This window comes from Orcinus orca, chromosome 9, assembly GCF_937001465.1.
Source record: "Orcinus orca chromosome 9, mOrcOrc1.1, whole genome shotgun sequence".
Classification (NCBI taxonomy): Eukaryota; Metazoa; Chordata; class Mammalia; order Artiodactyla; family Delphinidae; genus Orcinus; species Orcinus orca.
Window position 1 is genome coordinate 7,180,002 of NC_064567.1, and position 144,179 is coordinate 7,324,180.

Here is a 144,179-nt window from a genome sequence, read left to right on the forward strand (position 1 = left end):
AAAAACCATCCACACTCACCTATTACGACCAAGTCACTGTGCTGCCACTGGAGATGAAATTCGTGTATATAAAAATCAAATCACCCAGACAAGTTATTGCCATTCCTAAAAAAAAAAAAAAAAAAAAAAAAAGAAATTGTCTTCATTAGAAGGGGGATTCAGTTCAAATGGGTCAGCATGTTGGATTTTTTCATCTGCGTGTGGTAAAATCTTAAATTTCTTTCAAAGGAAAATTAGATACCTCGACAAATAGGGAGGCCATCTTAAAATGCTCAGTCAGTAAAAATATGTTAAATTCAGGTGCCTCTTGGTCCTGCATCTCGTTCTCCCTGCACCTGCTACTTAGGCCTGTACTCTGGCGTCCCTGGCTGCTTCTCACAAAGGCACTGCCGGGTGACCGCCTGGCAGTTTGCATTAACGCAGACGTGAGGTCCAAGAGCCCAGCCCAGGAGAGAGAGGCTCCTGGCAGTGGGGCCCCACCTTGCCTGCTCCCCTCCCAGGCGAGAGGAAATGGTTCCCTCAGACCACGGTACCACAGTGATAGCCTGGAACATGGTTTTCCTTCAAACGACCAACTCCTGTGGGTTCTGCCAGGACTGCCGTCCACCATCCCTCCCCCAGGGCATGGACTTCCTGTAGCAACTGTGCATCAAACAGCTTTCAGAAGGCCTGGGCATCTGTCCCTAAGTAGATTCGGAAGATACTTACTATTGACGTTATCCTGAAAACTGCAGGAAACTCAATTCTCATGGCTTGTGTTTGGAGGCCCGGCCGTCCTTGTTAGGCTAGGCTATGGTTTAGGGAACAGAGGCACAAAGTCTTGAGCTGCTTTTTATTCCACACCCATTAAACAGGACAGTTGCCAAGTGTGAGGGGGGTGGGCAGGTACAGGTACTGAATCTGAGGATGGGAGGGAACCACCCGATCACCTACCGTCAGTCCGCCTTTGCTCACAGATGTCCTAGGTCCTACCAAAGGCACTCTTCATCCTGGAGGAACTCAAGAGACAGCAGCAAAATCTCATTAAAATTTACCTTCCCACTCTCGATGAGACTCAGACACAAGCTGGGCAACTGGCTCCGTGGTGGTTACTTACAGCGCGTTAGTCGCGGAGGCGGATGGACTGTTGAGAGGAGCAGCAGAGCTGTGGTCCCAGCCAGGACTCGCGGGCAGTTAGGCCGTCCTTGGAGCCCCAGGGCACTGCAGGATCTGGGGGGAGGGACGGTCCCCTGGGGTGGTGGCAATGCTCTTTGCCTGGTTCACACACTGGGAATCTTTTATGATTGTTTGAAAAGGAAGAATGTACTAGAAAAACAAAGAGTGGACACCATTACACAAGTGCTTAGTCTATTACTACTCCTTTTAATAACCTGTTTAACTTTTAATTTTTTAAAACTAACCTGTTAGGTGCCAGATTGGTCCAAGAAACTGTAAGGACTTAGCTTTGGCGTCTTCCTCTGGCCCTGCTCTTGGAACCTGGCCTCCGGGCAGGTAGGGACCACACAGATGTTGACAAGCATGTTCACGTCTCACATCACGGGAGTTGCCTGTGGTTTATGGGGACCACGAAGCCCCTGAGACTGAGCCTTCCCCGGGGCCTCTGCTCCCACCTCCCGTTCCTTCTGTCCTCGGGCCGGGAAGTGACCGCCTGGGGGGCTGAGTGACAGTGGTATATCGCCAACACCAGGACCGCGGATGAGGAGTGACTGTCCTTCGAACAACTGGTCGGAAGCAGGAGGGAGGCGCTGGTGGTAGACACGGTCCCCAAGCCGCACTCGTGACCAGCGCCCGGCAACAGGGGCCACTCTTCCCACGGGAGGTGTCGGGATGACCCCGTCCAGCCTTGCAAGTGTCCACAGAGAAGCCATGGGAGGCGCTGAGGCCTGGGAGCTGCTGTTCAGTCGCTGGAGGAAATCGCGGGGCTGAGCACAAGCGTCGAGGAGAAAAAGACGACAAAGGGCTTAAGATGGGAAGAGCTTACAAAGGCCAATCTCAGGAGGGCAGCCCTTGGGGCCTCAGGAAGACACTGGGAATACCCGTTTGCACAATCATTATGTCTTTTATTTACATATAGAAATTAGTAAAACTTAAAACAAAACCAAATGCGACTTGTACAGAAATCCTTTAATTTTCTTTATTTTCACACATTAAAAAATGAAACACACTATACAAATGGTTTTTCATAGCGGATTACACGTGGGTCCATTCAGACCTGCTCTCCAGGCGCTGCCGGCCTCCGAAGGGCCGCCCGGCCGGCCGCTGTCATTCACGTGGCCAATGGGTTGATTCGGATGCAGAAGCATGCAGCCCTCAGCGAGGAAGGTTCCATCCCCTCTGGTCTTAAATTAGCTTAAATGGCGTCGGTGTCCGTATTTACAGACGTGAAGTGTGGCGATCCTGAGCAGTTCTCATCGCCCCGAGCCCGCGATGGGAGCCTGGGCCTCGGGCCGAGCAGGAGGTCCGCGTGGCGCCGCCGCCGCCGCCTCGTCTCCATCCTTCCCACGGGACGAGGGGCTGCGCCGCGGTCAGACCCCTCCAGGAGGGTTAGGCCAGGTAACTGTAGGTGTCCTTTTCACCATCCACTCGCTCCAAATATTCCTTCTCGATCAGAATGTCAATGCATTTCTGGGCGCCATTTTTAGAAGAGGAAGAGGTAGTGAAAGGGAAAAACATGTTCAGGGTCGGAACGGAGACGGACCCCCCTCCATCCCTGGGGCAACGCCACCTCCCCGCCCGGAGCCCCGCCCCCGCGGCTCCCGTCCCTCCAGCCACACCCGCCCCGCGGTACCTGCCGCCCAGTTTCTGTTTGAAATGACGGCAACCAGAAACGAGCCTCGAGTGTGCCCAGGGGCCGCGGGCCACCCAGGGGACCCGGAGCAACGAGCCACATCCATGGAGACCGCCTCCCCGGCGGGCTCGGCAGACGCGGGAGGGCGGGACTCTCAAGACCCTCTGGGCAGAGTTCAAGGCGGCAAAGTGCCACGCGGCGGTGGTGACACCAGGGCGTGGCTACCGGGCCGGGAGGGAGCACGAGGCTCCCTCTCGTCTCGGGCAGCTGATCGCTTTGCCAAGGTCAGCAAGCTGAATGCTGAGGATTTTGCCCTTCTCTGTGTACGTGCTTCAATAAAACGTTGAAAAATTCATCCTATTTTCTTTTGCAGAAACCTACTATACGTGACTAAGCCAAGTTCCTTCTTCGCGACACAGCCATCAGCCTAGTGTGGTTACCTCTTTCGGCTTCTGAAATGTAATCTGAATGCTTCTGCTATTAATTCTTGTACCTTAATTACTGGGACCCGAGGCTTGAACCTTGAGGACAGCTGGGTCAGCACTTCTCCAAGTAACTGCTGGTGCTTCAGAACCTTCCTCATTTTCATAATTCTCACAATAGCCGCCTGTGTGACCAAGGAAAGAAAAACAAATGTGTTTAACAGAGTTATAAGAACGTAGCCGTAGTAATTAAGAAGAACTAGCAACAAGGCTGCCAAACACGCAGAGGACTACGATTTCCTAACAGGTAACAAGCACACCGCAGGTCAGAGAGGGCAGGGCGCCAACTCCATCTACTTAAGTTTCAGCACCAACACAACAAACATTAAAATGTTTTGGTCTTATGAGCAGCAATTTTAGCAATTTAACCCAAGTCGAAAACACTTTTAAAATGAGAAAAAGTTCAGTCTTCGAAGCCACGGAAGCCGCCTGACCCTGCACTAAACAACTTTCCCTCCCTCCCATCTTAGTAACTCACCACAGGTATTTGCTCTCATCTATTTCATCGATTATTCCATCTACTCCATCCAGAACCACCCATCATCCTGGCCACCACTCCCAAGTCACAGGACACACAGCCCAGAGGAAGCACCACCCCCGCTGCGGCGGCCACCTCCCACGCGAGGGGACAGGCACCCAGTGTCACCTGGATCAGAAGCTTGCGATCTTCCTCGATGTTTTTGTGTGTGGTTTCTTGTTCCTGCTTCTGTTCCGTTTTCATTGGCACATTGATGTTAACCCTTAATTTCTTACTGTCAAGAAAATCGAGGAAATCAATCACTATTGTTTTAAAAGGCACGCAGTAAAGGCTTCTTTCCGTTTTCAATCTTTAAGAGGTGCTTTGCTCCCCAGACGAAGGGTGGAGAGTGTGACTGACCATCTCCCGCTTCCCTGCCACTCATCTCTCTGAAAAGCCCCTAGTTCTCCGCAGGGCGGGTTCCTGCTCTGCCAGCAGGAGGACGTCTGTATTGCAGGAAATTCAGTTCCTTAACCTGCTCTCCCAAACTCTGTCAAGTGAAATAAAATCAAGACACTGGGACACAGAGGTCCAAACTTTCTAGGCGAGCCATTTAAGGAGACTTATTTATTTGCCAATAGAAGAAAAATCCCAAAGCTGAAAGAGTCAAATGGAGACCCACCCAGGATGGGTCAGAGGGAATCAGAGGACCCTGTCAAAGGCCTGCCAGGCCTGGCACCGTGCTCACAGCCCCCCATCTGAGGTGATACCAGTAAGTGCACTGGGGGTCAGGGGATAAGTCTACGGCCTAGGACCATCTACTTGTTAGATTTTCCTTACTTTTTATAACCAAGATATAATTTTATTAAGGTATCTGGCTTCAATTCCACCTCATCAACATTTGCATTTTCGTCTTCCAAGACCTATAAGAAAACAACTGTTACTACGTAATCTCAGGAAAAGGCTTTCTTCTAGCTTAACATAAAAAGTACACAAACATACCAATAACTTTGACTTCAATAAAATCTGTAGGACTTGTGCCAAAATGTCCTGCAATTAAAGAGAAAAGAGAAAATGCATTTTTCTTTGTAATAAGAACCACAGCCCCAGTCCCACAGTCCATTCTTCTGTGGAAAAATAATAGTCACTGAAGTAGAATATGCCCGGAGGAAAAAGAGGGATGGTGCCTCTTACAGGGTCCCCAAAACCTACTCCTACAAGTGAAATCAACCCCTTTCTGCTCTTGATCACCTAGTATTAAAACTGACAATTCTACTACAAATATTAGAAATCGTGCATAACTGATTCCTTTGACTAAATCTTCTTAGATGCCTGACGGCGCATCTTGAACACTGATCACCGCAAAGAATGAGCAGAGGGAGTGTCATGGGCCCAGACACGGTGGACAACACCGTCTGCTCACAAACAGGATGGGGATGGTGCCCGTCACCCTGCCGCTGACCCACCTTTGGTGAACTCTAAGCCCGTCGTGTGGCCTCTGGGCCGCTTCCTCCCCCCGAGAGTAGGTGGTCAACCGTTTCTCAGCTCTCCTTTAGCTCCACAGCTTCCCGATCCCATGGAATCGGACAGTCACCAGGCCGCTCACATGCGCAGCCCCTCCTCCCTGGACGGAAAGGGCCGCCCCCCACGTAAGGGAAGCCCATCCTGGTCAAGGAGAGCTGGAGAGGCCTCTGGTGTGGTGACTGGCCCAGAGTCCAGAGCAGGATGAGGACGCTGCTGGCCACGCCCGGGGCACAGATGCAGAGGCTGCCTTCCCGAGCCAAGCTGACTCCTACTGTGGAGGGCAGGGGAGGGGTCAGCCCCCCACGGGGAGCCGGCTCTGCACTAAAAACTGGCTCAGGGGCTGGTGGGGAGCTCAGCTCCGAAAAGCAGGTCCCCGACCGAGGGCAGAGCCCCACACCAGGGTCTGGGGGCAACCTAAGCCTCCACCCTAACGGAAGCCTCCTCCTTCCGGTGAGGAATGAGGAGTGAAGAACACTCCTACGTGCAGAGCAGCAGATTAGTTTTGTTATTAGAAACTGAGAATGTATTCTGGACTAACTTGAAGCAGGACTCACAAATAAATGACTTTCCTAATTCACATTCTATGAGGCCAGAACTAGCCCGACACCAAAACCAGACAAAATCGTCAAAAGAAAATGGCAGACCAATTTCCTATGAATAAAGATGGAAAAATCCTCAAGAAAATTCCAGCAAACATATAAATTCCAGCAGCATATAAAGAGCGTTATACACCATGACCAAGTGGTATTTATCCCAAGAATGCAAGGGTGATTCAACATTAAAAAAAAAAAAAAAAATCAACATAATGCACCATTATTGATGGACAAAAAGCACATAGTTATCTCAATGCAGTAGAAAAAGCATTTAAACAGAATCCAACACTCTTTCATAATAAAAACACTAAAACCAAAACGAAACTAAACAAAACAAAAAACTAGGAATAGAAGGGAATTTCTTCAGTCTAGTAAACAGCATCTAAGAGAAACTTAAGTGACTGTAAGGCTTCCCCCAAGATCAGGAACAAGACAAGGATGCCTGTTCTTACCACTTGTATTCAACAATGTACTGCGAATTCTATCCAAAGCAATTAGGCAAGAAAAATAAATAAAAGGCATTCAAATAGGAAAAGTAAGTAGTAAAACTATCTGCATCTGCAGATGACATGGTCACATATTAAAAAAGCCCTGAAGTATCCACACAAAAAATATTAGAATAAATGAGTTCAGCAAGGTTGCAGGATACAAGTTCAATACATAATTATATTTCTACACACCAGCAATGAACAAACAATTCCATTAACAATAGCATCAAACTTAAAATACTTAGGAATAAATTTAACCAAAGAAGTGTAAAGGCTTGCATAATGAAAACTATCAATATGAGACACAGTTTAAAAAGAATACAAGACAGTCTGAATAAATGGAAAGACATCCATGTTCACAGAAGACTCAACAAAAATATTGTTAGGATGGCAATCTCAACTCAACAAAAATATTGTTAGGATGTCAATTCTCCTTCCAAAGCAATCTACAGATTTAATAGAATCCCCATCACAATTCCAACTGCCTTTTTTGCAGAAACGGACAAGCTGATTCTGAAACTTATATGGACCCAGAATAGCCAACACAATCTTGAAAAAGAACGAAGTTGGATGTCACAATTCCAAAACTTACTACAAAACAACAGTAACCAAGACAATGTACTGGCATAAGAACAGACATTTAGATCAGTGGAAAAGAATTGGGAATCCAGAAAGAAACCCATACATCTATGGCCAATTGATTTTGACAGGTTGCTAGTACGAACCAATAGGGAAAAAACATGTACAAAAATATCCAATCACTATGTTGTACACCTGAAGCTAATGTATTAATTTATACTTCAATTATACTTCAATAAAAAGTCAGGGCTTCCCTGGTGGCACAGTGGTTGAGAATCCGTCTGCCAATGCAGGGGACACGGGTTCAATCCCCTGTGGGTCCAGGAAGATCCCACATGCCACGGAGCAACTAAGCCCGTGTGCCACAACTACTGAGCCTGCGCTCTAGAGCCTATGAGCCACAACTACTGAGCCCATGAATAAATAAATGTGTGTGTGTGTGTGTGTGTGTGTGTGTGTGTGTATATATATATATATATATATAAAGTCAACTGTACTTCAATAAAAAGAAAAAGACAGGGAAAGAATAATCTCTGACCTTGGATTAGGTAATGGTTCCTTAGCTATGACACCAAAAGCACAATCAATAGAAGAAAAATAAAGTGGACTTCATCAAAATTAAAACGATGTGTGTGATTAAGAAAATGAAAACCCAGAGAACAAGAGAAAATATTTGTAAATCATGTATCTGAAAAGGGTCTACTATGCAGAATATATGAAGAAGAATTCTTACAACTCAACAAAAAAGACAAATAACCCAATTAAAAACGGGCATAAACATCATTAGTTGTTAGGGAAATGCAAATAATCACAATGCGGCACTACTTCATATCCACTAGGATGTGTATAATTTTTTAAAAAAATGGATAACAACTAATGTTGGCAAGGATGTGGAGAAAGTGGACCCTCATATGCTACTGGTGAGAATACAAGCTGGTGTAGCCACTGCGGAACAGTCTGGCAGTTCCTTCAAGAGATAAATATAAGTTATCATGACTCAGCAATTCCACATCTAGATTTATACCCAAGAGAACTGAGAATATGTTCATACAAAGACTTGAAAGGTGGAAACAACCCAAATGTCCATCAGCTGATGAATGGATAGACATAAGGTGGTCCATCCATATACTGGAACATATTTCGGCCATAAAAAGAGGATGAAATACAGATACGTGCTCCCACATGGATAAGCCCTGAAAACATTGTGCCGTGTGAAAGAAGGCAGACACAAAAAGCCACGTGCCATGTTATGCCACTTATATGACATGTCCAGAGCGGGCAAATCCAGAGAGAGAGAGAGAGAGAGAGAGAGAGAAGAGTAGAGCAGAGCAGAGTAGATTAGGGGTCACGGGGGCTGGGGAGAGGACAGGTGAAGGGTAGCTATTGCTGGTGGGTATTGGGCTTCTTCTGAAGGTGATGGAAATGTTCTGGAATTGGATAGTGGCGGTGGTTATACAACCCTGTGAAAAACCACTGAACTGTATACTTTAAAATGGTGAATTTTATGTTATGTGAAATAGCGCAATAAAAAAATGATTAATAGAAAGAATAACATTAAGTGAAAATTTAAGTTTAGTAAGAAAAAGCTTAGCTGGAAAGAGGGTTAAGAACAAGCTAAATGAATGAGAGAAAAGCATATCATGTGTACGTGGTGTGTGTGTGTGTGTGTGTGTGTGTGTGTACGTGGTGTGTGTGTGTGTGGGTGTGTGTGTGTAGGTATATGTTACATTGAGTTTAAAAATTAGTATTTAAAAAAAATCATGCCTTGATCCCTGGAATGAGAGCATATTCATGTTCGTAAGACAGATACCCATTTCAAATCAAAGAAGACCCCCACCCCCTCCCCCCCCAGCTTCCCACAGCAGAGAGGCTGGCGGTAGGAGTACCATTTTGATCTGGGTGCTGTCTGTCAGCTGCTGCACGGCGTACGCGTCCTCTGTGTTGTACTGGAGCAGGATGGCCATCTGGAACGTCGACGCCTTCGGGTCCCCACATGAAAGAAAGAGAGGCAAAACCTAAACGCGCGGACAACTCCCAGAGTGCAGAGCCTGAGCGTGAAGAACCTACTCATGAAACCAATTCCCAAACAGATGCGGAAACCAAAGCAGATCTGCAAGGGAAGACAACGTGTCTAATTCCACCACGCTGCCACGTTTTCCTGAAAGACGTCATTCTCCACCTTCTCAAACATTCAAGTGATTTTGAACTTTCTTCCAAATGCTTTGTCTGTACAAATACAGCTGGCCTTTGAATGCCTCGCAGCAGGGCTGGGTTAGGGGTGCCGAGCCTGAGCCGCTGAGCGGCCACGTGTAACTTAAGTTCGGCCCCGTGTATGTGTGCTTCCTCCCCACCTGAGGATTCATAGCCAGATTCAACCAACCGTGGATCCGGGCTGTGGAGTATTTACTACGGAAAAAACCTGCCTAATGGTCGACCCGTGAGGTTCAAGCCCGTGTGGTTCAAGGGTTAAGTGTACACACCATCTATGCAGCCACACTCATTTTATATAGATAAACACAGAGATACTCAGCCAGTGTAGACAGAAGCACTGAGCATCCATCTTTAAGTCTGATTTTCCACAAATACTAAAGAAAACTGTGTCTGGCACACCACTGACAGAGGAACCTGCAGCTGAGCTGTATGATACTTGGGTGTTTTTTGTTTTTTTTCCTAAGTACTTCACTATGTAAAGTTTAAACGGTTTAAAGCAAACCACAACCGCTCTGAGGTATTTTTAGCAAACCGTGCGCCAGGCAGCATGCACTGGTTTTAATTTCTCAAGCTGTGCAGGGAACGACGCCCGCTGAGGGAGGGCGCTCCACTCCTGGGGGAGCCCTGGGCGCCGTGCCACACGCCCCATGCGAACCCCTCCTCCCTTCCCCTCTTCCATAACCCGTGGCAACAACTAAAGGGCCATAAGCACCGCCACTTGTCCAGGCAAAACCCTGGTCAACGGGAGGGGGGGCAGCAGCGGCAGTGTGGGCGGGGTGAGTGCCTCTGACAGACTTCAGGATGCGGCCAGGAAAATGGCCCGGGGGGCTCGGGGGGGGGGGGGCGGGGGGGGGGGCAAGACTGACAGCTCTGAGGTCTCTCCTGAGATGAGCAGGGGCCTCTCATCTCTGATGGCAGTGACCAAAAGCAAAATGAGTCTCTGATAAATGTTCCACAGCTTGGTGGTAGCCCCACAGGTGTCCACATTTGTCATAACTCCATCTGTACACTTAGATGGGTGTCTTTTTACGTAAATTATCTCAGTAAAGTTTACAGAATGTCCACTTATCAAAAAAGGGGCACTGAGATTTCAGGTACTGAAGTATGAACTCACAGATTCTTCTATGCATACTTGGGAATAAAGAAAAATTTCCAACCGTACAATTGACCCTTGACACAGGTTTGAACTGCGTGGGTCCACTTATACGTGGATTTTGTTTTTCAATAGTAAACAGGACAGTGCTACAGATCCGAGGCTGGTTGAATCCAAACGCAAGGGAACCGTGGATGCAGGGTACCGTGGATGCAGGGTGCCAACTCTAAGTTATGTGCAGATTTTCAACTGCATGGAGGACGGATGCCCCTAACCCCCGCACTGCTCAAGGGTCAGCGGTAGAGAAATCCACATTCAAGTGGATAAAGACCTCTGGACCTGGTGTAACAGAATATCAAACACTTTTTTCAGGGTAGAACTATTAAAAGTTTCAATTAATGAGCAGGTTGAGTCTGCAGAATGCAGTCAGAAGTTTCTTAACACTTAACAACAGATCTATAATTGTTTTTAGAAGCACACTAGCGAAACCCTCTTCAAGATGGATTCTTTAAGGGAAAAGACCTTAACTGCAATTTCGTCTCTGCTGCATATCAGCCCGGAGCCAGAGGAAGTCACTTAAATTTGCCTGATCCTCTGTTTCCCAGATATAAAATGGAACCTAAGTTACAGTTATCATCACACAGCACTCAGCACCACAGTGAGCGCCAAGGGTTGTTGTTAATGTGAAACTGCCCTGTCAAAGGGAAAGAGCTATTATCGTAATTAAATTCATGAAACTCCAGCTTTTTAAACTACTATCTGACCACTTAGTGTGTGTCAGGCAGGAGCTGTACCCAACACTTATTAAATACATGATTTCGCTTGTTTTTCACACCACACACAGAGTCGAAGCACTGACACCCGCCCGCCCTTTTGTGGAGGAGAAAAGTGAGGCTCAGTGTCATTAAGTAACTTCTCCCTTAGCCACAGAGAGTAAGAACTCAGCTCCACTGACTCTTAAAAATCCAAGCTGTTTAACCACGGTATTATTTTGCCAGAGATTGACTCCAGATTTTGTTGCGTGAAACACTAAATTTCTGTAACTTGTCTTCATTTATACTTAAAAAAAAAAAAAAAATCCAAAATAAAAAGGTGATCTTACCTGCAAAGTGTATCTGTTTTTGAAGCAGTTTGTTACTAATTCTCCTTTTGACAGCTGATATAACCATGTCAATTTTCTGCCACTGTGACGGCTGGCATAAAACGCTGTGAATCGCTGGTAACTCCGTTCCAGCTGGATACAGAGGGGGAAGAGCATTTGTGGAATATATCTCTCACCATATTCTACAGTCAACATCTCTAAATAAAAAACACTGGTCCAAGTTTACCGGACAAAATGCTTACAGAACAGTAAAATACAAATATCAAGTGTTTACTCTCTTGCAAAAAAGCACGTTGATTTAAGCATTTGAAGGTGCAATCAAAAAGTTTTTAGCTCCAGACAAGTAGGTATCATCACGATGTTCATCGCAGAACTGTTAGGTTCTACTTTCGAGAGTAAATGACCATGTAAATGAACACACTGTTGAGCTGGAACAGGGGTGGCGCACCTCTGGATCTCCTGCCCTGCCCGGGGCTCGCGGCTGCCTTAGCACCGCCCGGTTTAATGCCGCATGGCCGACTAGCAGGAAGGCCTTCTGCAGACAGCACGTGTATAATGGTGGCGGCTGCCCCTTTTCACCTTTGCTCAACACGAAGGGAACGAACAGATGACAGAGTCATCCTTACCTCCGACGGCAAGGCAAACGTACAAGACTGCTGAAAGGGCCACGATCCAGAACTCAGAACTTGAATGCTGAAGTCCACTGGGGGGATGGGGAAAAATCCAGGAATACATGTGATCAGCCCCGTGAGCTGAAAAGCGCCACATGCCAGATACACGTGGATTGCTTTTTATTAAAAGAAAGCATACTGAATGAAAAACCCTGCTTTAATATAAAACTAAGGATTGAACACATTTAATTTCAATTAAACTCAGTAAAGGGAAGAAGAGCCAGAAATTCCCTCCTCCAAAGAGCGAGCTTTTCATTCCTCTTCTAACGCAGAATTACAACATCGTGGGCCCGTCTGGCTGCGCCTGCTTTAGTTTTCTGCCATGAATAACCTCAGTCCCCGAGGCGCACCTGAGGCCACCAGGCATGGATGGCACGAGAGCCCCAAACTCTAGACAACGAGAACCCCAAAGTAAACCGACTTCTTTGTTCTGTGTAGCACAGATTACTCTGTGTATAGCACACGGACTATATATATCTAACACACATATAACGTATACATTGTTCGTAACAGTGACGTCATCATCGCAGATGGCTGACAACAAGTCCGCTGGCACGGCTGTCAAGTTTAACAATGAAACAGTGCTTTCAATTTGGGAAAAGTACAAACCTCGTGTTTCATTTAAAAAGATAAAATCACCACATGATGATGTCAGCATCACCTGCCACCTCCTGCAGCAGGCAGACCTCACAGCAGGAGCCCAGCTGGCCTCCACGAACGAGGCCGGGCACCCGCCTGTCCCGACCCCCAATGGCAATCGGAAGCCATGTCTGACTCTGTTATCTACACAGCCAATTCAGTTTCTTATAATTAAAAAAACTGCTAGAATGGAATTAAACTAAGGTTAAAAAACATTCATTGAAACTTAAACTGTGCGTGGAGCCCCGAGATGGCGAACGCCTGGGGTGGGGCGGCCACGTCAGCCAGGAGAAGGGGCCGGGGCTCAGGACCTGGACGCAAGCCACCCGCCCGGCTCGGCCCTCCGGGAAAGGCCAACACGCTTCCAAGGCTGTCACCTCCTGTCACCACACAAGTCAGGAGGTGGGCAGTGCCTGTGGGGAGGACTTCCTGTTTACCTGTCCCTGAATTTCTGATAAGGCATCCACCATCTCTCTCACTAGCTACAAAGAGCGCCACCTCCTCCGAGAACCCTGCCTGTAAAGGAAGCTCGGAAAGCCGGGCATACTCACAGTCCAGAGGCTCCGAGTTCGTCAGGTGCTTTTTGAACTGCTCGTTCAGATCTTTGCTTACACCGATGTCTTGAAACATCCGCTGAAGTTTGGAGGTATACTCGAAACCACAAGCTTGCTGAAATGAACCCAGATAACTGCCTTATTAATTTCTATAGAAATATAAATGTATACAGGGAATCCAATGGGGATCACAGTACATGACAGACGCTTAACCGTACTACTAAAGCTAGTTAACATTTAACTGTGTCTCAGGGTATAAACATGCACTGATTAAAATTCATACACTATCAAAAATTATACAGTTATAAATGGAACGGTTACGACTTTATACACACAGTAACTATCACGCAGGCCCAAAGAGCAAGGATTTGTGACCCCGTGGGGGAACACCAAGATGCCATAGTTCGCTATGTCTCTCATCCACTACCACAGACTGAACGGTGCCCCTACCCCAGTCCTGTGCTGATGGCATTTGGAAGTCAGGTCACAGAGAGATAATTAAGTTTAGAAAAGGTCATGAGGGCGGGCCTCCGCCACATTGGGATTAGTGTGGTTGTGAGAAGAGACGGAGAGGCTGTCCCCGACCCCGCTCCCGGTCATGTGAGGATGTGGCCGGGCGGCCCCAGGCAAGCTGGGAAGAGAGCCCTCACCAGAAACTGAACTGGCTGGGACCTTGATCTTGGACTTCCCGGCAGCCTCCAGAACTCTGAGAATAAATCTCTCTTGTTCAAGCCACTCAGTCTATGGTATTTTGGTACGGCAGCCCGAGCTGAACAAGATACCCGTGGAACTATAATTTCGGGTCAAAGTGAAACATGCTGCAAAACATGTAGCAGCGTTTGACAGGCCAGCGAGCAGGCTAAGTGCAGAGGCGGCGGAATAAAGAAAGAAAGACTCAACAGCAAACTAACCCTGACGCTTTCCGTCCTCCTGCAGACGTGGGGTTACTAACTGTTAAGCAAGCCCAGAAAAAAACAAAACACCCCGCCCGCTCAAGGCCAACAGCACAAGAGTACGGGCCACGCCACGTGGAGCAGTTCTTGGTGGCGGGAGCAGAGCTGAGGCCACAGGTGCAGGAGCAGGCGCTGGGCGTCGAGCAGGGCTCGGCTGGAACAGAAGGGCCCCCGGGTGTGTGTGCTGGGCTGGTAGGGTGGTCGGGAGAGCACGTGAGGCCTGATGAGGGGAGACCTGGGCTCATCACAACCGTGGCGGGTTCTCGGTAGCGGAGTAGCAGAGCGCACACTGCACGGACTCTGTGTTATCACTGATTGATGGCTTTGCCCAACTGATAACCTGGAGAGACTAAGAACTTTGATGCCTTAAAGCTGGAATCGTTCAGGGAAAGGTTACACTTACCTTTAACTTCGAGATCATGCTTGCTTCGGCATCATCACTGGCACTGTTCTGATGGACGAGCCTCTTGGCCAGCATCTTCGCATAGAACTTCTGAAACACGTCTTTGTCCTCTATGTACTTGAAGACCACCATCTAGAAAGCCACCACGAGAGCACTCTTAACGCACTTACAATCTGTCACCAAACACAGGCCAGAAACCAACACGTGTGCTTTGTCTTGTCCGGCCCTGTATGTCAACATTTATGACGACAAAAAATACTGTCCTGCTTCCTTGGTGGCGCAGTGGTTAAGAACCCGCCTGCCAATGCAGGAGACACGGGTTCGGGCTCTGGTCCAGGAAGATCCCACATGCCGCGGAGCAACTAAGCCCGTGCGCCACAACTACTGAGCCTGCGCTCTAGAGCCGGCGAGCCACAACTACTGAGCCCGCACGCCTAGAGCCCGTGCTCCACAACAAGAGAAGCCACCGCAATGAGAAGCCCATGCACCACAAGGAAGAGTAGCCCCCAATCACCGCAACAAGAGGAGGCGCGCATGCAGCAATGAAGACCCAACACAGCCAAAAGTAAATTTTTAATAAATTTAAAAAAAAAGTTAAAAAATTACTGTCCTGTAATCTTTAAAGTAAATATTTTCATCAACCCCTTAAATCACATTAAGTTGGTCTACACTTAGTACTAATGAGGAAAGTACAAATGCTAAAATTAATGACTCAACATAGGGAGTAAAATCATAGATTCAAAATAAAATAAATGATTCTACTGCTTTCCACATTCCAGATAGCTCATATAAATAACTTTAAAGCCACCTGTCAGAGAAAAGGTTACAACATAGCGACATAACTATCCAGCACCTTACCACTTGGTTGAGCGTGTCTTCTAGTTCTGCTTCTTCTGGGTTCTTGGAACTGAAAAAATTTTAAAGGCACAGTGTTTTAAAACAAATGAGCAAACATTTACTAAACAAGCGCCACTTAGCCAAACTACCATATCAGACTGTGGTTCTGAACATTCAAATGCTCAGTTCTTTTCAGATTAACAGGTGGAAGAGGGAAAGTTAGATTTCCTTACCTGTGGCAACTTGGCAATCTTATACTGTGTCTCAATTTCATAATCTATTCTCACATATAATCATTTAAAATATCCACAATGAAACTGAACAGAAGATACCTGTTAAGTTTCCCGAAACATTCTGAACCAAGTTTTCCTTTAAGATAATCCACTTAAATGTAAGTAAATGAGCTTCACTTTTCTAATTGCATTCTACAATATGCTTTAAGTTAACTTTGAAAAAAACCAAACGCCTTTTAATGGCCTAATAATTAAAGACAATGAAAGGGGTTTTTAAACCACTTCTCAAGTGTTGCTTTCCATTTGTCATTATGTCTACAAAACAGATGCTTGTCCTTTAACAACGGATTCATTCACTCTATTCTATGAGCAACTATTAATTGAAAGGTGATTTCAGGGTAAATACAAATTTAAAGCTTTTATCCCAAGAGTCCTTTATAAACAAGACCCCTATAAATTCATAGAAAATGATCCAACCACCAGACAGGCTCCTATTTAAGAACAGTTGGCTCCGAAGGTCCATTCTTCTCTCTCTTTTTCTCACTGAGAGGTCAGGGCTGTATCTCTCCTGAAAGAGGTTAGTTTAGTGCCCACTGGAGTCTAGTCACTGACACGCGCTCATTAAAGCAGCGCTTTTGGAACTCTCCGCCATTCTGTCTGCTTCAGCAGCCTTAACTGAAGAAAAATCTATCAAGAGACTTGATGAGACAATTTCTAAAAAGACAATGGCTAAAAAAGAAGCTATGTATTCTGCCAAACAAACTGGAGCTCTATGAGAGTACCTGCATATTTAAAATACTGAAAACTTTCATTTTATAGAGCCTAAAAAATGAAATCAGGTCAGAAAAGGCATCCCAATTTAAAGTCCATTTTCACTCCTGAAATGAACACATCAGTGGATCTGACTAGAATTGCTAAATTATGCGTTAGACAAGCATTGTGGTGAGCAGGGGGGAAAATCAAATACTCAACTTGCACTGGGCCTTGGGCAAGTCACCTTCCGGCAAAGTTAGGAGAGAGACAGCGGCTGACCTTATCAAATGTCTTCTCATGTCAATCAAGAAGACCACATAGTTGTTCATACAGCTCTCAGTTAATAAAGTCAACTACGTTAGATTTGCTACTGTTGAGCCATCCCTGCATTCATTCCTAGAAAGCTATGCTATGTTCTGGACAGTTATCCTTTAGTTCGCTGATAAATTTAGTTTGCTAACATTTTACTTAAGATTCCCACAACTCTCTTCTAAGTGAGACTTGTTTGTAGTCTTTTGCTTGGTAGTGTAGGTGTTCTCAGTCTTTTTTGTAATGGGATTATACGAGCCTTTGAGAGCTGCTTAAAATACAATTTACTAATATCAAACCAATATGATTGGGGGGCACGGAAAACTACTGCAAAATCTGTTGGTGTGATATTTGGAATAGGAAAATAAGCCTTGAGCATTTCTAAACTGAAAAAAGCTACTCCTCAGTGAAAGAGATGCTGATGAAAACCAAAACAAACACACAAAAAATTAAGTGAGAACTTCCAAAAACACAACACAGAGAAGAAAACCATATTAGATTACATTGCGTCTCGTGCTTAATACACATAGATTAGGAAAAATACCAGTTGAGAAATAAGATGGTTAAAATATAAAGACTATGAAACAGCAATAAAACAAACTCGTTAAATGAAAATAAATGTTAAAAGTACACAGACTGATGCAAACACTACAGCATGTGGAGAGTCTTCTGTTTTAAAAAGCAGCCAGTGGGAGCTACTGCAGATTTTCAACTGGAAAATAATTAATCAAGGCCAGCAGAAAAGAGCAAGTAGGGAGTGAAGGGAAATGGTGACTTTGTGCCGTAACCTCCACCCTCGTCACCACCAGCTGGACCTGCGCAGTGGAGTCTATTTAGCTGAAGGGCCACGCGCACACCGCCTGCCATTACAGACATTAGTGATGTAAGAAAAACATGAACTGGGCACGGTACACGTAACGTGAAATGCCTTTTAGGAAGACAAAGAAGGTGTATTAGGTTTACAGTATTTTCTCAAAAGGTACAAAAATTACAATTTAACATACATACGTAAAATGTAATATAAATTTTAACTCCTCATCTAGAGGCTGAGATTTTAAACAGGTTTACTAAGAAAAAACACAAAGTCACTAGTACCTCTTCTTCAACAAGGAGTCACAGTATCGAGCCAGCAACTCGGGGGATTTACTGGATGACTGAGCCATTTTGGTAACCGCGTTGTTGTTTATGAAGCGACCGCAAGCCTGCAGATCACAGGAAACACAGTCAGAGGCCAGTGTGCCAGCCACTGTCCCCAGGAGAGCCATGGGCCAGCACACCCACCTTGTCCAGTGCGGCCACGAACCCAGCATCGTTGTTGAACGCTGACATCACTAGGGCGTTGTATTTTTTATGAACATCCAACACTGTCTGTACATACATTTTGGGGTCCTTGGGTAGAGGGAAAAGCAGACACACAAGTTGGTTTCTGGGGACTAAACTGCACACTAACAGCTACTAGAAAACATTCCAAAAGGTTTGGATACTTCTTCAAAGATGTTAACAAGATCAAGAATAGTTTTCATTCCATCATCAAAACACACAGGATATGATATTTATAGATATAATAAAAGAAAATATATTCTCTGCACTCGAAATTAAATACTGACTTCAAGCTATATGAAAAATAGTGATTTTTTTCAAATTATCTGAAAACTCAAAGGGATGACAGAAAACAAACTTTCAAAGTGGTAGCTTTACTTCGCCAATTTTTGTTGTTAACAATTCAACTTCTCGACTTTGTTTTGGCTGGGGAAACCAGTCTACCAGTTATTTAGAACTTAGCTGGGCAGGCAATGCAAAGATAACATAGCTTTTAGGTCCTAGGAAGTGTGGTTGAGGGGCCGGAGTAGGTCAGACGTGGCAGCAGGGGTGAGACTAGTACATCTGGGAAAATCAGAAGACCCACGTGGACAAACAGAGAGAACTGAGACGGGAAAGGCCAGGGCCTGGGGGACAGGACAGGCAGAGCACTGTGGGATCGGCAGGGCAGCCCCGTGGGAGTCTCCGGACAAAGGAGCCACAGGATGGACGTGAAATGTGAAAGCCAGCCACAGGAGACGCTTCTGGAGCGACACAGAAGGAACACAGGGAGGGGCGCCAAAGGAGACAGTCCTGGGTCACAAGAAAGCAGAGGCCGGCGCTGGGCGCCTGCTGCGCACCGGACGGCGCTGAGCCCGCTGAGGGCTGTCACTACGCTGCCGCGAGGCCAGTGCTGTCCGCATCCCCTCCTCACAGACGAAGAAACAAAGTCACAGGCAACCAGCCGGCCAAGGGCCTAAGCGGCGGCAGTCAGGCCCGGACACGGGCAGCCTGACTCCTGAGAGCCTCTGAGAAGGAAAGGGCCCGGGTGAGGGGTCGGGAAGACAGGCTGAGCCCGCGTGGTGCGCGCTGAGGGCACGGCGGCCAGCACGTCACAGAGGCAAGGCCTGGTGCAGGGGGCTTAAATGGTTTGCCAGCGTTTCCAAATTCCTCACAGGTGTTTCTCCTCGGGATTCAGGAACGAGAAACCAGAACTCCCCCAATTCTAGCTGTTCTGCATTTTTGTGACACTTGTTTTAAAATAATAATGAGTAACCATTAAATCATTTTTCTGTGACAGATAGGGTTATACTAAGAGTTTCAGAGGTTTTCTGTTAAAGATGTAATAAAAATGCCAGGATTATTATTATTACGAACAAATGATAACAAGATTATCATTTCAATGACATGTAAAGTGGCCTCTACCTGACAGACATTCGACAAAACATTAAAAGGGAATTTAACACAAAATAATTGCCAAACAAAAATCACTTAAAATACTGAAAGCCAACGCCACATGTGTTTAATGTCTAAAAATTATCTATCTTAAAACTCAGCACACACACAGCATTAACTGCTCCACCAGATAACCCAGCTCCCAGTTTCATGACAACTATTCCGGGTGCAGAAGAATCTCTTGCATTCTGTATTAATGGTCTTATTCACAAGACTGCACCCAAAAGCATCTCTCAGTTGGCACACAGCGTACTTCATATAAGCTCATTTCTTTTTTCTAACAATGAAAAAATACTGTCCGCTTGACTTAATTTTGGTTTTGCCATTGAAATTGATATTGCTTTTGCCAATTCAGATTGCTTTCTGATTTCATGTCAAATTATTTCACATCATTCAAATTATTTTTCTCTCTGCATTTGTTCTTTTAAAGTATTTACAAAGAACTTTAATCTCTAGCAAGTATCTACACACCGGAAAATGCCAGCAAACATTATCGTGTAGTATTTGAATAAAGGAACATTAAAGGTTAACAGCGTTACCAAGAACCGCATATCAAAACTGCCAAGTTAAGGGCTTTGCTTCCAAAACTTGCTTTTTCTTGGAACACCACTCACAGGATTGATATAAAGTATATTATGTATACAAACAGGTTAGTTTTTATTTTATCTGCAAGAATGACTCACCCTTAGCAGCAGAGAGGGACACATGCACGTTTATACCTGGGCATCACCTACAAGGAAGACGGACCCACTGGGTGACACTGCTCCTCTACCTCACCCTGGCTCCCAGAGACGACCTGAAGCTTGGACTCCCCACATCAGCACCCCTCCCCTTGCCCTGGACCATCATCAATGGATTCCTTTGAATCAGGAAAGTCTCCACGGTGACCGTTATGTTTACAGGAGAACTACAACGCTCTTCCGTTTTCTTGATTTCTTGACCAATTTTTCTCGGATCTAGGATTTGGAAAAACATAAATGTCCCCAAAAATGCCCAGCAGAATTGCCCATGGAAAGACAGCACTTCCCTAAGGGAACAGAAGTCTTCAGACTCCAATTCCAGATTCTTTCTGCTATACGAGAAGACTCAGCCAGGAGCCTGGCTGGTGAGAAGTGAGGGTGTGAACGGAACCCACTGAGGGAAGAGCGTGCCAAGGTACTGAGCCCTGGAGACTTGAATTTAGCATCTGAGATCCAGAGAGAAGCCACCTTGGAACCTGGCAAGGGCAGATGGAGATGGGAACACACAGGAATAACACAGAGGAGAGAACTTAAGGAAGGAGCTGTCAGCAGTGCCAAACAGAGAAAAGATGTTCAAAAGGTGAGTGATTTAGCAACCAGGAGGTAAATGGCGGTCTCTTCACAGGGCACCAGATCGCAGGGTTAGACAAGCAACAGAGGTAAGGAGAGAGAAAAGATCAGCCGGATGAAATGCACGTTTTTTTCAAGAGCATGAAGATGTGAATTTCTGACGTTAAAAAAAAAAAAAAAAAAAAAAAAAGGAAAGCTCAGCGTGGTGCTCTGTGACGACCTAGATGGGTGGGATGGGGGTGGTGAGGGAGGTCCAAACGGGAGGGGATATAGGTATACATAGAGCTGATTCACTTCATTGTACAGCAGAAACTAACACAACATTGTAAAGCAATTATACTCCAATAGAAAAAAAGGTAGTCAGTAATTGGCGTGATTACTCAATAGTACATGAGAGCTCTCTGCATATAAGAAACAGGACGCCTCTCAGGCTGGTCCCAGAGGGATCTCATCCAACTCCTACGTGATCGGTGTCTTTATTGCCAATGGCCGTCACATTCCTCTCCAGACCAGACCAGACCAGACGTCCCACTCGGTTCACACAACCTGCCGCGGATGCCTGGAGGGATCCCCAAACTCTGTGTGCCAGCGCCGGCCCCATCTCCTCCCTGGCTCTGCTGCTCTCTGGACCTCTCCCTTTCCATTTCTTTTGTTTCAACGTGTTATTGCAGAAAAGAGTCAAACATATTCAAAATTACAAAGAACAGGAAAACCCACCCCATGTATTCATCGTCCAGCTTCAACAATTATCCAACACAGATCCCGTCCATTACAGAGTCTAATTACTTATCTCCTTCTGTGTCCCCCCATCACCAGCCCGTGTCATTTCCATCTGAACCACTCTAACAAACTAACTGGTACACTAGCAACTCCTCTTCCTTTTAATCCATTTTCTACATGGTAGCGATTTTGTAAAAAAAAAAAAAAATCTGATCCCGTCAGTGTCCGGTTTTATTATAACCATCCTCCTGGGTTCGTCTTGCTCTTAGGATTAAGGTGTATCATCAACCTGGCCTTCGAGGTCTCCCACGGTCTGGCTAGCCCAGGCCCACCCTCGCAGGTTTACCTTGTGCCCTGCCCCCCTTCCTGTCGTAGCCGACTTCGCGGTGGCCAGGACGGGTCTCTGCTCTGTCTGGGACCCCTACCTGGCCCAGGCAGCTCCAACTCTTCTACTGGTCCCCAATACTTTCGGGGAACCTCCCTGAGCTTCCAGGACAGGACAGGCTTCCCTGTTACACGAGCTCACCATCCCTTGAGCTGCTCCAAGGGCGGCCTCCCTCGCCGGGCACTAGCTCAAGGGGCTCACCAGACCGCACCTGCCTGGCCTCCTGTCCTTTGCCAGCTCATTCTGAAATGGCCAAATCGGGAACAACCATGATCATAACTGAATCACTACCTTTTATCCCACATGTTTCCACTAACAGGATAATTCTAAAAGCCCGTCTCACAGAGAGAAAACACACTTTAGGAGCCTGACATAACTTCCACCTTACCCTTAGTTAAAGCAGAGAGCGTGTGGGGCACACCCAGAGGAGTGAGGCCAGTACCTCACGGGGAGCTGCTGCACGTCATGCAGGATTTCTCGGGGTCACTTGTGATCCTGAGGAATACTGTAATTCTGCCTCAAGAGGATACGGGGGCCACAGGCCTGGGGCCTCCACCTCACGCACGTGCATCGCGCTCTCAGCCCGTGCGGCCTCCAGGGCCCCGGGCGGCACCCGGCCTCCTGTCCTCGCGGGGGACAGGCGGAGGCAGCACAGGCCACCCAGGGCCTTGTTCCACGAGGCCGACGTCCCAACCTCGGAGCTGCTTCTCTTCAAGAAGGAAAGGGAAAGAAATGTGTCTCAACTGACGAGAACACACCACGCCATCGTTCGGGGTCAGTGGAACTCTTCTTCCCCATAAGCATTAGCACTTCCCCTTCGGACTCGCATTATCTCCAAGCAAAACACAGAGAAGCAAGAGGTTCAGAAAAAGAACAGTCCCAAACCACCGACTACACTCTGCCGATGACGTGCGGGAGCTTCAACCCCAGCCCGGCGCCCCATCACTCAGCACTTTCTGAGGTGCCCCCCTCCACTGCCAGCCTGTGTGCACTCAGGGTTTAAAAGTAATTTTGATATTACCTAATGAGCAAAAACCCCCAAAACCCAAACCAAAAAAACCAAACAGCCCCCTCCCCAAACTGGGAGAGAAATGGGAGGCCTCAAATACCATTCAGTATTCTAAGTCTCACATTTTCTTAATGGGCCTAAAAAAAGTAATTAATTTTTGGCTGCGTTGGGTCTTCGTTGCTGCACGTGGGCTTTCTCTAGTTGCGGCGAGCAGGGGCAACTCTTCGCTGCGGTGCGTGCGGGCTTCTCACCGCGGTGCCTTCTCTTGTTGCGGAGCACGGGCTCTAGGTGCGCAGGCTTCAGTAGTTGTGGCTCACGAGCTTCAGTAGTTGTGGCTCACGGGCTCTAGAGCACAGGCTCAGTAGCTGTGGCACATGGGCTCGGTAGTTGTGGCTCGCGGGCTCTAAAGCGTAGGCTCAGTAGCTGTGGTGCACGGGATCAGTTGCTCTGCGGCATGCGGGATCTTCCCGGACCAGGGCTCGAACCCGTGTCCCCTGCGTTGGCAGGTGGATTCCTGCGCCACCAGGGAAGTCCTTTAATGGGCTTTTCTTACTCCATCGCCTCAACTCTTTTGTTTAGATAAGCAGAAATCACTAGTTTTTCTGACTGAGAATGGTTTAAGTTTAAAATATCAAGACAAACAAACGTAGCAACTGAACCAGTGCTCTCCATTCCCATCACGTTAACCTCTGTCCACCTGCTACTTTCTGCTTCAGTCATTTTTACTTATCTTATGAGCCTCAGAGCGTAATGAACACATCTTTAATCTGATCATAACCTTCGGCCTCTGATAAACTTTTACAAACCCCTGACCTGAGTTACGTGACCGTGTGGGCTCCCATTTTTGACCCTGGCCCCTCATGCCCGCTCACCCCCTACCTTGCCCTGACTCCCAGGTGTGCCTGCAGCCAGCCCTTTGGTGTTGGTTACCCGTGAATGTTGAGGCTCTAACTGACTAGACTTAGGCGCTGGGTGATCAAAGGCGAAAATATTAGTTCTTGAAAGTGGAACTACGTTAGACTTGCCAAGAAAAACTGTGTCTCCTCTAACTGAAAGAAAGATGTTTCAGAAAGTAATAAATGCATCAGCTCAGAAACAGGAGCAGCGTATACAGAAGGGAAGCGGGTGGGTGGTGGGTGGGCGGCCAGAGAAGTTCACGGGTCGCATGTGACTGGTCTTGAACCGGGCAGGGGCCACTTCAGGACGTACAGATACGCAGCAAAGACGAAGCCAAAATTAGTTTAACGTGGGGTATAAAGTCAGATTTGGGCAGGAAGAGGCTTCCACGATGGGTCTGCTTGTGAAAGGACTGGAGTTCTCCCTACAGTTCAAGGAGAGAAGGGTGTTTCCCGGATACACAAAGGATACAGTGAGTCTTTTCAGAGCCTGGTTATCTTAGACTAAAGATGGACATTTGTGTATTTTTTCCTTCAGAGAAAATGGTTACCCTCTTCATCTCACGGCAAAGACAGAAGACGAATTCATAAATTTAGCTGCGTGCTTTCTGAACCAATCTGCACTGTCACCAAGTATCAGCTCTTTATGTAATTAAAGTTGTAACCCGCTCCCTCCTCTTTCTCCTTTCCCACATCGACTGCACCAAAACTAGTACATTTCTTTCGCTTTGCTTTTTTTTTTTAAGTTTTATTATGGAAAAATTTCAACATATTCAAAATAAGAAATAGTACAATCAGCTGGCATAATCCATCCCCAGCTTAAGGGGCGGCCTACAGCTGTGACAGTCTAGGATCTTCTTATCCCACCCTCTCCACGCTCTTTAAAGACACGATGCATATGGTCTCCATCTCCCTTGACCACACAAAGCCGGGTCACACTCCAAATGTAAAAGGTCCCCGAGCCAAAGTTTAGCTCTGCATGGGTAATTTTCTTTTATTACCACCCACAGCAAGGTTGAGTCAGGACTGTTATTTAAGCTTTTTACTCCAGAAGAGAAAGGGAATCTTGGCTGTATAAATGAAACCCAAATCTGCCAGAGGCACCCAGCACTGTGTTACTCTGTTCGGTCTGGGGTAAGCTCACACACCAAGTGAGTCCTCAATCCCAACCACGGAACTTTCTCGTAATTCTTTTTCGTAAGGGGTCCCGGACTCAGCCCCTTTGTCTTATACTGAAAAATTTGCTCGTCCGAGCTCCCTGATTTTACTTCTGCTTTTAGAACTCTCCGCTCTAACTGCTCCCTCTTACAAGCACTATCGCCGCGGCAGCCCTGGGCCGCTCCTGAAACGCCTCTCCGTCTCAGTACACCTTTGCCTCCAAAGCTGCAAGTAAACATTCACAACTTTGTGCCCCAGTCTGGTTCTGCAGCCCAACCTCCCACCGTCACACCAACAGCCCTGCTGGACATCGAAGCGTCCACAAGCCCATCCCTGTTGGGTTATGTCTCAGTTCCAGTCAGACTGAGGCCACTAAATCAAGATTCGGCTTCAAAGGGGACTTTGTGCTTATCGGCTGCCGCTTCTGCCCTGCAGACAGAGCGATGAAACATTCTCTACACCTGATTTATGGAGCTTTCTTTGTAGGGAAGAACAATAGCACCCAGACTGCTGCAGAATCGTGTGTTAATTAAAAATTCAACATGGAACCAACTGTATCGGTCAAGCATTCACTAGCAGGTACTTACAAGTCTGTATTGACTCTTTTCCTGAACTTTATTTTGCTATGAAATTGTGGCATTAGGGGAACTTATAAAGCCATCCAATGACTTGATATAGTATTTACTCTGTATTTACATGGATGACTTTCCACATAGCTGGTGTTCTCTTTAGGATGGGCCATAAGGAAAGGTACCGTCAGTTCTGAATGCCGATAAAGTCATTCCTCTGAGCCACAGGCTCGTTCCCTAAGATCGCTATGAGTCACGGAGTTGACTGTACTTCACAGTACTACCAACTGTCCTTTCCAGCAAGCTCTCTGTACTGATGGAAGACATCAGAGGCAAATTTGTAACCCACCTCTAATGAGAGACCAGACTTCACTGCACGCACTCTGAGTGCTATCCTACACTTAGCTTTCTTTGTGTTTCCAACCCTTATTTTGCTACTGTTTCATTTATCCTATTGTCTTTTATGTATTGTGTAAGCCGCCCTGAATCCTGCTGGCAACAGTGAGGAGTATAATTAAGACATAAGTAGATGGAGACCCTATTCTGTGTGAGGCACAGTGCTGAGCTGAGGCCATGAAGATGGATAAAGCCATCCCTGTAGAAGACATTTACACAGACATCTAAGATATACGGAGTGTGAATGTCATGTAAATTGTCCAACATGCTGCTATTTCAAAGGGGTGATCGAGAAAGCCTTCATGGAAGAAATGGCATTTGAGGGTACTGAAAGATAAAGGTGTTTAACACATAGGAAAAAAAGAAGGAATATGTCTAAGCAGACAGAAGAACCAGGAGGGTACAGCACGGCACACGTATGGAACTGGGAGTGTTTAAAAACGTTTCGACGATGGACATAATGAGGATGAAGAGTAAGGAGGATGAAACCAGAAAGGAGCTGGGGCAGCAGCAGGTGGCCCTTCCTCCTTGCCACCACGGTCATCGTCATTATCAACAATAACTACTTGCTGTATCAGACGCTAGTTCTAAAATTATAAAGAGTATCAAACCATAGTAAGGTGTCAGCTTTACTCTTAAGGGATTTATAATAGATGGAGTGACAAGAAACACAGAAGTTATACACAAATATACAGTGGCATTTGGGAGATTTTTCTAAATGCCCTAATGGTTTAGGATGAGGATACAACTACTTGGGCAGGAAGAGTCAGTGGAGAGCATTTTTTTTTTCCAGAAAGTGGGATTTGAGCTGGCCTTCAAAAGCAGGATAAAACGAGAAGGAAGGAAGGACCGTGTTCCAGGCAGAGAAGGCAGCATGCGTATAATAAACAAGGACGTGTTCTGGGGGGAATGAGAACAGAACAGTTTCACTGGAAGATGAGATTCATGACAATGGGAGCATATTAGAAGAGGATTTTGACTTAATATAATATGGAAGATTTAATATATTATTTTAGGGAAGAGGGGTTTTTTGTGCTTTATTTAAAGCAATGGATGAAGAACATGGAGTAAAACTGTTCACACATTAAGGAGTATTTTTGGAAGACGAAACTGCTAAGCAAGATGAGGGATGAACAGGAATGGGAGAGATGTAAGACCATCCAGAAATGAAGGGACGGGGCCTCGATTCCAAGGGTAGCTTTGGGACTAGGCAGGAAAAGCCTGGAGGGCCAAGGGACGCAGCACGTCCCCACTCCACTGACTCAGCAGAGAGGACTGGGTGGCGGCTACGCGCTGCTGGGGGCCGACAGGCTGGCTGCCCGCTGGTCCGAGAGGACCCCACGGCCATGCCCACATTCAGTAGGAAATGACTCCACCTGAGAAGACTCAGGTTGCCAGGGGCAGAGGGTGAGGCCGCGTGGCACATACTCCACAGCTGCCGCCGCCGTGCTAGGGAACCAAGGAAGGAAGATGGGAGCGTTAAAATGGCCCCGCGGTACAGTCACTACAGCGGGCCGAGGAGGTCACGGAGACCCGAGAAGACCAAGTGAGATGCGATGAGAAGACAGCAGTGTGGCGGCACCGCGCACTGGGATCCTCGGCAGCAGAGGCAGCACAGGAAGGCCGTGACGCTTGCTGGATGAGCGGAAGTGACGTCAACGTCCTCTGCGGCCCCCGCTGGTCCTCTGAGTTTTACCGCCAGCCAGCACCAGCCCTGGCTGCTTTGGTAGACGAAACGGCTGAGAACCCAGCACGGGGCCGCCCCACCACGGCCTTCAATCCTTTTAAATGAACACCTGAAGGTGCGGGCTCTGCTTTCAAGATGCTCCCCTCAACACCTAAGTGGACGGGCCCAACATCCTCCTATATTTTAATACGGATTATTTTTCTCCCGTTACTACACTGCCAACAACTGAGCACACGAGTAGTGCCGCGGCCCGTCTACACAAGCACACGAGGTCTCTCAACGTTCGACTCCTGCCGGCCTGGAGGCAACGTGAAATGTGCTGATTTGCCCTGCTGCTGCCCCACTGTCTCCTTTCAGTCCAGAGGCCACACACGAGGTAACTTGCCTATGAAATAAACTTGCGGATTAAAAGAATTATCTGATCCTTTGTTCAGCTCTAAACCTGTTTAAAACCCATCCTTGAAGATTTCTTTGTGTTTCCAAAGTTCTACTGCTGCCCCGATGCAACATGCTAACAGTGCCTGCAGCACGGCTAGGCCTGAGTGTCCTCACTCGCGAGCGTCTCTCGAAGGCTGGAGGGAACGCCTCCTCGTGCTGGAATCTCACGTCATGGTGGGTGGGATGGACCCACACTGATCTGCTTCAGCCTGAAGCCCCTGTACCCTGAGAGGAGCCCTGATCCCGAGCTGCGTTCCCTGGTGTTCCCCGGCCTGGGTGCGGCGGGGCAGGTACAAGAAGCAGTGTGTCTAAAAACAGCACATGTGTTCAGGGTTTCAGCCACACTTCACAGGGCAAGACTGCCAGTTCCTCTTTGGGAAAAGAGAGGGGGACACCATGAGGGGGATTTCCCAGACACTGGTTACCCAGGAACAGCCATTATTCTCAAATCTGTTTTACCTGAAAAAAAAAATGCCTTCAGAAAATTCTTAAGTAGATTTTGAAGTTTCTAACACAAAAATATTATTTGAATCACATTACAAGTGTGAAATCTGTAATAATTTCAGCCTAGGCCACACTGATTAGCAGTAAAACTTGTTTTCTAGCCAAACTGATGGGATAAATGGAATCATAGGACTAGATAACTTTTCAGCCCTTAAAAAAAAAATCATTTAAGCAGTGCCTTCTATGGCATTTAATAGATGAATTTAAATGATTCTCATATACTATGATTCAATTCAATTAGGTGAAAAACTTTAAAAACTGTCTTCAAAGTAATTAAACCCCACTTAAAATTAGGTACGATAATCGTAATTTTTTACTAATTCAACCAATCTCCTTTTTCTGCCGCTTTTTTTTTTTTTTCCAGCATTAATGGGTTTTGGAAAACCATCATGGTTTGGGTTACATCTTTTACGTTTACTACACATGTGATAAAAATGAATACCTACCTAAAATTATTTATGTTTTAGCAGCTGTATTTATTCTGTCTTACAATAAGCAGCTGCGAGTCAGGCTAAGACTGGCTACAAGTGCTCTCTCTGGAGCTTCTTCAAGTTTCCTGGGCTTTTACATCATTGGTGAGTAAAGGCAGCAGGTCCGACCCAGCCCGGAGAAGGTCGTAAAGAAATCCACGCGCCAGTCAGACGGCACCACGAACTTACAAGTGAACCGAAACTTCAGAGATGAGCCAATAAAATGGAAAACCAGGGAAAACTCCTTTTGCAGAAAATAGGAAAAGTATTTGTTTTCTTAAAGAAACTTTTCCTCACAAGAACAATTTAAAAAACCAGTTTCATGAGTTCAGTATAAAAACAGTTCCTATGGAAATAATAATTATAATGAATAATGTTATTTTTAAAATGTTTGACTTTTGAAAGTTAAGGCAGATGCAATATAAATTTACCAAGTTATATATAATTATTCTTCATGGGGGAAAATCTTATTTTGATGTTTAAATACACGTTATCAGTGGCTTACATCTAAGTAATAAAAATATTGTTTAGGGGACTTCCCTGGTGGTCCAGTGGTAAAGAATCCGCCTTACAATGCAGGGGGATGTGGGTTCAATCCCTGGTCAGGGAGCTAAGATCCCACATGCTGCAGGGCACCTAAGCCCACACACACCACAACTACTGAGCCCGCACGCCTCCACTAGAGAAGAGAAAACCTGCATGCCACAACTAGAGAGAAACCTGTGTGCCGTAAAGAAGACCCGATGCAGACAAAAATAAATTAAATAAATAAATAGATAATAAATAAAAATATTGTTTAAAAGCTTAATTTCCAATAAAATATAACTGCTGGTAAATACAGTTTATTTTTGCTGTCTACTGCTGACAGACGAAGTCTCTACTAATAGAGGAATGATTTTACTTAGAAGCTGAACTTGTGCTTTAACTGCCATGAAAAGGTCAACTTCAGATTCAAGACTCACTGACCAAGTCAATCAGGCAGCTGACTGTATCCAAAAGAAAGAGAAAATGGTACTGGAGAATTACAACGTGATTATTTCTCCATCTAGAACCTTACTTGGTTTGGAAAAGATTGACATTAGAAGGAATATCCCATCATACCTATGAAAACAAAAGAGCAAGTTATCCTACTGATTTTTAATCTAACTATATTCACCTAGAACATGAGTCCCTAAGGCCAATCTCATATCTAACATTTAACAGTTTACATGAAAAAGCGAAACCTGCTTCATTTATCGGCTATTCTAATCCATATCTGATGAAATAAGACTCGCCACCTTAACTCATTTGAAGGAAAGTCATTTAACTTGGTTCTGCTGCCCACACAGCCAAACCGGGTTTTGAATTAACATCTGTGAAAACACCTTACGTTACTGAAAAGATAGCTTCATCAGGTCACCCCTTCTGAATCCCCTGTACATGCCTGTGTCAGGTCCTTTAAAGGTGTGTTTACATTCTTCCCTCTAATATTTCATAGATGTGATAACAAGTGAGGCAGCAACCCCCATAATTAAAAGTAGAAAAGAGATCCCCAAAGATAACAGGAAAATAAAGACTTAAAAAAAGATACTAAAGATAGTACTGTTGAAATAATTAACACCAAACACAATAAAATCAGAGGTAAAAAGTTTTCTGATTCAGACCTAAGAACCAACTGTGTGTTCTAGAAGCTTTTCTTCTCCAATAGTTGTCCCAAACACTATCAAAATTAAAGTTCACAATAGGGACAAAACTGAAGACAACTTACCTGTCTCTTAGAAACACATGATACTTGCTATGTAAAATTATCAAGTGAATTACAGATAACCCAGCAGAGTATTCTTGTGCCTCCCGCAGTGGGGAGGGGGGTGTGTATGAGAAATGCCATACATTTCAGGGCCTTTCCAGGGCAAACAGCCCTGTGAGCTTCAATGGGAGGGCAGTACACAGACCGAAGTTCCTGCAAGGGGCAGCCTGTGGCCTGTGAATGCCAGAGACAAGTCTCTAGGAGGCTTTAGCCTGTTCTTTCTATGGAATAATCTTCTCTCTTCTAGTGCAAGGAATGTAATTTTGAGAAGACATAAAGGAAAAAAGAATATCAAGAAATTAAACCCTTAATGCCTAAAAAGTGCCAGAGAAGAGTTTATGGAGATGTTTACTGAATAAAGATGCTTGTGAACCTTCTATTTTAGAAAGCCAAAACAAGGTTCTCTATGAGAGTCTAGTGAAAATCTTACCCCTTGGATTTGTAGGTGGAGACACGAGACACACCTGCAGTCCGTGCGTGGGAATGGTTAGGCCCGACTGGTTTTCAGTTAAACAGTACTTACATTTAAAGCAGCTTCTCCACACTTTTCAATCGCTGCAAGACCCTGATTATGAATGTGGGTCTCCAGGAGTTTTTTCAATTCTCCCAGGCCATCCTGGATTCTGGATACAAGATTATACATGCGACCCAAATCTGAAAGAAGAAGGCGCCACACCTTCATGCACAGAAACAAACTCTGCATATCCATTCCACTAAGTAAGTGCTTACAGAGGCGAAAGGTACACTGGAATAAAACCACCGTGTTTTCACACCTTAATAATCAAATGCACTTAACTGTAACCAAATACTTTATATTTAGCATATGTATATTTAGCTGAAAGTAATAAGGAAGTCATGCTATTATAAAAGCATATTCGGGCTTCCCTGGTGGCGCAGTGGTTGAGAGTCTGCCTGCCGATGCAGGGGACACGGGTTCATGACCCGGTCTGGGAGGATCCCACATGCCGCGGCTGGGCCCGTGAGCCATGGCCGCTGAGCCTGTGTGTCCGGAGCCTGTGCTCCGCAGCGGGAGAGGCCACGGCAGTGAGAGACCCGCGTACTGCAAAAAAAAAAAAAAAAAGCATATTCTCCCCCTTGCTAGGAGAAACTACTAATAGAGAAAGAAGATGATCAGGAACTACATCTGAGGCTTCCTAACATTTGAGATTCAGATATTATTTATGCCTGACACGTAATAGGCACTCAAATATTACTTAAAAGAATGAATAAATTTAAGGACTATTTATGAATATCCATCCCAACTATACAAACAAATAAGTCACAAAAGGGTCCCCATATTCTTCACTTAATATATGTATGGCACATGGTTGATATATGAACACCAAAGAAAAATCCTGAATCCAAACACCAATCTTTTACTGAGCTCCTAACATGTCCCAGTAAAACAAGGGAGGGGTAAAGGAAATACTTCTGCAAAATTATAGCCTTCTCATCTTAAAGAATTTTCAGAAGAAACATACGCAAGATAAAAATAACCAGGGGCTTCCCTGGTGGCGCAGTGGTTGAGAGTCTGCCTGCCGATGCAGGGGACACGGGTTCGTGCCCCGGTCCGGGAGGATCCCACGTGCCACGGAGCGGCTGGGCCCGTGAGCCATGGCCGCTGAGCCTGCGCGTCTGGAGCCTGTGCTCCACAACGGGAGAGGCCACAACAGTGAGAGGCACGCGTACTGCAAAAAAAAAAACCCAAAAACAAACAAACAAAAAAAACCAGTGGTAGCATCACTTAATGCTAAGGTGTATGGAACAGGTTAGCCTCCAAACCAAACTGAAAAGACGCTCTTCCCCCAAAGTCACACCCCAAGCACACTGCAGAGGTCTGAAATCAACACACAAGGCACACACATGCGCACACACAATCTCACACGTGAGTCTCTTAAAGAATGACTGGTGTTGGTAATGCTAACTGAGTCTAGAACTTCACACAATTTCAACATCACAGATCAGAATAAATACCCTTGTGTTTTGAATCTCAGTGGCTCACCTTCATTTTTGTCGGCATCCAATAAATTCTGAAACTCTGTGTGGAAAATCTCCAAGTGTTTCTCGATGAGCACCTGCTCGCACTTCCGGGCTAGCTCGTCCTGGGTGCTCTCGTGAAGGTAGACCTGGACTCTCCGCTGCTCCTCCAGCAAACGAGCCTCCGCCTGTGGGAATTAATTCAAGTCAGAGGTTTGGGTTTGCTTTTTAAAAACTGCTAACAAAAATAGCAGCAAATTAGGGCTTCCCTGGTGGCGCAGTGGTTGAGAGTCTGCCTGCTAATGTAGGGGACATGGGTTCGAGCCCTGGTCTGGGAGGATCCCACATGCCGCGGAGCAACTAGGCCCCTGAGCCACAACTACTGAGCCTGCGCGTCTGGAGCCTGTGCTCCGCAACAAGAGAGGCCGCGATAGTGAGAGGCCCGTGCACCGCGATGAAGAGTGGCCCCCGCTTGCCACAACTAGAGAAAGCCCTCACACAGAAACGAAGACCCAACACAGCAAAAATAAATTAATAAACTCCTCCCCCCAACATCTTCTTAAAAAAAAAGAAAAAGAAATTTCAATGATCTCGCATTATTCAGGTAACCTGAATAAAGAGTGAAAAACTATATTTTGTATTATAAAAATGCCAGTACTTCCCAAAATGCTTTTTTTTTTTTTTGCGGTACACGGGCCTCTCACTGTTGTGGCCTCTCCCGTTGCGGAGCACAGGCTCTGGACGCGCACGCTCAGCGGCCATGGCTCACGGGCCCAGCCGCTCCGCGGCACGTGGGATTCTCCCAGACTGGGGCACGAACCCGTGTCCCCTGCATTGGCAGGCGGACTTCCAACCACTGCGCCATTAGGGAAGCCCCCAAAATGATTTTTTAATTTGGCATAATTTTGGAGAAATCTAGAAAAATTCAAATGGAAGAATAAACATCCAAGAGCCAAAAAAATGAAAAAATGACTGGGCAGGACTTGCGCTATCAAAAATTACTAATAGGACAATAGTTTCAACTGCAGAAATTTAAACCTTACTGCACATTCTAAATAGAGTTAAATGTGAAAAACAAAATAAACTTGGAAAATATCTGTAGTATATATCAAAAGGTCAATATCCTTAATATATAATAATCTCTGAAAAATCAATAAGTATGTGCAAATAAAAACATGGGAAAGGAAAAGGAACAATTTGCAAAGTAAGAAATACTTGAAGATTCTGATAAGATATAATTTGTTATATTATTTGGTTAATGGAATACTGCTATCCAGTAAATAGAAAATACATTAATGTAATAAATTAGTGGGGGAAAATAGTTATTAAAAAAACCTATAGGGCTTCCCTGGTGGCACAGTGATTAAAGAATCTGCTGGCCAATGCAGGAGACACGGGTTCGCGCCCTGGTCCAGGAAGATCCCACATGCCACGGAGCAACTAAGCCCGTGTGCCACAACTACGAAGCCCGTGCTCCGCAACAAGAGAAGCCACCACAATGAGAAGCCTGCGCACCGCAACGAAGAGTAGCCCCGGCTCTCTGCAACTAGAGAAAGCCGGCACACAGCAACGAAGACCCAGCGCAGCCAAAAATAAATAAATAAAAACAAAACAAAACCCTACAGCATTACTCCAATTTGGTGTTTACGCGCACACTTGAGCAAGTGTCCCAAGTTTGTGCAGGTTTATGCTATTTGTATTTCCCTGCAAGTCTACAGTTGTGTGTTTTCTTTCCTGATTACAAAGCTATTTTAAAAAACAATAAAAGATCTTTCTGTGCTTTAACTCTGAAGTTCCAAGCCTCTGCTCCTTCATATCTAGTATTTCATTAAGCCTGATACCTCAAGAAATAAAGCTGGTGAAATACAGGACATGCAAACCAAAAAGCACCACTTTTTCTCGAGGTTATACCTGTTTCCTGGAAGAACATAATACCCTGGCAGCAAAAAAGTCATCTCTTAAAAACTTTTCTCTCCCCTAAAATGAAAGGTAAAGCTTTGGTATCACTGCTGATTCACTCTCTGGGGGACATTGGCTTTCCATCCCCTGTACTACAAAAGAACAGTAGCACTCTACAGACTCTTCCTGCAGGGGCCGAGAGGGAAGAGCAAACTGGTCCCTAAGTGATCACAAAAGCCAGAGGGGCTCAGCAGTTGTTTACACAGCAGTCCCCCCTTATCTACGGGGGATATGTTCCAAGACCCCCCAGTGGATGCCTGAAACTGTGAACCCTATAGGTACTATGTTATGTTTTTTCCTATACATACATACGTATGAGAAAGTTTAATTTACAAATTAGGTACAGTAAGAGATTAGCAACAACAATAAAGTAGAACAATTATAACAATATAATGTAATAAAAGTTATGTTTAATGCCTTTTCCATCTTAACTGGGCACATGTCATGCACTGTGGCCATAACGTCAATTTGAGGTGTGACAGCAAAACTAGCACAAATTTTCCTTCTTCACAATTTCATGGAGAGACAATTTATTCTCACCACAGATCTTAGCAACCTTTTCCTTATTAAGTTGAGAACTTCCTCCTTTTTACTTAAAGGAAGCACTTTATGGCTTCTCTTTAGCGTATCTGAATTGCTACTCTGGTGCTTTGGGGCCACTTTTAAGTACAATAAGGGCTATGTGATCTCAAGCACTGCGGACGACGGTCGATCTGATCACCTGGTCGATGAAGAGACTAACAGGGGAGATGCTATGGACAAAGGTATGATTCAAGGGCAAGATTCCATCATGCTACTCAGAACGACATATTTCAATACATACAATTTAAAGCTTATGGACTGTTTATTTCTGGAACTTTCCATTTAATATTTTTCGGACTGAGGTTGACTGTAACTGAAACTGTGAATAAGGTGGGACTACTGTCCACAGGCCTACTTCCTTTTACTGCGATTCACAGATACTGCTTTTTTAAAAACAAAACAGAAACTGAAGGACTGTGGGTAGAGCAAGTGTGTCAGCACCGTGTCTTCAACAGCCTTTGCTCGGTGCCACATGCTGGTAATTCTCAAAATATTTAAACGTTTTCATTATTATTATTTGTTATGCTGATCTGTGATCAGTGATCTTTGATGCTGCTATTATAACTGTTTTGGCATCATTTAGCAATAAAGTTTTTTTTTAAATTAAGGTATGTAAATTGCTGTTTTTGACATAACGCTATTCTCCACATTTCATAAACTACAGTATGGCGTTATGCCCTGGAAAACCAAAAAATGCGAGTGACTTGCTTTCTCGCAGTGGTCTGAACCTGAGCCTGCAGTGTCTCTGAGGTTGATGAAAACCCCAAGGTCCTGGGTGTTATGTCATTAGGTTTTAGGAAGGACAGTCATGTACATTCTTTGTTGACTTGAAGGCAAATAAGCTCTTGATCAGCACTGTACTTGGTAGATAATTACATCAGAACACCCAGATCAAATTCAGAATGACTAAATAAAGTTAAGCAATTAAAGACTGTTCCTATTAATTCTATTAGCATCAGTATGCAGGAAAAACAAAATAAAATTAAAAAAGTAAGCAAATTAATGAAATAAGGTATATTTATTTTTAAAGTTTTAAAAAATGACATTAGAAACCTAGAAGAGTCACACGTTTTTTTCGTAGCTCAGTTGAGACAGTAAGATATGCTAAAACACTAATATGGCTCAGGGGTGTTCATTCATCAAAGTCATCAGTAGAAGGAAAGCCAAAGATTCTCAACTGTTTCCACTAAAAGATTCCTAACAACACAGAAATGGGAACATAGATCCCTCCAGGGAATTTGCACATCTAGCCCAAACTGGCTGTTAAAAGCAGAGTATTTCTTGAAAGTTCATGCTTTATCTCAATACTGTTCATGAGTTTTGTACTCCCTGATAGAATGTTTTAATATGAACGTAATTTCTTAAGTTATTGAATAAAATGTGCCACAATTTATCCCATGGTTTTGCATATTCTCAGGCATATACTGAAGGTTCTAAACAATGTATGTGTGTAATACCAAACACTTATATCATGTTTGCTCTTTGCCAAGCATCAAATAATATATAATAATAATAATGATAATAATAAATTATCCCCATTTTACAGATGAGGAAACTGAGGAACAGAAAGGTTAAGGTCAACTCCCTAGTAAATGGTGGAGTAGGGATTTTAAATTAGACCCATAGCTCAGTTTGAGATGCAAGGCTATAGCTATAGGTAAGGGTAGAATTGTTCACACGGTTAAATTCCAATTTTATGCTCACAGAGTCTCTGCATTATGGACTTTCAGAATGGATGGATGTCATGTTTGGTAAGATCCAACCAGATTTGGGCCAAACCTTTAACGCCTCTAGGAAGAAATCCCCTCTAAGAGAGCAAGGATGCTGGAAGCATGCTCTCTGTTGAAGGCAGAGCTCACACTGGGTTGAAACTATCCAGGCCATTGGAAATGTTTGCTCCTCAAGTTGCCTTTGGTTCCAGGTCCGATTTTTTTTTTTTTTTAACCATACGCGGGCCTCTCACTGTTGTGGCCTCTCCCGTTGCGGAGCACAGGCTCTGGACGCGCAGGCTCAGCGGCCATGGCTCACGGGCCCAGCCGCTCCGTGGCATGTGGGATCTTCCCAGACCGGGGCACGAACCCGTGTCCCCTGCATCGGCGGGCGGACTCTCAACCACTGCGCCAGCAGGGAAGCCCCCAGGTCCGATTTTAAAAGCAGATTTCCCTGTTTTGGGAGTGCTGACGTAGCTCTGGACTACGAAGCGGATTTCCTTGTACCAAAGCACTACTACCTTCCTGGTTGTGGAGGGCAGGTAGCTGCAATTCACTAAGTAGTTTGCAAATTGAAAAGGCCTGAACCACGCTTGTGGATGTGTACCCCGATAAAAGGCCCCACTTTTAAAAACATACACAGTTTTAAAAGGATCACCATATATAGTAGAGTTCAATAAAATATGTCTTTATGCAAACTACACTCTGCCAAAATGAAAAAATGAAGTAACAGGCAATGCTTAGATTTAAAACAGATTTGTCAGGCAGCTGTTAGAAACTCTCTATAAGCTGGTTAGGTTCCAGACTGGCACACAAAAGCTAATTTAATCCATAAGTATACACAAGGAACTATCACTACTCCAAGTATAATACTACTTCTTCTTCTTCTTTTTTTTTTTTTTTGCGGTACGCGGGCCTCTCACTGTTGTGGCCTCTCCTGTTGCGGAGCACAGGCTCCGGACACGCAGGCTCAGCGGCCATGGCTCACAGGCCCAGCCGCTCCACGGCATGTGGGATCTTCCCGGACCAGGGCACGAACCCGCATCCCCTGCATCGGCAGGCGGACTCTCAACCACTGCGCCACCAGGGAAGCCCCCCCAAGTATAATATTTCTGAAGCGTTCCACTTTTGTTAGGTTTTGAGGTATCAGAAATTTGTTTGTCAAGGACTTTCAGCTTCAAACTTGTAAGGGCCACTTATAATCACTATCTCTTATGGGAAAATGCACTTGGAATGTCACAAACAAATTGGGGAGGACCTTCTCTACATGGTTAGAAGGGAGAGCTGTTTGTTGCTCTTTCTGACTTACTAACTTTCGATCTCAGCACATGGAGAAAGTGATTCTGCAGTGCATTTCCTCTCCAAGCAAACAGAGAATAAAGGGAAAAAAGCAGGTGTCAGACACAGTCAGCCCCAGACTCCCTGGAAGTCTCCTTGCCCATCTCAGTCAGCAGTCATAGCCTGTGGGCAAAATCCTGCCTGTAAGTAAACTTTTATTGGAACACCGCGGCACTCACTGTTTAGATGTTGCCGTGGCTGCTTCTGCGCTACAACGGCAGAGCTGAACAGTTGCAAGAGAGACCACATGTGCACAAGGTCTAAAATATTTACCATCTGGCCCTTCATAGAAAGTTTGCTACCTCCTGACTTAGGTCACTCCTCAGAGCATAAGTCTGGGATACCTGTATTCCCAAGAAGAAGAACGAAGAATAATTCCACTAGAACTTCACTGTAACATCATTTAATGTAGAAAAAGACTTAAGATACAGACACCGATCTTGGATTTTTTTCTTGTCTAAGACTTTGATCCTGTTCTCTCAGAAGGACTTCTCCTCTAATGCAAACTTGAAGACTGTGTTATATAGATTTTTAGGGGATATTTCAGAAGCAAAAAAGCAAAAGCTCAAAGTTTGCAAATATTTGTTTCTTAAAAACTAGTTTCTCATTGACGTAAGACCGTGGCTCCCGTTAGATACACATATACATTCTATTGTAGTAGAGACAGTTCAAAACACGAAAGTCATACAGCTATTACGGTTATATCCTCCGATCAGTAAGGAGAACATTGAGCCATGATTATCAAATTAATTTATAAAAGCTCCTTGGTGAACTGGGAGAAACGATCTGCACCTGCTACAGACACTACAAGATAACAGTACCTAAGAAATGACTTTGAAGAAAGTTGCATATATTAAAAAGAATAATTCATCTGAGCAGCAATAACTTTTAACTTAAGCCTACTTTAAGTACTATGTTTAAGCTTACCTTTTTCATGTATTCAGTAACCGGGTTCTGCTGCAAGAATTCGGTGCTCTCTCTGGTATAAAATCTCTCTGTGTCAGCCAAAAACTGAGATTCAAAGGATTCTTTGTACACTGTTAGCGTTGGGCCCTTCGCAAAGGCATCATCTTCATTCAGTCCCAGTTCCACTGGAAGTAAATAGGAACTACATTTCAACTGCCCTATTTTTGGTTATATTTTAAGGAATATACTTAGGGGTGGCATTCAGTTTAAGTTATGCTTAAAAGGTAAGAATAAAACAACAGGGCATAAGGCAAATCTGTTATTCACTGGTAGTAAAGTATACTTTCAATAAAAGAAAAAAGAAAAAAGTCCAAGACACACAAAAGCAAGTAATTCTGATGGATGGCCAGGCACGTTCCAAGTTATCATGAAGTTCATTCAGAGAACGTTTATATTTCTAAAAGCTTACAAGAAGGAAGAATGCCTAATTCTAAACTTTCAAAGAAATACAATGCTACCTAAGCTTTTGAAATACTGTATTACTTTTCAGATTTCTCAATCTGTTATCATTCGGCTCCATTAATGACACTCTAGCATATAAATCCAGTAATTCAGTATGAGACCAGAAAAGAAAAGAATTCAAATGTCAAATGTCTAGTCCATCAAAATTTCCTTAGGGCACAAAGATCAAACAATTTTTATAATGGGTAAAATCAAACCGAATCACACTGACATAAAGAGAATTATGAGTACCTTTGTAAATGCTAACAATATTCTTGATAATACTAAACTATCTGAAAATAAATCTATTGGAGCATTGTTATGTAATTGTCACTTGATATACAACTGAATAAATTAAAGGGAAATTGTTTACCATAAGACTGTACAACTCCGCTTATCAGTCTTGTATTGATGGTTTCACCATTTCTTTCCTTTTCAATCAGTTTTAAAACAGCATTTGTTACCTTTAGAAAGGATATAGGAAGAAAACATGTAGATTACAGACTACAGTATGTATTGGGCTGGCCAAAAAGTTCGTTCGGGTTTTTAGCCAACCCAACATTATGTTACTACATAGCTCTTAAACATTAGAATCCATTAAATGCAAGATGAGAGGCACTCTTAGGACATCCCAAAGGAGTGAGGAAGACAATGGCTAAGAAATGAAATCTGGAAGGGGTTTCAAAAGGAAAACATGCACACACTCACACAAGTAGGTACCTGTTTATTCAATGGCCTGAAAAGACAGTCTCTCCAAGTCACCAATGCAAGCTGGATGAAAAGAAAAAGGAACAGTATTAAATGGCTATACTTTTATTATGCTTTTTCCAAAGCTGAAGTCATAGGAAATACCCTGAATCCTAGATTACATGTATCAATATTTCTAGATTATAAACTTGGTGAAAATCATCATGATGAAATCAGAGAGCCATTCTCTTAACAACTTCAAAAGGTATCAAAGTACAGACGTTTATTAGCTCACATTTTAATAGTTGAGAGAAAAAGAAAATCTGGATTTTAGGAGAACATACATATTAGCCTAAAGGGCAACGGTGGATTTAATGTATAAAATTGTTCTCTGACTCAAATGTATGTTTTGACCTAACACATTTAAGAAAGATTTATCATAGTTTACCATTTATCATAGTTTCCTAATACTCAGTAAAATAAATAATAGATCTTAAATATCGAGTAAGTTCTGTATGTTTATCATGGTGTTTTATGTTACATGGATGCATACAACTGTAAACGCATCAAACTGTACATCTTAAATGAATCAGTTTATTATACATAAATTATTCAAATTTCCCATTTTACTAGTATGTGTGCGTATGATGCATTTTTAAAAGTTTTGGAACTTCTCAATAGAGGGTATGTCAGAAAGTTACTGTAAAATGTTCCCCCAAAGGGAAATGTTACAATTCATATATGGTTTTTAAACTGTTGAGAAAGGTATTATTCAGTTAAGTTCAAACTCAAATTTATAACAATTTAACACTCAAATACAAACTGCTGAGAAATTAATTTAAAGGTAAATGCTATCAGTCTTATTTTCCGCCAAATTTAACCATAGATAAAACTGGGTTTATGTAAGATAATACAGTTCTGAAAAGGTTATGTGTAAATTTAATTTACAAAATGAAAAAGTTTCTACCAAAAAAAGGGCAATCTGAAAGCACTATTTAAGAGAAAAATATTTTTAGTAAAGCATGAACAATATATACTCAAGTACTACTAGAATAAAAAGGTTATTTCAGAATTAGGAATTATGCTACCAAAAAAGACTCCGGGAAGAGTGAGTCTTATTTTTCAGGAAAAATACACCCTGTGGGGCGCGGTCTGAAGGTAACTCTCCCTGTGCAAACTGGCCGCTGCTCCTCTTCCCACACTCCTCAGACCTGTCAGTGCAGGGGGAGGCAAGGCAAACGCAACGTGTGGCCATCAACTTCCAGTAAAGATACTGCACCTTTCAAACATTTTTCTAAGTTAAGACAGCACTAGGCAGACCTCATTTGACTTGGGATAATTCGTCACTTTGAAGGAAGAAAGGCAAGATAAGAAAGCAGGACTGAAGGTAAACCAGAGAAAGTTCAGGACAGATTCAGGGAAGAAGTCCTGCTGAATTCCTTTAACGTGTTAATAATGGAATTAGTTTACGCGCTCTGGTTGACTGGAAAGGAAACCCACAGCTTTCTATAATTGAAGAGAAAGACAAAATTATCAGGGAAAAAAGTAGATCTTTATAGTTCATGACAAAGCATCCCCGTCTTCTGGAGAGTCTGGAAAATGCAATGAGGCATCACTGCACAAGAACTGTTCCATGTGTCAACTGATATTCGAGCTTTAAATGAATTCAACAGGCTCCCTGCGAGAGCAGGCAAAGGAAATACTGTTTCTAGAGAGACGTGTTAACTGGCCTTTGCTGTGAGTTATGGCTGCGTATTGCATTTCCAAACTGACTACAGCATTTAGGGATGTAGAAACTACGAATTTTGAAAGTAAAAAAAAAAAAAAAGGAAGAAAGAAAAGGAAAAAAAAGCAGTCAAATCTTGAAAACAGTACACAAAAAAGTTTAAAGACTATAATAATTTTGGGGAGTATGTGATGTTATTATAGCGCATCTATATGGTGTTTTAGGTCAAGCAGCCAAGAGGCAATCAACGAAAATCACGCTGATTCCTACACTGACAACTTTCAGTCTCGAGAAAGCATCTGTAAGTGGAAAAGAAAAGGTGGACTACAAGAGACTCAAATCAAAACACTAAACCTAGAAAGTTCTGTTAAAATTATATAACAAAGTACCATTATGAAGCAATAACCGTTTGGTATAGAAACTGAGCTACACAAATAATAAAAGTGTGTCATGCATCTATGGCACATTTCTTTTAATTAAATTTGCCAAAAGCAAAGCAACAAAGCATTGCTATTATAGCAACATTCTTGGATATGGAGATAATCTCATTATGCAGAACCTGACATTTTAACACCACTCGTTCAAAAAAGGTACTGTCTGTATATCTGAGAGCCTACTATGAACAGACAGACTGTTCTGTTGTTCTGAGTCCTCCCTTGACTGGTTCTCAAACTCGACAGTGCATCAGAATCACCTGGAGGGCTTGCTAAAAACACACCGCTGGGCCCCAGCTCCAGAGTCTCTAGTTAAGTCAGTCTAGGCTGAGGCCCAATTACTTGCATTTCTAACAAGTTCCCAGGTAATATTGATGCTGCAAGTTTGGAGACCACACTTTGAAAACCAGTGAGCCTGGAAAAAGCTCCCTTGACTGAAGAAACATACTAATGAAGGTGATTTAACAATTCAAATTTTGCCTCTTCAAAATTTATTTCCATGCAGTCTTAAAAAAAAAACCCTCAATTTTGAATTCTGTTAAGTGTCATGACTCCTATTACTTCGTATATTGAGTGGGTAGAGTGGAATTTCACATCACAGTCCCCTCCGTGAAGCAGTTTCCCAGACCCCAGAAGACCGTGGATGGCTGATCACTGAGGCTCGAGTCCCAAGCAAGGGACCCGCTTTGCCTGCTGCGGCCGGGATGCAGGACTTGCTGTGCTAAAACGGGGACAGCTCCGGGCTCGGCCTGATGGTCGGTCAGATAATTGAAGAAGAAACTTTTAATAAGTAAATGCAGAAGCGTGCAGGCTGTATTTTAGAACTCCAATTACTCATCCTTCTCTTTTCTCGCCACAAAATATCTAAGGGCCACTTATTGATAAATTAAAACAAAGGAAGTTATAGCTCACCTGTCTGAAAACTGCTTACTATTTGCCTAGATCTCCTACTGGGAAGGAAGATGTGTCCCTAAGAAAACACACATTTGAAAGGTGTGTAAAAAAAATCTTACGGAGTAGATTTCATAGATTCCTTTCCGTCCTTCGTCACACTCGCGGCGAACCCAGTGTCTATTGAGGTAGGCACAAATCCCATTCAGCACCTTGCTTGAAAACCGGTAGTCTTCCCACTGTTGAGTGTAGAACTTCAGTACACTCTCATCCATCAAATCTTCTCCGTCCTAAAGACAAGTTCACTAGAGCTTTAAGATGACTAATTTGTCACATGATAAATCAGAGATAAAAGTTAACTGAAACAAATCTATTGCATTAGGATACACTGATGTGTATGGCTTCAGATGGGTTCTTTGGATTATTCTGTATAGAAAACATGCTCATTTACTATAAATTCTCACAAGAAAGTAGCTCATGAGGATTAGACTAAAGAGAATTTTAATGGAAATTCTTTGATCTCAAACTAGAACATTTTTCATGGTATTAATATGCATATACATTCATAAAAAGACTGAACTTTTTAGAATATGAGGCTAATTCCTTTATATTAACAAATGAGGAATTCACCTCAACTTACTCCTATTTTTGATATTTTCTGTTAAAAAATTAATTAAAATGTCCAATTAACAATTTAGACCACGGGGCTGATACTCTTCCACTTTTTAATGCATCTTCTTCATTCATTAAATTTACTTAAAAATTATAAAAATCTATAGCTCTCTGTGGTAATCTGCTGCATTTTTGTAAAAATAAAGTATACAGTATAATGGTGCAATATTTCTTCTTTAACAAGGCCTCACGAGGAAAATGTTCATTTACCAAATTATTTTTACTGAAATGTCTACAACTTAAACCACAAATTTTTATTTGAAGGACAGTAACTTGAAATTTTTTCTTAGGTATTAATGACATCTACAAAGTTAGGTCTTACCCTTTAAAAATGGGGCATTAAATTGCAGTATAATTAAAACGTGCCGTAGCAGAAGAGCACTCCAGGGGGAGCTGGCAGAGGGCAGCCCCTGCATGAACTAAGGGCCTGGGGCCGTCCCTGAACTTCTCAGAAGCTCCATAAATACACGCTGCACGAGTGATCCGACAAGGCACGTGAAAACCTGACCGTATCTGGATACAACCAAACCTGTGTTCATTTAAATAACAAGAAACGAACCCGAACATGTAAAGCTAAGCTATTCTGGATTATAGTAGATGACCATTTTTAGAATGCAAAAAATAATATCGCTGATGGCATGGCTGTCAATACCTTTCAAAACACAATACACTGTTCCTCACTTCAATACTAAAAAAGAATAATTAATTCCAGTGTTCACTTTACAAAGTGTTGTGAATAAAAGCAAGGAGGACACAGTGGCTTCATCAAGACTGCTTAGGAACGTGGAAAATAATACCATCTTAGTCACGATTTGTGGTCAGTCGATTATGGTCTGTTAAAATGATGTTAAGTTTCCAATTACCTTGTAAAATATATTAAGAAAAACAAATGTGGCATGCTGAAGTTTTCTGCCTGTTATCTGTGTAAATAAACAATCTTTCAAGTATATACACAGAGTGTGCAGACTTCCCAGGGTACACACCCTACATAATGTGCGTAGCACCAGATGAAGAAGCCACTTGCCCATCCTGTGGCTGGATGGAAGGCATCACACTGCCTTTGCTACAGAGGATGGAGACTGAGGAAGAAAAAGGCAGAAGATGAAGGGGAAAAACCACATCACTGTCCAAGCAAAAGGCTCAGAGCAGGAGGAATGAATGTTCGTGGCGAAACCCACCCAGCCAAGGGCACAATTTCATTATAGTTCTGAAATGTACCACAAGGCCATGTAGAAAAGGCAAGAACACAATGGAAAATGTGATTACCAAAGGCTGGATAACCTTACAGTCTTTTATACATTTTGATACAGAACAGCACATTGGGTTCAAAATACAATACAGGTAATCTGACTTCATAATCATATGCTTTAAAAAGGTTCATCAATCTCTAACCACCAAATACCAAATGGTTAGTAATTGAAGGAAAGTACTACTATGGTGAAAGGCTATCAAAAACTTCTAATTTAACAAATCAAAGAACAGAATATGGGCTTATGAAGATTTCATCTTCACAACAGGTAAATGACTAAGCAAGAGCAAAACATCTTCAGGCACACGTCAACGCCAAAAACAATGAAACAATGACAGTGAAAGATTTAACTTATCAATAGAATCATTATTTCACTACCTTTTCTGTTTTTACATTCTTTTATAAATGCTCAGTATACATATAAAACATCTTACCTTCAGAAGATTTGTCAAGTAATTCTTCAAAAATTCTTTAAGCCGTTTGTACAATTCCAAGCCAACAAACTGAGCTCCCCCCGGCGTCTGCCCCTTTTTTGATTTAGAAGGAGGGACACCAGCCCCTCGAGCCTGGTTTGACTGGTGAACACTCGTGCAGTAGTTATAAACGTGACTTGGAGAAAAGTCAAGGAAATCAACAGGCATCATCAATGTCAATAGTGATTAATACGAACATATTTTCTTATAAGATACTTCAGTATCAATGTTTCCCATGTATCAACCAAAACCTGTTAAAGTTAGAGTGGAAAAAAGATCCCATTCACACACCAATAAAGCTAAGAGTCAGCCAGCCAAGGAGGATGGAACATACTGGAGGAAGGTCACCAAGAAAACTCTGGACCTTCAAGATCGTCTAATGCCATTACCTTGTGGAAAACTGTCCTGAGAGTATATTAGAAGGTAAGAAAAGAACTGGCAAATGTACAAAGAAAAGGTTGCAAATGAAAAGAAAAAAAGCAACTACCTACTTCAGGGAAAACAACAAGCTATAACCATAGTCTATTATAATGCTTAGCTATGAATATTTCCAGAAGCATATGTCATAAATATAAAAATAACCAAAACTTTAAAATTATCTGTAAGTGGATTTAACCAAAGCTACCCTCTGAGAATGAAAAATGAAAAGCAGAAGACACGGCAGTGAAAGAGACGGAGTCCTCTATTACAACTGAAAGTCATGGATGCCTAAAGCTGGCCAATCAGGAAAGAGCAGGACCCAGGCACTACGGAGAGAGATGGAGATGTGGTCTCTCTTTTTTTATATAACCTTTAATACTATTTCAGTTTATCTGCATATTCTTTACTTGGATAAAATTAATAGAAAGACACCAATACTGATTCAGACAGAAAGAAAAATCATGAAACAGAATATTCTGGTGTATTTAAGAACTTGCTATATAAAAACTATTTCAAGTCAGCGGATAAAGATTATTGAATAAATGGCATTATAGGTGATTTCAAAAAAATTTCATATTCCAAAATATATTACAAACAGATTAAGAATTAAAATATACAAACTGAAACCATAAAACAAAGAATATACACACAAATACTTTCTTGATCTGAGGTTGGAGAAGGCCTTTCTAAGCAAAGTCATATAATCACTTCATCTGAAATTCTGTAACTATTTTAGTAAGAGATATCTTAAAGTTACTACCTTTAATAAATAAAGGTAATTTAAAACAATGTGAAAAAAATTAATCTCTAAAGAAACAAGGATTCCAACAGAAAATCCAAAAGCTAAAAGAAATACGTATTCGTAGCCAAAAACCTAAAAAACCCCTCAATCTCAGTGGTAATCAAAGAACTATGCCATAAAACACTGACTCATTTTATTAAATATTTCAAATATAGACAGAATCACAGATTATAATACACAACAAACTCTTGCAAACTCATGACCTAGTTTGGACAAATCTTATTACATTCCCATGCTTGTCTCATTCCATCCAAACCCCCCTCAACTTTTTAGGAAATGAAATGATACAGAGTATACCTGACACACTACGAACTCTTCCCTCATCGCACTCTTCCTCCCCCTTTCCCTAGGGGCAAATGTCCCCGTGATTTGGTGTCTAACATTCCTATGAATGTTTTATATTTTACTGTGTAACAATATATGAAATTATTTTGCATGTTTTCAAATTTTAGATTACACAAACTGTAACACGTTGTACATCTGCTTCTGCCAATTTGTTTCTGACAACATTTGAGATAGTTACAGCTGTATGTAATGTACTGTATAGTACAGATTTATGATTTATCCATTCTCTCGTTGCTAGACCCTGCTAACGATCTTTTGGCAGGTTCCAAATTTTGGCATGATTTTACTGTATTTTCTTTTAAATCTGACATTTCTAATCCACCTTGGTTAAAACTGTATATAACATGAAGAAAAGTGATTTTACATTTCTCTGCATAGAAAACCAACGGTTCACAAACCACATATTAAATGGTCTTATCCTTTCCTGACTATATGTATTGCTACCTTCTAGATAACTGTCCATTTCAATAAACTTTTCAAGTACACTGCCCAGTTCAGTCTTCTTTTAAAAAATGCCTGCTAATTTTATTGTCCCCCTTTTAAAATATTTTTATTATTAATTTTGCCAGAGGCTTGTCTATTAGTCTTTTTAAGGAACCAGTTTGAGATTTATCCATTTTCATCACTGTACCTGTATTTCTACTGTTTCCAATCTACTTCTTTCTTTACGTTTGCTCTCTTTCTATAAATCCTCGTTTGGTTGCTTAGCTTTGTCATTTGTCCTCTTTGCTCTTTTTAATATAAGCATTAAAACCTACAGACTTTCTGGGCTTCCCTGGTGGCGCAGTGGTTAAGAATCCGCCTGCCAACGCAGGGGACGTGGGCTCGAGCTCTGGTCGGGTTACATCCCACATGCCACGAAGCAACTAAACCCATGTGCCACAACTACTGAGCCTGCGCTCTAGACCCCGCGAGCCACAACTACTGAAGCCCGCATGCCTAGAGTCCATGCTCCGCAACAAGAGAAGCCACTGCAATGAGGAGCCACGCACCGCAACGAAGAGTAGCCCCCACTCGCCGCAACTAGAGAGAGCCCGCGCGCAGCAACAAAGACCTGACGCAGCCAAAAATAAAAATAAAATAAATTTATTTAAAAAAAAACCAAAAACCAAAAAAAATCCTACAGACTTTCAGCTCTACACCTCTGTGGCTACATCACCTAAGTCTGATATGTATTCTCCTTATTCAGTTATATTTTCTTTTTTCCATTGCTAGTTATCTTGATTATAAGAGTTTAGAATTTTTTAGATTTCCAAAGTGTTTTTTTTTAACCTTTAAAAAAACCCTTTAATTTCTTTTTAAAATTAATCAGAGAGTGTTATCTTTTGGATAGCTTCTTTAAAATATGATGAGTGGGCTTCCCTGGTGGCGCAGTGGTTGAGAATCTGCCTGCTAATGCAGGGGACACGGGTTCAAGCCCTGGTCTGGGAAGATCCCACATGCCACGGAGCAACCAGGCCCGTGAGCCACAACTACTGAGCCTGCGCGTCTGGAGCCTGTGCTCCACAACAAGAGAGGCCGCGATAGTGAGAGGCCCGCGCACCGCGATGAAGAGTGGCCCCCGCTCGCCGCAACTAGACAAAGCCCTCGCACAGAAACGAAGACCCAACACAGCCAAAAAATAAATTAATTTTAAAAAAAAAAGATGTTTAAAAAAATATATGATGAGACTTGTGGCCGAAGATGTAGTGATTTTTCTTTACATGTGCTTGAAAAAATGTCCACTCTCTAACTGCTGGACACATGGTTTGTTAAAGCAAGCTGGTCACTTTTGCTTTTCAGATGTTCTGTATTGCCAGTGATTTGTCTGTTTATTAACTACTGAGAAATTTTTATTAAAATCCCCCTAACCAGTTATGGGTTTGTCAATGAGTCTTATAATTCTCTAAAAAATCTGCCATATATTTTGAGGCCCTGTTAATAAGTTTACAAATTTAGAATTATATTCCTGGTAACTTGTTCTTTTTTATCATTAGAAAGTAACCACGTTTTTTCTTAACAACAGGGCCTTAGAAAGCTATCGTATCTGATGTTAATATGGTTTTTCCTATATTTTGGTTAGAATTCATCTCAAATACCTGTATTCCACCTCTTTACTTTCAACTTTTATATCTCTATGTTTTGGTTTGTCTACTGTGAATCACCACAGTAAGATTCACTTTTAAAATAGAAATTGAGTCAGACAGTCTCTGATGGGCAGGTTTGGTTTTAAGATTATACTGTTTTCTACTGCTATCTCGATTAATTTCTACCACCTTATTTTGCATTTTCTATTTTAATTTTTTTTCTCTGTGCTTCTTGTTTTCTCCCCCTTTCTCTTATATTGGATCGATAGTTTCCTTATTCCACTGTAGTACTTTTGTTATGCTGGAGTTACACATCTTATTCAAATTCTTGTAATGGTTACCTTAAAATTTGGCATGCATATTTTGCTTTCACCAATTCTGGTAAATTCTTGGGTCATTTCCTCTTCAAACACTTCTGGTCCCCTTTCTATTTTCTCCTAGCTTCTCTGCTACATTTTCATGTCACCTCCTTATCTCAATTTATAACTTCAGTTACTTCCATCACTTTATCTTTGTTCAAACTTTCTAATTTTTCTTGATCTACCTACCACAAGTTAAGTAATTCTCTATCAGCTGTGTCAAATTTGCTACCTTTAATAATTTTATTTTACATTTGCAGATTTTCCCTATTTCTTTAAAAAGATGTCTTATTGTCCATAGTGTTTTGTTCCTTTATCTTCTTGACTCTTTTACACCACTAATTGTTTTTAATACACTTAGAAGTGCTCTCTAAAGACCTTTCTGTTTGAAGTTCTTGAGGCTCTAGTTCTGCTGTTTGTTCTATATGCTGACTTGGTCACGTGGACCGAGACTCTCCTCACTTTGTAACTTTGGGGTTTTTTAAAAACTCATTTTCAGTGGGGCTTTCACATTAATTTCCCAGCTTGGGGAAATCCCCCAGCAAGCTGGCAATACAAACTCAAATCCCAAAGACACCAGAGGTGACAAATTCTCAGGACGGATTCCCCCTCCACTCCCCTCACATGCAGACCTTGGCTCAAACTACTTTCCTAGTGGCCCACCTGGGAGAGTGGGTCGATTATTTTGTTTTCCAGTTCACCTTTTCACTAAAGATTTCCATGGAAACATCAGCTTCTTGGCCGGGCGCAGGCTTTGCTCCTGTTCTGTGTGACCACTGCTTCCAGCCTACCCGCCTCTCACCCAGATCCTCGGGCAGCACAGAGTCTCACTTTGTATCTAGCACCCAGTTCGAGGTGTTTGGTTCTAGGGAATTTTTTAGGTTACCTACTTCAGCCTGACCTTTATTTCTCGGCAATATATTAATCTCTAGCTACTAAATTAACAAAGGTTTTAAAAACAAAACAAAACAAAACAAAACAGTCAAACCCAGTGATAGCCAAAGTGCAGGAACATGGGAGCATCTATCCATTGGAGGTCAGAGCACACACTGTTAAATATTTTTTTCTGGAATATAATTTGGAAATATTCAAAATTCAAGTGCATTCTTTTTGATATAGTAATTATACTCACAAGCATTTATCATAGTGAAATTATCATGGAAGTATACAAATACTTTAATTTAGCTATCAAACTATCACAGCATTGCTGAAGATGATAAAAAGAATTCTAACAACCTACTTGTCAAACATAATTAGTTAAATACACTGTTGGATTCACCTGAGGATACAATATGGCGCTTTTAATACTGTCAGAGAATATAGAGTGGTTATAAAAACTGCAATACATTTACCAAATTTCATCTAATCCAAGACTCTGGTCACAATATGTATCATTACTTTAAGTAACACTACGAAAATGCTGCCAATTAGAATCTGACACAGTGCGTTTAGATGGGATTTTTTTATACTGACTAAAAGATTAGTGGTTTAGACTTAAAAAGATTTATCACAACGTTCTTGTAAGCAAATAAAGAAAAGCTGAGAGCAGGCCACAGCCCATAGCCCACGGTGGGGTTTCTTTCTAATCTGCTCCCATCCTGAGCTTGGCTTGATATTAAAAGGTTTTGTTCTTTCCGGCCATACTCTTCAAAATGGTCCTTAATGGTTTGCAGGCTAAGAACAAGGGTGGGGGCGGGGCAGGTAACTCGGCACAGGTGCAGGTAATGAGCACCTGACCAACCAGGGAGCCATGCCGCCCACTAGGGGTGCACTCAGCCCTGGAGTCAAGGAACGTGGGACATGCATAGATCCATACAGAAAGACGTTGAAAAGATAAAAGTGTAAAGCACAACTTAGAAATGAGCATTTCAGTGTGGTTCCTTTGGACATGCAGATAAAGTTTATGTATCTGTCCAGACATTAATAGTCATTACTTTGGGAGAGCAGGGCTAGCAAGGGTTTTTAAAAACTTTTAACTACAGAATTCTTTCTTCTTCACAAAGTATTCTTTGTGCCCAGAACACACACTCTCACCCCACCATTACTTCCTTTCAGCCTCACCTCCTCAAAGAGGACCTGGAAACAATGCAAGGAACCCTGGGCCTCACAGAACAGACTAAACGGCAAAATTTTAATGGGGGGAAAAAAAAAAAAAAAAAGCCCTTAAAAGCTCTTTTAAAATTTCTACCCACAGTTTAACATTCATTCCCAAATTAGTATCACCCTCACCATTATCCGACCAGGCACGGAAAACATGAGACAGTGCTGACTAGAGACAGTAGTGGTTAGGAGCTGTCCTACTTTATAAAACTTAGGTTTCCTTCTATCAACTTACATCTAAATTAGATGGAATAACGAAGAACTTATAATAAAAAGCAAGCGTGCTATGATCCACCCCTCCCAACCCACAGCAGCAACCGCTTTTAACTGTTTCTTGATTTAGTTCTTGTTTTTCAGGCAAATAGACACATCTTCAAATCATACACCTGTATTGTCTTTTGACTAATTAATCTTCATGTAAGTTACTGAATTCCTGCCAACAGAAAACCTCTCTCGTGGCCACCCCCAACCCAATCCTGCCACGGCAGTGCCCATGTCACTGTGGAGCCTGCGGGAGTTGCCGCTGAAACTTCAGGTTCTACTTAAACTTTGGTTCTGCAATCAGTACCAACGTATCTAACCACGTTTCTGTGGGATAGTAACTATAAACTTGAAAAAGTGTAAAGAACTGTCTGAAGGCACCAGACAGCAACCAAAAGGTGGCTTATAGTGCAGAGTATCCTAGTCTTGGAAGAAGGGAACGGCACAACCCAAGCCTGTAGACCTAAGAAAGGAAAATGAGACGCACTCAAGAGAAAAGCAACAGAGACCAACCTGGAGGTGACCTGTCTCCAAATTAGGAGACAAGGATTTTAAAGCAACTATTACAGCTATACTCAAGGACACAAAGAAAAACAGGCTCATAACAAATGAAAAGTAATTGCAGTAAAAAACAAACTATGAAAAAAAAACCCAAATAAAAATTACAGAACTGAAATACATATTACCTAGAATAAGTTATTTAGTGGATGGGCTTGAGAGCAGAGTGGAAACGAAATAAGACTCATGAAGACAGACCAACAAAAATGATCAATTCTGAAGAAGAAAGAGGGGAAAAAAAAAAACTGCTGAAAACTAAAGGGGAGAAAAAATATTAAAAGTAGACTTGTAACATACAGCAAAAGAATATCACCACTACAAAGGCCAAATGACAGTGGAATAACATCTTTAAGTGTTGAAAGAAAAAAACCTATCAATCCCAAAATTCTTTATCCAGTGAAAACATTCCTCAAAAAGGAAGGCAAAATAAAGGTAATTTCAAATAAAATAAAACTTAGAGGCTTCACATAGTACAGACTTAAATTCTAGGTAGAGACGAATTGATATCAGGCTGAATCTTGGATCTTCAGAAAAGAATGAAGAGCATTAGGAGTAATAGATATTTGGGCAAATATAAAAGACTATTTTTCTTAATTCTTTAAAATACAGGGCTTCCCTGGTGGCGCAGTGGTTGAGAATCTGCCTGCTAATGCAGGGGACACGGGTTTGAGCCCTGGCCTGGGAAGATCCCACATGCCACGGAGCAACTGGGCCCGTGAGCCACAACTACTGAGCCTGCGCGTCTGGAGCCTGTGCTCCCCAACAAGAGAGGCCACGATAGTGAGAGGCCTGCGCACCGCGATGAAGAGTGGCCCCCACTTGCCACAACTAGAGAAAGCCCTTGCACAGAAACGAAGACCCAACACAGTCAAAAATAAATTTAAAAAAAATATATTAAAAAAAAAAAAATACAAAGAATGATTTAAAACTAAAATTTATAATATTGTCTTGTGGGTCTTAAAACTATTTAGATGTAATATAAAGGATGAGCTTGGGATAGTAAATGGAACACTGCAGTTACAAGGTTTTTCTATGTTTTCTGTGATGTCATTCAATATCAACTCTAAGCAGCATATTAAAAAAGAAATAAAAGGATACATATTGTACTCCCTAGAGCAATCACACACACACACACACACACACACACACACACACACAGCAGAGGAATAGCTAAAAAAGCCAGCAGATATATTAAAATGCAATTCTGAAAAAATTCAAATAATCCAAAAGAAGAGAGGAAAGCAGGAACAGAGAAATTTTTTTACAGAGCAGAAAAAATAATAAGATGGTAGGCCTAAAAACCAACCTATGAATACTTATAATAAATGTCAGTAGACTGAAACCTACAGTCAAAAGGCAGAAATGATCAGAAGGGACAAAACAGCAAGACCTTTCAATATGCTGTTAAAAGAGACACAATTTAGATATAAAGACACAGACAAATTGAAAGTGAATAGATGGAAAAAGATTATCATGCAAACACTAAGCATACGAAGGCTGAAGACGCTACAACAGTATCAGACAAAACAGACTTCAACAAGACAAAGTATTACCAGAGACGAGAGGGACATTTCATAATAATAAAAGGACATAATCATAAATGTATGTTCTCCTAATAGCAGAGCTTCAAAATACATGAAGCAAAATATGACAGAGTAAAGGGAGAAAAAGACAATTCCACAATCATAAGATTAAAAATCCCTCTCTCAGCAACTAGACCACAGGCGGGGAAGGGGGGAAAGGAGTCATGACACAGACGACCTGATTGACACTATCAATCACCTTCACCTAATTCTATACCCAGGGGATGCTACTAAACTGTCTCTCTCAAAGAAGAAAAGAAAAAAGCCCCAACTGTAGCCTTAGCAGCTATCTGTGGGGTAAGACTCCCTCCACGGCAGATTTCAAGCTACCAACATGACATTACTGACAGGGAGCTGGGGAGAGATGTGCATAATCATCTCCCACAAGCCAGTGGGATCCTGCCCCAGTCTACACCCAACAAATTCACATTCTTTTCAACAGTACATTGTACACTCACCAAATAGGCCGTTTTCTGGGCCATCACGGCCCTCAATACATTTTAAAGGACTGAACTCATATAGAGTTTATTCTCTGACCAAAATGGAATTAGAAATCTGCAACAATAAGCTACCCTGGAAAACCTCTAATATTTCTAACTAAACAACACACTTCTATAAAACCCAAGGGTCAAAGAACAAATAACAAGACATAAATTGTTTTGAACTAAATGATAATGAAAATACAACAAATCAAAATTTGTGGAATGAAGCTAAAAATCCTTACAAAGAAATTGGTACCTTCAAATACTTACACTAGAATAGGTGAAGATGACATTAAGATGACAATACTTCTTATTATTAAGATGACAAATTGATCTACAGATTCAACACAATCCCTATCAGAAGAATCCCAGCTGACTTCTTCGTAGGAAGTGACAAGCTGATTCTAAAATTCATATGGAATTGCAAGGGACCCAAAACAATCTTGAAAAAGAGCAAAGTTGAAGCCCTTACACTTCATGATTTCAAAACTTACTACAAAATTACAGTAATCAAGACAGTGAGGTACTGGCATGGGATAGACACATATATCAATGGAACAGAATTGAGAATCTAGATATAAACCCATGTCTCTGTGGACAACTAATTTTTGACAAGGGTGCCAAGACCATTCAATAGGGGGAAAAATGGTCTTTCAAAAAATGGTGCTGGGACAACTATATAGTGACATGCAAATATATGAAGGGGTCCTTTACTTCACACCGTATATAAAAATTAACTGAAAATGGATCAAAGACCTAGAACTAAGAGCCAAAACTATAAAACTCTTAGAAGAAAACATAAAAATAAATCTTCATGACTTTGTACTTGGCAAGGGACTCATATATGACATCAAAAGCGTGAGCAACCAAAGAAAAAAATGAACTGGATTTTATCAAAATTTAAGTTTTTCGTGTCAAAGAACACAATCAAGAAAACGAACAGACAATCCACAGACTGAGAGAAAACAATTTATCAATCATTTATCCGATAAACTATTTGAATATGTAAAAAACTCTTACAACTCAATAATAAAAAGACAACCCAATTAAAAAAATGGGCAAAGGCTCTTAACAGACATTTCTCTGAAGAATGTATAAAAATTGCCAATAGCTACATCATTAGTCATCAGGGAAATGCAAATCAAAACCATAATAAGACACCACTTCATACCCATTAGGATGGCTAGAATCAAAAAACTCAGATGGTAACAAGTGCTACTCAGGATGTGGAGAAACTGGACCCCTCACACACTGCTGGTGGGAAAGTAAAACAGTATTATCATCCACTTTGGAAAACATTCTGGCAGTTTTGCAAATGGTTAAACATAGACCTACCATCTGACCTAGAAATTCCACGCCTAGGTATCTAACCAAGAGAAATAAAAGCATATTCATATAGAAACCTGTACACAAGTGTTTACAGCAGCACTACTCACGATAGCTACAAAGTGGAAATAACACACGTCCATTAACTGATGAATGGATAAACAAAATGTAACATCTATATCTACACAGTGGAATACTATGTGGCCATAAAAACAAATGAAGCAGTTATGTATGCCACCACATGGACGAGGCTTGAAAACATGGTAAAGTGGAAGCTGCCAGACACAGAACTAGTCTACTCAGTTCACTATAACACAACACCACAGACTGGGTGGCTTAAACAACAGAAGTTAATTTTCTCAGAGTTCTGGAGGCTAGAAGTGCGAGATCAAGGCGCCAGGGTTGGTTTTGGGTGAGGCCTCTCTTCCTGGCTTGCAGATGGCTGCCTTCTCCCTGTGTCCTTGGAGAGAGAGCTCTCTGGTGTTTTTTCCTTTTCTTATAAGGACACCAATCCCATAGGATCAGGGCCCTACCTTACAACCTCATTTATGCTTATTTCCCTAAAGGTCCCATCTAAATACTACAAAACTGGGGTTAGGGCTTCAACATATGAATTTTGGGGGGCATACACTTCAGTCCACATATTATATGATTACATTACATAAAACGTTCAGAATAGACAGATCTATAGACCGAAAGTAGATGAGCATGGAGGTGGGGGACTAAGGGAGTAATAGCTAAAGGGTACAAGGTTTCTTTCTGAGATGATGAAAATGTTCTAAAATGTGTGATTGAATATATCTGTGAATATACTGAAAACCACTGAAATGTACATTTTAAATGGATGAATTGTATGTGTGAATTGTATCTCAATAAAACTGCTATTAAAAAATATTCAATGTAATCCCAATTGTAATCCAGAAACTAATAGAGTAGAAATTGACAAGCTGACAATAAAACTTATAGAGAAATGCAAAGGACCTAGAATAGTCAAAAATCTTGGGGTAGGAGAACAAAGTTGGAAGACCTATACTACCTGACTTCAAGAGTTTTCATACATACAGTAATTAAGAAATTACAGAAAAATGAAAACACCAACCAATAATCCCACATAAATATAGATGTAAACATATTGCACAAAATAGAAACAAATCAAATTAGTAGTATGTCATTCCTTTAGGATGGATACATATCAGTGAAACAGAATTCTAGAAATAGAACCTACTTATATTGTGACTTAGTTTTAACGAGGGCACCAAAGCAACACACTGGGGGAAACAAATGACGCTGGAATAACTGGAGAACCACATGGGGGAAAGATTAACCTCAAGCCCTACCTCACACCACACACAAAAGTTAACTCAAGATGCATCACAGACCTAAATGTAAAAGCCCAAACCATAAAGCCTCAAGAGGGAAACACAGTATCTTTGTCATCCAGGCAAAGGTTTCTTATAGGTCACAGAGGATGATACTTGTAAAAGAAAATAAAACAAATTAGGTTTCCTCAAAATAAAAACAACCTGCTCACTCAAAGACACCATTAAGAACAGGAATAGCAAGCCTCAGACTGGGAGAAAATAGTAGCAAGACATATCTTGATAATATGATGAAATGCTGGCATCCTAAATATATTAAGAACTCCTACAACTCAATAATAAAAAGGATATTAACCCAAAAGTTAAAAAAAAAAGGAAAGTAAAAGACTCAGATGCTTTACAAAAGACCACATACAAATGGTCAACTAGCATATGAGAAGGACTCAACATCATTAATCACTAGGGAAATGCAAATTAAAACCACGAGATACCACAACACTCCCACAAGAACGGCTGAAATTAAAGAGAATGACATTCCGAGCAGATGTTGGCAAAACTGTAGGACAACTAGAACTCAGAAACATTGCTCACATGAATTCAAAATGATACAACCACTTTGGAAAAATAGTTGGCTAGTTTCTTATAAAGTTAAACATACTATTACCACACATTCCAGCAATCCCACTGCTATGTGTTTGCCCAAGAGATATAAAAGATCTCCACTTAGATGTTCATAGTAGTTTTATTCATTACAGCCCAAAACTGGAAACAGCCCAGGTATCTGTCATTAGAAGAATGAATTAAGAAACTGTCGTATTCATACAATGGAATATTACTCAGCAGAAAAAAAAGGGGGGGGTAGGGAAACTACTGCTACTTATGATAACATGGATAAATCTCAAAAATACTGAGTGAAAGCAGCCTTACATGAAGTGGTTCACACTTCCTTTGCACCACTTGGTACATACTTTCCTTTAGATGAACTTCTAGGACAGGCCAAACTAATCTATGGTGGTTGCCTTGGGGGAGGCCAGGATTAACTGGGAAGCATTAAGGAACTTTCTGTGGGGATGATTATGCCCTGTAACTTGGTAGGGCTTTGGGTTACTTGGGCAAATGTGTTAGTCAAAACTTACCTACTGGAAACTATAAACAAATATCAAACTCCACTGATGTATATGCCTGAGCACTTAGGGAGAAGTGCATTGATGTCTACAGCTTACTCTGAAATGTATGAAATAAAATGGATGGATGGATATGGGAATTCAGGATAGACAGATATGTAATTAAGCAAGTTCAATTAAATGGGTCTTCACTCTAAAATTCTTTTGACTTCTTTGTATGTTTGAAATTTTTTATAATAAAAGGTTGAGGGACTTCCCTGGTGGCGCAGTGGTTAAGAATCCGCCTGCCAAGGCAGGGACATGGGTTTGAGCCCTGGTCTGGGAAGATGCCACATGCCACGGAGCAACTAAGCTCGTGCGCCACAACTACTGAGCCCGCGTGCCTAGAGCCCGTGCTCCGCAACAAGAGAAGGCACCGCAGTGAGGAGCCCGCGCACCGCAACGAAGAGTAGCCCCCGCTCGCCGCAACTAGAGAAAGCCTGAGCAGCAACAAAAACCCAACGCAGCCAAAAAATAATAAATAAATAAATTTATCAAAAATAAACAAAAGGTTGAAAACTCCAAGACAGAAAATAACATATAACAACCTTCAAAACAAAACATAAAGAACACTTGAGCCTCTGATGTCATTTGCTAAAGACAATTAGACATGCTTTATTACCTAAAATCAAAAGCAAAGATACAAAACCAGTCATTCGTAAAACTGCTGAACAAATGCCTGTGTACCACTTTGGTCCTTTTATTAAGACTTACTGTAATAACGGTGCTCCCGGCTAATTACATTGTGATGGGCTAATCACTTAAGACAGGTGGTCAGACTCCAACTATTTCAATATTTGAGGCTGCTAGATTATGTTCATTTCCCTTAACTGTGCCTCTTCATAATGACAGGCTTAGGGCTTCTGATATGCCTTACATGCTACTCTTGGTAACTGAAGGCTGGGTTCCTTCCACTCAACACACTCATGGTCTTAATTCCGGCAGCAATTGCAACAGCTCCCCAGTCTTCTAGCTTCAGTTTAGACAGACTGCTCTCTAGACCCACTGGGCGACACTAATCCAGGAACTGCATCCTGTTCTCAAATTCAGTCCACAGGTTGTTGGATATCTCTTAATTCTCTGTGCACAGAAATTGTGGGATCGATCTTTTCTTCCCTTATTATCTTGGGCACTAGAGATATAGCACCTTCAGGTCTGGGAAGTTACTTTTCACTCTCTATTAAAAATATTATAAATTCAAAAAAATCTTCTTCCCCTGTTTTTCTCTAGAATTCCTAACAGTCAGATACTAGGCCTCCTGGGTGACTCCTGTCTCCAAAGCTACTTGTCCTTTTATTTTACTTTTTACTGTCCTTCTATGTCTTCAATTGTTCTTCTTTTTAAAATCTCAGTTACCATTTCAAATGTGAGTTCTTTTCTCACAGCATCCTGTTCCTAACTTACTGTCATAATGAGAAGCTTCTCATATCAGACAATGTTACTTTTTAAAACATATTCTTATTTTCCCTGTATTATCAGTTTCTTCCTGTTCCCTTTTATTCTTTGTGTGTGTATTCTGTTCTTTCATACAACTATTAATCCTTAGTACTCATAATGATAAGGTACTAAAAAACTAACTGGAAACACCACTGGCCTGAGTGAGGCTGGTGGGCCACAGTTCTGAATGGCTCACCTTTCATGTCAATAAATGCATTTATTTTTCAGGGCTGTTCAATTTTTCCAGAGCACTGTTCTGTCTCTAGCATCCCCACCAGCATTCTGAATATATGGAATTAGGGACCAATCACTCTAAAGGCCAACTTTCTATCATAGCCACTGTGGTTGCTTCCTATTCGTGACAACCTCTGCTAGGCCTCCTGTTCCCAAGTTTCTGCAGCGGTCCCATTCAACGTGTTCTACATAGAAGCAACGAATCTTCTGCTTGGGATGCAGACTCTTGACTACCATGTGTTCTATACCTGAGTAGAGGGAAATGACAGGCTTTCAATTTCACGGATTCTGAATCCATCCCTCACCTCCCAAGCACTGCCCAGTCTCACGCCTCCACCTTCTGCCAAACCGGAGCCTCCAGGTCCCAAGCTTCTCCAGTCCTGCAGGGCCAGTGGTGCTCTCCTCTGGGGATGCACCCTCTAAAGCGAGGCTTCCTATACCCTGGTGATCAGTACTGTGACTCTATCTGCTTTTCATTCTCCAAAAAAAAACCTGTTAAATTCTCATCTATGATGTCTGTTTTCTTCCATTCTTTGTCTTCATTGATTTAAAAATTATTTTACTATCATTTTAGTGATGTCACAAACGAGAAAGTCAAAACATAAATTTCATCTTCAACCAGAAGCCCAGAAATTTGCTCCTTTTGTTTCCTGTTTCTACCCTAGTTCAAAACTTACACAACATCACACTTGGATTACTAAAACCAAGTTGGTCTTTCTGTGCCTTTGATATCTTTCCTGTTTTAATCCCATTTGGTTTCCAGATTCATCCTCCTAAAGTCATTAGTTATCAAGTCATATATCCATCTCTATGGACCCACAACACTTTAAAACAAACAAACTCATTTACCTGGTATTCAAGGTTCACCAGAATCTGGAGTCACTCTTTATTAAAGCCAGTTAAACTAACTTGTGTAGCCATTCTTACAGCATCTATTCAAGCTGACCAGCATCCTGTTCTCTCAAAGTGCTACTTCCCACTTTCACGTTCATCTTTCTCCCTCCAGCAAAACTCTGCAAGACTTTCATCCCTTTGTTTCTCCTTATCTATACTCATCCTTTGAGGCCCACTTAACCTCTACTAGTTCTTGAAACTTTCCAACCTTGGAAGTGTCAGAATCCTTCTCCCTCCTCCTCTGAGCATCCCCTCTGTACTACCCATCATAATATACTTCCTAATTCATGAAACGGGACCATCAAATATTCCGGCACACACACACATCCCCCTCCACCCACTTCACTAGGGATTTGAGATAGCTTATGAGAAGACCTGAAACGTAATAGAAAAATAAAAAATACAAGCCCAAATAATATTTACAGAACACAAAAATAAGATAGGATACAAGACTTCCCTGGTGGTGCAGTGGTGAAGAATCCGCCTGCCAATGCAGGGGACACGGGTTCAAGCCCTGGTCTGGGAAGATCCCACATGCCGCAGAGCAACTAAGCCTGCGCGCCACAACTACTGAGCCTGCGTTCTAGAGCCCGCGAGCCACAACTACTAAGCTCGTGTGCCACAACTACTGATTCCCATGCACCTAGAGCCCGTGCTCCGCAACAAGAGAAGCCATCGCAATGAAAAGCCCTCGCACCACAACGAAGAGTAGCCCTCACTCACTGCAACTAGAGAAAGCCCACGCGCAGCAACGAAGACCCAATGCAGCCAAAAATAAATAAATTTATTAAAAAAAAAAAAAAGACAGGGCACAAAATTATTGTGTCTATGTCAGCATCCTAAAACTTACTTAAACAAATAACCATGCATTATTAGAAATGCACATATTTCACATGTGGAGGACTACCTGCCAAAATTAATTCCAGTTTCAGAGTATTTATCTTCCGCATTTCTAATAGCATTTAAGTAACAGAACTAACTGTTAGGGCAATTCCTACTCCTGACTATAGTACAAATATTATCAAAGGAATCAAGGAAAAATGAATTTTCCTATTGTCTCTATAAAGACGTCTGTTTCCAGAGCACAGAAGAACAATTACAAGTGCTCAGATATAAGCTAAAAATGGTATCACGACGAGACCATTTCTCACACTCACGGGGAGGATTCAGAGAAAGTGCTCTGCAAAGACTGATGACCAGGGAACCATCACAGGTACATGTTTACTTACACTTGGGAAATGCTGTTAAAGGTTATTTCTAAGTTACATACAAACACTCGTTTTCTGTACGATGTATGTGTGTGTAGATAACACTCAGACAGATGTACCCAAGACAGCAGTGCAGGGACTTCCTGGGGGCTGAGAGACATGAACGACATGTCGATGGAAAGAACTCGTACTTTTCACTGTGTGTCCTTTTAAACCTCTAGATTTTACTACAGGATTATTTGTCTAAAAAACAAAAATTATTAAAAAGCCCCCAAATGGGTAGTTGCGCCTGACTGTGGAAGACTTCAGCCCGAAGCTGGGCTATGCCTCATAGAAGATGCTGGCCTGGGGGCCCATGCTGGCTGTTTTCCTGAAGAGGAAACTGACACAAAGTTTATCGGGAAGATACCAACCGGTGGATGCTTCTGACAGAGTCGTGAACGCCTTTCACAAAAGAACGGCACCAGCTGCGCTCTGAGCCCAGGCTGCGTCAGCAGAAAGGCGAGACCCACGGCCTCCCACCTAGACAGACCCACGGAGCTCTAATGATGTGCAATCTTCACTTTGTAGTGTTTTATCTTGGCTTTAAAATCAACTGTGTGGGGAAATGCTATCAGAAAAGGAAAAAGCAGACTCCTAATGTGTATCAGAAGCTACAGGGAGGGGACTTCCCTGGTGGTGCAGTGGTTAAGAATCCGCCTGCCAATGCAGGGGACATGGGTTCGAGCCCTGGTCCAGGAAGATCCCACATGCCGTGGAGCAACCAAGCCCATGTGCCACAACTACTGAGCCTGCGCTCTAGAGCCCGCGAGCCACAACTACTGAGCCTGCATGCTTCAACTACTGAGCCCATACGCTGAGAGTCCGTGCTCCGCGACAAGAGAAGCCACTGTGATGAGAAGCCCGCGCACCGCAATGAAGAGTAGCCCCCGCTCGCCACAACTAGCGAAAGCCCGCGCGCAGCAACGAAGACCCAACGCAGCCAAAAATAAATAAATTTAAAAAAATTTTTTTAATTAAAAAAAAAAAAGCAGCTGCAGGGAGAAGTCGTCTGTGCAGGGGACCGGCCCTCCACACACGTCACTGGTACGTCCCGCGTGTCACCTGGACGGGGAGGACCAGCCGGGCCTGAGGGGGGCTCTGGAAGGGGGGTGGCCCGCAATTGCTGGGGGTGGTTCATTCCACTGCGGGAAACCACCGACCTCAGGCTTCTGGCTGAAGAGCAGGGGCTCCTCCTGCAGCCCCCCACCCCGCCCCAAGCCCACCTGTACCACCCGCCCTTCCGACACGGGCAGCTGCGTGTCAACAGGGCACTGACTCTAAGTGATGACTGTAAAAACTCAGTAAATATGACTGAGATTTGAAAGTAAAATGGTCAGGTCTAAAATGATTTTTAAAGCAAAAACAAAATAGAATATGAAGAAAAGTTAAATATGGGAATTAAGAGGAAATAAGGGGAAAAAACCCTCAAGAGGTAAAAGTAAACTAAAAACCTAACAGGCAATTAAACAGAAGCTTCCTTCAGTAGTCAGCGGGTGGCTGTTCTACAGTACGTCAGCGAGAGCCTGACAAACCCCCGTATCTGACTTTTAAAACTTTGAGCTTGTTTTCAAAAGGTTCCCTGGAAGAGTTCCTTTGGCAACACGGTCAGAGGCGGGCAGTAAGTGGGACCCTAGGCAGACACCTGGGGTCTCTGCAGGCGGCCAGGATGGCACGGTGGCCTGGCGGCACTTGGTGTTCGAGAGCCGAGCCTGGTTCTGCCTCCGAATGGGCCTACGACTCTTCCGTATCCTAGAACTGCTCCGTCATTTGCCAAAACACACTTCTTGCATGATTAGTTGGGACAAGTCACCGCGAAAGGGGTCGGGTGACATGCAGCCATCTCCTGGGTGCCCGCCCCGCCGCTGTCATCCCAGGTGCTGCGTGTGACGACACGCTGTCCCAGCTGTGAGGCCAAGGGAGCCTGCAAACGCTTTAGGATAAGGCAGATGCCCCCACTGTCTGTTACCACACAGCACCAGGCCGTCTACATAAAGTCAACACATCTGGGGAATCAATTTGTGACTTTTAGTTACTACCAACCTCAAGGCATTTTCATTTTGTAAAAGACAAGTCAATTGAAGAAGCAAAACTAAACAGAACGGAACCACTTTCTACTACCACTTCTTCATCCAACTGAACTTAGTGGAAATTTAAGCAATTGCTTGTATGAAAATCATTTGGAAAGGCTCTGCACTAAAAGTTGTGTTGAAAATACTTCCTATCTTCGTGTCAACAAACAGCCCACCTGCAGCCAGTGGCGGGAGAGGCAGGCCTGCCTACCATCCCGCACTGTCGCCTGTAAACTTATAAAAGAATCAAGTTCTCTCTAGGCTGTGGTAGGTACAGCGTTGAAAAGGAAAATCCCAGACGAAGCAAATAAGTTCACATTTATTTCAAAGGCAGAGACTCCATGCAATGGACTGTGATTAACTATAAAATTTGTCTCAACAATGCTCAAAGTGCTCTAAGTATATACACTGTGAAACAGATTTAGAAGATAAAAGCTGAACATACCACATTTATACTAATAAACCAAAAAAGTTGCTTCTAGAGACAACTATGCAATATAATTATCATTTCTGTGGGTTCTCTCTCAAAGATAGATAAAATTTCTCAATCCCATAAACTATTTTAATAGTACGATGTCAGTAATGAAAGGTAGGGAGGATTTTGCAAGTAAGTATAATAACTAGGACCTATATTTGCATAAGGAAAACCAGCAAAAACGAAATAACTGTATTTTAAAATGCATGTTCTATACTGAAAATCCAGAAAGCACAGATCAGTTTTTTTTTTTAAGTCATCTATAAGCCCAATACATACGGATAGCCACTTTCAATACTACGGAAAGCTTTTCAAAAGCAGAGAGGATGCCGTGAGGGTTCACAGCACAGAGACCACTTCCTACCCTGCTTTCCCCTTTATTACAAACATTATTACATGTCAATGAATAGTCTTCAATGAATTTTTAATGGCTGTTTATAGCTATTTTATACCAAGTCCTTAATGTTGAAGGCTGAGGTTGTTTTCTGTTGTTTCCTATTATTAAAGTATGCCGAACAACCTTGCACATACAATTTGGACACAACTATTTCCTTAGGACAGAGTTAAAAGTTAAAAAATCACCAAAGTACATTTTTACGTCTTTCTATTTCTAAATTTCTCCAGAAAGATCATAGCAAACTAACACTCCCACCTGACCGCAGGGGCTCCAGCTCCCTTCACTCTGGCCAACAACACTGGCTACGACCATTTCTTTAAAAATGTTTTCACCATAAGTTTAAAAAATTTTTAATTCTTCATTTCTTTAATAATTAAGAGGTTGAAAATTTTCCTATATGCTTACTGACCATTTGCATTTCTTCCTTCTGTGAACCAGTTACATCCTTCCGAACCGTGCTCTAAAAGTATGGACATATATATATATATGTATGAACAGTCGCATACATTTGGAAAAAACACTTCTGTACCTTTAGGTTTATTTGCTGTAAGCCATGCTCGTTAGGTGAGCAAAATCAGATGAATGTAAGGCTCCTGAATAAAAAGTATACAAGACGAAAAATGTCCAAATACCTTCACCGCCTACATGGTTATTTCAAAATGGACATGCATCATTATGAATCTATTGTGAAAACAATTTGTGACCCTTTCTGTTTGATCCAATTTTCTACAAGACTGAGTTTCTATAAAGGAACGAGAACTCTGGAGCAGGCAGGCCAAGAAGAAAGGCCGCCACCTGGAATACCGGCCCTGCATCCACAGCTCCTGCAGAGGAGCCGGCGACCTGAGCATAGTGACAGCGACACGACGGCCCAGCTGGCAGGTGATGAGCTGCAGCAGGACCAAGCACATCCTGGCGTGTCAACCTTGCAAGGCCTACGCTGCAGGCTGCCAGGGGCCCAGCAGACTCGCCTGGGTGAAAAAGTGCCCCAGCCCCAGTGATGGTCACAGAGTATCGGGACAGAGATTAACTGAATTCTGAATGCACTTGTGTTATAACTTACTGAGAGCTGCAGTCAAGGCTAGGCAACGGGAATGTGATCCTTAGTGTACTGGTCTGGGAAAAAGAACTTTGAAAAAACAGGCTAAGAAAACAGAATAAACTAATTCAGTTCACAGCACTACAGGGAGAGAAACAGCCACTTTTAAGTTTCTGAGAACTAACGCAGGCAGAGAGAAAAAAAGAGAAAGGCATCACCATGGAAGTTTACACTGACTCCAAGGAAGCTAAAATTATGATTTGAGATGAATAATGACTTCAGGACAAGAGAATTTTGACCTGGAAGTGAGAAGCAGGTAGACCTGGGGCCTAGCAAAACCAACACACTTAACCAGATGGCCTGATGTCTAGACTAGACTAGACCAGACTGGCTGTTCTCGGTTATGCCACAGGGGTCCCCTCATCACACTGCACTCCCTTCACCAACATCCGCCTGCGAGTCAGGACCCAGGCCTGCTCTCTGAGCTGGGCACGGCAGCGGGAACATACTGGTGTCAAGAAACTGAATAGGAAACTTCATTACCTATTTCAAGTTCAAGAGAAAGGAAATTTACTATTATTTACCCACCGGCAGAGAATGTACTCCTACATTTTACTGCAAAAAAAAAGAAAAGAAAAAAAAAAGTCGCTGTACGGTAACTCTACATACCTAAGACGTCCTAGAAAATCAGAACCGAATGTAAGTGCTGAACAGACACACAGTGGGGGAGCAAGAGCCTCCGGCTAAACTTTAGAAGAAAAAGGAAACGTCTGTGAAACGGCCGGAAACAAAGTTAATTGAACTAGATCTTTCTGACTGTAGATGCTCTGGGACTTTTTCTCTTTCTTTCCCCAGGTTCCCTTCTCTTTCCTTTGCCATTCTGAGTTGAAAAAGCAAGGAAAATGTTTACGCTGCATAACAACCCGCCTTCTTGTTATAGCACCAATAAATGCCAGCGGTTCCTAAAAGCTCGAAGAGTATCTGTTTCACATCCAGAAGTAGGTTACTTTTCTCTAGAAAACATGTCACATGGTTCTCCAGGATGAACGAAGGGTTACAAATCTAGCTATTAGCTACTGGCTACAATTATGGGGAAAGGATCCCTCATTTTTCTCTCAGGCAGTTTCCCTCTCCCTTCCTTTCTGACCCACTCTCCCTCGCCAGCTCCCCATAAGGCCAGGACTTTGAAGGGTGACACTACAGCAGGGAGATGCACAGTCTGCTCCTTCTTCCTGGGACCGAAAGTACCTCCAAGCCTGAAACACAACCTCACAGTCCAAAGTGTTAAATCATCTGTCACTGGAGACCAGCCTGGGGGAGATTATTTTAAAGGGTGATGCAGTTAAGCGGTTACATGGGAGGCTGAACATACACCCGAAAGAGAAAACTTTTAAAAATACTGTTATGTAAACTGAGGCTGGGATAAAACTGTGGTACGGCAACACACAGTTTCCAAAAATACTGTATGTTAACTAACTGAAATGGAAGGTAGATGTGTTCTAGAAAACTGTGTCAGATGACTCAAGGTCTTCTACTTAGGAAAATAACACTGATGTTAAAAATGCAGGTAAAGTGGGGAATAAAATTTTATGATTTTCAGTAATTAAATACAAATAGACATTCTGTTTCATCTGTATCCTAAAAGTTAATAGTTAAGAGATGATCAAACCCTCTTCTTTGGAACTTCGTAAGAAAAATACAGAAAATACTTTGGGAACAGTGATTCATTCACATACAAAATCTGAAGGCCATACAGTGAGTGGATAAAGGCAGTTTCTAGATTCAGGCTACTAAGAATTTTAGACAGGCATCATCACTGCCCAATGGTTGCTATAACAACTAGGCAAGTGACTTGCGTTTTGGAGATCATGTTTCTGACAGCACTAGAGGAGGGCTACTACCACCAACCCCCGTGGGTGATGTAAGCCTTAAATAACATGTAGACGGTTCTTAGCACCATGTCTGACACACAGGACTCAAATGGTAGCTATGATTTCATAGATATTATTTCATAATATCTAAAGAAGTAAAGTCAGACGCTTTAGACTCAGTTCAAATTCTCCACTCCTATTAAATATATGCAGTTAGTATTTTCTCAGACAAAACTGGAAGAATAATACTCAATTTAATAGTATTCCTAAAAAAATTAAAATTGAAGGTGTCAGAACTACCAATTATAATTATTTGTAGAATAAAAGAATTTAGTAATTGCAGCAAGCAGACAAGTCTCTACTTCCTCAGAGTTCTAAGAGCAAAACATCTGATTGGGCTAAGGACCAGTCTGAGTTGGTCAAAAACTACAACTAATAAATTCCCCAGAGACAAACCAGCAGCTAAATTTCCATGATGTCTACACTAGAGCTCCCCTGTTGTTTGCACACCAGGAATCCAACTAAGTGCCTTATCGTCTCACAACTGGAATCACCATCTTTATATCTATTACTTACAAGAATTTAAAAAACAACAACAACCCATCATACCTAGCAAGCCACAACCCTCTTGAGTGGGTCAATATCCTCTCATTTGCAAAGATTCTACTGTCCTTAAAAGCGTTCTACATATCACGAACCAGCAGTTCCACTCCTGCATATATATCTAAGAGAATTAAAAACACATGTCCACACAGAAACTCATATACAATATTCATAATAGCCCAAAAGTAGAAACAACCCAGATATCCATTACTGATGGATAAACAAAATATGGAATACGCATTCAACTCAAACGTAAAAAGGAATGATGTGCCGACACGTGCTACAAGGAGGAAGCCTGAAGACATTATGCTAAGTGAAAGACGCCAATCACAAAGGCCAGACACTGTGTGATTCCATTTATGTGAAATGTCCAGAACAGGCAAATTCAGAGAGACAGAAAGTAGGTTAGCAGTTGCCAGAACCTGGGGGAGGACAGAATGGGAAGTGACTGCTAATATGGGTACAGAGTTTCTTTGGGGCGGGGGGGACAGGACGGTGATGAAAATACTCTAAATTTAGACAGCGGTTACGCTTGCACAACATGGGACTATACTAAAAACTGCTGCATTGTACACTTAAAAAGGGGTGAGTTTTTTGGGTATGTGAATTATATTTCACTAAAGCTGTTTTTTTTTTTTAAAGTATTCTACAGTGTAAGTATATACACATTTATGAATATCTGTACATACTTACAGTAAGGTTTAAATTTAGAGATAGACATATAGGTTCATATCTATTTAAATTAATGTTAATTTTTTCAGATTATAAAACATTAGCATAGTTGAGGGCATACTGGAATATCGCATTGACAATCACTGATACATATTAAAGATTTACTTAAATCTCCACTGAACTGGCAACTTTAACCTCCTAGAACCAGCAACCTGCTCTTTGGTGAGTTAGCTTAAATTGCAACTTCTTGTATTTGAACGGAATCAAGAAACTCTACAAGTCAAATAGTATGTCTTGGAGTACAGGCGTCCCTCGATACCTGTGGGGGACAGGTTCCAGGAATGCTCCCCGCCAGCGATACCAAAACCCGTGGATGCTCAAGTTCCTCATGTAAAGTGGCTAGCACAGCTGGAGTTCCGCATCTGCGGATCAGGAGGGCCGACTGCATACAACAGACAACGTATCCTTCGTAGCACACAGCGGTCCCCTGCACCCATCGTGGACCACATAACAGTGAGTGCAACACTTGAATACATTATTTGTAAAACAAGGCCATAACAGTACAACTTTTGCTCTATGTGGTGACCCTTTAGACGGGAGTCAGCAAACCTGTCCCATAAAGGACCAGACAGTAAATACACAGCTTTGTGGATCAGACCGTTTCTGATGCAAGCTATTCCACTCTGCCCGCATAGCATGAAGGCAGCCCGGCACAATACAGAAACCAATGCTCCCCGGCTTTAACCAGCGTTGTCCAGCAGAACTTCCTGCAATGATAAAAGTAGTCTATTACCTACTGAGCACTTGAAAACACGGCTACCACGACTAATGATTTCAAATGTCAACAGCCACGTGCCGCTACAGGCTGCTGTCCTGAGCAGCACTGCTTTAGACTACCAAGTAGCCAATTTCACCTCTGCTCAAAACAAAGAAGAGTAAATGAGTTAACTTCTAAAGCAAAAAACGAGTCTTACATTATAGGATGAACTGGAAGAGAACACGTGACGTAAAATTTCTAACAACTCACAGATCAGACCAGTAAATAATCAAAATCCTAAGCAGATCGATCACAGCTCAAGCAGGAGGATACGTGTAGAGTTCCATGTATCTGGATTTCGCCATACTTTGTCTGGTATACACTTGCTGGATTCCAGCTCTGAGGTCGTCCCAGATCTGATCAAGGCCAATCTGCTTCAGTCCATGGGGATTCTGACTCCTGTTGGATGACATTGTTGAATAATATTCTGAAGTCGTCCAGTGCAGCAATCCTTATTCAAGGTACAGCTACTTCTCCATTAGATGAAAATATACAGTATCATTCCAAATTTATTCACAGCAGTTCAGAAAGGACTCCTTTAAAGGCAGAGAATGAAATCTCATTGCAGGCAAACCTGAAGAAGAAATAAAGGGAACTAATTAATCCTTTTTCAACATCCTGCATTGGGGTGGGAGCGGGGGTGGGATAGGATGCCTGCCACATGGCAGAAATAGTCTGCAGGCCTCAGCAGGTACCACTCCAATCCAGAGAGCGTTTCTCTTTCTGTGTGGAAACACACTCATATTACATGGTCTGTGCTTACGGAGACGCTTAGTTCAAAATCATTATGACTATCAGTGCTCACAAGAAAAGCTGGGTAAAACGGACACAAGCACAACCAACACGTTACTTTGCAGGCCTTCTAAAGGTATCGAAACTTAAACTATATTACTTGACCTACGTAACAGAAAGACAAACTCAAAGGGAAAAAGGCAAAGGAAATTTCCAGAAAGAGAAACAAACATAGCTAGTACAAAAAGCCAAACATTCAATCTCACTAGTTACCTGGGAATTTAAAACACTTTTCACTTCGCATTTGGCAAAATGCAAATGTTGTTGAGGCTGAAGGTGAGGGAAGTGGTCACTCTGCGCCGCCCCCCCCCGCCCCCCGCTTTTGGTGCCGAGCGCCCAGCGGCTCGTGGGATCTTAGTTCTCCGCAATCAGGGATTGAACCTGGGCCCCGGCAGTGAAAGTGCCAAGTCCTAACCACTGGACCGCCAGTGAATTCCTGGTCACTCTCTTTTCAGAAGGGAACTGGGCAAGAATTACCAAAATTTAAAATGCTCCCTCAATTTAGGGAGACCCGGGTTTGAAGCTCAGCTCCATACCTACAAATACGTGGTCTTGGGCAAGTTACTTAACTTCTCACTGCTCTAAGCCTCAATTTCCCAGCCTGCAAAATGGGGGCAAATCTATTTAACACACAGTGAACACATGACAAGTGGTAATGGCGATTATTTCTAAGTGAATGAAGCTACTGCAAAATACAATTTATAATGTCTCAGGACTATGGATCCACAGATAAAGAACTTCAGCTATCCAATATTGTATTAAGTCAGTACTTCCCAATACAAAACATTACAGACATACTTTAAGGACTGTCTATGTACATCACATCGAAATGTGGAGGCTTTTTTTTTTTTTTTTGTGGTACGCAGGCCTCTCACCGCTATGGCCTCTCCCGTTGCGGAGCACAGGCTCTGGAAGCACAGGCCCAGTGGCCATGGCTCACGAGCCCAGCCGCTCCGCGGCATGCGGGATCTTCCCGGACCGGGGCACGAACCCGTGTCCCCTGCATCGGCAGGCGGACTCTCAACCACTGCGCCACCAGGGAAGACCTGTGGAGGTTTTAAACAAGTATTTGTGGTGCAAAACTAGGAAACACTGAATTATTTTAATGGCTCCAAAAAATAAATGTTGTTGGAACGTAAATGGTATCTGGAACAGGAAGAATGGGTCGTCACAGTCTGCAAGGGATTCAGTGCGTCCTGCATCTTCAGCGGCATTATAGAGCTCTCCGTAGTCTAAGGCACATTTAAGGACAACATAGGTCACGCATATGGATTAAGTCTGAACTTCAGAAGCATAAATCATCTCTAATATTTATAACCTAAGCTATGGGACTTAATATTTTATGAAACCATGACATCATTCCTGATCCTGAAAATATTTTGTGTCATACATTCAAATAGGTATGTCCAAATGTGAAATATAACGATGTCTAACAAGAACGAATCCCCAAGTTTTAAGAAACTAACAACTCAGCAACCGCTTTGCAAGTGTTTCCTAATATAATTTCAATCTGCCTTTCCTCTGCCTTGGATGGTACATACTAACGCCCCACCTGACAGGAATTGGGGCACTGCGGGCTGGCAGCGCCACCCGACAGCGTCCCTATTTAAACCTACACTCCATTCCCTACCACTTACTTAGCTTCTCCCTAAAGGGAAATTATCACTTTAATTTCCCAGACTCGCAATTCAGGTAATTCTACCTTAGACCGTAAGCTTTCTCAGACCCATCTAGATGCTCTATTTACTTCCTTTTCTTCTCTTCTAATTTCTACCGGCAACTGAAAATGTTCAACTTTCTCCATTTTTTAAAACTCATTTTTAAAAATATTTATTTATTTATTTACTTGGTTGTGCTGGGTCTTAGTTGCGGCACGCGGGCTCCCTAGTTGTGGCATACACGCGGGATCTAGTTCCCCGACCAGGGATGGAACCCGGGCCCCCTGAATTGGAAGCGCAGAGCTTTAACCACTGCACCACCAGGGAAGTCCCTCGACTTTCCCCATTTTTATCTTTACCTCACCTTATCATTTCAACTGGGTACCTAAAAAAGTAAATTCAATTATGACACATAAGCATAGGATGGGGTGTATGAACCCTTCTTTCTTCAAACCTCCATAGGCCAGTCACTCACAATGTTCATCTCCAGCCCAGACTTCTCTGAACTCCAGGCCTACCTCTGTATCCAGTTCACGTCTTCTCCCATGTCTCAAACCCAGCAGATCCACAACTGGACTCAGGATCTTCCTCCAACCTCCATTCTCCACCAGTACTGCCCACCTCAGTAAGTGGCAACTCCACATACCCACACACCAGAAACCTGGGAATAATTCTAATGCCTTATCCCTCATCTTTCACATTCAGCTGCTACAGATTTTAACTCTCAAGGTCATTTCAAATCCACTCACTCATCTCTATTTCCTCTTCCAATAACCATCACCATCCTCTCTTACCTGGACCACTGTTTTCATAGTCGGAACTGGACTCCCATACCTCCCAGTATTTATGTCACGCGCCATCTATTCTTCACACAGCAGTTGAGTCTAAAGCTGCCACTCTGACTAGGCTGTCGTCCTGAGAGCAAAGGCAGCCGCAGCAGAGAAATCCTCACTACGGCAGAGTCACATCTCTCTCCTCGTTTGCCTCTTACAAAACTCCCCCTTCACGACCCTGGGGACAGCCACACAGACCCTGTCCTCCGTTCCTGGACGTGCCAGTCCCCTTTCCACTCCCGAACATCCGTGCACTTGCTGCTGCTTCTTCCCGGAAAGCTCCTCTTCGTCAAGTTCTCTTCCAGCCACAGAAGACACACTAGGGAACTCCCAGGCGAGCTTCAGGTTCACCCATTTCCAGGCCTTTCCCGCCTTAACTCTCACTCAGAGTCGACGCTCCACGGCTGTGTCTTTACTGGGACTCTCTCCCTGTACCGGTGTGAAGGATCCCCAGGCACAGAGGCCGTCTCTTCACTCACCACAGTGTCTCTGAGCCCACTTCAGAGCAGGCGCAGAGCTCCATCAATGTTTCGCATGAATAAACGAGAGAGTAAATTAAGGAATCGATGAGTTACATGTTTTGAAAGGATTTAGAAATAAGGAAATACCAGCATCATCGAGCATCTAAACTCACCCCAAATCCCCCTCGAGCATCTCCACAAATTCTATCTTGTTCCCTTTCAACTTTTTCCTTCAAACACTAGATTTTAGGCTAAAATTTATTTCTTGCTCTTTCACTTAGTCATGTTTTGTATTATCCTGGTCACTGCAAATGTATACATATTTTAACACAGTTTTTTTTTTTTTTTTTTTTTTTTTTGCGGTACGTGGGCCTCTCACTGCTGTGGCCTCTCCCGTTGCGGAGCACAGCCTCCGGACGCGCAGGCCCAGCGGCCATGGCTCACGGGCCCAGCCGCTCCGCGGCATGTGGGATCCTCCCGGACCGGGGCAGGAACCCGTGTCCCCTGCATCAGCAGGCAGACTCTCAACCACTGCGCCACCAGGGAAGCCCTAACACAGTTTTTAAACAGACTTATGTTATAGAAATCTAGTGACCATTAATATTTATCTAACAAATATTTAGTAGGAAGCGACCCTGTGCCAGGCACTGTCCTCTGCCTTGGTTAGGTACTGTTAATAGTAAATCAAAGCAGACGTGGTCCACTTCCATAACACCACTGCCATGAGATAAAACATCTAAGGGGTTAACATACACCTTTGGTATATAACCCACTTGTAAACTGGAAACTTTATGTACCAGGCATTTGTGCCCAAAGTGTTTGCTCACAAGAGCCGATTACAGTCCCAGACGATTAGAGGTTTAACCTTAAAAGATGGTTCTGGCCCTTCCTTTTACAGATGAAGAAACAGACTCAAAGAAGCAATCAGAGCTGATCAAGGTCACAGTGCTAGGAAGTGGCAGGACCCCAGGCCAGAGCTCTGGATTCTCAAGCCAGTACTCCCCAACACTCTAGTCTGAACTTTAGATTCTTTGATTTTTTTTTTTTTTTTTTTTTTTTTTGCGATACGCAGGCCTCTCACTGTTGTGGCCTCTCCTGTGGCGGAGCACAGGCTCCGGACGTGCAGGCTCAGCGGCCACGGCCCACGGGCCCAGCCACTCCGCGGCACGTGGGATCCTCCCAGACCGGGGCACGAACCCGTGTCCCCTGCATCGGCAGGCGGACTCTCAACCACTGCGCCACCAGGGAAACCCAGATTCTTTGATTTTTAAGGTGTCAATAAACAGGGAAACCACTAAGAGAGCCATAAGAAAAATAAATAAACAAACAGACGCACCAGTTATCTATTAATCTCACAAACCCAAACAGCTCCAAAGAAAACAGTTGATGGTCTGAAAGAACAAACCAGTCTTAATCGTATCAATATTAAATCTATTTAAATATTTTGAAATTTAAGAAAGCTGGGTTGGGAAAAAAAAAAAAAGCCTGACTTTTTAAACTAAGAACACTGCAAATATCAGAGCAGTATAAAGTCAGGGTAGCACTTGTCATACCAACCTCACCCCGAACCCTGCCCCAGAGGCAAGGTTAAGATACAGCAAATAAAACGGTCAGTGATTCTCCTCACAATACCTCGTTGTCCTCACGCAACATCAGCACCCCAGTGTGCTCTTTCCTCCTCGTCGTGTACATCTGATTCCAGTTATAAGCTTACTCTGTCAAGAGGCACTAGTATCCTAAGACCAAAAACCACCTTTTCATGTTGAAATGTCAAGTCTACTTTATTACGCACGTCGTGTCTAGGTCTACGCGTGGAAATCTGGTGCCGCAGCAGATCTCAGCTTACGTGGAGACCAGGCCGAAAAATCAGCCAAGTATTCTACTCCTGCTTTTAGGTGCTTTATTGTTTTCCCTTTGAAACTACTCATTCCCTGTTTCTAGTTGTCTCCACTGAGATTCCAAAATTCATACAGAGTTGATCCAAGGTTCACAACAATTCCCATGTCCTTATTGACTTAACTGAGAAGTTTGAAGAGGATAACCTTATCTTATATTTTTAATATCCCCCAGTGAGCCTCACGTTTATATATTTAACATTCATCACTTACACTACAACAAACTAAATCTAAAGGGAAATGTTAAAAGTCAGTACATCAGAAAAAGGCCCTAAAAATCAGGTCACATGCTGACAGCAGCTGACCTGCTGGTCTCAGGCTGGTGCCCTGGAGCAGATGCTGGCACAGAGTTTGGGTGGAGGATGCTTCTTAGGGATGACACCTGTGAGGGGCAGGGGAGGAAGCAGGGCTGGGCAGAGAAGGAAGGGAACTGTGAGGTGGTCCCCACCTGGCAGGCAGCTGGGTGCCCAGCACTGCCCGGACATGGCACGCAGGGCTGCAGAGGCAGCCTTTCTGCTCCTGCCGGCTCAGTCCCTGCAATGGGCCGGGCAGGGCGGCGCTAACTGGAGGCCGCCTGCTGACCATGCACAGGAGTCAAGTCTTTCCCTGACGGGGCACCTGGGTGGGGCCCAAATGGACCCAAGATGCTTTGCTCACGGAGGTTTCCACCTTGGGGTGTGTGCAGGTTTGTGTGTCTGGATTTCACCTGTTTATGCAGCACTCAGTGTCTGACTATAAAACTGTTTGGAGTAATAAAGTACAATAATAGAGGTACCCATAAAAGACTGGCTTAGGGGCTTCCCTGGTGGCGCAGTGGTTCAGAATCCGCCTGCCAATGCAGGGGACACGGGTTCGAGCCCTGGTCCGCGAAGATCCCACATGCCGCGGAGCAACTAAGCCCGTGCGCCATAACTACTGAGCCTGCGCTCTAGAGCCCGCGAGCCACAACTACTGAGCCACAACTGCCACAGGCCTACAGCCCATGCTCCGCAACAAGAGAAGCCACTGCAGTGAGAAGCCCGCGCACTGCAACGAAGAGTAGTCCCCGCTCGCTGCAACTAGAGAAAGCCCACACGCAGCAGCGAAGACCCAACGCAGTTCCCCCCGCAAAAAAAAAAAGACTGGTTTAACTGTCAGTGTTGAATTTTCAGGAATAAACCACTTTACAAACCGTATACCCTCCATCTCATAACCAGGCCATCAAAAACTATCAATAATCTTAATCCGACCTCATGAAAAGTCAGAGGCGTAAATGGCTTTGGGGTAAGGGCTAAAAATATTTTCCCAATAATTCACATCACAGAGCCAAAAAACTTAGGATGTCCAAGAAGCCGATATAAAAAACAAAAAACAAAACGAAACGAAATATACACTTAGGAAATCGGGTGGTTTTCAAAAGTACTGTTACAGTAGGTCCCTGGCATCACAGGGTTTACCGATTGCAGTGATGAATATCCAGGAGGAACACTCAAGATTTCGGAGGGAGAATCTGCAGATTTGCCACTTCACCATTTGGAAGCACAGGCCCAAGCACAGGAGACCAAGGCGCAGAATGCAGCCAACCAAGGGCAGGAACCCACGGCAGAGCAGGCTGTGGCGTCCCCCCCAGAGCCTGGCTCAGAAGCCTGCATGAGAACACTGCTCACCCACCCGCCCTCCCTTCACCTTCCTCTCCGCCAGAAAGTAAGATAATGGGAGCGGAACCCAGGAGCCAAAATAAACAAAGGCATCTAACAGAAGGGAGGCTGTCTATTTAAGGCTTTGCCTCGTGGAAGAGACTGTTGTTCCAAAGGGATATGAAAGCCAACAGAATCAATATTAAACAAGTTTTCTAACAATTCAAATCGTGAACGAATCAGCCTGCTTCTCAAGATTAATGTTGCATAAGATTCCTTCCTTGAGTACAAGTGTGAACTAACCAAATGACCTCCAAGAATCCTGCAAAATACATCCTCTTTGATATCAGTAATTCACAGTTTCATTAGTACAGAAAGGGCCTTCTTAAAAGAGCACTTGTAACAGCCATCTACCGACGCTGACTGGAATGTCAACTGAACAGATCATTGAGGGAATCTGGGGAAATGCTAGCTTTCCTGAAGCTAAATATTTTGTTTGCTACAAGACTTCAGAGGCCTTGATAAGTCAATGTGTCTTATGAATTTCCATCAGAAAACAGGATAAAGCATCTCCTACTCAAACTGACTTGGCCAGAGCGTACTTTTTCCTGAACATATCTCAGGGCTGGACTTTCAAGAAAACACTAATGTTTCAGGGAACAACATAACTTTAAAAAAAAGGGGGGGTGGTGGTAAATCTGTGCTGATCCCTACAGGGTCCTAACTCTCCTGGGATCAACCACACAATGTTCTGTAACGTTTCCATTTAACAATGAGATAAACCTCACTTCACTTAATGAAATACGCCTCACTGGTTTTGTGGGCATATACTATTCCACTGTTCATCACACTACCACCCTGCTAGAGAGCTTCTAGGTGTTGACTTTTTAACAGTTTGTAAGTAATACTGCAACAGGCAGCCTCCTATGGACTTCTCTTCTTTGAGCATACTTTGAGCATATATGATAAACACCCACGAGTATCTACAGGATAAATGGACCATGGAACCATTTACCAGGACAGAACACATCAGAGGGAAGACAGGCGGGAGACAGTTCACTTTTGGACCCGGTGAATCTGAGGTGCTTGAGAGCTCATCTCTGATGGGCACTACTTCAGTCTGGGAACCAGAGTTAATCAGAGAAATTACAGAAAAAGATGGGCCCAAACTGAATCCTGAGGAACATTTAGAAACTGACTAGATGCTGGGGAACCCACAGAGTTCGTACCTGCAAAGTTACAGCCAAAAGCAACGAGACCTGTCCTGAAGGCCAGAGAAGGCCATGGCTGGCTGGGCCTAAGGAGGTCGCTGCCATTTACTTCCTCTATGGTCTTGGGTAAATCACTTAATATCTATGAGGGTCAGGGTTGAATGTGGCCACGCAGTGTTCGATAAATGCCAGCTGTTATTTTCATCATCATGACAGTATCTGAAATGTAGCTTCTGACTTTAGTTCTACGTAAGTCACTGGGGACCTGAGCAAGGCAGGTTTCACTGGTTTTAAGGAAGGAATCAAACTGGAGTGGGCTGGGAGGGACAGAAATCCAGACTGTCGTTAGGAATTCTGGCCATGGAGGCGTGAAGAGGCTGCAAGGGGATGCGACAACTGGGAAAGGCCCGCATGTCCTCATCCTCTCTCCAGAGAAAGAGCGCGGGATGGGAGGGCAGGGGGCTGTGGCTGGGAGGGTGCAGCTGGGCGGCCAGGCCCGAGAGGGGCTGATGTGAGGTGGACGCACCGAAGGCCACGTCGCCTGCGAAAGGGTGACAGGGCACAATGGCCGCTGCAGGCGGGCTGAGCAGTCAGGCAGCACCGGGGGGACGAGCGGAGCCCCCAGACCGCCTTCGACGGGAGCCCATGGGATGCTGAGGAAGAGCGACGGCCACACCTCAGCTTCAGGGGCCTTAGGCTCTGAGGAAGAGCAAGGAGGAGTTTCCCATTCCCGGAATTGGGCTCCAGAAGGTTCCATGAGAACCAGGTGGGGAAAGCAGGGAGGGCAGGGAGGACCGGGGTAGGGATCTGGGTCGTTGGGGACAGACAATGCAGCTACGGGTGGTTAGTTCAGAGATGGGAGAGACCCTGGGGAGACACAAGGGGACTCAGGCCACTGGTTTCAGTAGAGGGTGGCTTCCAATTTATGGGACGGGGCATGGCCCTCGGCCTGGACCACGTGTCACCAGCTAAGCTCCGTGCATGCTCCTAATGTGTTATATTATTCCCCCAACAAGCCCTAAATACAGAACAGACAGGAATATAAGTTAAGACTTTAATGAACGTAACTGCATTTCTACGCTAGGGGAGAAACCCACAAATTTAGAAATAATAAAAGAATTGTGTCCCCTGCTCAATTTCACCTCCAATACTCAAAAAAACCCAGATACCACTTTTGTCTATTAATGCAGTACTGATAGTTGCCTCTGTTCCTATAAATTAAGACCAAACACACTTAGCAGATGCTTTTGCACAAGTCAATGTTGAATAGGGTTAAATAAACAACGCAAAATCAATCAGATCAGAGTTGTAACAGGAATACATGAAGCAGGGTTCTTCAAAAAGACCACAGCTGCTTCAGTTATGTGACTGCTTTGGAAAAAATGTAAAAAGATAAAAACAAAGCATGGACTTCAACTGTTACAGTATCTTCTAAAAATAAAGCATTAGAGTAAATGAAAATACAGTTAAAATTCACTGCTAAAAAATCAAACAAGGCGGCCAAATGTAGCTTTTCTAGTTTAGTAACATTTTAAATCTGATTAAAATGTGAATGATCCTGGGTATTACTCAGCAATTACTTATTTTCTAACACTTGCTTAAAAGTATGCAGAACCCCCGGCTTTCACCTGCAGTGTGGCACATAAGATATGAAATGTATGATAAAACAGTGATTTAGACCTAGAGAAACGTTTGCCTATGCACACCAAGAAATATGCAAACATGCATTTGCCATATGTTTATAAGAACGAGAACAAAAACGCAAACCTAGAAACAACCCACATGTTCACCAACAGGAGAATTCACAAATAACCTGTAGGACGGTCATACAATAGACCACACACAAATCAACTTTGGCTACTTCAACACAGATAAATGTTAGGAAAGAGTCTAGAGCGAAAAAAGTGACAGAGGAATTCATATTGTATGATACCATTTTTATATATGAGAGCTAAAAAAAAACCAACAAAAAACATAGGCGAGAAAAGCCAAGGAACACCTGGGGCTGCCGGAAGCCGGAAGGCAAGGAAAGATCCTCCCCCGATGGCCTGGAGGGAGCATGGCCCTGCCGAAACCCTGACTTTGGACTACAGTTTGCAGAACTATTCAGGTCATGAATGCATGGTCTTAAAACCGTATTAATGGGAGGAACCAAGATGGCGGAGTAGAAGGATGTGCTCTCACTCCCTCTTGCGAAAACACCAGAATCACAACTAGCTGCTGGACAATCATCGACAGGAAGACACTGGAACTCACCAAAAATGATACCCCACATCCAAAGACAAAGGAGAAGCCACAATGAGACGGTAGGAGGGGCGCAATCACAGTAAAATCAAATCCCATACTGCTGGGTGGGTGACTCACAGACTGGAGAACACTTACACCACAGAAGTCCACCCACTGGAGTGAAGTCTGAGCCCCACGTCAGGCTTCCCAACCTGGGGGTCTGGCAACGGGAGGAGGAATTCTTAGAGAATCAGACTTTGAAGCCTAGTGGGAATTGATTGCAGGACTTCGACAGGACTGGGGGAAACAGAGACTCCACTCTTGGAGGGCACACATAAAGTAGTGTGCTCATCGGGACCCAGGGGAAGGAGCAGTGACCCCAGGGGAGACTGAACCAGACCTACCTGCTAGTGTTGGAGGGTCTCCTGCAGAGGCAGGGGGTGGCTGTGGCTCACCATGGGGACAAGGACACGGGCAGCAGAAGTTCTGGGAAGTACTCCTTGGCATGAGCCCTCCTGGAGTCTGCCATTAGCCTCACCAAAGAGCCCAGGTAGGCTCCAGTGTTGGGTTGCTTCAGGCAAAACAACCAACAGGGAGGGAACCCAGCCCCACCCATCAGCAGTCAAGCAGATTAAAGTTTTACTGAGCTCTGCCCACCAGAGCAACAGTCAGCTCTACCCACCACCAGTCCCTCCCATCAAGCCTCTTAGATAGCCTCATCCACCAGAGGGTGGACAGCAGAAGCAAGAAAAACTACAATCCTGCAGCCTGTGGAACAAAAACCATATTCACAGAAAGACAGACAAGATGAAAAGGCAGAGGGCTATGTACCAGATGAAGGAACAACATAGAACCCCAGAAAAACAACTAAATGAAGTGGAGATAGGCAACCTTCCAGAAAAAGAATTCAGAATAATGAGAGTGAAGATGATCCAGGACCTCGGAAAAAGAATGGAGGCAAAGATCGAGAAGATGCAAGAAATGTTCAACAAAGATCTGGAAGAATTAAAGAACAAACAAACAGAGATGAACAATACAGTAACTGAGATGAAAACTACACTAGAAGGAATCAACAGCAGAATAACTGAGGCAGAAGAACGGATAAGTGACCTGGAAGACAGAATGGTGGAATTCACTGCTGCGGAACAGAATAAAGAAAAAAGGACGAAAAGAAATGAAGACAGCCTAAGAGACCTCTGGGACAACATTAAATGCAACAACATTCGCATTATAGGGGTCCCAGAAGGAGAAGAGAGAAAGGACCCGAGAAAATATTTGAAGAGATTATAGTCAAAAACTTCCCTAACATGGGAAAGGAAACAGCCACCCAAGTCCAGGAAGCGCAGAGAATCCCATACATGATAAACCCAAGGAGAAATAGGCCGAGACACAGAGTATTCAAATTGGCAAAAATTAAAGACAAAGAGAAATTATTGAAAGCAGCAAGGGAAAAACAACAAATAACATACAAGGGAACTCCCATAAGGTTAACAGCTGATTTCTCAGCAGAAACTCTACAAGACAGAAGGGAGTGGCATGATATACTTAAAGTGATGAAAGGGAAGAACCTACAACCAAGATTACTCTACCAGGCAAGGATCTCATTCAGATTCGATGGAGAAATCAAAAGCTTGACAGACAAGCAAAAGCTAAGAGAATCCAGCACCACCAAACCAGCTCTACAACAAATGCTAAAGGAACTTCTCTAAGTGGGAAACACAAGAGAAGGACCTACAAAAACAAACCCAAAACAATTAAGAAAATGGTCATACGAACATACATATCGATAATTACCTTAAACGTGAACGGATTAAATGCTCCAACCAAAAGACACAGGCTTGCTGAATGGATACAAAAACAAGATCCATGTATATGCTGTCTACAAGAGACCCACTTCAGACCTAGGGACACATACAGACTGAAAGGGAGGGGATGGAAAAAGATATTCCATGCAAATGGAAATCAAAAGAAAGATGGAGTAGCAATGCTCATATCAGATAAAATAGACTTTAAAATAAAGAATGTTACAAGAGACAAGGAAGGACACTATATAATGATCAAGGGATCCAAGAAGATATAACAATTTTAGATATATATGCACCCAACACAGGAGCACCCGAATACATAAGGCAACTGCTAACAGCTATAAAAGAGGAATTCGACGGTAACACAATAATAGTGGGGGACTTTAACACCTCACTTACACCAATGGACAGATCATCCAAAATGAAAATAAATAAGGAAACAGCAGCTTTAAATGACACAACAGACCAGACAGATTTAACTGATATTTATAGGACATTCCATCCAAAAACAGCAGATTACACTTTCTTCTTAAGTGCGCATGCAACATTCTCCAGGATAGATCACATCTTGGGTCACAAATCAAGCCTCAGTAAATTTAAGAAAACTGAAATGATATGAAGTATTTTTTCTGACCACAACACTGTGAGATTAGAAATGAATTACAGGGGGCTTCCCTGGTGGCACAGTGGTTGAGAGTCCCCCTGCCGATGCAGGGGACATGGGTTTGTGCCCCGGTCCGGGAAGATCCCACATGCCGCGGAGCGGCTAGGCCCATGAGCCATGGCCACTGAGCCTGCATGTCCGGAACCTGTGCTCTGCAACGGGAGAGGCCACAACTGTGAAAGGCCTGCGTACCACACAAAAAAAAGAAATGAATTACAAGGGAAAAAAAACATAAAAAGCAATCACATGGATGCTAAACAATATGTTACTAAATAACCAAGAGGTCACTGAAGAAATCAAAGAGGAAATCAAAAAATACCTAGAGACAAATGACAATGAAAACACAACTATTTAAAACCTATGGGAGGGGCTTCCCTGGTGGCGCAGTGGTTGACAGTCCTCCTGCCGATGCAGGGGAAATGGGTTCGTGTCCCGGTCTGGGAAGATCCCATATGCCGCGGAGCGGCTGGGCCCGTGAGCCATGGCCACTGAGCCTGCACGTCCGGAGCCTGTGCTCCACAACGGGAGAGGCCACAACAGTAAGAGGCCCGCATACTGCAAAAAAACAAAACAAACAAACAAAAAACCTCTTAGAGTAAAACAGAGGAAGAACACTCTTTGACATAAATCACAGCAAGATGTTTTTTTGATCCACCTCCTAGAGTAATGGAAATAAAAACAAAAATAAACAAATGGGACCTAATGAAACTTCAAAGCTTTTGCACAGCAAAGGAAACCATAAACAAGACGAAAAGACAACCCTCAGAATGGGAGAAAATATTCGCAAACAAATCAACAAAGGATTAATCTCCAAAATATATAAACAGCTCATGCAGCTCAATATTAAAGAAACAAACAAACCAATCCAAAAACGGGCAGAAGACCTAAATAGACATTTCTCCAAAGAAGACATACAGATGGCCAGGAAGCACATGAAAAGCTGCTCAACATCACTAATCATTAGAGAAATGCAAATCAAAACTACAATGAGGTATCACCTCACACCAGTTAGAATGGGCATCATCAGAAAATCTACAAACAGCAAATGCTGGAGAGGGTGTGGAGAAAAGGGAACCCTCTTGCACTGCTGGTGGGAATGTAAATTGATACAGCCACTATGGAGAACAGTATGGAAGTTCCGCAAAAAAACTAAAAACAGAATTACCATATGATCCAGCAATCCCACTACTGGGCACATACCCAGAGAAAACCATAATTCAAAAAGACACATGCATCCCAATGTTCACTGTAGCACTATTTACAATAGCCAGGTCATGGAAGCAACCTAAATGCCCACTGACGGACGAATGGATAAAGAAGATGTGGTACATATATACGATGGAATATTACTCAGCCATAAAAAGGAACGAAACTGAGTCATTTGTTGAGACGTGGATGGATCTAGAGACCATCATACAGAGTGAAGTAAGTCAGAAAGGGAAAAACAAATATGGTATATTAACGCATGTATGTGGTACCTAGAAAAATGGTACAGATGAACCGGTTTGCAGGGCAGAAGTTGAGACACAGATGTAGAGAACAAACGTATGGACACCAAGGGGGGAAAATCATGGTGGGGTGGGGATGGTGGTGTGATGAATTGGGCGATTGGGATTGACATGTATACACTGATGTGTATAAAACTGATGACTAATAAGAACCTGCAGTATAAAAAAACAAACAAAGAAACAACTAATACTAAAGTTTCTTTGGGTTATTTGTATGGAAATATGTTAATATAAATATTTCAGACATTACATGAAATTTCTAAAAATCTTATATGTTCTGGTATAATGTTATAAGTCATAATTCTAGTTATTACTTTAAGATGTATATCTCAGAAATAACTAAATTTCCTTGTCAACTGCATTATTATGAACTTTCATCAAATCTTTAACCGTGGTCATTTTTAAGTCTTTTGTCATTTACAGACAGTTCTGGGTGTACTCTGATGCTTTCGAAAAATGTTCCTATAAAAGGGTTTCATCTTCAAGGAATTCATGGAAAAGACTCTGACCAGTACAGGTTTCTGGTAACTGACTATACTGCTGAACTGAATGAATAAGCATTTTCAGAACTCTAATGGAAAACTGATGAGTTCATGTAAGTGCTAACAAAAGATCAAGATGAAAAAAAAATTAATTACATGGGACTGAGTGAACTGATGAGGATGATTATAATTTTCGTGATTTTCTGTTTGAATAAAAAAAAAAATCCCCCAAAAACAAACAAACAAAAAACACAGGAGAGAAGGCTCGCACTCCCCTGACAGAATGGGAGGAAAGCCTGGAAGGTTCGGCTCACGGCTGGGGGAGGCACTGGCACCCGGGTTTACTGGCTCATGTTTAAAACCAACCAAACAACACCCGCCACCATCCTCGTCAGATACTCTTGTGGGTGAAATGATACGATGGCTGGATATATACTTTAAAATACTGCAGAAAAAAAAGCTGAGTGATAGTTACACTGTAGTTTCTATTTTCCATAATTAAAAGCTCTGCAAACCTACACAACATATGAAGTACAAATAGAAAGAAAAGCAAGAGGACTGGATGGGGGGCGGGGACGTGAACTTTCAGACACGGATGTGGGTGGAGATGGGACTGGAACGCAGCACAGACCCAGGGAGCAAGCCCGCACTGGACACATCCTATTCCACAGGGCCGGGGGGTGGGTTCCCTACAGTAGTAGCTTCCCACTTGCACCCCTGGAAATACTGTGATGTTTAATCATGATCTAGTTGATACAAAGAAATCTCAGTGCCACTTAGAACTGAGACTGGAAAGCTCCCAACCTGAGAAATTCTTAAATTCTATTAGAAAGTCTTAAATTCCATTAGAGTTTTAAATGAATGTAACACCTGAGAGGCAGATGCAGTCAACCTGGGTTTGACGTGCACCCCTGGGATCAGGTAACACCGAAGCTTCGGGCTATACACTTTGCAGACAGTTCTGGTCAGGATTTTACTAGACTTCTACACTCTCACTTTGGTAATTCCGGCAGCATGACCCTCTGTGCACCTGCCACTCCAAGCTGCTCCTGAATCCAGCTCTCCCTCCTACTCTCCTTTCCCTGACCTTCCAGAGACCACAAGTTCACATGAATAAAACGGAACACCTCCCTCTCCGCCTTTCCTCCACCTCAGTTAACAGAAGCCTCAGTTGCCCGATTCAAACTCCTGGGGGTGATGAAAGCACCACTTGCTAACGGCAGACACATCTCCATTCACACACCACCCCCCACCCAGCCCCTCCCCGACACTGTAAATTAAGGGTCATGCTTAGCCTCTAACTAACCCTCCTTCTGTATTTCCCATCTTGGTAAGAGGTCAGCTTTGATTCCTCTCTGTTCTTACCCCTGATGTAAAGTCAGTTCCATCAACTCCCTCTTCTTCTTTTAAAATTTTATTTATTTATTTTTTGGGCCTGTGTTGGGTCTTCATTGTTGTGCACGGGCTTTCTCTAGTTGCAGCGAGCGGGGCTGCTCTTCATTGCAGTGCACGGGCTTCTCGTTGCAGTGGCTTCTCTTGTTGTGGAGCATGGGCTCTAGGCGCACGGGCTTCAGTAGTTGTGGCATGTGGGCTCAGCACTTGCGGCTCGTGGGCTCTAGAGCGCAGGCTCAGCAGTTGTGGCGCACGGGCTTAGTTGCTCCGCGGCATGTGGGATCTTCCCGGACCAGGGCTTGAACCTGTGTCCCCTGAGGATTCTTAACCACTGCGCCACCAGGGAAGCCCCTTCTCTTCTTCTCTTGAATCATCCACATCTCTTGATATCCACACAACTCCTAGAGTCCAAGAGGTATCACCGTCTCTCACTGGGGTCCCTAACAAAAGTCTCTTCACTGCTCTCACCCTGTCCAGTTCACCTTCCACAATGGGGCCCGGGTTAATTTCTAAAATACAAGCAGCCTTTCATTCTGTTAAATGAATTAACTCCACAACCACCATCTACACTTTACCACATTGATGACCACCCCGGACAGTGTCCATCAAGTGGGATTGCTTGCTGCATGTCGGTTTACTCGCTGTGTAAAAAAGGACCCAATATTTTCTGTAGGTCTCAGTGCTTGACCCTGTGGCAATATTAGTGGTGATACTTTTTCTCACTGAATCCTTACAATAACCGTACTCTCTGCATGGTACTATCAATTTCTTACAAATGAGGATACTCAGGCTTGAAGATGTTCAATAATTTGCCCAAAGCCACTCTGCTAATAAGAGGCAAGTATTCACACCCAACTATCTGGATTCCAAAGCCATGTTCCTTCTGTCACCCGCCCCTCCATGTTGTTTCCACAGGAAGGTGGAGATTTCTTATTCCACTTCCTCAAAAAGTGTGCTATGAAGACTTACTCTCCAATTTGAAATTACAACACGAACCACAGGAACCATGCAACAAGGCAACTGAAAGCTTCATGACCCAAGTGTGTAATGACGAGCCCAAAGGACAGCAAACCCACAGGTCAAGGAAGAGCTGGCCAACTCAGGAACTGGACATTTATTCATACTCACATACTTCATTTGAATATTCATTTATTAGTATTTGAATGTTAATTATTAAAAATTTTTCACTTTTTAAATCAAAGGAATCTTAAAGAGCAGGGGCTAATATCTTGTAAATGCAGACCAGGAATGCGTGCATTCAATAATTAGGGGTCTACTTGTACATCACCAGGAAGGGCATTTACTACCTCGGATAAGCCTACCTTATTTCACTACTGAAACACAAGGCTTGCAAAATTTATACTTACTTATATTATAAAATTTAAATATATTATTCCATTTCTATATATAGAACTAAGGGAACAATTACAATTAAGTTCAAACAATTACAGTTGACAAAAGCATAAAAAAGTTCCAATTCACATCTTAATAGATGGCTTTCTAGAGACTTTAACTGAGTTTCTGTCTCCACTTAGTCATTCAAAACCTTTAAATCCGCGGCTAGAAAGAGAAGCAAAAACACTCACCCAGACTGGACGCTGGTTCTGCTTTTTCTCAAGCAACCAATTCACAGCCAAGTTCCCAAGACCTGAATGTATCCTAAGTGCTCGAATTGCCTTGTTTATGTCTTTACTCAAAGCTAGTGATTAACCATTTGGGCCATTTAAACACCGGGTTTAGTTAACATAAATTTACCACGTGACCCATCAATTCCTCTACGAGGTATTTACCCAACAAACAAGACAACGTATGTCCATCCAAAGACCTGTACAAGAATGTTCACAGCACATTATTTATAAAAGCCAGAAAGTGGAACACCCCCCACATGTCCACTAACAGGTGAACGCATAAGCAAAGTAGCCTAAAGTCATATAAAAGAATACTCTCAGGCAATAAAAAGTGAAGTACTGATACACACCACAGCACAGACAAACCTCAAATACATTACGCTGAGTGAAAGCCAGAAGAAAAAGGCCACAGGTTATACGATGCCATTTACTACATGAAATGTACGGCACAGGCAAACTACAGAGGCAGGAAGCAGACTCGTGCTTGCCGGGGGTGGCGGGGATGGAGAGCGCGGACAGCCACGTGGGGTATTCTGGGTGATGAAAATGTTTTCAAACTGGATTGTGGTGATGGCTGCACAACTCTAACTTTACTAAGGATCACTGAGTTATACAAGTGAATTTTACGGTATGTGAATTATACCTCAATAAAACTGTTAAGGAAAAAAAGACAGCTTTAAAGCGTGCTAGCTATAAATCGTTCTGGGTCAAATTCAGGTCATTCACAGAAAGGAATGTATCTTTACAAAACGACCAGGTTCTGCATATGTAGGAGCCTTAGCATGAAAAACAGTATTATTGGGTGTTCTACTGGAAAGAAAGCTTTATTTAAGAACTGCTATTTAATATGTTACCAACAGAGGGGCTCTTATTCTCCTGCAACACAAATCATTTAAAAGACAGCTGGAAGCACCAGCGGAGCTGCCGCACGGCAGAGGGCAGAGGCGTTTTACTGCCACAGTAAAGATAAAGACAGAACTGCAATAGAGTTCAGAGGGTCTGGAAGAAGTCATTCCAGCTACAATGACAAGAAGTCTCTACACACATGTGCTCTGAATGCTTCTTAGGAAGGATCTGAAGGGCAGCAGAGGAACAGGAAGGGCGGCCAGGGAAGAGCGGGAGGCTGAGCGCGGGGTTCAGGCTGGAAGCTTCAGGGGCAGGAGGGCAGGTTTTCAGTAAGAGGATGTGAGGCCCTTCTTCTTTTTGGCTGCGCAGCTTGAGGGATCTTAGTTCCCCGACCAGGGATCAAACCCGGGCGCTTGGCAGTAGGAGTGCAGAGTCCTAACCACTGGACCGTCACGGAACTCCCACGAGGCCTTTATTCTTTTTTTTTTTTAATTTTTTAATTTAATTTTATTTTTTTATACAGCAGGTTCTTCTAAGTCATCAATTTTATACACATCAGTGTATACATGTCAATTCCAATCGCCCAATTCATCACACCACCATCCCCACCTGCCCTCGGCTTTCCCCCCTTGGAGGAGGCCTTTATTCTGAGTGGGCGACAGAGGCCTGCAAGGTTCCAGGGCAGGGAAGTGACATGACTGCCGTGATTTTAGAAACATTCATGTGACAGCTCTCTGGAGTTGGAGCTGGAGCTGGGGTGAACGGGGACCAAAGGTCAGTGACACTAACTAACTTAGAGGAACAGCAATGGAAAAAGAAAAGGCCAGATGCTTAAAACCAAACCAAGCAGGGACGATGGGAACGTGCACCAGAATGGGTGGCACTGGTGAGGAACGACACAAGGATGAAGAGGGCGCCTCTCAAACTTGGACTTTCACATCTCCAAAAATGTACCTCTGGATTCCAGCATCTGACGGACACTGCATTACAAAGTCAAAATGACTTAACTATTGCTGGCGGGGATGTTCACCGAGACAGATGGCGACTGGCCACATCTAGTAACACCACAGGTGCACTGGCCCTTCCACCCAACGATCTCACTTCTAGGAATCTATCCCCAAGACAAACTGGCCAAAAACTACAAGAAGTTGTAAACTCCTCAAGTTTAGTCACGCAAAAGACTGAAAATCCACCTAAAAGCCACCAGCAGGGGACGGAGCACTAAATGATGGCCCACTCACATCACGGAGCATCGTTTATGGCGCACCCACATCACGGAGCGCCGCACAGTTATGGAAGAGAAGGAGGGCGACTCCTACCCACTGACAACACAGTGACTTCCCAGTGGACACAGTCGCTGAAAAAAGCAAGGTTCCCTGTGTGTGTGAGGGGAGGGGAGTAAATACTAACACACTCGGATAGATCTCTATTTTTCTTTTCGAAGAGAAACAAGTGGAAGATAAACCAAACACTAATACAAATGGTTACCCATGGACGGAGGAGAGGGGTGCAGGTGAGATTCATTGGGGGTCCGCGGATAGAACTCGGGGGTTGCAAACGCGGGTGGGGAAAAAAGTACATCTTATCTCCCACTCACCTCTGACTGAAACCCGACCACTCCTCCGATTACGAATGTAGGCAGCAGTCCACAACAGTTTTAGCAGGACCTCTGGCTTTGCCACCAGGAAATCACAGGTATTTTCATTACTCCATGACAGTTACTGCCAGTATCATTTCTGCTCATCAATACTGTGGAATTACAGTAGCCTGGCATAAAAATTTTTATACCTCAAATAGGAAATATTGGACTCCCCTGGTGGCGCAGTGGTTAAGAATCCGTCTGCCAATGCAGGGGACACAGTTTTGAGCCCTGGTCCTGGAAGATCCCACATGCCGTGCAGCAACTAAGCCCGTGCACCACAACTACTGAGCCCACGTGCCTAGAGCCCGTGCTCCGCAACAAGAGAAGCCACCGCAATGAGAAGCCCGTTCACAGTAACGAAGAGTAGCCCCCGCTCGCCGCAACTAGAGAAAGCCCGGGCGCAGCAACGAAGACCCAACGCAGCCAAAAATAAATAAATAAATTTAAAAAAACAGGAAATATTTAAAATACGTTAACATGTAATTCTCAGGGGTGAAGTTTGCTGTTCTTTGTTGGACATCTTTCATGACTGAGAAAAGCAAAAAGTTACACTGTAAAAGTTATAAAAACATCTATCTGTGAGCCATAGTTGGCCTAGAGGGTCTCAACCAATTGTGCTCTCTGCTTTAGGTAATAACTGGCAACAATATAATTGTAAATAAATAGGAATTCACAAGCACGAAGTCTCATGGAAGTTCTGGGTTAAGTGATGACCATCTAGACATTCATACATCTGTTATTACAAAATTCCTTATGTCACTAAATTGAACACTCATTTAAAAAAATTCTCATGCTGGAAAAAACCCAGGGGTAAAAGTGTTAAAGAGAAACAACCCAAAAGAAAAAGGTCATATTATTAAGATAAACTGGTAAGTTATGTGAAGAAGTCTGAATCTAAAGAGAAGATGAGAAACTTAATTTTAGATATGATGAATGGGAAGGAATTAAAAAAAAAAACCCAAAATGAAAATGCTCAATCAGGCAGTTTGAAAATACACAACTGTAGCCCAAAGGAAATCGCACCTGTAGAAAAAATTTGGTAATCTGCAAAAAGGTAAAACTGTCGGCATTAACGTGGATAAATTCTTCACAGCATAAGGGAAGAACGTAACAGCGACGAGAACTCAAACCTGTATTTACAGGACATGGGGGAGCCCCCCTCCCCCTGGCCCCCCAGGAGAGAGGAGTGCTGCGAGCCGGGGGGACACAGGTGTGAGAACCAGAGGCCAGAGAACAGAAGCTCAGGGAGGAGAGCTGGACGAAACCTCTAGTCCTCGACAGGCTCAAAGGCTGCGATCAATCAGGGAGAAGGTCTAGGATGAAAGTCGCTGACTGTAGCAGGCGCCAGGAGAAGGTACCTCTGAGAATGCAGCTCCAGAGTGGGAGCCAGCTGCAGCCACGTGGAGACGCCCCCTAACGGCCGGGAGAAGGTGCCGGCTCTGCTGCTGCTGGGGCCCCTGGAAACCTGCCTTCCCTGACACCCGGTCTCACAGGAGGACCCAGGACTAGCTCCATCCGCCGTTACACAATGCAAGTGAGAGACATGAGTGTTCCTTTTAAATCCTAAGGCCAGATACAAGCATAACTGTTACAAACTTTTATTTGAATACAACATGACAACTATCATGTTTCAACTTCTAAGACAAATCACATAACCTATTCAAAAATAATATACAACCAATGATAATTACAACAGCTGTCTCATAATAAAACTTCTGTGCAATGTCTCACAGTTGAACGTATGAAACCTTGAATTCAAAATCTGATCTGAAGTTCATGCTTCCCACTGCCCTCTTACAGGGGTCCCCTTGGTGATCTCAAGATGACCCCCAACTCCAATCACGCCCACATGGGACTGAGAAAATACTACACCGATTACTACAGAGAACAGACAAATCCAGATGACCCAAAACCAGGGAGCACCGCTAGTCGGATTCACTTAGAAGGGCACACTTGGTTCCTTCAGTGCCAGCTCTAATTCTGTTAACTCATTTGAAACTAAAGACCCAAACAACTTTCCAGGGCTGTTAAAGAGTTTTAAATGAGACATCGTATGTAAAAAGGCCTAGTTCTATGGCTGGTACCTAGTAGGAATTTCCCAGCCAATAGCTCTTTTTCTCCCTTCCTTCTTAGATACAACACCAAAGGCAGGATCCATGAAAAAAATCACTGATAGGATGGATGCACTTCACTAAAATTAAAAACTTCTGCTCTGGGAAAGACACTGTCAAGAGAATGAGAAAACAAGCCACAGACTGGGAGAAAATATCCGCAGAAGAAACATCTGATAAACAACTGTTAACCAAAATAATACAAAAATTCTTAGGACTCAGTAAGAAAACCACTTGATTAAAAAATGGGCCAAAGCCCTTACCAAAGATATTCAGATGGCAAATAAGCATATGAGAAGATGCTCCACATTATGTCACCATCAGGAAAATGCAAATTAAAATAATGAGACACTACTACACACCTATTAGAATGGCCAAAATCCAGAACACTGACAACACCAAATGCTGGTGAGAAGGTGGGGCAACAGGGACTCTCAATCACTGCTGATGGGAAGGCAACACGGCGCAGCCACTTTGGAAGACAGATTGGTGGTTTCCTACAGAAATAAACACTCATACCAAGCAATTCAGCCATTAATTATGCTGCTTCGTATTTACCTAAAGGAGTTGAAAACTAATGTCCACACAAAAACCTGCATACAGATCTTTATAGCACCTTTTTTCCTAATTGTCAAAACCTGGAAGCAACAAAGATGTCCCTCGGAGTGAATGGATAAATGAACTGTGGTCCACCCAGACCACGGAATACTACTTAGTACTAAAAAGAAATGAGCCATCAAGCCATGAAAAGACATGGAGGAAACTTAAAGGCATATTATTAAGTGAAAGAAGCCATTCTGAGAAGGCTATATACTGTGTGATTCCAACTATATGACATCCTGGAAAAAGCAAAACTAAGGAGACAGCGAAAAGTTTTAAGTGGCTGCCAGGAGCTTGGTGGGGTTCGGGGTGGGGAAATAAGTACGCAGAGCCCAGAGGACTTTTAAGGCAGTGTACTACTCTGTGCGGTACTGCAGTGACGGATACACGTTATTATACACTTGTCCAAACCCACAAGATGTCCACCACCAAGAGTGAACCCTCATGTCAACCATGGACTTTGGCGATTATGATGTGTTAATGGAGGTCTGGTTGTAACAAATGTACTACGCTGGTGGGGGATATTGATAACGGGGGAGTCTGTGTATGTGCTGGGGCAGGGAGTATATAGAAAATCTCTATACCTTCCTCTCCATTTTGCTGTGAACCTACAACTGCTTAAAAAAAAAAAAGTTAAAAAAATCAAAACAATAAAAGTAGAGGCTCACTTTTGATCTTTCTATTTTGCTCATGAAATAACTTGCATTTTATAATCTAGAAAACATGAGTAAACAAAAAGCTAGTACTGAATATCAAATACTGTATTTGCTTATTTTTCTTAAATGAAAATTAGGCTATTTTGATCATTATTGCTACCTGAATAATGGATATGTCAATAAGTAGATTTTACATTTATACCTGTTACTGTAAAAATGGAAAGTATATCAATAACTGGTTCTTCTTTGTAAACAAAATATCTGGCCCCAGACCTTCAGACTTTAATAGAAGTAAGACTTCTGATTCATGGGCTCTGCTCTGTGGTTGGAAGGCAGGGGCCTAATTCACAGCTAAATCCTCAGCACCAAACACAGTGTCCCGACACACTGCAGGGCTCCAGAAAGACTGGGGAAATGATGATTCCAAATATTTTGGGGACACATCTGAATCACTGATGACACATAAAAAAAACCCCAAACCCAGGACTCCCCTGGTGGCGCAGTGGTTAAGAATCCGCCTGCCAATGCAGGGGACACGGGTTCGAGCCCTGGTCCGGGAAGATCCCACATGCCGCAGAGCAACTAAGCCCGTGCACCACAACTACTGAGCCCGTGTGCCACAACTACGGAAGCCTGCGTGCCCGAAGCCTGTGCTCTACAACAAGAGAAGCCACCGAAATGAGAAGCCCACGCATCCCAACGAAGAGTAGCCCCCGCTCGCTGCAACTAGAGAAAGCCCGCACGCTGCCAAAACTAAATAGATTAAAAAAAAAAAAAAAACCCAAACCCACCCAGCCCATCAGCATACGGAACTACAAAGAAGCATGCTAGAACATGTTAATTACATGCAATTTCATTTTCTCCCAGCACAGTAACAGTACTGAGAAAAATGGGGAGGGGGGAGGCACACCATTTACGTTATGTTTAAAACTTAAGAGAAATTATTCAAACAGGCGATAAAAACTGTAAAACTGATGGCTTGGAAAGGGAAGAAGCAAGGACTCACCATCCTGGGGTAGGACGTGAGCACATGTATTTAAACCTTCACGGTTTGTTTGATGAGTTCTCCCACTTCCTAAAGACTAGCAGAGCTTTGAAATTAGTAGGCCCTCAAACTTATACTAAACGAGGCAACATAGCTGCTTTCTCCTTGAGATCAACCTTTGTCCTTCTAATTATATAAATATAGAAATATGCTAATTCAACTCATTCCCCCAAACACACATACAATTTTATAATCATGAGAAATTTTGGATGCCATTAAGTATGGAATTTTCTCCTATGAGCATCTTAGGAATTAGGATACAATTTTTATTCTTGGTACTTGAACAACTAATTAATAAGTGTTTTCAAATCCTAAAAATCCAAATACAAGCACTCAAAGCTTTAAGTACTGTCCAAGTTATAACTGAATCTTAAGTCCATTAGAATACAGATTCTTCCTATTTTAATTACTATGTGCCTTCCAGTGGGATGACAGGAGCACCACTGGTATAAACTGCTTTAGGAAGCTTGAAGGTGACCCTAACCTCTTACTATTTAGCAGGTGCCATGCAGACTGACTGGTTCGTCCACATAAACGAGCTTTACCTGTGAAGGACCGAATTTCAGCTCTCAGTTTCAGCACAATGCTTTTATAGGGACATTTATTCAATGATCTAGCCTGGTGCTTGCACGTATTTCATTTCCAAGCATTTTCGTTCACTTTAAAACAAGGAAATACAGTATTACATTTGATCATTATCTACACCATGCATATTTTTCAAATTCAGGACTGCAATCCATTAACGTGTGGGCCATGAAATCAGCTTAGTAAATGGTAGCCGGAACTCTTCAAAGGAGTGAAAATGAGAAGAGCTCATAGAACTTAAGTATTGCTCAGCGCATCTTTAATTCAGTTATGTCTGTGTATGTACAGAGTTAACCTACAAAATGTATTTCTTACTGTAGAAACAATTGAAAAAGCACAGAGTGACATTACACAGTGACATGACTATTTCAAATAGTTAATCGATAAGTGCATGTGGATGTCTGAGGGGACCCCCAAGTTCTGGTTCCACAACTCACAGCCTGTGTGAGCTTGGGCAGATTCCTTAACTTCTGTGCCTATAATTATCTGCAATTATAACACAGATAGACATATATATATAATGGGGACAATAACAGTACCTATCTTATAAGGTTGTTGGGAGGTATAGATGAGTTATTTAAATAAACTGTTTAGAAGGGTACCAGACACACAGTAAGTATTTGCTACTATTCATATTAACACTTCAACAAAGGTTATCAGATGTCCTCGAAACTCCTAACATGCTACTTAAATAAAACAACAAAAAAACTTCTCAGGGGGAAATGTCAAAGCTAGCGTGTAAGTCAAAATGAAGTAAAGTAAGGTTGCCTGAAAATTTCACAATACGCTTGGACAACGTAACACCAGGGGTACTTTACAAATTCCCACCAAAGTGGGCCCATCATCAGAAGACAGGGAACCTTGTATTCTGACGGACCTGGGGATCCAGACAGAAGCAGTTGTAAAAGTTCAGATTTTCTTTGAAATTTCATTCGTTCTTAAAGTTCATCTGGATCTTTCATTCCGCCACCAAATACACGTAATAGAATGCCCTAAAATACCACCTTGGAAACCGTTTCTCACCCTAGTTAGTGGGTGAGCTGCTGTTTTATCGAATCCACTGAGGTTGGAAGCCTGCTGCGGCGGAGCTCTCCCTGCACACCAGCATCCCAGCATCTCTCTCCTGTCTTGGTGCTGCAGCATCATCAGGACCCAGCCTAACAACAGACAGGCAGATACAGACAGCAAGTCGTTTTCACTCCTGAGATGACCGGGATGTTGGTGGTACAGGAAACATCTTCAGGCCACCGAGGGTGGAAATCTAGACACGGACCTTCAGCTGGGGAGACAGAATGACATGTCACATGCAGATGACAGGTCTCTCCCACTCCTGGTGATGCTGCTGCTTCAGGAAAGGATGCACTGTTCTACCAAACACGCTGTCACTTTCGTTTCAATGAAATGTTTCAACTCACAGTCCCCACAATTCTGTTCAACTAATGTGCAGATTTCCCTCCTGTGTGGCCACGGTTTTCCCTGTAGTTGGTGAGTGCTAGACCTTTAAGTAATATCTGCTAACCCAGCAGATTTTGAAAGTTACCACGTCACTAATTGAACAAGATCCTTCATCTAATCTGGGTTTTCAAGGCTTTTCATTACTTTTTTTTTCCCACTAATACAAATAAATTATCTTAAGTTCAAAAATTCTGACCAGGGGACTTCCCTGGTGGCACAGTGGTTAAGAATCTGCCTGCCAATCCAGGGGACACGGGTTCGAGCCCTGGTCCGGGAAGATCCACATGCCGCGGAGCAACTAAGCCCGTGCGCCACAACTACTGAGCCTGTGCTCTAGAGCCCGCGAGCTACAACTACTGAAGCCCGCGCACCTAGAGCCCACGTGCTCCGCAACACAGAGCAGCCGCCGCTCGCCGCAACTAGAGAAAGCCCGCGCGCAGCAACGAAGACCCAATGCAGCCCAAACCAAATAAAATTTAAAAAAAAACCTGACCGGCAGCTCCCTCTAGCTAAGTGAATTTTCAAGACACTGCCCACTTCACTACAAATTGGTTCAAAAAGAATAAACAGTCCCACTTCTACACTCCATCTGATTTGGAGCTTTCACGTTTTGAATACAGTTTACCGATTTACTCACCTTACCGAAGGTACGAGAGCAATCTGGCGGCACAGGTGCCTGGACAGTGCTTCTGGCCACGCGGGGTCGTGACGAGCCAGAGAGGCACCTACCGCTGCTGGGGGTCGGCACCCAGCCCCACCCCATGCACACGTGCACTGCGGACTTGATAAAAAGCATCCCGTTGAAAATGTCCTTACCAGCTACGACAACAGCAAGTAGTCAAGAGACTTATAAATACCCGGGAAAGGGTATGAGAAGGTGCACAGCACACAAAAGTGTGTTTGAACCTGGGCTTTAGCGCCTATCAAGGATAAACAGATTAAATTCAGCCTCTCAATTATTTAAGTGTGTCTTCTGAGTTCATGAAAATGTATCATTTGATAACCTCCAATAAGGGAGGTATTTTCTTTTTTGGGGGGCAGGGGCGGTGGTGGTTAAAAACTCGTGCTCCCCGCTCTGACTGAGCACAATCCGGCCACACCTATAACACGGGAAAGAGTCTGGTAAAACCTGTAACGGCCTCACCTAAGAAAATGATTCTGAAACTGACCTAAGCTTCTAGCATTTTTTACTTGTGGTTTTTTTCTGAACTGGTTCTAGTCATGATGTTTCTTTTTAGTTGCAAAAACTTGTAGTGAATTTCCTTCATAATCCGCACAACTTGTTTTTATGGTCACTATAAAAGTAGTGGCTTTTTAGGTTACTGTTTAGGGGCAGAAGAGACAAAAGCAGCTCATTTCACTTCTACAATAATTAAGCCTCATATTTTAAATAAGAATAAAGAACATCCTACATACTGAGATTGGTACAGATTTCTATCAATATACTACTTGCGACTGGGGCAGTACCATCATCTTTACAGTCAAGCTCAAGTTTGGTGGGAGAAGCCTCAGAGAAATGTCTGGCAAAATTCTTGATTTCACATAATTTACTTCATTAACTTGTGAATATTTTCTCAAGCAAGGTTTTCAAGCTTACGCTTCAAACAGCTTACTTTGAAAACCATCAAATCATGCTCCCAGTTGAAAATATAGTATTTTTTCAAAGAACATCAAAATCACAAAATGCAGATTTCCTCCACAGTTTAACAAGAACTCACTTCTATAACAAATGGGCACTTTAGAAGACTTGAGCTTCACAAACATGATCCAATTTTTACAATAAAATTTAGACGTCAAAACTTTGCAAATAAATCAACTTCTGCAAAGTAATACTGTATAAATGCAACGAACTATAGAAAGCAGCACATTTAGGACTAATTGTTTTCAGATCACACACCCCGAGTATGCACTTACACTCAGTCTACAGTAGACTGCCAACAAAACACACAAATCTGCCTCTGCATTTTGGGGGGAAAAACTCTCTTTTTAATGTAAAACTGCTGCCAAGGGAGTCATCTGAATGTGTTTTAAAATCATTTTTTACAACTATTAAGGGAATCCACCGTCCTAGTTAGACACACACTCATTCACCTATAAATCTACCATAAAAAGCAACAGTGGATATTCATCTTACACCACATCCATACTTTCAGAATTAAACGGTGTTAACATACGGTTTGTTGGTTAGAACCTTGAATTCTTTTTTTTTTTTTTTTTGCTGTACACGGGCCTCTCACTGCTGTGGCCTCTCCTGTTGCAGAGCACAGGCTCCGGATGCGCAGGCTCAGCGGCCATGGCTCACGGACCCAGCCGCTCCGCGGCATGTGGGATCTTCCCGGACCGGGGCACGAACCCGCGTCCCCGGCATCGGCAGGCGGACTCTCAACCACTGCGCCACCAGGGAAGCCCAGAACCTTGAATTCTTTAATCATAGACTGTTTCCATAAATCAGCCTATCAAAAGAAAATTTCTCATTTATAATTTATTATAGGTTAAATCTCAAAATTAACAGAACTTCCCCAAAATGGTTTGCTTTACTGAAATCTCATTGTTATGGGTAGAAGGTTGGAAGAACGAGGACACGACAAAGAGCCGGCACCCACACCAGCCACTTTAGGTGAGAAGTGCCGCAGATCAGCACCGAGCACACGGCCCGCCCGACTTTCAGTATTTTCTGAGCTTAAGGGGATGAGATGGGACGTGTAGTGAAGGGCTGGCGAGGACGGAGAGCGGAGCCCACTCCTGCCTGTCGTGGTGACGCCAACACCCGCTGGGGGCAGACTCTGCAGTCAGGGAGCCATGACAAATCCTGAACACAAGGCAACAGGAGCTGGTGACAGAACCGAACAAGGGAGGGATGAAGACAGGGCATTTTGAAGGAGGAACTAATAATACTCGGAAGTCACTATGGAACATCACAGTCTCGGAGAGAAGGCTCGAAACAGAGAAGCTGGGTGTGGCTTGGAGAGCAAATGAGATCAGTCTGGGGAGGTTGTGATGGTGGGGAGGGCAGGTGGGCCACGGGGAAGCCCTGCGGGCAGGCAGAGAGGCCACTGGGGCTCAGCTGGAAGGCAACCAGCTACCAGCGAGAACAGTCAGAACCGCTCTGGCCAAAACAGAACTGAAAAACCCCACAGCAAAGTGGACTAGAACAGAGAATCAGGTCCCAGAGGTACCTCCTGCGCGTCCATTTAGAGAAGAAGACATAACCGGAAGAGCAAAGTATTCTCCACAGAAGCTAAGGCCAAGAGATGACTCAAGAAAAAAGGATGAGAGCCTGGTCCAGAAGCTTGGAAAACACTGCATGTTACATCCCCTCCTTAAAGGGGCCAAAACGCTCTAGAAAACAGTCCTGGTTACACTTTGCAAATGTATCACGTGAACGGTGTTCACACTCTGGAAATCACTGAGCCCGAGACATGCAGGGGAACCCACTTAAAATAACAGGAAAGAATCTAACAGAACCTGAACGAGGAGAAGCCAAGTCTGAGTTTCAAGGGACTGAAGTGCTTTGAAAACTCTGGCAGTTTAGACTTTAAAATTTTTGAAACATCTTTGCAGTTAATGTTACCAACCAGCATTTCCCAGGTTTAAAAAGTACTTTCAACGTATGGCACCTCCAAGAAAATGTGAACCATGTGTGCTGTCATCCTGCTGTTTGTTGGTCCTCAGTAGTGAGGACGGATTAATGCTGGTCCATGTGCTTAAAACAATTTCTTAGAGACTTCCTGTGATAGTATTTAGGGTTTCTATTTAGACCAGGAATAAACTGAAACAGGAACCATTTCTAGACAACTACACGTCTAACTCCGTACTCATGAGGATCCCGATCTCCGCGCCACTTCCCACACTGCTCCCCAGAACACGGGCGTTTGCAGATGCTCATCGACGCTCCACTGAAGAGGGAAGAAGCGAACGCAGCCGTTCGCTCCAGACCACGCCTCTACTGCATGGCACGCCATTTTTCACATTTCTGATTCTAAAGTCAGTATGTGCTCTACAAAACAAAACATACTCTTTAACATGGTGGTAGGGTTTTCTTCCCCCAAAGGCTATTATTAAACTAAGGGTACACCTTACACACATACACAAGTACATACACACACATATCCTGTAAGATACACATTCTCTGTAAAATAATGTCTCCCTATAAGACCCTCAATGCACATTAACATATTAAAAGCCCCCCAATATGCAATCTAGCGTTTCCTAAATGTACTTCCTCACAGATCTTCCCTTCCACTCCAGTATCTTACACGTCACAGAACACAGGTGGGCAAATACTGCTCTAGGCAAATCAAAAATTACTGAAAATGCAGGGAATGGTAAAGCTGAGCTCCTTTATTATAAAAATAATAGTGACTAAACAAAGCTTCATAATGTCAAGTGATGACAGGTGTTACAGGCTTCACCATAAATGCCCCAGTTAAACTGCAGACATTCAAAAACAGAACACACAACGTCCCGCACAGGACAAAGGCGCCAACACACGGGACACTTGCAGAGGTACCACTGAGGAGCAGCGGCGGCAAAACTGCTCATCAGGCCAAGCGTCTTCAGCACCCCTAAGCCCTCCCTTCTGACTTTTGGGTCCCCTGTGGGTAGACATTAATCACCCTCTGGTTTCAGGAGTCTCTATCTGAAGACTGACTAGTGAACCATTCCTGCACCGAGTGTCCAAGGCTACCTTCACCCTGGGACTTCTGTCCAAAATGAGGCATTTATTTGCAAGAAGCAGAAAGCTGAGGAGGAACAGCTCCAAAGCCACCAATGTGGATTCAGCCCAGTCTCTGGCACATTCTAAGTGCTGAGGAATAGTGGTTATTACCACAGGCAAGATGATTCTGTAAGACAGGAGAAGTCAGAAGAAATCACTCTTGGACTTTTTTCTTCTCCACCCTCCCCCAAACTGAAGTCCCCTAGTTCCCAAAGACAAACTCAGGGCTCGGGGAGGGAAAAGGCCTCCAGCCCTCATGCCTGGGCCTCCAGCTGGGACTGAAGTCTGCTGTCTCCTGTTTCTCAGCCTCATCCACGATTTCAAACCTTTCCTTCCAGTCTGACCAGAGCAGGCCTCCCTCCCCACTGCAGGAAGGGGGCTCTGAGCTCCCTGGCTTTTCTCCCACATCCTGACTTACGGAAGCTGCCCAGGCACACTTAACTATGTTAGCTAATAGGGGACACGTTCTGTGCACCTGTTTCTCAGATGGCCAAAAGTATCCCTAATTTGTGTCATTTAGAATACGTTTCTTAAATCAATAGTAACATTTCAATGTTCCAGGCTACAGCACAAAATGTGTCAAAAGAATTTTTCTAATTTTTAGCAAATTTACATTCTTAGGCATGATGACGACAGGTTTAAACATCCATCTACTATTGCTAGGAGTTGTAAAGTTAGCAAAAAAGGACAGGAAGTTCACAGCATCTCTAAGAAAAGGAAACTTCCCCACTGAAGACAATTCACTAGTACATAATCCACTGTAATTCAACAAAATAACAAAACATAAACGAGGTTCATGAGATTAAGACAGTTTCATGGAGGGTGTGAAACTTGCAGGGGCCTAAAGCAGCTGAAGGATTAAGATGGGGGGATGGGAAGATGAGCTGCAAGGAGAACCTGAGGGCTGAGAGTCAGATATTTACCCTACGTGTCAACACACCTGGCAAGGGACCTGCAAATAAAGCAAACACCAGAGTGATTCCAGCACTGAACTGAGTGAGCAGAAACCTCTCGCTCGGAAGCAGGCTCACTGCTTCTATTGTCTTTTGTCTTCATGAGCTAACCCACCGCATTATAAATACATGTGTGCTGTAGAAAGTTGGATGAAAAAATAAAAACCAAAAGAATAAACTAAAAATAACCCATAATTCCACTATTCAGAGATAATCACTCAAAACATTTTGGCTTATTATCCTTTAAAAAATGTACACACACACTAAAAAGAAAAATTTAAGCATTACATATACTGTTTTACAGCACGTTTTTGTCTCACTGAACACAGAATTACAGAAATGCAAAGACTTATCTAAAAATGCTGAGATCATAATCCTTAATAGCAAAACCTGAAAACAAATGTTCAATAAGAAAGCATTAAATAGTGTACCCATGACAGAATATTAATCAATCATTTTTTATATTTTCTTAAACTAAATCCTTAAAAGTAGATTAGCTATTTCTAAGTGTATAAATACATATATATATTTTTTACATAGTGCTCTCAGAAAAATCATTCTTTTTCAGGCAATGAATGAATGGACTCATTTCTCCATACCCTCACCAGAAGTGACTTATTTTTCAATCTATGCCCAAGTTTTTAAAAACAGTATCTCACTGATATACTTTTCCAAGAGTACTGCTAGTAAAGCTGAAATTTTTGTCTTGTTTCTGGATCCTTCTTTTAAAAATTACCAGTTTGCTCATTTTTTTCCCCCACGGGGGAGGGGAGGGCATCGTCTTTACCTTAGTTTTTATAAGCCCTCTTTTTATAGTAAGCAAAGTAAATTTACTTGTTAAGTTACAATATCTCTTTCAGTTTGTCATTTGCTTTTTAATTCTGTTTAAGGCATTTTAACCTGCAGAAGTTTAATTATTCTAAAGTAATGAAAAGAGCCTTTTCCTTTACAGTTCCTACTTTTGGTGTTACGCTGAGAGGGTTCCTCCATCCTGAGATCATTTGTATTATCTTTTGGTTCTTAAAAACTTCGGTGGGGGGCTTCCCTGGTGGCGCAGTGGTTAAGAATCCACCTGCCAACGCAGGGGATATGGGTTAGAGCCCTGGCCTGGGAAGATCCCACCTGCCACGGAGCAACTAAGCCCGTGCGCCGCAACTACTGAGCCTGCGCTCTAGGGCCCACGAGCCACAACTACTGAGCCCGCGCGCCTAGAGCCTGTGCTCTGCAACAAGAGAAGCCACAACGAGAAGCCTGCGCACCGCAATGAAGACCCAACGCAGCCAAAAATAAATAAATAAATTTATTAAAAAGATAAAAACTTGGGTGGGGGGGATATTTTAAAAACACACAAGTTCATCATCCTAAAATTACAACCATCTTTACTACTTTATAAATATTTTCACTAGTACATACACATTTTAAGCACACATTTCATACAATCTGTTTTCCAAAGTATTTTCTGACATAGGCCTTTTTTAAAAATCGTAGCTTGTTAGATATGAACAGTCTTAAATGGTTTCATAAATTTAAGGCCAGTGAGTCACATCACACCAACTTAACAATAGTCCCGAAGTTCCAGAACTGCTCCTTTCTATCCCATCAGTGCCCAATTACTCCCCTTCAATGTCCCCCAGTTACTAAAAGACCGAGAAGAATAAGCTCATTCTTGGTAGGCAACCCAGTTCTGCATAATGAATTCGGTCCTAATTATCAATGATAAGATACCAATCTTGAAAGCATTTCAACTTTGCTCTCTTCTCCTCTTCCACCTTCATATAAATTAGACACTTTGGGAGCATCCCGTTAAAAGCTGGAGCCCTGGAGTCTCCCTGTCATGTTTTAACCCAGGCCTCACCACTCACGAGGCCTGATCTTAACCACCCAAAGCCTCAGCCGCTTCCTCGACGCCGTCAGAGGACTGAACAACAGCACCACACTCTGCGGGGCCCGATCAAGATTTTAAGTGGGTCGATGATCGTGAACAAAGTGTGAGTTTCATGAGTTGCAGCAGGTAGCGCAACGGCACAGGGACACCTGCCCGTCACAAGGTCTCGGCCCTACAGGAGGTCTGTCTATTCCAAAGGAACCACAAGTCTAGTCCAGGGTTAACTGCTAGGACAGTGACCCGGGTGGGGCCTCACGGGACCGCAGGGAAGGCTCCCACCCCGGATGGAGCATCAGGACCTGAGAGGAGCCTTTCCAAAGCAGCAGGAGTCTGTCGGGCGACAGGAAGGGGACACAATACTCGAGACCGCGGGAGAGCATGAGGAAAGGGCAGCAAAGCCAATTCTGGGAACAGGCGCTGCAGTGATGGGGAAGCTGCCAGGAGACTCTGCTCACTTGATCCCAGAGTCCCAAGGGAAAACATTTAAATGACCAACAAGCCTAGGCTTCACAACCCTGCTTCTCAAACACGAATAAGATTACGCTTTATAGGATGGTTCCTCAAATGTTGTTAACGTTAGAAGCTATGGCATTCGCATAGAACCCAGACTTTGAGGGCCTGAAGAAAACTTAAGAGTCAACTGAAAACCATCTCACTTTATAAATGAGGAAATAGAGGCTCAGCAAAGTTAAGTTCAAACCAGATCCCATGTCTTCTCTCCCAAGCAACATCTTCTATACCTAAGCAAAAATACATGAATAAATTACACACACATCTCTTTCAGAAGCTATATCCCTGTGAATAAAAAATTTAAAAGCCATCAAATATAATTCTGTTTATGGTGTGCATTATTAAATGGACACATTATAAACAAAGAGCTTAAATCTTTAGCAATAAACCTAAGGTTTTATTTAAATTTGATTTACTCCTCATTTCATGTTCACGTCTCAGTTTTGCAAGGCAAGTGAAAGGAGAGAATTTGTTGAGAAACTACCTGACAGCCCTCCCCCAAGAAACAACAAAAAAGCAAGGTGAACTTTTCATTGGTCCTTAAAAATGGTACATTCTTTTCTCCAGGCATACCTGAAAGACAAGCCCAAAATTCAGCCAATGGTCCCCAAAAGACATCTTATTCCAGACTCAACTGCTGAGGTAGAAAGCCCATGGCCCTGGAACCTATGCAGGGCTGAAACAGCGAGGAATAAAACACAAACACGCTCCTGTGTTTTGGGGGGCCCTAATTTTCAACTTGAAGGATGGCAAGTTAACTACTCCTCAATCTAAACCACATTCCTTTGACCTTTCCTTGCTGAAAGAAAGGCATACTATGCCTGCTGGGAAAACTGGGTGTGAACTTCTGATAAAAGGCCCTCAAGGACCCAAGAAAGGTCTCTCCTGTGAGAAAGGTCACTCGGGCTCTATTACCACCACTGCATTTGCATCATCTCTCCAACAGGGAAGAGCCTTAACTCACCAAACGATTTCACTTCAAAGGTAAGGCTGAAACATTTAACCTGAGGGGAAAGACCTCAATCTTGTTTAAAAACACACACACAGATTTTAGAAATCTACCCTAAAACTAGCTTTGAAACAACAAAAAAAGCAAATTAAAGTTTCACAACTTGTTTTCTTGGCACTTTCCTGGATTGCCATAGCTGAAGAAAACGTGCGCAGTTTTTCTGTCGGGGCACTGTGTTAGTTTCTGGGGTGCTGTAATAACAATTATAATTAAGCTTGCGTTCTTACGCAATGGAAGTGCAGTGACTGCTTCTGTAGCCAAAATCGGAGGTGGTCAAACACTCGGTGTAAGTTAGAATTATTCCAAATTTATTCACTCAAAAAACAACTGAGGTACCCATGACAAAGTTCTATGCTATTTACTTTGGGGATGCAAAAATACAGAAGGAGTATCTCCTGCCTTCAAGCAATTCAGTCAGAAAAGTATGGGAAGTAAGGCTGCACTGGCAACCCAGACTAAGTTAATTATCTCTACAAGGTAATATTCAGCAACAGGCAAAGGAGTCGACGGGCGGTAATATCTAAGCAAACTGCAGAATCAGCCCAGGCATTCACTGGGCTGTTAGTTCCCCGAGGTGGTGGGCGGTAAAAAATGGGGTGTACCAGCAAGGACCTGAGCCGGTGGCCCTAAGACACAGAGGATACTACAAATCGGTGAGAAACCCTACTACTACAGCTAAAAGTGTTTTTTGGGTTTTGTGGGGTTTTTTGTAACATAAGTTTTTAAAATATCACTCCAATGACAAAAAAAGTTAAATATTTTTAGACAGTATTTCAGCCACCCCTCTCCAGCTTAATAAGCACTGTCTCGAAACCTCCAAAAACGGGCATAATAGAGTTAAAGCAAGCCAGTCTGTTCGCATGCTTCGGAATTTGAAATGCGATGCCCATGGAAAGCAACAAATAGAACGTTGAAGTAAATTTTTTTCTAATATCCAAGAACACTTAGATCAAGAAAACGTCATATCCAATTTTTTTTTAGACGAAATATTGCTGCTTTTTAAACAACATTCCCTATTTTGCTACACAACCCACAAACGCTCCAGGATTTCGGAAAATTGGGTAGACAGAGTGGCCACAAAATGAAGTGTTAACCTTACAACTGCACACGCTTTTGCAGCGTGTTAAGATATGCCGAGGTCCTAGAAGCTGGGGTCGTAAAGTGAATTTAGTTCCCTTCTGTGACTCCGACGAGTGCATTTCCAAAACTGCGAGACTACTCCACTCCTAACTTGGACTGTTTTAATGCCCCTACGGGGAAGGGCAATTACACAGAGCAAATAAATACCTGAGTTAACTGCAATTCCCCATTTGCACCCTCACCACTAACCCCAACTGCGAACGATGAGCAACAACAGGGATCCAATCGGAAAAGAGGATCCTATTTTTGGCAGAGAGCTCGTTAAAGGGAGAAAACCCCGAACTTTGGAGGATTAGTCTCAAGAAATGCTCACCAATCGTTTCTCCCCGAACCAGCACTCGGCCTACATCACACCCGGGCGGAGGCAGGGGTACGCGGGGCGACCCCTGCACGCGGGCGGCGGCCGTCGCCCTGGTTACCTGCGGGGTCAGCGCGCGCTCCCGCCGGGCGCGGGACCGGGGGCGCGCCAAGGCGACGGAGCAGGCCGGGCCCGACTCGCGGGCGCTCGGTCGGCGCCGGGGGGCCCCGTCCGGCCGCCGCACTGGCATCCCTGCGCGCCTCCCCGGCCCGCTCCCCCAAGAGAACAGGGCAAAGGGGCGACTATTACCCAGTAATAGCGCCCCGCACAGTCGCAACAATGCGGGCGAGGAACCCGGGAGCCGCGGGCAGGGAACCGGAAAGCAGAGAGCCCGGCTCCGCGGCTCCTTCAGCGCGCGAGCCCAGTACTTTACTTGAGAGAACGAGTCCGGGGCAAGCGACGCTCGGGGGAGAAGTGATCCCGAGGGGGCGAGGGAGAGAGGGCACGGGTCCGGGCGCCCCGCGGGGGTCGCCGCCCGAGGAGAGGCGAGGCCGCCCGCCGGCCCGGCTCCGCGGTCCGAGCCCGGTTGCGCTGGGAAAGGGGCGGGCGCCATGAATCGGGCTTTTTCCCAGTGCGTAGTCCGGGCCTGGCCGCCCCGTGCCCGCGACCGGGGCCGCGGCCCGGCCAGGCCCGAACCGGCCGGGGTGACTCAGGGCCGGGCCGCGCGCTCCCCTCCCGCCCCCGGCGCCCTCCGCCCACGAGTACCCCGGCCCAGCCGCCATTCCGCCCAGCCGCGACTCGGCGGCTCAGGCCTCGCCCGGCGCCTGGGCTCGGCCGCCGCGGCCCCAGTCACTGCGACACCGCGGCTCCGGGCCGGGCCTGCGCCGCCGACTCTCCTCGGCCCCGGCGCCGTCGACACTCACCCGCATTTCCCGGGTGCCTAAATGGCTCCGGCGACGTCTCCACCTGGTCGCTGGGCCCGGCCCCGGTTAAATCCCCGTCCCGCCAAGGTCTCGCCGCGTCCCTCAGCCGCCGGGGCTGCCCCGCCTGGAGCTGCGTGCGACACGGCTCCCGCCTCCTCCTCCTCCCGGCCCGCCCGCCCGCCGGCCCTCCTCCCGCCGCCGCCGCCGCCGCCGCCTGCACCACGCAACCTCCGCCCTCTAGGCCTTTCCTCCGCCGCTCCCCGCCCTCCCGGCCTCACCGGCTACGGCTCCCGTGGGGGAGAAGCTGGTGGGGGAGGGCCGGAACGCACCGCCATCGGCGTCCGGGGCGGGGGAACCGGGAAACCGTCGCCGCCATCTCCCCACCAGCCCGCGGCGCGGGAGGGGCCCGGAAACCTCCCGCCCGCCGCGGCCCCGGTTCCCGGTCCCCCAGCGCCACCGAGGACCCGCTCGCGGGGCTGTTCTCTACCTGAAAGCCCGCGGCCCCTGGCCCCGAACCCCGGCGCCCTCCCCGGCCGGGCGCAGCGGATCCTCCTCCAGGTTTTACAGCCTCCCTCTCCTAGAGGCCGCCTCTAAGGACCCGGCTTCCCGCCACTTCGGGCCGAACGAGGAGGGGTCACCTTCTTAGGTCGGGGCAGCAGCCTGGGGAGCAACTGCCCCAAGACACCCCGGAGGAGGGGGTCTTACACACCCACTCCTCCCCCACTCCTGCGCGCACACACGTGCACCCGGTGGATCTGCCTCCCCGGCTGGGAGAATAACCAAAAGCCGCATCCCGACCGGCTGATAAAGTCTGAGATGGGCGAGTGGCCCTGAAAAGCAGGTACAGCCTAGAGATAAACGTGTCGTCCATTCTCGAGCCCCAGGACACCTGCGGGCCTCGGCGATACGCACCTGAAAGCCCGAGCTCCTCGGCGCCTCTCTCCCTCTGTTTCTTTAAAATCAAACCAAAACTAGCTTCCCTCTTCAAACTCTTTAACCGACTCTTTTTAAGGCAAATGTTGACAAAGATTCCCTTTACCATTAATCTCTGTAAAGACAAATCAAAAACTGAAGATTTTACATATATGGATGGGATGAGGTGTGACTATAGGATTGTTTTCACGTGGGGTCTGGAGTAGTTCATCGCATTCAGGTGAAATTAATTCACAATTGGGTACTTGAAATACAAATTTTGGCAGCACAAATAGCCACCTGGCTTCCTAGGGTCGCACAGGTGAGAAGCGTGGACTTGGAGGGGCTTCTGCCTTCATACCCGTGGTCCATGAACAAGCGTGGAAGGATTTCAGATTACCTGGGCAACAAACTTGATGAATGTTAACTTCCTGTTTTGCTCCAAACTAAAACATTAAGTATCACCTTGGGGTGGAAATCCTAGGCCCAGAGCAGAGGGCTACCCCCATAGTCCTCTCTTTCCTGAGGAATATGGGTTTCTCTTAGAAGAAATATCCCACTAGTAGATGTGGTTCCTCATATTAAAAAGTGGTCTTTTGTCAGCACCTGTTAAGTATCTTTAAAAATATGGCATTTGTCTATACTTGTCACCGAAGTATGTGATCTCAGTCTGTGTGAGGATTTTTAGATTCTTGGTTTATACCCTGTACTTCTAAATATTCAAAAGAAACTTGGATGCATTTAACTTTTTTGTGGGCACTTGGTAAGACTGAAGGTACAAATGGAAGGCTTGTCCCTGCAGACAATGCTTTCCACTGTAGGTATATGGCTTCTCTTAGATCCTTACTTCTTCCCTGTGCTTTCCTCAGACAAGGTATCTCATCTCCAGTTTCCCTTAATCTGCCCTCTCCCATCTCATCATTCAATATGGTCTCCTTGCCTGTGACTTCCCAGAGCTAATACATGAGCTGAATGGGTCAACTTTCTCTTTACTGTTTTTTTCTTCCAACCTCTCTTTTTCCTTAACAGAAGGATTTAGTCCACCTATACCATCCTCCTCACTTCTCATTACCTCAATTCCTGGTTCTTAACTTCCTTCTAGCCTTTGCCCTCCACTCATCTGCACTATTATTCTTAGCTCTTAGACTATGACATTGACTTTTTTAAAAAACAAATTTATTTATTTATTTATTTTTGGCTGTGTTGGGTCTTCATTGCTGCGCACAGGCTTTCTCCAGTTGCAGTGAGTGGGGGCTGCTCTTCATTGCAGTGCGCAGGTTTCTCATTGCGGTGGCTTCTCTTGTTGCGGAGCATGGGCTCTAGGCACGTGGGCTTCAGTAGTTGTGGCACACGGGCTCAGTAGTTGTGGCTCATGGGCTCTAGAGTGCAGGCTCAGTAGTTGTGGCGCACGGGCTTAGTTGCTCCATGGCATGTGGGATCTTCCTGGGCCAGGGCTCGAACCCGTGTCCCCTGCAGCAGCAGGTGGATTCTTAACCACTGCGCCACCAGGGAAGTCCCCTACGCCATTGACTTTTATGTCCACTTCACAACCGGTTGCATCTATACCACTTGTACTCTGGGCAGGTAAGCTCGCCTCCAACCTAATGAACCAAGGCCATCTATTCTCTTTCCACATCAAAACATTCTTCCTCCATCTTTCTCCCCCATCTCAGCAAAATTGATGTTGTCCCCCTTTCAGATGACCCAAAGTTTGGAGGGGTAATTAACTTGTTAGATGTTAGAATCAAAATTCAGAAAAAAAAAATTCAACATAGACTAGAATATTAGGCCAAAACCAATGAAATAAAATAGAACTTTACAAGTCTAAAACAATATGACGAAGTTCAAAAAGCCCGTGTTTTAGATTTAGGTAGACCTTGGTTTATATTCAAACTCAAACCACCATCTTTTGCTCTGGTTAAGCCAACTGTTATATGGGCATTAAAATACCTACCTCATAAGGTGAAGGGTAATTCCTTTGTAATTCCAGCATACTTCCTGAAACAGCAAGAGTTAGTTCCCTTTCTCTCCTCATCTTCCATACAGTGGAGATCAAGTGACTGCCCTATTTCGTTGTTGATAACACTGACATTTTCCAAGTCATATGGGCCTGAAAACTCAAAAGACTGACCCACGGACCTTGCATCTCAGAGCCAGTCACCATCCTAGAGAACTCCTCTGTCTATTTTGGCTCAATCTGTGGGGGCATTCGTTATCATCATCACACCCACTTTCCAAAGAAAAACCCAAGACTCAGAGATACTAGGCAATTTGCTCCAGATCTCTCGGCTTGATCAGTGGCATAACCTGATCCAGTGACTCCCAAGTCCGGGTACATCCACTCCTTTACTGTGATGTCTTCCCACACCTGTATTGTCCCTTTAACCTTCTGAATGGTTTTCCTGGTTCTCTTCTCTGCTATATCCTTCCAGCCTGTGCAGTGACTGACCGCCGATGGTTTTTCCAAACTGATACCATCATCACTGAATCGTTGTCCTCTCAGACTTTTCAGTGGCTCCTCATTGCTTATAGGGTTCAATCCAAACTCTGACCTGGCACCTAAGGTTGACCATAATCTTGTCCTAACTTACTTTTCCAAATTTATCTCCAGCCATTTCCCAAAAGGAACTCTCAACTTCATCCCATCCTGCTAAGTCTACTGTTGGCCCACAAATACCAGCCTTCAATCACCATTTATGAATCCTTGCTTCTGCTTGTTCCCCGAACAAACAGAAGTGGTCCGTCCTCCTTTCCTACATCTGCACATCGTCCTCCCGCATTCATATCCAGCTCACATCCACTTTCAGGAAGCCTACTTTGCACCTTCTACGCAGGCTTTGGTGATCTCTCCCTGATTGCCAACCTCTCACATATGCCTTTAAACTACGTGGTCTGTGCCTTGGTCAGGCACTATTTCCTGACGTTCCCCAGGTCCCTCGGCATTGAGCCGGAAGAACACTGAAGAGGTTCAAAATTGTTTACTAATCAAATTTGAAAGGATACTGTGTCTCTTGACCAGCCATATGAGCTATTGTTTCTAAGACCTGAGTAAGGAACTAGCTATCCAGTGCAAAGTTAATTCATTTAATGAGAGAGTTCCCAAACCTGTCTTTGCTTCAGAATCACCTGGGGATTTGAATACTGATTCCAGGGCCCATTCCAGGCCTACTGAATCAAAATTGGGTGGGAAGGGGAAGGGAGGAAATTTGAAACTGCCAGAGTTTATATCCTGGCTTTACTACGTATTATCCGAGCAACTTTGAACAAGCTACTTAACCTCTCTGGGCCTTCCCCTATGAAATGGTGATGATAATAGTATCTCATATGAGGTTGTTATAAATTAAATACTTAACAAACATGACCGATGATGATGGTGATGATGATATAATTATCCAGGGCCAATCTGGTGACCTGAGTTTGGGAACCACTGATTTAATGAACTACTCTTTCCTCTCAAAGTTTCAAATGTCATGGTCTTAAAACTTCCGGTATTAGCATTATGACGTATTACATAAGTCTTATTTGTCTTGAAATAGTGTACTTCAAGGAAGGGGAGCTAAGTAAACAGATTTTTCTATTAAATTAGTTTATTTAATCCAAATCATGAAATACACTTTATGCATGATTAAAAAAACAACAACTAGTTTCTCTTAGGAAAATAACTGCCCATTTACTATATAACTAAATAGAGTAATCCAACCAACTTAACATTCAAAGGAAGCAATCAGAAAAGAGATGAAATAATACATGATTTCTTTTACTTAGGACAATGAGTCATAAGTTCTTTTTGAAGAAGCAGGTTTTTAATCTTCTACTTTAATTCATTAAAAAAAAGTTCATAGCTCAGTTTAGTCCATCAAATGCCAAACAGTATTTTAATGATATTAAATGTAAGCAGCCTTAAAAATAGGAAGCAGAAATTTACTTAACCAAAGTCACAAAGTAAATATGTCTGAACGGGGAACACAGACCGGGTAGCCCCACCTTCTCAACTCTTGACGTATAAATGGCCTATACAAACAAATACACAAAGACCTTAGTTTTATTGCCTGGAATTCCATCAAAGATTCCTAGTATCCACTCTTAAAGAGCCAGATAGCTCTGAGAGGTAACAGGGCTTTAGAGTCATTCACACTTCAGCATTATTTAGTTCAATCAGGTTGCCTTCTTTCTAGCCCAGATAGGGTACCACCTAAAGAAAGGAAAGTTCGGGGCAGATGAAGTTTGGGAGAAACACTGAGTGCTTCAGGTTAGGCTGAAGGCCTTGGGGTCAGGGGTTCTGGTGAGAAGAGCCATAAACAAAAGAAGGGACTGAGGAAACAAGATGGAAGTACATTAAAAAAATCTAATCTGGGGACATCCCTGGTGGTTGAGTGGTAAAGAATCCACCTTACAATGCAGGGGATGCAGGTTCGATCCCTGGTCAAGGAACTCAGATCCCACATGCCATGGGGCAACTAAGCCTGCGCGCCACAACTCCTGCACTCGCGCACCTCAACTAGAGAGCCTGTGTGCCACAAGCTACAGAGCCCATGTGCTCTGGAGCCCACACGCCGCAACTAGAGAGAAATCCACATGCCACAACAAAAGATCCTGCATGCCTCAACGAAGATCCCTTGTGCCGCAACTAAGACCCAAAAATAAATAAATAAATAAAATTTAAAAATAAAATAAATTTAAAAATAAATAAATCTTAAAAAAAAAATCTAATCTGTCCAATTCCAGATGTTGCATGTTGAGAAGTCCTAGGCCTCTTGTTTTAAGACAGAAAACACTGTTGTAAGATAGTCATGAATTAAGCTTTGGAGGTCCGTCCTGGGGAACTGAACACCATCATAACATTCAATTAGGTTGGGCCATAAGAAATCGCAACTCATTTTCAAATGATTCAACCTTGTCTCTATGAGAAAATTACTGAGTTCCAGAAAACTGTCCTCAAATCTCTTCTTCCAGGAAGCTTTCTCTAACCTTATACACCTCAACCCAGCCCCACACCCACATGTGGATTAGGTGCCTTTCTTCTGTGATTCTTCTTCTACTATGTACTTTTACTAAAGAGTTTATCAATATTGCTTTATAATTTTCCGTTCTCTATTTCCCACTCTCTCACAGGTTATGAGCTTGAATTCAAAGACAGTGTCTTTTATTACTGTATCTACAAAATTTATCATAATACCTGGCACACAGTATACTGAATGAACGGTTAGAACCCAACTCATGGATTAGTTGGGATTGTTTATACCATTAAACCCAGTGATGCCACTTTCCTGCTCAAAGGCCTTTAATAATATCCTATTTCCTACCAAAAGAATGACAAACACCTCATTCCTAATATTAAAACACCCTCTACACCTCAGCTTCAATGGATCTCTTCATACTTGTCTCCCTCTGGTTTTTTATACATACCAAACTTGATCCAAACTGGACCCCTGTGAATGCCTGAACTTGCTCTGTGCATTTCCTCATCTAACTACACGTTCTGTATCAATTATTCTTCCCCAATCACTGCTCACCCAAATACAGTCCATCCCTCTGGGCCCACCTTAAATGCAATCTCTTCGGTGAAACCTTTCTTGCTCCTCTGCCTGATGTGAAATCCACCCCTCCCCTCACACTAGGTAAGCTTCCTGAGGACATTCTTAAACAAGTGTGTAATACAGGACTGTATTAGGCAAGGTTCTCCAGAGAAACAGAACCAATAGGAGATATATCTAAATAGAGATACAGATATATAGAAACTGAACCAATAGGAGATATATATACCTATGCATACACACACATATATAGAGAGAGAGAGACAGACTGATTGATTAATTATAAGGGATTGGCTCATGTGATTAAGGGAGGCTGGCAGGACCAAAATCTGCAGGGTGGGCCAGCAGGCTGGTGGCCCAGGGAAGAGCCAACATTGCAGTCCAGATCTGAAGGCCTCTGCTGGCTGAATCGCCTCTTGCTCAGGGCGAGTCAGTCTTGGTTCTAGTCAGGCCTTCAACTGATTGGGTGAGGCCCACCCACAGTATGGAGGGCAATCTGCTTGACTCAAAGTCCACTGATTTAAGTGTTAATTTCACCCAAAAAGCACCCTCACGGAAACACTCAGAATAATGGTTGACAAACATCAGAGCACCACGGCCTAGCCAAGTTGACACATAAAATTAATGTTTGCAAGCACTGAGCAGGACGCCCCGGACATAGCAAAGGGCGCTGCATTTCTCAAAGAGTATCTTACACTCACTGCCTCAAGTTTCTTGCCTCCTATGGACTCCTCAGCCCATTTCCACCTACCTATGAAGTTCAACAGTTTCTCTCCTGCATTTGGTACTTCTACTGCCTACCCTTCCATCTTGAAACCAGTCACCCTTGGGCTTCCAAACTCTAAAACTCTCCTGGATCGTCTAGCCTGTCTGGTAACTTTTTCTTCACCTGGCTCTCCTCCACCCACCACTTACATGTGGGTTCCTGAAGGTTCTATTCTTGTCGATCTTTTCTTGCTACATCCTCTTTTGTATGTAATCTTGTCATTTCCATGGTTTCAATTGACAACCACATCAAATTAGCACCTCTTAGCACCTCTAACTCAATCCAGGGACACATCTAGCTTTTATGGCACGTGATGTGTATACGATTTGGGGGGAGGGTGTTTTTTAAGAAAGTTCTATGCCAGGATGGCTAGCAATAGCTTAACTATACACAGAAAACACACAGATGTATCCCATTAATCCCACACGCTATTGTATTTCTAACTCAGTTTCTCCTTAAACAGGTTCCCCCAAATGCCTGGACCACTCCAGTGCCACCGGCTCTGAGGGAAAAGTGAGAGGAGTTGGGGTGGAAAGAGGTAATAATTACAGCCAATCGATGCAGCCAGAAGAACCCACTTTTGACATTTTTGCAAACACATAGGACTACATATAGCTGCCCCCTGCCCCCAAGGGGCTTGGAGGGGCTCATTCATGGGATGAGCCCTGAAAGTAAAGCTTCACGACCTTCCAGGGTGTACCCGTCCACCTCTGTCTTCAGCCTCCCCCTCTCCCACACTTTAGGTCTGATTTTCTATTGCTTGCAGCTCCCTCTACTTGCACGTCCCCCATGTTCCAAATCATTTGGCCTCCATTCTTTCTTCTCCCCCGACCCGTCCTATATCTTCTCCCTTGTTTTCTGTCTCTGGTACTGGCGGCACCATCCACCCATTCATTCAAGTTAGGTGCCTCAGGTATATTTATTCTGCCCTCTTTTCCACCTCTGTGTCCATTGGTTCATTAAGTCCTATCCAGTTTAGACCTGTATTAGCTTTCATTTGCACTGCTGCCATGGCCTCCTAGCTGGTCTCCCTGCCTCCAGTCTCTCTTCTAATTCAGCCTCCACACAGCCACGGAGTTTTTTTCTAGAGTATGGCAGTGACTTCCTCAAGAAGCAGGAGAGCATGGGCTCTGGAGCTAGACTATCTAGATTTAAAATCTTGACCCCACCACTTACCAGCTGTTGGACCTTGCAAAAGCTATTTCATCAGTCTTTGCCTCAATTTCTTCCCCTGTAAAATGGGACTAGTACACACTGTATAGGATGGCCTTAAGAAGGGAGTCACAGCATTTCATGGTGTAGGATGTCTGACACACAGAAAGCATTTGGCATTGTACTGTCATTATCAGCTAGCTCTCCTACAAAAAACTTTCAATGGTTTCACACCCCATAAGTAGACATTCAAAATAATCTTCACAGCATGACCTCTGTCTCCCTTCCCAGTTTCCATTCCAGCCATGTCTCCTCTTGGACCCTGTGCTATAGCCACACTTGACAACCACAGGGGTCTCCCCACGAGGCGTGGGGACTCCTGGTAGAGACCTTCGTTGGGAATGTCCTCCTTCCTTTTTCTTTCCCTGAATCATTCCCCAGATCCCTAATCCCATGTCATCTTCCCTACGAAGTTTCCTCAGCCTCTTCTCATCCTTACGGTACCCTTATATATTTGCATATACATTGGCTAAAAGTCCTCTGAGAAATTCCCTCTCACCCTGAACTTTCTTTTTCAATTGCCAAAAATGGGGTTTCCATTTTTGAGGCACTATTCTTGTATGTAATGTAATACATGTAAAGTATATCTTGGATTATGCCAAGTTTTTATTGGCATAAATTGTAGAGAACATTCTAGCCATGAATGATGAAGCGCCAGGAGAAACTTTATAGCCCTTCAGTACTATTTCTTTATATGATATATTTTAAAGAAGAGCAATAGTATTTTGAGAATGTGTACAGAGAAGTTAAGAAATTCCAGTGACCTTAGAGCTTGGTTTTCCCGGTCTGAAAGGTCCTTTGCTTTATGACTTACTATTCACTTTGGGGATGAAAAAAATGAACATTAAAGAAGACTGCAGGCTGGAGTTCTAAATGAACAGATAATAATCAAAAAAAGATATTATAGGGCTTCCCTATGTGGTGGCACAGTGGTTAAGAATCCATCTGCCAATGCAGGGGACATGGGTTCAGCCCTGGTCAGGGAAGATCCCACATGCCACAGAGCAACTAAGCCCGTGCACCACAACTACTGAGCCTGCGCTCTAGAGCCCGCGAGCCACAACCACTGAAGCCCACGTGCCTAGAGCCCATGCTCCGCAACAAGAGAAGCCACCGCAATAAGAAGCCCGCGCACCGCAACAAAGAGTAGCCCCCACTCGCTGCAACTAGAGGAAGACCACGCGCAGCAGCGAAGACCCAATGCAGCCAAAAAAAAAAAAAAAAAAAGATATTATACTACCATTTACCATTTTATGGGATAAATTATTTTACTTCCCCCTCCGTTAATTTTTTTCTGTGGAACGGCAACTGAAGAGACCTCTCTCAAATTTGCATAATTTCTCTATTTTTTTTTAAGAATGTGTGTTTAATCCAGACTTGGAATCTGGGTAAGGAGTTCCTGGCTAGCTGTGTGGCAGAGTAAGTTCAGAAACCAAAGGCTTTTTGTACAGTCAGAGGTACATTTTATTTTTGCTGATAATATCCCAGAAACTGAGGTCCATGTCATCAGCCACTGTTCCACCCCAGCAGCGACAAGGCCATTGGCAGGCGTTTGGCTTTTCTACTGATGCCATCAGCATTCAAGTCTGCTTCTGTGAGTTTAAGCAGTTCATCAAGAGGGAAATACCGAGCTTCCCTGGTGGCGCAGTGGTTGAGAATCTGCCTGCTAATGCAGGGGACACGAGTTCGAGCCCTGGTCTGGGAGGATCCCACATGCCACGGAGCAACTAGGCCCGTGAGCCACAACTACTGAGCCTGCGCGTCTGCAGCCTGTGCTCCGCAACAAGAGAGGCCGCGATAGTGAGTGGCCCCCGCTTGCCACAACTAGAGAAAGTCCTCGCACAGAAACGAAGACCCAACACAGCAAAAATAAATTAATTAATGAACTCCTACACCCAACATCTTCTTAAAATTAAAAAAAAAAAATGCAAACCTGACCATTTCACAAATTTCACAACCAAAGCTTTAAGTCAGTCTTTAAAAAAATAAAAAAAGAGGGAAATACCATGATGAGAGCAAGAATTACAACCCCTCCCCCTCAATAACTTGGTAGGGGAGCAAGAGATACAAGATAGATGGGAAAACACCTCCTAAATATCCAAACTAAACACTCAAACTTTCATCCCTTTTGGGAAGCCAGGCCATCTTTCCCATCCTTTTGTCGATGATATTTTCTTTTATTTCTCCCTTCCTCCTTCCTTCCAACAACCCTAACCTTTTACTAAAAGATTAGAACTAGGTAAATATCCAGCAATCTGTTTCCAACAAATAATTATTGCAGGATTGCTGACTTACTTGCCTTTAAATTAGACAACGCTACTTGGACCATGCAAAAAAATTTATACTCTGAACATACCAGCAAGGCCACCTGGAAGAAATGGGCAATGGAATAAAATTTACTTTGAACCATAGACACTTAAGTTTTCCTGATAGAATTAGGTGAGTGGATGTAAAGAGCAGGTCTAAAACTCTAGTGGTGAAAATAAAGTGATTTTTAAAAGCTCAGGGTATCTAGAGTTTTGCAAAATAAAGCATTGACTGTGATGTGTTTCTTGAGCGAGCACTTCATAAACCATTTACTAACTGACCTACTTTTTCCCCCCTGCAGCTAAAATGCTCCGCTATAACTTACAAATGGGAAACTGGGTGGCTCTTACCTTGCACTGAGTGGGATCAATCCCACCGTAGCTGCTGCAGGGTAGCACTTCCAGCTCCACCCTCAGTCTAAGAACGACTGTGGGAAGAAGCAAGGAGGAGACTCCCGTGGGAAAAAGACAGACTCAGGTACCCCAGCCTGTGCTTAAGACAGCAGACAGAAGAGGGAAAGCACACAGGAGGGGTCACACGGCAACTTCCCCCAGCGCCCCTCAAGTGGGAGCAGATGGCCATCTATAATGATGACGCCTGGCCGAATAATCCCATTCTTCAGGACGTCCAGAGTTCACAACGCTGGCAGGTGTTCTCTGCACCTCTGACCGGAATTAGCATTTTCTAGCTGTAAGCTATTTGGGAACAGGGCTACGTCCCCACTGCACTTGATTCCACAATTTGTCCCCAACCCACCTTTCCAGGCTCACTTCCCACTCTCCTCCTCCCATTCACCGGAATCTGCACTGGGCAACTTGCGGTATAAACACTCTTGCACTTTCCTTCCTTCTAGCTTTCGCTAATTCCGCCTCGGTGCTCTTCTCACTCTTGGGTCCATCTGTTGCAATTCTACTTGTCTTTTGATTCCTAGCTTGGTTCTCACCTCGTCAGACTTCCCAGATTTCCTTGGCTGACATTAATCTCATTCTTCTTTGTATTCTCATTGTACTTTGTTTGGACCTCTACGATAGGCACAGATTCTTGTGGTTTGTATTTCTGCTGCACTAGATTCTAGGCTTCTTGTCTTTTCACCCTCTTAGTCTCGTCTTTCACAAAGCAAAAGGTTTTCATTTTGATGATGTCCAATTTATCAAATTTCCTCTTATGCTTTTGGTGTCAAGTCAAAGAACTCTATTACCTAGGCCCAGATCCTGAAGATTTTCTCCGATGGTAAAATAAAGATTCTTGATTTTATTTTAAAGAGAGGGGAAAGGAAGTTAAAAACAATGGAAATATTGTAGAAGAAAAATTGTTACGGTCACATTATTTAATTAGGATTTCTTGCTGTTTAGAAAGATGAAATGGTTAAGGATATGTGCATGTGAAGAAACAGGGACACATGAAGCATGTTTTTTTAGACAAAACATTTGAGTATGGAATAGTTATTATAAGAAAAGCATGATGTCAAATCAGATCTCAACAAGTAATTTTTAGAAACTGGTGCCTGAAATAGATGTCAAAGAAGAATGCAAAAAATATTGTTACAGGAGACTTCCCTGGCGGTCCAGGGTTACGACTCGCGCTTCCACTGCACAGGGCACAGGTTCGATCTCTGGTTGGGGAACTAAGGTCCCGCAAGCCATGTGACGCAGCCAAAAAAAAAAAAAAAAAAAAAAAATTGTTACAGAAAGGATTTCTCAAGAATTTCTTTAGCCTAGGTTTATAGTTCTCAAAACTTATATTTTATATACACACTTAATAGGCAGGGAGTTCAATATGCTAATGAAAAATGTAAAAAGAAGACTCTAACTTGCAACTATAATAGATATTCAGTATGTTAGGGTGCTGATCATTACAAAAGGAATATTAAAATTTTCAATAGGATTACCTGAAAATAGCACTTTGTTGAGAGATGAATTTTCTCAGTATTTTCATCCTGACTGGTATGCTCAAAGAAAATAATAAGATGTAAAGAGTTTTGCTTCTCTGTCTAATTTTAAAGTCAGCAATGAGATGGGTTCTACCAAAATCAGCTGTCATCTTTTAAAACACATTATTCACGTAGGTAAAAATTGTACAATATTTTATGTGCTGCACCTCACTTCTCTCCACCCAAAGAGATCTCAGCCTCTGAATTGCAGCAGTCCTTGGAGTTCATGTTCTGCATTGTGGCTTTATGTCCATGAAGGTTTTCCTGCTCCTCCCTTTAAGAGGTGGAGCCACATTCCTCTCCCCTGGAATGTGTGCTGAACTTAGTGACTCGCTTCTAATAAACAGAAGAAAGTGGAAGTGATAATGTGAGCCTTGGGAGACCTGGTTGTGAAAGATGCTGCGTTCTTCCTTGCTCCCTCTCTAGGACTACTTGCTCTGCAGGGAGTTAGCTGCCATGTTGCAAGGAAATCTCCACGTGTGAGAAACTGAGAGCTCCTGCCAACAGCCGCGTGAGTTCACCATCTCAGAAGGGCATCCTCCAGCCCAATGAAGCCTTCAGATGACTGCAGCCTCAGCTGACCTCCTGATGAAACCACACAAGAGACCCTGAACCAGAGCTATTCAGCTAAGCCACCTCCAAATTCCTTCCCCACAGAAAATATGACATTTTTTTTTATTATGGTGTGAGGTTAGGATCAGGTTTCTTTTTATTCCACAAGCATATCCAACTTTGTGAGCACCATTTATTGAACAATTATCCTTTCCCCATTGAATTACCTTGGGGCCTTTGTCAAAAATCAGTTGGTCAGTCGGATTTATCCCAGGAATGTCAGAGTATTTCAACATAAGAACATCCATCAATGTAATACACCACATTAATAGAATGAAGGAAAAAACACACGATCATCTCATGTACATCACATCATGCATACAAGATGTGGAAAAAGCATTTGATAAATTCCAGTACGCTTTCATGATAAAAAAAAAATGCACTCCATAAACTAGAAATAAACAGGATGAAGCCCAGATATTAAAAGCCCACAGCTAACATACTTAATGGTGAAAAACTGAAAGCTTTTCTCCCAAGATCAGGAACAAGACAAGAATGCCCACTTTCACCACTTCCATTCAACAGAGTACTGGAAATTTTAGCTGGAGAAGTCAGGCAATAAAAAGAAATAAATTCCTCCAAATTGGAAATAAAGAAGTAAAGCTGTCTCCCTTCAAAGATGGCATGATGTTATATGTAGAAACCCTAAGGAATCCACAAAAAAAGTTTTAGAGCTAACAAATGAATTTGACAAATTTTAAGGATATAAAATCAACATGCAAAAATCAGTTGTATTTCTATATACCAGCAGTGAATAATCCAAAAAGGAAATTTAGAAAACATTTCAATTTATAAAACCATGTTTATCCTTCTGCCAATACACACTGAATTAATTGATGTGCCTTTACAGGAAGACTTGCAATCAGGTAGTGTAAATCCTTCAACCTTGTTCTTTCTAAAAATCATCCTGGCTATTTTAGACCTTTTATGTTTCCTTACAGATTTTAGAATCAGCTTGTAGATTTCTATAAGAAAGCCTGCTGGGATTTTGACTGGGATATCTTCTCTATCTCCTGAATCTGTTTGTTTCTCTCCATCCCAACCCCAATTACCACCCTAACAGAAGGCAGGATGAACAAGAGTCTATTAACTAGGGGGAGGGATGAATTAGGAGTTTGGGATTAACATATACACACTACTATATATAAAATAGATAACCTATAAGGACCTACCGTATAGCACAGGGAACTATACTCAACATTTTGTAATAACCTATAAGGGAAAAGAATCTGAAAAAATAGATATATATGTATGTATAACTGAATCACTTTGCTGTACACCTGAAACTAACACAACATTCTAAATCAACTATACTTCAATTTAAAAAAAAAAGAATCTACTAACTGGTCCATCTGCCTTGGTGTGGGCCTCTGTTATTCACACTGTAACTGGAGTGGTATTTTCAAAACATGTATCTGATCACGTTACCATCTTCAAGGGTATATCCCGTTATTCTTGGAATAAACACTAACCTCTTACATGGCCTAAAAGCAGGGATCATAGTCAAAAGAGTCTAAGTATTTAACAATCAATATTGCACAGGTACCGACCATCAGAACAGAGGCCAGAATCTTGGAGCAGCATTTAAAAAATCTGCCCTCCTTACCCTATCCTGCCAGATATTACTCTCTTGGTTGCTAGATCATGGCAAAGCCCAGAAGAGGGCCTGGGCAGCTGCACTGGGTTTGGGGTGGATGAGGGTGGCTCAGTGCAGGAGCTGTGTATCATCGGGTCTAGAAGTGTGTTACTGCCCTAATGACAGTGCAGCCATATTGGAGCAGATTGGCTGACCGCCAGGCCTGCTTCCAAGGCCTTCCGTGGTCTGGCATCCATCCACTTCTCTGGCTTTATCTCCTGCCCTCCCTGCTCCAGTCACACTGGTCTTTGAGTTCCTTGAAAATACCGCCCTCCCACTCCAGAGCCCCTGGGCATTGCTTCCTCTGTGAACATCCTCCTTCCTTCCTTCACTTAGCAAACTCCTACCCATCCTGCCTATATCTTTTTTTTTTTTGCGGTACGCGGGCCTCTCACTGTTGTGGCCTCTCCCGTTGCGGAGCACAGGCTCCGGACGCGCAGGCTCAGCGGCCATGGCTCACGGGCCCAGCCGCTCCGCGGCACGTGGGATCCTCCCAGACCGGGGCACGAACCCGTGTCCCCTGCATCGGCAGGCGGACTCTCGACCACTGTGCCACCAGGGAAGCCCCTGCCTATATCTTGACTCTAACAAGGACTCCTCAGGAAGCTGCTCTGACCTCCCTGAAAAGGTGAGACTCCCAGTTATAATCCGTCATAGCATCATGTTCTTCTCCTTTCTTGCATTCATCACACTTGTAGTTATAAATATCTTCACGTGATTACTCAGTTAATCCTCTCTCATAAGCTCCAAGAGGACAGAGATTATGTCTTCTTTTGTTTACTATCGTGTCCACAGTGCTAACCTGGTGCCTGGCGTGTACTGGGTGGCCAATGAATATTTGTCGAATAAATGGATCAAAAACCAAGCTTACAGAAAGACAAATACCATGTGATCTCACTTACATGTGGAGTCTAAAAAAATGATACAAAGGAACTTATTTACAAAACAGAAACGGACTCACAGACATAGACAACAAACTTCTGGTTACCAAAGGGGAAAGGTGGGGGGGAGGGATAAATTGGGAATTTGGGATTCACAGATATACACTACTCCATATAAAATAGATAAACAACAAGGACCTACTGTATAGCACAGGGAACTATATTCAATATCTTGTAATAACCTATAATGGAAAAGGATATGGAAAAGAATATATATACATATATATGTAAAAAACGGAATCACTTTGCTGTACACCTGAATCATTGTAAATCAACTATACTTCAATAAAATAACAATAATAATAAAAAGAAAAACCAAACTCAGTTCATTTGCTCTCAAACCTCTTCTTTCTGAATTTCCCATTTTGGCTAACGGCATATCTACCTAGCTGCCATAGCAAGGGACTTAGAAATCATCCGAAATTCCTCCTCCTTCTTTATTCCACTGTTAAGATAGACACCAGATCCTGTTGGTTCTACCTTCTGAATCTGTTTCTACCTTAGCTCATTTCTTGTTTGGACTAGAGCAGATTTCTCCATACTTGTCTCATCTCCAGTTTTGCATTTACTTTGTCCATTCTTCACACTGCTCTTCCGATGATCCTTTGAACCTGACCAAGTTAGTCCCCTGTGTAAAATACTTCAGGGTCAAGTTCAAATTCCCTCCTGATCTGGTTCCTGTTCATTTCCAAGGCCAATTGTCTGTGACCATTCATTGTACATCTTCCATGCTCTCGGAGTTCCTCTAGTCAGAATGAGCAACCCTGGATACAGGGCCCAGGCTTCATTGGCTCTATTTTTAGAACTCAGCATCATGTCTGGCTTGGAGAGGGAAATACACAAATGTTTGTGGTACTGAATGGCAATGAACAAGACTTATTTTTGTCTTGGTGCAGCCATCAACCACAATAGTACAGCACAGTGAAGAATGTTCACTGTAGGATGACACCAAGTCATTAAGAAATGGATTAAATTATGTTTATAAACTTAATATACTACCTCTTGCAAAGCAGTCAAATGAGAACGATTATGATTTGAAAGTTTTGATTTAAAGGTGTAGTTGTTCAACTGTTTTGGAAAGTCAGCTATGCAAAACCACACTCAGTCCTTGGGATATTGGGGAAATTTGACTATGATTAATAATATTGTGTTTCCCTGGGGGTGGGTTGGGATGTGCGGGGTTTAGCAACATTTGTGTCCGCCTGCAGGCGGACTCTCAACCACTGCGCCACCAGGGAAGCCCCCCAAGTTAGCATTTTTGATAAAATTTCAGAATGAATAAATAATTTGTCAGGCACCCTCAAGGGTACAGAAGCACCACTTACACATAACTTACTACCCAGTTTACCAAAGTCACCGTTGCCTTTTCATAAAACAAGTTCTTTTAATAAATAGTAATTTAGTAGACAGTCCAGTTTTCGCATCACTACACTTTTATTAAACACATTCTATGTGTTTAATACTATGCCTAGCATTGCTGGTGATAAAAATAAATATTAAGGAGGCAATAATACGCTTGGTGGGATAAAGATTTCTCCCACAATGATTTTTATAACAAAACGAGAGAGTATATAATCACAGGGTAGACTGTATCATAGTTAAGTATTACAGAAGTTCAGAGAGGTGAGATCAATGTATTCTGGGTTAGTAAGGACCGGCTTTATAGAGGATGTTTGTCATATGGATGTGAAAAGTAACTTCGGTTCTTTCCAAAAAATTACAATCCAGACTCTTCTCAATTTACAAAGGACTTTCCTGCATTATTCAGTTATTATTATCAACTTTTATGGAGGATATAGGTGGGAGCATTATACTGAGAAGCTCTTTCTCCAGCTGCGCCTTCCCGCCCAGCCAACCCCATCTCTGCAACTCTTCAGGGTCTTAGGTCTGGCCCCTGGTGCTGTCCTGTACCAAACCACCAACCCTTAGGACTGAGGCTGCAGGACTCAAGACCTATTACCTCCTGATATTATGAGGGAAAACAGACACGAAATCTCTGTGTCTCCCTCATTCTCCAAGATTTTCTCTCAAAATGTGTTTCTGGCAAGAATTGAAAATTTTCTTTTGCATATCCTCAAGCTCCAGTAGAGCCAATTTTCAACTTTCACTTGAAATCTTACCTCTCATTTATAAGAGACCTGCGTCCTTCTTACCCACTTAGCATCCGTTCTCCCTTATTCTGGTAACAGAAAGCTTCTCTTTTTGGGGCATTCGCATTGGTGTGTTAGAGCTGGCACACCAATGTCGTTAAACTTTCAGGAATTGGGCTAGTCCGTTGTCATATGCTGTCACTATTTAACATTAAATTCTATAACCTTATGATTAAATAAACTCTATTAAAAACAAAGGTCATGCATGCTCAAAACTCATCACTTCCTAACTATTTAAGGACATTTTATTATTACTGATGGTCTTGAGGTTACTTATTTTTATTTTACCTCTGTGGTAGAAATATTATGTACTGCATCTCTCTTCCTTAACTCTGTGTTCAGGGACCACACTGGTAGCTTGAAATCTGCCCTGGTGAGAGTGTTTACACCATGGAAATTGGCAAACATTACACATGAAGACCCCACCTCCCACCTCTAGAGCTCATCATTAAACATTTTCCAGAGTCCCACTGGGAGTTCCCCACCATACCCATGTCTACTAATCCTGGTTCACAAGGCTCAAGTAGTCTGACCCATGCTCCAATCCCAGGAGTGGACACATGCCCCAAAGAGCGAGTGACAGTAACTCCTCTGGGGTCCCTAAGTTAGCAGGATGTAAGTTAGTAGCTGGTGACAGCCTCTTCATTATTACAAACACAGAGACTGCTGGGGAAGGAGGCCACCACAGAAGAAAGCAAAGTGGAAAGATGGAAACAGATTCTTAATGACATCTTTCAACATCGAAATCTAGCTCTGTCCGAAGCTATTATATCCTAGATTTTCAGTTATGAGGATACTTCATTTCTCCCATTTTTCAGCCTGAGTCATTTTGAACTGACTTTCTATCATTCTAAAGAGCAATTTTGCACAATGAAAATAATTTCTGGATTTCCCTGGTGGCGCGGTGGTTAAGAATCCACCTGCCAATGCAGGGGACATGGGTTCAATACCCGGTCCGGGAAGATCCCACATGCCGCAGAGCAACTAAGCCCGTGCACCACAACTACTGAGCCTGTGCTCTAGAGCCCCCGAGCCACAACTACTGAGCCCTAGTGCCACAACTACTGAAGCCCGCATGCCTAGAGCCCGTGCTCTACAACAAGAGAAGCCACTGCAATGAGAAGCCCACGCACCGCAACGAAGAGTAGCCCCTGCTCTCCGCAACTAGAGAAAGCCCGCCCAGCAACGAAGACCCAACGGAGCCAAAAATAAATGAATAAAATAAATAAATTTATAAAAAATAATAATTTCTAAAAATCACTCAAGGACTGTTCCTGAGCTCTCACGTACAGTAAGAGAGTAACAGAGTCCTGCGTGATGATGGGCTGACACTTGAAGTGAACGCAGACTCACTCCAAGAGATTTTCCTGGCAGAGCACTTCATTCAAAATCTTGTATTAGCAAACACTAAATGTATAGACCTTTCTGATTGCCCTTGGATAGCTGAACCTTTGAACAGCAAATCTGTGAATCCCCAAGCCCACTTCGTCGATGCCCACACTGTGGCTGTGGATATCCTAACTCTGTCCACGTGCCATGAAAGGAGGAGGTCCATGTTCTCTGGAAACATTCTCTGTGGTGTGAAAACCCATCACACAACCCTAATCAAGCTCAGTGTCGTATTTCCTCCAACTGTTATAAGACTTGAGGCTAGAAGACTATGCCCAATTTGTGGGAAGAGCTCTGTATCAGAAGTCAAGGACTTGCTTTCTAACGAATCCAGATTTTCCCACAATTTTGGACAAAACGCTTTACTTCTCTGGGCCTCAGTTTCCTCTTCCAGAGAGTGAGGGGCTGTTACCATGGTCCCACCCGAATCCCGGATGGGTTCTGTCACAGATAAGCTCTTCACCTGTAATATATGAATCATTTCGTACTTTAATCCTGGACAGTTCCTTTTGTACTGTTGGGACCCCTTTCATGAGCTTGGGAAGCTTCATCAAGTTTGGCTTCATGATTCTTGCTTTGACTTACTGTAGACTATTCAACATGATCCCCTTGGGATGCCCTGTCACAGGGTGTTTTGGGTCATCCGTTACCTTCTTACAGTGTGTGCTGTAGGTAGATGGTGGTACTAGGTATCTGTAGACAACTGCTATATCAAACATACACATCCTTTGTCCAATATGTTGCATCATTATGAAAAACAAAATCACCCTCAAAAAAACAAAAAGGCAATTGTCGTGGTATTGTCCACGGTCCCAATTCCCATGGTTCTACTTTAAGCCTTTATGTTCATAACTAATGAGAACTTGCTATAGTATAAACTAACACAATATTGTAAAGCAACTATAGCCAATAAAAAAATAATAAACCTTTATGTTCCCGAGTACTCTCTAATTCTCAGACATTTTCTCATCGAATAAAAAGAAATGTAGATAAATTGCCCCATTTTAGAAAGGCTCTTATTTTCATTTTTTAATCCATGAGAGAGAGTGGTAAGGCCAAGAGGTGACAACAGGAATAAATGACAAGTGAGTTTTCACTGTAAGAAGATGGAGGTGAATGCGTCCCAGAGAGACATCTACCGTGGCAGTGGGGTGATGCTGTAGAGTTCATGCTCCAGCGTCTAGCTCTTGCATCACCAGCCTGTGATCATAGGCGCTAATTAAATTAATAAAAAGGCATTTTGTTAAAACATGGGCCACGCACCGGCTGTGTCACCAGGCACAGGCTTCTTGCCTGTGGTGATGAAGAGTTTTACCGCTAAACAACGAAGACGCAAAGGAAAAAAAGTGCAAGAGGGAAAAGTCGAATTGTAGCCAATATGTCCTTGATTGCCCACCACAGTGCTTGTTAATTTGTGGCAACACAGATTCAAAAGCCCACATTTTTGAATCTGACATTCTCAATTACTTAGGGTGTGACAACTTTGTTTCATAGTTATTATAATGACAAGAAGTAACATCCTGTCCTTACCCAATTAAGGACAAGAATGATAAACTGAGAAATTACAGCTTTAGATGCCAACAATGGGCACCTCTATCTGTCTATAGTGATGCTCTTACTGAATTGTCTACAGGTCATTTATTCGAAATTATTTTAAGACGTTCTAGTATCATCTCTCCTGGCTTGAATGCAGATCCATGTGTTTCTGTTAGAGGAAGATAACTTTAAAAAATCTTTTTAATATGAAAAAGAATATGTATACACATGTATAACTGAATCACTTTGCTGTACACCAGAAACTAACACAACACCGTAAATCAACTATACTTCAATAAAAAAATAAAATAAGTTAAAAAAAAACCCAGACTGACTCACAGACATAGAAAACAAACTTAATGGTAACCAAGGGGTCAGGGGGTGGGGGAGGGATAAATTAGGAGTTTGGGATTAGCAGATGCAAACTATTATATCTAAGATGGATAAAACAACAAGGCCTGACTATATAGCACAGGGAACCATAGTCAATATCCTGTAACAAACCATAATGGAAAAGAATATGAAAAAGAATATGTATATATGTATAACAGAATCACTCTGCTATACACCAGAAACTAACACAACATTGTAAATCAACTATACTTCAATTAAAGATAAATAAAAATATTTTTAGCTTTAGCTATACTTTATGTTAAAAACAGTCATACCCCCATATATTAGGATTAGATTTAGTTGAGACAAAAACCCAAAACAAGAATTTATTTCCCTCTCATTTGGAAATCTGGGCGGAATGTCCAAGCCCGGAATACTGTCCCATGGTGTCAGAACCAGGTCCTTCCCATCCTGTTGCTCTGCCGTGCAGGGCCTCTGTGTTCAAGCTTTTCTCATGGTTCAAGATGAAATTGTGCCCAGCTTGTGCTTACATCTTATTGCAAACCTTAGACACATGACACAACTGCAGGGAGGTAGAAAAATAAAGTCTCTATTCCAGGCGGCCACGAAGCGAGCTTAAAGCTGCATGTTCTAGTGTTACAGAACAAGGGTTGGCAAAATTCTTTTTCTGTAAAGGGCCAGATAGTAAATATTTCAGGCTTTCTGAGCTACATGATCTCTGTCTCAACTATTTAACTCTGATGTTGCAGTGTGAAAGCAGCACAGACAATACACATATGAATGTTTATGGCTGTGTTCCAATAAAACTTTATTTACAAGAACAGGTGGTTGGCTGGATTTGGCCCACAAGCTGATCCCTGTTATAGCAGGTGGGTAAAACAGATGCTGGGGATAACTAGTACTTCTCTTACACCAGGTAATAGAGATATTAGGGATATTAACTTTGGTACGGTCCTTCTGCATCCCCCCCCATTTTAATATAGTTAGTGGCAAGCAAAATTGCCAATTATTAATTAAAATCAGCAAAAATGATGTAGTAGAGGGAAAATTTGTTTAAGGTTCTCTTTGAAAGACTAGTTAGTGAATTTCGATTATGCTTTTGTTTGTCACGCTGACCCTTCTTTCACTCAGGCAACAACTCCTGTTCCCTGCCTTGGTAAGAGAATGGTTTTCTCAACCCAGTGCTTGGGAGATGCAAGATTCCACGAAACGAGCACTTTGAAGGGAATGCAGGGGAGACACTGAGAAAATGATGATGCCTTTCCCCTCTTAGATTCCTCATTAGTAGAGGAATATTACGCTTTAAGCCCTGTGATTTCATTTAATTATGTCTCACTCTCAGATCTTTTTTTCCTTCCTGGTGGACAGGGGAGAAGAGATGTGGGATTATGCTAGGTAGTTCTCACATGAGCAAAATAAACCCTGTAGGAATGTGATCAAAATTGACTATGGTAATTAATTTTATCAGTAATTTTTACTTATTATTTCTTAATTTTATTTAACTTTTCCCCCTGAATTCAAAGATAGCACATGGCTTAATGAAGTCAAATATACATCTATAAATACCAAATCGAGAGTCTTCCGTAATACCCCCTCCGCCACCGCCGAGTCTCCCCTGGACTTTTTTTATATGCCTGTCCTAACAATCAGACAGTGTGCCAGGAATGTGAGGTTATAGTAATTTCTGTTGCTTCCAGAACTCCTAAAGTGAGAAAAGCTGTTTTCCAAACTGCACTCCTGGCTTCCTTTTCCTCCACTTAAGATCTCATTAGTAGAGGAATATTAAGCTTCAAGATCCTCCCTTTTCATAGCGCCAACTACTGCTGAAGCTACTTGTACCAGCTTCCAATTATTCTGTATTTTGAATACTCCTAATTTTGTATTCAGTACAAAAGTTACTTAACTTTAATTAAACTGGTCAAACATTTTTACTACATCGATTAGAAACTAGAAGGACAGTAGCCTTATATTTCCACATTTATGAACGGCAACTCAGACAGAACAGTAGAGTAAAAAGAACCTTAGAGGTAATTTAGTCCAAATCCCTTAGTTGACTGAGGGGAACGGAGGTTCAGAGAAGGAAAGTGATGTGCCCTGGAATGCACAGCTAATTAATAAAATTCAGTAGAAACTCAGGTCTTTTGGTTCAGAGAAACACTTGAAAATTCCACCCTCCTTGCTGGTGGGCTGAATTCTCAGTGGGAGGGTAGCCCTTCCAGCAGATGGGGGGCAGCGGGGACACTGTCACGCATTGGCAAGTGGGAGGATAAGATGTCTGCACCTCCATTTCTTTTTTTTTTTTGGCTGCACCGTGTGGCATGCAGGATCTTAGTTCCCCAACCAGGGATGGAACCTGTGCCCCCTGCACTGGCAGCTTGGAGTCTTAACCACTGGACCAGCAGGGAAGTCCCTCCATTTCTTCTTGCAACAATGGTAAATAAGGAGGGCCTTAGCTTCTTCTGGAAAGGTCACCTGTTCTCTGGGACAAGGACGCAGAGCGGTGGCCGCATGGAGATCCGTCTGGGACAAGTGGAGAGTATACAAGGCAAGAAGGACAGGATGGCCCCTCACTAGGATGTCTGGGCCTGTCTGCGCAACATTCTCAGGGGCCTCTAGGTTTTTCAGGTGGTCTCAAAGAATTATCCTCAAATCTAGAGCGAACTGAATTTAACTTTGGCTCAAGAGGACAGTTTTTGGGAGAAAGGAAATGTATCAAATTTAGACCACACAAAAGGGTTACCAACATTTCCCAAAAGATTGGAGATTACTAAGCATTAAAAATTCAAACTAATACGTATGGTGGTGTAGTTTTATAAGGGACATAAATACTTAGTACTTCCTAACATGCTTATTAATTTCCAGGGTCACCTTCACAAATGGGTAAAATTTTCTTAGATTCATATGAACATATGGATATATATTCAGATTATGTGTGCATAAGATACATATGTAATACACACGTGCATTATGTATTTACACACAGTATACACATATATTTATATGTACATACATATAGAATATATGTTTACATGTATATATATGCAGTCACACGTACAGGATGTATATTTTAATATGTATATTAATTTACATATATTGTACATACTGCATGTATATATTATGTAATATACATAATATGCATATATGTGTATACATATACATCCATATATTCATATTCATCTACAAAAATTTTACACATTTATGAAGATGACCTTGGAACTTAATTAATAAACATGTTGGGACACACTAAGTATTTATATATACATAGACATATAAACACACAAATATACATATATTTATTAATAGATTACATACATATATATGTAAACCCTTTTTTCTCCATATATGAATATATTGTGAGATTCCCTCTCCCTCCACATCTGTATATATGTATATATTGTATACTTATGTCTTTCTTATTCTGCCCTTTTATTTTCCCTTCAGAAGAGGGAAGGAAGAGAAAAGATGGGAGAAGAAAAGAGAACAGAATTGGGTGACAAAGAGATGCCCAAACATTAACATGAAAAGAATAAATCCTTAATCGTAATACTTAGTGACACGTGCCCTTTTGGACTCTCATCTGTTCTAGCCTAAGGAAAGAAATTTTAAAAGAACATTTTAAAATGGAAGAAACTCTCTACTTTTTAAAACCAACGAAGGCTGTGTCATATACCAAGCCATTTCCGCAAAAGCATTAGGAAGGAAGGACCATTTCAAGTTAAAGCTGTCATTAATTTACTAACTACTCAGTTGAATCTCATACATAATTTTAAGTAGAAAGGGTTGTCAAATGTAATTAAGGTCATTATTTTGTGCTAAAGGAGCCCACAGGCTTTTCTCATATAAGAAATCTTTCCATAAAAAGAAGAGCTAAGGTTTCTTCAAGATTAAGGGCCTCTGGAGCCTTTTCCATGAAGATGTATTACAGCAGAGAGGATGGAGCATATAGAAGTCATCTAGGAAGATTATACAAGGTTTCTCAAGGTGAGAGGTCTCTGAACAAGAACAGATTATGTTATTTTAAGGAGATTTGCTGGGTGTCCAATTTCCAAAATGAATTGTAATGTTTTCTGCTACCTAAAAAGCTGACATCTGTGGTGAGAAAATGAGAGCCTTGGCATCCTTTAGTTCATTGAACAAATATTTCTGGAGATAGTCCTGTATGCCAGGCACTCTTCTAGGTTCTTGGGATCCAGCAGTGAATCAAATGAGGTCCCTGCTCCCAAAGACCTCCTACTTTAGTGTGGAGGCCATAAAAACAAACAAAAAAACGCCATAAATGTAAAAGAGAGCAGAACTCATAATCTGCAACAAAAAACACAAATATGCAATGACAAACTCAGCTGGGGAGTTTTGGGGGCGAGGACAGGGCGGGGAATTCTCAGACTCGGAGGAGAAAGCCTGTCTTCCTGGAGCAAGTGATGCGAAGCTGAGAACTGAAGGCTCAGGAGGAGCTGGCACAGCCGATGCAGCTGAGGGTCTGAGGTGGAGGGAAGGAAGGCATGTTCCCAGCCAGGACCTTGGAAGTCATGTTCAGAAATTTGAAATTTAAGAGCCATGGGAAGCCACCGTGAAGTTGTTAGTAGGCAAGTGACCAGATCAAATTTTGTTTCACATGATCCTTTTGTAATAGTTGGAGGAGGGGATAATATCCTAGACAGGAAGAATGTCAGGATAAGCCAGGGAAGAGACATGGGGCATGGCCGGCCCTGGAGTGTGGCAGCAAGGGCTATGATGAACGCCACTACCATCTCGTTTAACCCTCAGAGCCTCCCCACGAGGAAGGTCCATTATTAACACCCACATTTTCTAAATGAAGACTCTAGGAGGCTTACAGAGAGGCTAAGTTCGTTTCATAAGTAGGTGGTAGATGTGGGGTTTGAACCTACTTCCTCCGGCTGCAAGTGCGACCACTTCCTTACAGTTCTCTCTCCAGAGGTAGGCTGAGTTGAGGAATACCGAGAGAGTGGGCGTGAGAGCATTCAGTGATTGAATTTGGAAGTCAAGAGGAAGCAGGACGAGCTCGGGGTGATGGCTGGGTGGATGGTATTGCCTTTCAGCAGGAGGACAAGGCAGGTTTTGGTTGAGGGGGGAGGGGAGAATGAACATAATGAGTCTAGCTTCAAGCACGCTGCCTTGGAGATGCCACGCGGAGGTGTCTGGGTGAATCATGGATCCAGTGCTCAGAAGCCCGGTCTGGTCTGACAGACACAGATTTGGGAGTCCTCGACCTAGATTACACTTGGAGTCAAGGAAGTAGATAAAATTGCCTCAGTACGACGTTAAGGGTGCCTGGAGAAGATAGCCTAGTACCCCCAAGGAATGGACACAGAAAACATAACTTGAAAAAGAGACTGACAAGATGTGGCTCGAGACGTGTGAAAAGCAGAGGAATGGGCCGTCACAGGAATCAAGAGGCTCTTCCAGCAGGGGAGGACAGGGGGGCAGCACCATGCCGTCCGGGATGGGACGGGCTGAGATGCTCTGGCGGACTTGTCATCGAGGACGTCCCCGGTGAGAACAGTCATAGTTGATGAGTGTAACAGCCAGACGGTGCTGGTAAGTGAGCTGATGAGTGAGGATAACTCAGGAAGGGAGAAGTGAGATGGTTGTGGGAAAAGAACACGGGGAACAGGGGCTGAGGAAGTTTGATTTTCCGATAAAGGAACCACCTGTGTGCATCTACTCACGTGCCGATGATAAGGAAGCAGTTCAGAAAAAGAAGTGAGAGACGGAGCAGAGACGGGACAAAGCAAGGAATGCGTTCTTTGAGTGGGTGGAGGGATTGACTTCAGACTGCCGTGGCGGGGATGGCGGGGGGGCGTTAAAGGAAGGGTGTGGATGCTTATGTGGGTTTGGTGGTGGGAGACTGTTGGGCTGCACCCCACAGTCCTGCAAGCCTTGTAGCTGCCAAGACTCAAGACCGAAGAGCGAGCCTGGAGACAGCGACAGAGACATCAATGGTTTATTGCACAGGGGATCTTACACAAAGGGTCCTGGAGCGACACCCCACCGTGTGCAGCAGACGGTGGGCAGGACATTCAGGGGAGCAGAAGGCTACCGTTGATTGGGGGTTACTGACGTCAGGTGGGCTCACCAGTTACCAAAGACTAATTAAGCCCTATAATTAAGAGGGCTGGGTAGTCATGTGAGTGCAGCTGGGACTGGTTGAGCAGGGGATGTAGAGAGAGCAATAGAACGGCCACCTTAAATGACCTAACCATACAGGGATCAAGGGCCTTCCCATTAGAGGAATTCATTTTAGTAGGATTGAGTGTAAAGGGGAGATGTAGTGGGGTCCGAAGTTTGAGGAGGGTCGAAACATTGTGAAATAACTAGAGTGGAGACTGTGAGAGTGGATCAGGGAAGGATTCACAGGTTGCTGGCAGCACTTAGGGCCCGGTAGGGCCTGGCAGTCATGAATTTATGTTGGCGCCAATCTGTGAGGTTGTCTGATGTTCTCAAGCAGAGCTTGGCAGCCCAGGTACACAAAGAGCTCAAGAACCTTGGCTTGATCCAAGCTGAGGTGTTTCCAGGTAGCTGGGGAGAGTGAACTACGGAGACACTGGAGCAAGAGAGTTGAGGGTCTGCAAGAGCCTGGGTGAAGGGGCAGGCTATGGAGTCTCAGCTGGATGGGAAATGGGGAGAAGGAGGGGGCAGATTCCTGCTCTGGCTCTCACGTTGACTCTGTTACTTTGAGTCAAAAGCCACATATCTCTGGGCTTCAGTTTTTTCCCACTTAAAAGAGAGGGTGTTGGCTCACTCGGTTAATATCCCTTCCAGTTCTAAAATTCTGTTGTTCAATTTTGCAAAAATGCAAGTACTCTTTGACCATGAGTGAGAGACCCTGCCAACTCCTTCTAATCACTGGGGTCAAACAACCTTCTCTGTGCCAGAGAAGCAAATTCCATCGATGTTTCCAGACCACTGATGCAACTCTTTCATTTTCTCATGAAAATATGAAAAACGTCCAGGGCCCTTCCCATAAATCAAGAATAACTGTCTTGTTGCCACTGGCAATTCAACCCTGCTGTACACTTCCGAATCTGTACTTGATTCAGTTCAATTCAGCTTAAAAACATAATTATTGAGTCTCTACTTTGGGGAAGTTACTGAGACAGCAGTTGCAGGGGATACAAAGGTAAGAGAGCTGCAGTGCTTGTTCTGTTATAGGCTAGCAGGAAGGATCAGACCGGTACAGAAATAAGTGTGTTAGGGGTATAAATCTTTGCATTCAGCTCAGGGAAGAAAGGACAATTTCTTTCTATATTTCTCCTTAACTTAATTTCTGTTTTGAGCCTACTTTTCACCAAGTTGGAATAAACTCAGTGGGAGTCCCACCATTTTTTGGGTCACAACTAATTCTCAGGGCTTACATAATCCTAAGGCATCAGGAGGGGGTGCTGTTATGGTCCTCAGTGTCATTTGTCAGCAGATAAAAACCACCACAAGCCCCGTGGTTCTGTGTTATCAGTTCACGCAGGCAGCCACAGGGACATACTCATTTGCTCTGCGTGGTCCCTTCAGGACATTTTGATTCTCTCTTCTACCTCTAGGCCTTTCTGGGTTGCATGGTAATCTGTGTGCCTCTTCCCAGCATGCTTAAACACACTGCTACGGTCTGACTGTTTGTGTCCCCCCCCAAATTCATATGTTGAAATCCTAACGCCTGAGGTGATGGTATTAGGAGGTAGGGCCTTTGGGAGGTGATTAGGTCATGAGGGAAGAGCCCTCATGAATGGGATTATTGCCCTTATAAAAGAGACCCCTGAGAGATCCCTCGCCCCTGCTGCCACGTGAGGACACAGGAGGTTGGGCTCTCACCAGATATTAAACCTACCAGCACTTTAAACTTGGACATCCCAGCTTCCAGAGCTGTCAGCAATAAATTTCTATTGTTATAAGCCACCCAGTCTATGACATTTCATTATAGCAGCCTCAATAGACTAAGACATGCACCATTCATTCATTTTCTTTATGGGGGTCTTACTATGTGTCCCCAAAGATCTATGTGGGACACAGGACAAAGTGCCCCTTCTCTCTAGAAGCAATTGACATTTTGAGTCTCCTCATTTTCTCCCCTTGCCATCTTTCCTTTTACTTCTAGCCCTGAGAACCCTCTGATCTGGGAAGACGGGGTAGGTGGGGTGGGGAATCCTACTATGACAGGTAATGTTTGCTTTCAAACCTTTTGTCTTTGCTGTCAGCCATTTCTGTTACATTGGGAAACTTCTTTTTCTCTCCCTTTTCTGCTCTCTCTTATCCCTGTAAGTCAATGAACACAGAATGGATTATCTGCTTGAATGTGGAGAAGAGAAAAGGGGAAAGAAATGTGGGGGGAAACGTGGCAGCTATTTCATACAAGGCAGAAATAGGGTGTATTATGAGATGTATAAGCTTTGTGCTCTGGGGATTCAACTGTATCAATAGGGATGTTTGGTTGAACATGAAAGAAGTGAACACTGGCTAACTTAAGAGAGAAAAATAATGGTTTTATCAGAAGGATTCTGGGTACCTCACTGCATAGAAAAAAAGAGCTCAATAGATGCTTTGAGAATGACAGGAACTGGGGCTGAAGTGGTGAATGCAACAGGAGGAACTCAAGAACCATTGAGCATGCCATGATCAAGTGACTCAGCTCCAACTACCTTCTGTCTGTGTGTTTCCACTGGGGAGAAAATCCTACGGGAGATAGAATCTGATTGGTTGAGCTTGGGTCACATGACCACACCTGTTGCCAGGGGTTCTCTACTTGGAAGCTCTGCCAGACCTAATGAGTGGGAGAGAAGCTGTATTCCTAAGACAAGGGGGAGGTAAAGGACTGTAGGGATGTGGACTAAACAACTGGTGTTTGCTCAAGAGGAGTGAGAGACCACTTCCCTGTCAGAAAACAGGAACACTTAGAGGAGATGGCATTTGTACATGAATTGGGAGGACAGGAAGGGTTCTGATGGACAGAGATAAGAGGTGGGGTAGAAAGGCAATGGTCCAGAGACAGGAAATTTGAGACTCTCTCAGGGACTAAGAACAATTTTGTAGAGCTTAGTACGTGAATAGGAGTAGGAAACAAGGTTCATAGCGTTGAAAATGTTGATCTGGAGCCATGTAAAGAAATCTGAATGAGGAATTGTTATGGGCTGAATTATGTCCCCCCCAAAATCCATACATTGAAGACCTAGCTCCCAATAGCTCAGAATGTGACTGTGTTTGGGGATAGGATTTTCAAAGAGGTAATTAAGTTAAAATGAGGTCACTAGGGTGGGCCCTAATCCAATATGACTGGTGTCCTTGTAAGAAGAGGAGCACCTCAATATATAAGGCAAATGCTAACAGCCATAAAAAGAGAAATCACCAGTAACAATAATAATAGTGGGGGACTTTAACACCCCACTTACGTCAATGGACAGATCATCCAGACAGAAAATCAATAAGGAAACACAGGTCTTAAATGACACATAAGACCAGATGGCCTTAATTGATATTTATAGAGAATTGCATCTGAAAGCAGCAGAATACACATTCTTTTCAAGTGCACATGGAACATTCTCCAGGATAGATCACATGCTGGACCACAAAGGAAGCCTCGGTAAATTTAAGAAAATTCAATTCATATCAAGTGTCTTTTCTGACCGCAACACTATGAGATTAGAAATCAACTACAAGAAAAAAACTGTAAAAAATACAAACATGTGGAGGCTAAGCACATGTTACTAAACAACCAATGGATCACTGAGGAAATCAAAAAATACCTAGAGACAAATGAAAAAGAAAAACGACGATCCAAAACCTATGGGATGCAGCAAAAGCAGTTCTAAGAGGAAAATTTATAGCAATACAATCTTACCTCAGGAAGTAAGAAGAAGAGATTAGGACACAGACATCCACAGAGAGAGGACCATATCAAAATACAGGGAGAAGATGGCCATTTACAAGACAAGAAAAGAGGCCACAGAAGAAACCAACCCTGCAGGCACTCTGATCTTGTATTTCCAGGCTCCAGAAATGTGAGAAAATAAATTTCTGTGGTTTAAGCCACTCAGTCTGTAGTACTTTGTCATGGCAGCCCTACCAAACTAATACAGGATTTTTGTTTCTTATTTTGGAAGCAATGGGTACCCATGGAAACTGTAAAGAGGGAAATTACATAATGAGACTTATTCTGCAGGAAAATAGGTCTAACAGTGGTATATAAGTGAGTGGAGTGGGTAGAGTCTGCAGGCTGGGACACCAGTTAGAAGGCTATTGCAATAGCCTTTCAAAAGGCAGATGAGGATATTAGCTTGGAGCATGAAGAGATGAGGGGTATGGTGACTATTATGGAAATGGGATTCATTAGGTTTGGTCATGAATCGAATGTTAGAGAGGAAAACAGAGAGTTAAAGATGTCTTAGATCTTTCTAACCTGTTCACTGGGAGAATGGGTCATAAAAGAGGACTCCTGATGACGAGTGACAGAAAATCTAATTCAAATAAGCTTAAGGGAAAATGGAATTTAGTAGCCGTTATAATCTCAAAGTCCAGTGGGATGTACTCTCAGGTGGTTTATGAGGAAATGGGGGCCCCAGGAGGGCCATGACTTGTACAAGTTCCGCATAGGGTCTGGGAGAGGAACAAGGATGACCAAGCAAAGCCTTGCCTCTGGGTTGGTATTCAACCCTAGGTTTGCTGTATGGTGTTGGCCTGCAGTTTCCTCTACACCAGGAGACACATGCTCTGATGCTTCTGGAAGATAAAGCAAGTGAGTGAAGCCTCATTAATGGGGACCCTTATTACTCAGCACAGCTGATCACTGCCACGTGGGAATGAGAGGTCAAGAACCGTCCAGAAGAACCTAGGGGCAGGACAGGAATAAAGATGCAGACGTAGAGAATGGACTTGAGGACATGGGGAGGGGGGAGGGTAAGCTGGGACGTAAGTGAGAGAGTGGCATGGACATATATACACTACCAGATGTAAAATAGATAGCTAGTGGGAAGCAGCCGCATAGCACAGGGAGATCAGCTCGGTGCTCTGTGACCACCTAGTGGCGTGCGATAGGGAGGGTGGGAGGGAGGGAGACACAAGAGGGAAGAGATATGGGAACATATGTATAACTGATTCACTTTGTTATACAGCAGAAACTAACACACCATTGTAAAGCAATTATACTCTGATAAAGATGTTAAAAAAAATTTTTAAAAAAAGAATTGTCCAGATGGGATTTTCCAAGAGAGGCTGGTAATGTGAATTTTCATGTTGGCAGCTAACTTAAAAACACAAAAATACCATGTGAGCAAAACAGGTTTGTGGGTGGACTGCCAGTTGATGACCTTGGCTCTACACCTTGCGGATAGAAAAAAAAAAAAAAAAGAGGTCAAGATGTGGAGAAGAGATGATATATAAACAGCCTTCACCTCCAGCTCACATTCTCCAGAGATGTGGGTGGGAAAATGGCTTCTGTGGTCCCGAAAATCTGTGTACCTCTAATATGACGGGACAGAGTGTGGGACTTCTAAAGCCATCAGTGGTCTGGATTTTAGTCTCCTCTTATCTTTTATATAAATCTGGAAACTTTTTTAGTGAAGACCATTCTTTTGTTTTTGGTGTGAAAATACTATACAATTTGGATTAAAATAGTGTAGGCGAAGTTGAAAACAAGATTTTGCCAATTTTGCAGTCATAGTTAACGCTACGACATCTCTTTCCTTCAACTCTTTTTTTTTTTTTTTGCCTACTATGTGCAAGAAAATGAGTTCTACCTCGGACGATGTAAGAAATGAATAGGAATAAGCTGTGCCCATGCTCTTAAAGTTTATAATTGTGGAATCAGAGTATCATTGGTTCCTACAGTCTCCCAACCATCATGTGTTCCTTGTACCACGTTACTATCGGGGACAAAATAGTAAGTAGGACATGTTTGTGGACTCAGAGTTTATTGTAGAGAGAGATATAAACAAATAATTACAGTGTTGTGTATATGTTATAATAGCTGTATGATTAAGAAAGTATAGAGGAACAGAGGAGAATGACCTAATTCTGTTTGTATGAGCCAGGGTAGGCTTCACAGAGGAGGTGACATTCATGTTTTCTTTAAGGATGACTGAGGATTTGCAAAACAGGTTAAGGGTGGACAGGCTTTCTAGGCAGAGGGCACAGCATGTGCAAAACTCGGGCACAAAGGAATATCACATGTTTAGGGTGTGATGAGTGAGAAATCCGATGTGGCAGGTTCCTTAGGAGAACTACAAGCAAAGTGTTTGCGATTCTCATTTACATCATGATCCTATTGTTCTGTGTAAAATGAGTCAGGGCAGGGGAATGTCTTGGGCATTCCAGACATTCAGGTATTTTGGGACTTGCCTTACATCCTCTACACATGAGAATTTTACTGGAATTTCTACTGGAAAAAAACCATTATGTCATCCAGGCTTGGGAAGTATAGTAGTTCCTACAAATTACTTCAAAGTATTTATTTCACTTCTGTTATTTAAAGTCAGGAGACCATATATTTAAAAATGAGCAATACTTGTTACCATAATCTACAGAAAAATTGCCCTATATTATTGTGGAATTAGTGATTCTTTTTCCTGAGATGGCAGGCTTATGGTTTAAATGGGAATTTAATGGTAAGATCCATTATCTACTTACAGTGAATTTTGTCATCCAGGTGACTACTGAGTATTTACAATACACGTAGGTAGCTATCTGAGTTTGTAAAGACAAGAGAATGCTTTTTATATGTGGTTTGTATAGGTCAGTATCACTACCTTAATTCACAGAAAAATACCAATCAAAGGAAAGGTACAGTTCCTTTCTCAGCAGAGACATTCAGAAAGACAGTGTAACAATCCAGGGGAAGTGTCTTGGTCCATACCCTGAGGTATCCCGGTGAGTGCCTGGGACCTCCCATCCGTGAAGGTCACAGGCTGGAGCTCAGCCCAAATGATTTTTGTTTCATTTATACGTATGTAGTTCCCATGAACTATATAATAAATATATGTGGGCTTTCAGCCAATTTTTGTTAAGGGACATACTGTTTCAGAGCATTTTATCTGTGGAATTTGATTTAAACATTATCAGATATTTACAAATAAAGGCAATTATGTACTAAGTAGAATGTAAAATCTATTGAATTCACTATCATAGTTTTAGAAAATAAACTTGAACTCTTGTGAATGTGAGTTGGCAACTGCCAATGCCAGGGTGACCAGCTTGTTTCGGTCATAGCACTGAAGATCCTATGTCCCAGGGCTCCAAACTGTGAGATAATTCTGCCCACTGGAACCCAGCACTGCCCAGCTCAGGTGCAGATCTGCACAGTGGGTCGTGTTCTTACACCAGCTCTGAGGACTTAGTATCTGGCAGGAGCAGAGTTGGATGGTGACACGTGGACTGCTTGAAGAGTGAATGACCCAGGGTTGTAACAAATGATAAAATAATAAGGTTGTGTCAATCACAAACCTGACCATGAGTGGCGGGGAATATGAGAAAGACAGAAAATATAGGCAGGAAGAAAGGAGTGCCAAAAGGCTGGAGAGAAAGTTAAAAAAAGTTTAGCTCACTAGCTCAAAAGCTTCTCCCGGAAATACTTATCAAGGAACATTGTTTCTCTCTTCACTGTCCCTGCACACACCTATGTTTAGGGAAAATCCAGTTAAAAATCCTTATGTGCAGCATTTTAATCTTTGTTTTTTTAATGTACTATGTCTTTGAGTTTTCCTCACCATTTTTTAATGAAAAATTTCAAACATACAGAAAAGTTGCAAGAACTTTACTGTGAACACCCATACACCCATCACCTAGACTGCACACTGGGGACTTCCCTGGTAGTGCAGTGGTTAAGAATCTGCCTGCCAGTGCAGTGATACAGGTTCAGTCTCTGGTCTGAGATCCCACATGCCGCGGAGCAACTAAGCCCATGAGTCACAATTTCTGAGCCTGCGCTCTAGAGCCCGCAAGCCGCAACTATTGAGCCCATGTG

The 144,179-nt window shown here is 43.3% G+C and overlaps 1 protein-coding gene and 1 long non-coding RNA gene across 6 annotated transcripts; both read right to left on the bottom strand.

Moving 5' to 3' along the window:
• Positions 1–2,120: 2,120 nt before the first annotated feature.
• On the bottom strand, positions 2,121–109,446 carry CUL1 (cullin 1). 5 transcript variants are annotated; one of them, XM_049714714.1, is made up of 22 exons: positions 109,431–109,446; positions 70,671–70,971; positions 45,817–45,991; positions 43,584–43,751; positions 40,444–40,494; positions 40,097–40,187; positions 39,244–39,407; positions 32,754–32,916; positions 31,275–31,405; positions 17,951–18,058; positions 17,765–17,871; positions 15,396–15,444; positions 14,538–14,669; positions 13,179–13,296; positions 11,944–12,020; positions 11,318–11,449; positions 8,798–8,890; positions 4,730–4,777; positions 4,568–4,650; positions 3,917–4,022; positions 3,282–3,395; positions 2,121–2,625 (listed from the first exon to the last, which is right to left on the bottom strand). In XM_049714714.1, the coding sequence occupies exons 2-22, from the start codon at positions 70,808–70,810 to the stop codon at positions 2,545–2,547; spliced, it is 2,331 nt and encodes a 776-aa protein (XP_049570671.1). In that variant the 5' UTR covers positions 70,811–70,971; positions 109,431–109,446; the 3' UTR covers positions 2,121–2,544. The 5 variants fall into 5 exon arrangements, with proteins under 5 accessions (XP_049570671.1, XP_033268532.1, XP_004283693.1 ...); XM_033412641.2 differs by lacking the exon at positions 109,431–109,446 and adding an exon at positions 109,222–109,345; XM_004283645.3 differs by lacking the exon at positions 109,431–109,446 and adding an exon at positions 108,944–109,103.
• LOC125965372 (uncharacterized) lies at positions 4,962–8,791 on the bottom strand. The gene is made up of 2 exons (XR_007479154.1): positions 6,739–8,791; positions 4,962–6,698 (listed from the first exon to the last, which is right to left on the bottom strand). It is a non-coding gene; the product is annotated as an uncharacterized LOC125965372 (long non-coding RNA).
• Positions 109,447–144,179: the final 34,733 nt, after the last annotated feature.

What these genes read in the sequence shown, in the direction of transcription:
- CUL1 (XM_049714714.1), bottom strand. Translation starts at nt 70,810, where the DNA reads ATGTCATCCAACAGGAGTCAGAATCCCCATGGACTGAAGCAGATTGGC. An exon ending in TCGTGGCCGCACTGGACAAG is followed by an intron (nt 17,872 to 17,950) that starts GTGGGTGTGCTG and finishes TGTGATCTGCAG; the next exon opens with GCTTGCGGTCGCTTCATAAA. An exon ending in GCATGATCTCGAAGTTAAAG is followed by an intron (nt 13,297 to 14,537) that starts GTAAGTGTAACC and finishes GGTTCATTTCAG; the next exon opens with CAAGCTTGTGGTTTCGAGTA.